This window comes from Pteronotus mesoamericanus, unplaced genomic scaffold (genome assembly GCF_021234165.1).
Source record: "Pteronotus mesoamericanus isolate MK-2021 breed Mesoamerican mustached bat unplaced genomic scaffold, CSHL_Meso_final scaffold_167, whole genome shotgun sequence".
Classification (NCBI taxonomy): Eukaryota; Metazoa; Chordata; class Mammalia; order Chiroptera; family Mormoopidae; genus Pteronotus; species Pteronotus mesoamericanus.
Window position 1 is genome coordinate 24,397,810 of NW_026555308.1, and position 133,411 is coordinate 24,531,220.

The 133,411-nt window shown below is 40.5% G+C and overlaps 5 protein-coding genes and 1 non-coding gene across 16 annotated transcripts in view; 2 read left to right on the forward strand and 4 right to left on the reverse strand.

Moving 5' to 3' along the window:
- Positions 1 to 2,694: 2,694 nt before the first annotated feature.
- ZSCAN25 (zinc finger and SCAN domain containing 25) lies at positions 2,695 to 14,554 on the reverse strand. 2 transcript variants are annotated; one of them, XM_054589839.1, is made up of 6 exons: positions 14,502 to 14,554; positions 12,070 to 12,486; positions 10,715 to 10,913; positions 9,438 to 9,529; positions 8,025 to 8,151; positions 2,695 to 4,341 (listed from the first exon to the last, which is right to left on the reverse strand). In XM_054589839.1, exons 2-6 carry the CDS (start codon positions 12,454 to 12,456, stop codon positions 3,509 to 3,511), a joined length of 1,638 nt encoding a protein of 545 aa, XP_054445814.1. In that variant the 5' UTR covers positions 12,457 to 12,486; positions 14,502 to 14,554; the 3' UTR covers positions 2,695 to 3,508. The 2 variants fall into 2 exon arrangements, with proteins under 2 accessions (XP_054445814.1, XP_054445813.1); XM_054589838.1 differs by lacking the exons at positions 9,438 to 9,529; positions 10,715 to 10,913.
- Positions 14,555 to 22,999: 8,445 nt separating this feature from the next.
- TMEM225B (transmembrane protein 225B) lies at positions 23,000 to 53,955 on the reverse strand. Of its 7 annotated transcripts, none has more exons than XM_054589847.1 (9): positions 53,886 to 53,955; positions 53,368 to 53,497; positions 38,143 to 38,338; positions 36,337 to 36,418; positions 33,853 to 34,063; positions 32,246 to 32,392; positions 31,294 to 31,431; positions 23,294 to 23,503; positions 23,000 to 23,087 (listed from the first exon to the last, which is right to left on the reverse strand). In XM_054589847.1, the coding sequence occupies exons 4-8, from the start codon at positions 36,346 to 36,348 to the stop codon at positions 23,331 to 23,333; spliced, it is 681 nt and encodes a 226-aa protein (XP_054445822.1). In that variant the 5' UTR covers positions 36,349 to 36,418; positions 38,143 to 38,338; positions 53,368 to 53,497; positions 53,886 to 53,955; the 3' UTR covers positions 23,000 to 23,087; positions 23,294 to 23,330. The 7 variants fall into 7 exon arrangements, 4 of the variants coding, with proteins under 4 accessions (XP_054445822.1, XP_054445821.1, XP_054445820.1 ...); XM_054589846.1 differs by having other exon boundaries at positions 53,368 to 53,468; positions 53,886 to 53,948; XM_054589845.1 differs by having other exon boundaries at positions 53,368 to 53,530; positions 53,886 to 53,948.
- An 887-nt stretch (positions 53,956 to 54,842) lies between these two features.
- Positions 54,843 to 70,061, reverse strand: ZNF655 (zinc finger protein 655). Of its 4 annotated transcripts, XM_054589832.1 has the most exons (5): positions 69,956 to 70,061; positions 68,891 to 69,053; positions 67,757 to 67,842; positions 67,245 to 67,371; positions 65,399 to 66,228 (listed from the first exon to the last, which is right to left on the reverse strand). In XM_054589832.1, exons 2-5 carry the CDS (start codon positions 69,024 to 69,026, stop codon positions 66,032 to 66,034), a joined length of 546 nt encoding a protein of 181 aa, XP_054445807.1. In that variant the 5' UTR covers positions 69,027 to 69,053; positions 69,956 to 70,061; the 3' UTR covers positions 65,399 to 66,031. The 4 variants fall into 4 exon arrangements, with proteins under 4 accessions (XP_054445804.1, XP_054445805.1, XP_054445807.1 ...); XM_054589829.1 differs by lacking the exons at positions 65,399 to 66,228; positions 67,245 to 67,371; positions 67,757 to 67,842 and adding exons at positions 54,843 to 60,655; positions 61,154 to 61,258; XM_054589830.1 differs by lacking the exons at positions 65,399 to 66,228; positions 67,245 to 67,371; positions 67,757 to 67,842; positions 69,956 to 70,061 and adding exons at positions 54,843 to 60,655; positions 61,154 to 61,258; positions 69,738 to 69,841.
- Positions 70,062 to 86,876: 16,815 nt separating this feature from the next.
- On the forward strand, positions 86,877 to 86,982 carry LOC129083979 (U6 spliceosomal RNA). Its single transcript, XR_008530544.1, has one exon. It is a non-coding gene; the product is annotated as a U6 spliceosomal RNA (small nuclear RNA).
- Positions 86,983 to 94,825: 7,843 nt separating this feature from the next.
- Positions 94,826 to 111,777, reverse strand: ZKSCAN5 (zinc finger with KRAB and SCAN domains 5). The gene is made up of 7 exons (XM_054589825.1): positions 111,368 to 111,777; positions 110,597 to 111,116; positions 106,816 to 106,951; positions 102,775 to 102,857; positions 102,359 to 102,497; positions 98,624 to 99,232; positions 94,826 to 96,467 (listed from the first exon to the last, which is right to left on the reverse strand). The coding sequence occupies exons 2-7, from the start codon at positions 111,008 to 111,010 to the stop codon at positions 95,365 to 95,367; spliced, it is 2,484 nt and encodes an 827-aa protein (XP_054445800.1). The 5' UTR covers positions 111,011 to 111,116; positions 111,368 to 111,777; the 3' UTR covers positions 94,826 to 95,364.
- Positions 111,778 to 126,305: 14,528 nt separating this feature from the next.
- Positions 126,306 to 133,411, forward strand: part of ZNF394 (zinc finger protein 394) — a 9,698-nt gene continuing 2,592 nt past the window's right edge. Inside the window, exons 1-2 of the mRNA XM_054589344.1 lie at positions 126,306 to 126,981; positions 129,718 to 129,838. Of these exons, the coding sequence (XP_054445319.1) occupies positions 126,529 to 126,981; positions 129,718 to 129,838 (574 nt within the window). The 5' untranslated portion in view covers positions 126,306 to 126,528. The remainder of the gene's footprint in view (positions 126,982 to 129,717; positions 129,839 to 133,411) is intronic.

The following is a 133,411-nucleotide window of genomic DNA, read 5'->3' on the forward strand; positions in this document are numbered from 1 at the left end:
GCACGCCAAGACCTTACTGTTATAAACATAACCCAGGGTCCTGGAAGTCTGTCTCCTGGGAGAAAAGAAATGAGCTTAGTAATGGCTGGAGCTGTTGCCACTATAGCTGCTGAGGCTGTTAAGCTCTGTTCTGCTCTGCTCAGAGTTGGCCTGCTCCCATGTTCTATGTGGCTTAATACATCTGCTTTCTCTCGCTTTCTGCTATAAATCCTGTGTGTTCGGTTCAATTTTTTTGTCTGCGATCACCAAGAACCTGGTTACCTATGCCCACCTCTGACAAAATGACTTCAAGATCAAAAAGAATAACTGCAGGGAATCAATTTAAATCCATAAATTCATTTTGTTTTTTAAGAAGTGATAGATCACTTTCACAGGAAGCAAAGCAGTCAGATCGTTATTGTGAAAACGGGTAAAGGGAAGAAAGATTCAAGTTTTTCCTTTCTTCTATGAACCAAATCTAAGAGTAACCTAAGTTAATGAAGGGAAGTTTCTCACAGAATCATTTATAGAATTAATGAAGTAAGTGGATCTAGGCTCCTGATGTTATATAACAAGGAACAACCAGACATGTCACCATCCATATGTTCCTGACAAAATGTGAAGTAGAAATCTGGTTATACCACTAGACCTTGTAAGTTTTTAGTTGATACAGATGTTAGAGAACTATATTAAATAATGCCATGGGTATGCAAACAACAAAATTAAGAATGTAAGAAGCTCTACAGGATAAACCCAGTTGTTTCAGTGAATGAATTTCAAGAGGAAAAAAAAAGAAGGTATAGATTATTAGAAAGCAACAAATCACAATTATGGATCTTGGATGTTAACTCAAAGCTTCTTAAAAAGTACATGGGTTTTTAAAAAACAATAATCAGGAATGAAGGAATTGTTAACTTTTAGGTATGATAAATAGTATTGTGGTTATTCTTTTAGAGTCCTTCCCTTTAGAGGTAAACACTAAAATATTTATAAACATTTGAGATTTGCTTCAAAGTACTTCAGTGGGGGAGGAAGACTGGGAGGGGGTAGAGATAAAGCAATATTGACTATGAGTTTATAATGGTTAAAGCAGGATGATAACTACATGAGGATTCACTTATATATGTTTAAAATTTTCTATTATGAAAAATCTCTAAATAAAAAAATACAGAAAACAAAATATTTCACACTTGGATATAAAAATAAGGCTACTACAATTTCATGGGAAAAATTCACCTTTGAGGCACTGTCTATAAGCTTTGGCCTCTAAGCACACAGGTGAGCCCAAGTGGGAAGGAGAGCAAGACCTGACTTCTACTGAAGCTTATCTCAAGAGATTCCAAATGGCTGAAAACCCAGAGACCTGTCTGGCTGAGTGTATGATCAGAGAGAATCTACAATTCAGGTGAACAGAAAGACCGCTGATGAGCAACTCCCAGCCCCTGTTGGCCCCATGCTCCCATCCAGCTTTGGAATATGGACGTCCCAGAAAAGGCCAAACTCAGGCCAGGTCAGTCCCCATGTGCTACAACCAGAAGCCTGAGGTTTAGAAAAGCCTTCCATTGGGTTTGGCTGGCAGCATTAGGCTTTACCTGGCTTGAACTGAGAACTAGGAAAAAAACAAGCTGATTCTGCATCTGGACCTCGATGTTGCTGAGAAATTCAGCATCTCAGACAGCAGATGTCTCCGATACATCCTCGTTCGTGCAGCCCCGTGGGGACAGCTGAGGGGCCAGAGGTCATTTGCTAAATCAGAATTAAACACCATGGCTATCTGTCTATAAATGGATAAAATAATATTTCAAAATGGACTAACACAACCCTGTGTTGAAGTCATTACCATTTATCTTTTTTTACAATAGAAAATGGGGGGGGGGGGGGCGGAAATCTCAGTAAGAGTATTAAGAGGCATCATGAGACAAATCACATCAAAAGACTAACTTACTCAGCAGCCAGCATTCAGAGGCACAGAATTACAATACTGCAGTGCAGTCCATGCAAATTATGCAGTCTATGGAATTTCAAACAGGAAGGAAAGCCTTTAGTGATGGCAAAATAATAAGAGAAACCTTAAACAGTTAAAAATACAGCTCCTTCTCATTTTGACAGAAATGCATTTTTTAAAATGCCTATAAACATCTTTATTTTTCCTAAATTGGCACTCTCATGCAAAACAGATTGCTACTATCTCATCATCTCCAGTTGGCACTCAGGACCCCAAGAACCTCAGATGACAAGGATCTAGATGCACTGAGGACAGAGATTACTCAGTAACAAGAGGTAGGTGGCAAATGCATTTCAGGGAAAGGAGCTGACAGGACCAAGACAAAGGCGCAGATCCCAGGTCCAGAAGGTTCATGGGAACATCCACGAGTTCCACTTTGGGTAGTTCTAAAGATCAACTACACTCACTGAAACATAAGCTTCACAAGGTCAGGGATTTTCCCATTTTATCCACTGATAGATCTTGAGCACCTAAAAAGAGTTCCTGGCACACTGCTGGACATCAATAGATATATGTGGAATTAATCAAGTGAGAACACAAAGAAAAGCATTTTATATACTGTAAAGTGCCATCGAATATAGAGTATTAATACTAGTTCATCTTTCAGACTTAATTAGATCTTTATACAGAACTGAACATTTTTTTAAAATACTTACATCTTTATTCAGTGATCAATAGCAAAATATTAATTTCCTAATAGGTAGGTCGACAGTTGCTATAAGGAATGGAATGGGGAAACTTTACAGATGAAGGTAGAATGTTACAAAAGGGACTACAAATAAAGTAAAATAAATGAGGCTGCCTGAGTGATCCCAACTATGGAAGGAAAGATCCAGCACCCAAGCAGACAGGGCAGAATGAGCATAAGAATTACCTTCTCACACACCACTCACCACAAATGAACACGATAATTAATTGTTTTGTGTGGGTGCTTTCAGTGCTAAATCACAAACTCCAGGAGAACAAGGTCTCATCTGTCTCATTAACCACTCTACTCCCAGTGCGTGGCATATAGTATGTGTTCAATAAATATTTATCACATCGAAAAGAGAACAGGAGGGAGGGAGACAGAGTCCTGGCAGGCAAGATACAGACCTCAGAAAAATTAGGTTCAAGCTGCCAACATTGGACAAATTTTGCCTTGACTACGAGACTTGCTCAGGAGGTGGATACGAACATCCAACTGAAGGAGAAAAACCTCAACATGAACTAAAACTCAGGATATCCCCCAAAAGATGGTAAGAAAAACTGTTAGCACTACCTAGGTAAGAGGTGGGAGAGGCTGCAGTATCTGGAAACTCAAAATGAACCAGGCCTTGCCCTTTTTCCTTTTGAACGAGTGGAAAGCAAATGGGTCAAGGTGTCCTTCTGCAATCCATAACTCCTCAACACCCCTTCCTAAGTCCTTCAGTGAGTAAAATGAATTACATCCTCTGCGGAGGTCTCCCTTCACTTGGTCTCGGAAGGTCCCACCTTGTCCAGCACTTTCCATTAGCAAGTGTAATACATTTCTACAGGGCACCCTTACTGCACAGGGATCGCCTGGCGATGCTGAGTCTTCTGGTGCCGATTGAGAATGGACCTCTGGTTGAAGCTCCTCCCACAAGCAGGGCAGTGGTACGGCTTCTCCCCAGTGTGGATCCTCTCGTGTCTGACCAGCCGCTCCCCTTTACTGAAACGTTTCCCACACACCTGGCACCCATACGGCTTCTCCCCTGTGTGGGCTCGCCGGTGAACAGCCAGGTTAGCATTCCTGCTAAAGCTCTTGCCGCACTCACAGGTGTAGGGCTTTTCCCCAGTGTGAGTTCTCCGATGCACCTGAAGATGCTGTCTCCGGCTGAAGCTTTTCCAGCAGTCTCCACACTTATAGGGCTTCTCCCCTGTGTGACTCCGCTGGTGGACCTCCAGGTGGTGTCTCTGACTGAACGTTTTCCAGCACTCACTACACACATAGGGTCTCTTTCCCAGGTGGGTTCTCTGGTGCTTCATGAGGTATTCTCTCAGAGTAAACCCTTTCCCACACTCAACGCAGCCATAGGATTTTTCTTCTTCATGGGTTCGCTGGTGTCTGACAAGATTTGAGCTCCGACTGAAACCTTTACCACACTCGGGGCACTGAAAAGGCTTCCAGAAGGAGCTATGAGTCTTAAGGTCATCGGGCATGGGTAGGATGCCATGCTGGGGAGGAGGCGGCCCTGGCATGTTTCCCACAGAGTTACCGGGCTCCTGCTCACTGGTTCCTCCAAGCTCAGGGCTCTGGAGAGCAGCTTCCCCAAACCTCTCTGACGTGCCCTGAGCAAGTGCCCCTTTGAGGTCCGCCTGCTGGATTTTGGCCTCCTTTTCCTTGCTCCTAATACCTACAGGACAAAAGAGACACAATGATTCTGTAACAACTAGGAAAGTAAATTTACGTTAGAATTAATTCCTTTTTTTTTCCTTTGACCAACAACCTTAATACATATTACTTTCCTTGACCCTAAAGCCAAACTTTACTTCTTTCCATCTCAGTCATGGACTGAATGTCTGTGCCCCACCCCCAAATCAGAGGTTGAAGCCCTAAGCCCCAATGTGATGCTATTATAAGATGGGGAGAAACCAGGAAATGGGGAACAAATACAAAGAGGTCATGTGGCCATGATCCCTCATAATGGGATTAGTAGTCTTATAAATAGAGACAGAGATCTCTCTCTTTCTCCCCTGGCCCCTCTGCCTGCCTATCATATGAGGACAAATCACGAAGCTGCCTGCAAACCAGGAAGAGGGCCCTCATCAGACATTGAATCTGCTGGCTCCTTGATCTTGGACTTTCCAGCCTCCCGGACAGTGAAAAATAAACATCTGTTGTTTAAATCACCCAGTCTTTAGTATTCTGTTGTGGAAGCCCAAGCTAAGACAATTCCATGCCTTTTTACAGAATAGTCTACCAAATTTTAATGTTTTCCCACTTAACTTCCTAATTAAGACCCTTTTCTTTCCTTCAAAATCTAACTCAATGATTTCTTAGAAACACACCCTGGTTATTCTCTTACCATGGGTCTCTTCAGCACAAATGTATTCAATTAGCATTTTACTTATTCTTTACATATTTATATATGACCTTGCTGTAAATCCTACTTTTCATCCATCCAAACATTTTGCCTTCCTCAGTGATAAACCTATTCCAGCAATGGTGAGCTACTTGCACTTCTCCATATCATACATTCTACCTGCTCAAGTCACTGTCCCTACTCACACTGTTCTCTCCACCTAGCCTTGTTTTATTAATCGGGGTCTCCTGGGAGCCCAGCACAGTGCCTGACTCAAGAAAGATGCTTAATGACTGCTGAATGAACAAATGAACCCAGTTTGTCACTGAAATCCTTACACCAGACCATCCTTACTGTAGCATTTTTATTAAGACCAAACTGCCTGTGAATGCTACTGAAATGCCTTGCCCCTTCTAGAAGTCCTTCCTCTGATCCCTCTTATACGCTCTCTAAATTAACACAATTGTTTATAGAAGAACAAGAGGAAAGGGAAGAGAGAAAAGATGATAAAAGGTAATAGGAAGCAAAGAAGCCAAGAAAGAAATGTCAAGTGGTGCTTAAACAAAAAGTCTTTTCAGAAAAGATTATTAAAAGATAAAAAGAGACATTACATGCTTCATGATTTGATAAAAATATGAAGGACATAGCTATCAACTCTGACATACTCTTGTTTCATGACCTGTCCATGAAAGTGTACAAAAATAAATGTAGAGTTCAAAGAATTTTCATAATGAACACAACCCTATAAACAGCAACCAGTTCCAGAAGCATTACCAGCACCCAGAACTTCCTCTCCCATCTCCTCCATTGACTATATCCTACCCTCTGGATAACATGCTATCCAGACTTTTATCAACAGAAAGCACATGTGCTTGTTCTTGAACTTTATATGATTCACATTATTTCTGGCTTCTGCTCAATATTATTATGCTTGTGAGATTCACACATATCACGGTGTGTAGCTATAGTTACACTACATTCTTTTTCATTGGTGTATGGTATTACAGTATAAGAATATATTCCAACCTATTTAGTATTATCACTGATGTTCATTTGGGTAGTTTCCAGTTTTGAGGTGTTATGAATAGTAAAATTAAATTTGAATGCAAAGCGTGAACCGTAACTAGACCCTGAGGAAATGCAAATATGTGCTACATATTACATACTACACAACTAACGTTTATTTTCTCAGGCTGTATTCTACACAGCGGTCAATGTCAGAGCTACAACTACTGGAGAATGAATCTCAAGAAGACCTGAAGGTTGAGGCGGCTAGCAGGTGGCATGCCTAAGAAACAGACCTTCACCTCACCTAGCCTCAACATAAGCGCTTAGGAAAGTGGTTGGGTTATTCTGAAACGAGTGGCTAAGAGGACAAACATACAGCCAGAGTCTCTAGAGTAGTCAAAAAAGGCCAGGATGGTGTAAAAAGCCCTGGGAACAAGAGGGCAGAATCCTTTCCCACATAGTAGCATCACTGGCAGAGGTATATCATTGACGGGGATTAAGACGCTGGAATGATGGGACCTCTATTTGGGGAACGCTGCACAAGACCCTGCCCTGTGCAGTTACCACTTAGGGGTTCCACATCCTCTGCCATCGTGTAATCTTACATCTCTTTCTCATGGGTGAAAACCTTGTACTGGACCCAGGTCTCCTGAGCCCCTTCCTCCAGTCTTCCTTATGCTACTCCATAATGAGCATTATTACAGGCACCTGGGGTCATCTTCTGATGTTAAAATCATGGAGGCAAACACCTTTATTTTTAACCCTTCATAGTGACTACTAGAATGTTAGCCACACAGTAAATGCCAAATAACTATTTTTGGGTGAATAAATGAATGAATGCTCACTGACTCATAAAGGAATCACTTCACAATACTTATACAACTAACAGAAATACCTAACACTACCATGGTTCTCAAAGGTTTAGATTTATTATCTCATTAAATCCTTACAACGCCAAGAGATAGTGTTCTATGAATATCCCCATTTTAAAACTGAGAAAACTGAGGCCTGAAAAGGTCAAGTGAGATGCCCAAGCTCACAGTAAGTGGCGAAGCCAGCATGGGTTCTCTCATGTCCTGAAGAAAGTACAATAATACTCTTACTTATCCTTCAACATATGTCAAGATGAAAAAAGGCCAGGCAAGGTCAAGACATATGAATGGTCAGTACATAACTTACAAAGCAGTTATTAAAGGGGGAAAAAAAAAGAATTAGAGAAAACAAAGGAGAGGGCCAACGTTGTTTCTTTTCCTGTCTTCCCTGTGCTCCCCATTCAGCCCGCAGACACTTTCTACACTATTCTTCGCTCTGGAAATTCTCAAGCCCCTGCAGTGCCCTCTGTTGGCTTTCCCAGCAGGATTTTTCACCCTGATAATGTTCCCTCCTCGTTTCTCCTGCTATGACCTCTTTTCATGTGCATGATGGCTAAGTCCTCCCAGCTCTTGCTTCAGGTAAAACCCAGCCATCATGTGAGATAGGCCAAACCAGGGCTCTGCTTGCTCTATGACACAAGCCCACACCGACCCTTCCTGTCTCTAAAACCCTACTATGCATTCTCATGCTCTCCTCTAGACACTCTATATAGTCCAAAGGTTTCATGTATGTCAGTCCTCCCCATCACAAAGCGAAGGTGGGGCCTACATGGGGAGGACATTCAGTAAATATGTACTGAATGAATGAGATCATAGGATCCATCTTTTGCTGCTTTTCTCTCGCTCTCACGCCCTCAGTATCCTTCAATCATGTACAAGGTTAGGTGCTTCAGAATCCTAATGACCAACCTGTCTCATCACAGCCAGAATAACTGCCTCGTTTTTTCTTGCCTCACCTTCTCCTAAACAGGAATGCGCCTGGCCAGTTTTCATACCTTTGGCCCTTACTCTTTGGTCCGATTTATTCGTCTGCCATGAAATCCCCTTCCATTGTTAATAGCACCAGGTTCTGAAATCTGGGACAAAGTTGTAGCTTCCGAAATGCCTCAGTTTCTTACCTGAAAACAGTCTTACCTGGAGGTGAGATTCCACAGGCTTGTGGTTCCACATATTCCCCAAAGCAGTCTATCTGGGTTGGGGTCACATGCCTCCACTCCTCCTCTGGGAAGGCTAGAGCCATATCTTTAAATGGTCCCAACCCCTGAAACAACAGGAGACCACTATGGGTGAAGAAATAATCCCAAAGTAGGAGCAATCTAAAAGTAAAGTGACCAGAGGAGACAACACTCTAGAGAATAACAATGCGAGAAGATGAAAGGAACTGGGGTATGTAGCTGGCCTAGGGAGCAGAAGTGCCTGCCTCTCGACAGTTTAATGACAAAGAATAACGAACTGGTTTGAGCCACTTGATTTTTCAGTCTCTGCTGCAGATACTTAGCCTGTACCTAATAAACACAGCATCCATTTCCACTTTCCAATCACCTCCATTCAATCCTTAAGCTTGACTGAACCTGAAAGCTGCTATTTACCTCTCATCTCAAGCTGATTTTCTGTCAGAGATAAGTCAACATTTGGGCAAGCCTTGCCTTAACAATGCCTGTTAAAATAAATGCACTGTCATTCACGACACCATGAACTATTATGATAGAGGAGGGTCTGACCAAATTAAAACATGCTGCCGTCCTTCCGCATTTTCTCCAAACCCCCTCCACAGAAAACAGAAATAGGAAATGTTGCCAGCATCAAACCTTGTTCAATACTGCTTTAGCTAGATCAGACTCACTTCTTTTTTTCTGCCATGAACTTTCTACAATGAACTTTTCACTTTAAGACTCATCCCTTTTGGAAAGGTACCACACTGGAAATTCCTCACCTTCCTGATAATCTCAAGGAACAGACTTACAGTGTAGCAAGAGTGCCCACCTTTACTCTAGTTACCCCAGACTGTGGCAGGATAAGAAGTGTAAACAAGGCCAAAACTCCTGGTGTGGCCAGAGTAAGGGCCAGACAGACCACTCTGTTCAGCACTCCAGAGCGCCCCCAACCCTACGTCAGCTACATTCCTGCTAACATGGGGGAAGGGGAGGTCCAGAAGAGGAGCAGCAGCAGAGGTATCCATAAAGGCCAGCCACAAAGGGTTACTGATCTCCTGGCTAACCACCACAGCCTGTATCAGAACAACGTTTCTATCAACAATATCCTCTTCCTCACTATTAAAATAGTAACACTGGGTCAATCAAAAACAAAAAAACAAAAAACAAACAAAAAAACCTCCAAAGAGTAATACAAACAAGTGACTCTAAGGCATAGGCTCAATTCAAATTAACGACTGAGGATAGTGAAATGGGGAGAACAAAGCCCATCAGAACAAGGAGTAGAATAATTCAACTTTGTGGATGGAGCTCTGTTGTGCATAGAAATCTTGGGGAAAATGAACCTCATTCAAAGCAATGTCATGATCACCAAAAGGGCAGAGGCACAGCTCACCTGGGACCCAGTCGTAAGGAACCCAACTGCCATTTCTTGGTCTCTGGTGTTCACGGGGGGGAAGCCAGGACCAGTCTGAAGAATTGGCAGAGCTAAGCAGGGGGGAAAAAGCATGAGCAGAATCAGTGCTTTCTTACAGTTACCTCGTTCAAAGATGCCTAATGCCTAACACAAAAACCCAGGAACCAAAAGAAGACTCCAGACAGACAGGGATTTGGGTGTATCCTACCCTGTTCTCAGCTGGGAAGATGGTCCCAACCCAATAAGCCCTGTCCCTGAAGAGCTATACATGCTCCCTACTCTGGAAATAATTCCCTTTGAGATTCAGAAACACAGTAAAGTCACACATTACTTTTAGGGATATGGTTAGTCAGTCTACTTAAAAATATCTGTACATGTCAGCAGCCTATTTCCTAATGGTTTCAAGAAGGGATGTGAGGGAAAGGGGACAAGTGACAAGAGAGCATGATACCAGATATACCCTGCAGAAATCAAAGAGTCAAGGTATAGAAAATAATTTCACTTCATCGTTTCCTACTGAAGTCAAGGAAACAGCCAGAAAAACTCAGAATTATGAGGCAGAACCCAAAACACCTAGAATTATCTTCTGGAGGGTGGGCCCCTTGTACAGATTTCCCCAGCTGGGTGAGCATTCTAGGAACCCACCTCTATCAGTGTAGCAACTGGCATTGCTGTGAGAAGCTGTGTTCAGCTTCAGTGAATTTTTTTTTTGAAAGCTCTTTCAAGTGCTTGCCCATTTCATGATGGGTGATTCATAAGAGCACCAGACAATACCACGCTGTGTGTTCAGTAGTTTTTTGACCAAAAATGGCATGATCCCCATGTCCCACCCTCCCTTTTCACCCAGCCTCACCCCAAGTGACTGTTTCCCTGGAAGAAAAAAGTTGTTAAAGATAACATTTTGCCAGTGTAGAAGAGGTGAAACAAAAAATGGCAGACACATTAAAAGCCATCAAAATCGAGTTCAAAAATTGCTTTGAACAGTGGGAAAAAAGTCTCAATAGGTGTACTGCATCAAATGGAGAGTACTTTGAAGGTGACTAAAGCTTAAACATGTAAGAATACACAAACAATTTTTAATAAATAAATTCCTGGGGGGAGTGGCCCCAACCCCGTCCCCGTACACCTTGCAGGTACCTTAGTTTATCAATTGCTGGGTTTGTAAAGGAAAGAGGGAGGGAAGAGGGCACAAAGCGTCACCTTTGACCTTTGTCAAAGCGTTCCTGTGACTTTACTTCCTACTCTTTGCATCTTACCCTGCTCCTGGAAGGCCTCTGTCCCAGCACCAGGGTCCTGATTGAGCTGTTCCTCAGTGCCTTGGTCTAGGCCTTGAACTCCTTCCCCTCGGTGCATCCCCCACTCAGGCTTGACCTCCACTGGTCCCAGGTGGATACCAGGTTCCCAAGGGCTTCCGCAAACTGCTGTCTCCTGCTCTCCCTGCACGTGGCATGGAACCTAAGAACAGGCCCAAAAACCTATTTCAAATGAGGCCTGGTTATGAAGGGAGTTGAATTAAAACCAAAAAAGAGAACCAAGAAAAGAACCATTCCAGCTGCAGGAGCCAGGAAGGACAAACTGGCTCAGCTCTTCGCCAGAACATCAGTGAGAAGGTGAAAAAGAAGTTAAACTCCCTTTCTCAGGCTGTGAGCAACTTCTATCTGTCCATACCATTCTACAAGGGTCCCTTCTGTCTGCCTCAAATACAGATCAAATTCCACCATGAATAACATCACAAAGAGCCTAAATATTGTCTCACTACTAGAAAAAAAAATTGCCCAGTTAAAGACGCTGAAAATAAAAAATACAAAGCCTAGCCCTGGCTGGTGTGGCTCAGTGGATTCAACACTAGCCTGCAAACCAAAGGGTCACTGAATCGATTCCCAGTCAGGGCACATGCCTGGGTTGCAGGCCAGGTCCCCAGCAGGGGGCGTGTGAGAGGCAACCGCACATTGATGTTTCTCTCCCTCTCTTTCTCCCTCCCTTCTCCTCTGTCTAAAAATAAATAAAACCTTAAAAAAAAAAAAAAAAAAAAACCCACAAAGCCTAGACTCTACAATAACTTAGCCAATGAGAAAAAGTTGCACTCATCTTTCCCAGCCAATGATCATGTGACTATATATCAGAGAGTGACAGAGACTTGGCCAGAGTCCCAAGGAAGCATCAGCAGTACAGCTACTTGGCATCACTAGAATACCACCACAGAATCACTATGTGAGCCATGTCAGCCGACACCCTAGAAGTGGAAACAGCACCATTACAGACAACTCTTCTTAATGAGGATATTCACCAAATGGACGGACTTCCCTGCATTCTCACATGCAGCTCTGCCCAAAGAGGAATAGGTCTAGGAGGGACCTTGAAATCTATCACAACGGCCTTCTTTGAGCCTGAGGCTCACAAGGGACATATGGTCAGGTTTCTGATGACCAAAAAGAGAACCCTGGGAATGTCTTTTCTTGCTGAACTCAATTGCCGTCCAAAAAGTACCTCTGGAATATAGAAGCAGAGATTAAATATCCCATCCTCTTCGCGTTTCCTCAAACCTTTCAATTCTTTAAATCTCCCCACACCACACCAATAAAACAGGACCTGAGACCCCCTTCTCACCCACCGCCTTGGCCTCCAGTGCTCTCTCTGTGAAATCCTCCACCATGGCCACCAGGGCCTTGCCACTCTCCGGGCCATGCTCCCGAATCCAGGCATAGAACTCCCGGGGCAGGATGGTCAGGAACTGCTCCAGCACCAGCAGCTCCAGTATTTGCTCCTTGGTGTGCAGCTCAGGCCGTAGCCACTGGCGACAGAGCTCTTGGAGTTCCCTGAGGGCTTCCTGGGGACCAGCTGCCTCCTGGTAGCGAAACTGCCGAAACCTCAGCCGAAAAGTTTCAGGACTAGGGTCTTCCCTTCCCCTGCCCCATGGCAACTCTTTCTCCAATTTTACCACAGGAACACCCATTTGCTGCTGAGGATCTTCTGCCATCCCTGGACGCTCTTTAAGCATCTTCACACTCCTTCCCAGAAGACTGGGGGTCTGTTGGGAAGACCAACGACCATCAGTGAGACACAGATCAGTCCATCCCAGTTGTCTCTACATCAATGGATATTCTGCTGGAGAACACGGCAATTACCTTCTATGAGACATTTCCAAGACTAAACATACATTTTGAATCATGTCAGTTCAATTCCGTATTTGCTAACTATTTAGTATGAGCAGAGAATAAATATAAAATATATAAGGTTTAGCTTATAACCACAAATACCTCAGGATCCCATTAGGGAGATAACACTACAATCACAGACTATAAGATGGGTGATAATTAGGTCAGTCACCTGGGCCTACTCTTCTAAAACTAAAGGAAATAACCATTCAATACATATACATGCCAGGCCCACAGAAAGTAGAAATACAATAGAGAACAAAACAGACAAGGTGCTTATCCTTTGAAACTAATATACTAGTGCAGCAGAGAGAAAATAACAAATGTAAGCAAATAAATTAAAATTATAAACGAGGGTAAGTTCTACAAAGGAAAAAGGAGAGCTCTCTGTTAATAGCGGACAACTTCAAGAATACTTTTCTGAAGAGTTAACACTTAGGCTGAGACCTGAAGGATGGGAATGAGCCTGTCATTCAAAGAGCATTCCAGGCAAAAGCCTGGAGGCTAGAAATCACTGTGTGTTGCAGTGTGGCTTCAGCAGAGTGATCTAGGGACAGAGCTATACAAGTACTAGTAGCAGAGGCAGGAAGAAACCAAATTATCCAGGGCCTGGGCCACAGTAAGAATTATGGGCTTTACTCTTCTTTCTTGTTTTAGTGGGGAACTTTACTCTTCTTTCTTGTTTTAGTGGGGAACTGTTTCACAAGTCACCTTACCTGCAGTGTGACAAGAATAAATTAATGGGAAAAAAGAGGGAAGCAGCACTTACTGTGGTCCAAGCAGGAGATGATAGGACTTAGATAGGATAGTGGCAAAAAAGCAAAGTTAAGACATTTTGGAGGTAAACCCAATAGATTTGCTAGTGGCTTTGGTGCGTGCTCAACCTAAAGACAACAGAGCAACATATACACCATTTCTAGCTTGTATAGGCTTTACCATTTAGAAAGCATGTACACACATACTTACAACAATTCTGTATGGTAAGTACTACTTCCCCTACTTTTCAGATGAAAAAAAACTGAAGATGTAACAGGTCAGATGGCTGGCCAAGGTCAACATCCCAAAATATATGGTTTAGATGAGAAATACGGGAAGCCAAAAAAATAAAGATAAATGTAGGTTCAAGTACTCATGAGAAAGAAGAGGCTGGAGAATGCGGGGCAAAAAGGGTGACTTAGACTGGGGAGACAGATCTAGAAGTTCAAAGCGGGTAAAGGGCTCGGCTTTTAGGGGGAGAGATTACTCTATATGCAGCTAAGAATGGACAATGGCAGGGGGCAAACCCAAAGTTTAGTATTCTATTAGGTTTTTATGTATTTACCTAATCTTCTTAAATCTATTTTACATTTTCGGTCTATTCACTTTCTCTCCTGTATCGAGATTGTTCTTTCATGATTTTCTAGCTGTTATTCATCCCAGCACAAATGTCTACCAACGTCTTTCTGATTCCTACCAGATTCCCTGAGGCAAGAAATATCCTCAGTCGTCTTTTATTCCTGATACCTCACAAATAAGCGTCCCGTAACTATTCATTAAATGAGTTGCTACGGATTGCTCTACAACAATCGAGTTCACTTTTCAGAGTTTCGCTTTGGTTCAAGGTCTCGGGTTCGTGGACAAGAACCCAGCCTTAGCCCAACCCAGGCCGGGCGGGATCGGGAACGCTCCGACCTAAGCCAAGCGCGGGCGACCCCCTCCCCCAGCCCCGGGTCCCAGCCCGCCAGGCCTCGGTGCAGCCAGAGGCAGCTCCGAAGAGAAGCGCCTCCTGCAGCGTCAGCCTCAGCCTCAGTGCCAGTGTCGCCACCGCCGCCGAGGCTCGCAACTGCACCACAGCCCAAAACGGGAGCCCCGACCACCGCCATGCTTTGCGGTCCCATCCGCCTCTCACCCAAATACCAGCACCCACGCCCGCGCCCGCGCCAGCCTCCCCAGTGTCTTCCGTAGACCGGAAGTGGGCCACGACCGCTATCAGTCAGGTGCGTAAGGAAAAGGCCCCTTCCGTTTCCTCTCTAGGACTCTCGGAGGTTGGGGCGTCTCGGTGATCGCTCATCCTCCGAGACCGTTCCGGAGCGCGCGTAGGACCGTGAGGGGCTCTATCCCCAACTAACTGCATTCCTCGAAGGTCTCGGTCGCCAGGTCCCTTTGCGCCTCCATGCCTTTGCACCTGCTTTCCCTCTGTGGGAAGGACTTCCAAGACATACACCCGACGACACGGCGCCTCCCTTTAGGGGCTTTACAGTCCAGTGGGTCAACAGGTGTTTATTCCGCGCGTCCCGGTGCCTGTATGCGTAGGGGACGAGAGTGTCGGAGGAAAGAACGTAATATTATAGGTTTCCATAAAAGAGCCTCGATTGCCGTAGTTCGGGAAGGGTAGTCAGGGAAGTCTTACTGGAGGAGTCAGCACCTGAGCTCGCATTTCAAGAGCAGACCAAAAAATGAGGTAAGAGTGTCCCCAGCAAACGGAGTCTGCGAAGCCCACCGAGAGAGGAGGAAATTAACGGCATTCCCACGTCATCAGAGGTACTGGAGCAGAAGGTTAAACTAGATATTTCTGAAGAAACTTGGAAACAATGGGAAGCCACGGAAAGGTTTAAAGGCCGAAAGGAACCAATTTTAGAAAGATGCTGCTGAGAAACCTACGAGAAAGACTGAACAAGAGAAGAAGGAGGTGGAGAGATGAGATTGTCAGGGGTAAAATGAGACTAAACATTGCAATCCAGAAGAAAGGTGAGCGACAGAAATGAAGACTGTCAGTGAGGCTAGAGATTGATTGCAAGGAATATTTAGATATGAAACCTATTTGGGAAGTAAAATTGGCAAGGTTTGAAGATTGATTTAATCTGGAGAGAGAGAGAGACTAAATAACAAAAGTCACATTTCATATCAATAAGATAAGAATGAACTTCTGTCTTGAGGCAGGAGATAGCATGGGAAGAACTGGTAAGACTATGAACCCGTTGTGGGCCACTGTCTAGTCTTTCTCATTGCTAGGAAACACCTTATAGTACTTAAGTAGAATAGATAGTAAACCAAGGTAGGAAGGAGGAGGGAGATGTGTCTCACCAACTAATCAGCAGTCCTGAGCCTGGGTCCATAATATTGCCAGGTGTTCCCACATCACAAGAAACACTATTAGCACTGGGAGGAGAGACCCCCCCCTGAAATTTTACATATCTTTTCCACTATTTGGGAAAGAAAGCCTTTGAAACTATGTATTCATCCCAAGACCTGGAAGCCGGAAGGGCAGGTGGTCCACAAGACCCAGAGAAAGAAGCCTATAAAACAATTTCGGTTAATTGCCAACGGAGGGAGTCCCTAGTGCTTGCAGGAGGAGCCCATAAATAACTTAGGGTAACTACCCCAACTTTAAGTAACTGCCCCCTGTCACATATCTGTTTTACAAGGTGAACAAATAGAGTCTGGGACAAGATAAAGATTCAGGCTAACACCCCCCCACATCTACCTAAGTATGGTAGTCATGTCCTCTGGGGAGGGCCGACACCACATCTACCCATCAATCAATCCTGCCAAGTATGTAAGACCTCAGAACGAAGGACCTGGAGCTTTTGGGCATCCCTTGCTTTTCATCACCCTTACCTTGCTTTGCCCTGAACCTATGTCTTTCTCCCCAGTCAGGGCAATGCCCGTTCTCTTCTATGAAAACTTATCACCAATAAACCCTGCTTGTAAGCTAATGGACTTACTGATCTGTAATTCTTTACTGTATTGCGTTGGCAAGAAGAATGGAGTTTCTCTCGTAACACCCTGACCTCTGTGACTCCGTTGAGTGTTGTGGGGCAAAGCAAAAGGTCGCCCACTAGATTCTGGTTAGGGCACATTCCTAGGTTGCAGTGATCCACATTTGAGGTGGGTGTGATAGTTAACCCATCCATGTTTCTCTCTCATGTCAATGTTTCTCTCCCTTCTTCCCTTCCGTCCCCTCTCTCTAAAAATAAATAAATAAAATCTTTAAAAGAAATAAAATAAGCAGACAACTGATTGCTCATCTGGAAAAAGATAACATTGGATCCCTACCTTATACCATGTGGCAGGGTTAAGTGCAGCTGGTCTCACAGGGCCTCAGATTCTTTCATATTACAAATTACAACAACCACCCATCTTGGAAGTAGTGTTGGATAGCTTCCATTCATTAACATGCACTCATATCCAAAAGGGTTGAGACTTGAACATATCTAAGGCCTAAGAGAAACTGCCTGATTGGCTCAGGCAATCTGAGAAAAATGAACTATAACTAGTGGTATAAAAAATATTCTTCAGCTCACTATGGAGAAGACTCAGCAAAGAGGACATTCCATAAGAGGCAGGAGATTGAATAAGATTGCAGGTTTCCAGGTCAACTGTGGAGAGGGGAAAGGGGCTCCTCTGAATCAGAAAAGAATCCAAGATGGGTGATGATCTAGATCAGGGCTCAGGAAACTTTTTCTATGAAGGGCCAGGTAATAACTATTCCAGTTTTTGTGAGACACAGTCTGTTGACTGTTCTTCATTTTCACAGTCCTTCAAAGATGTAAAAACATTTTTACTCACAGTCGGGGCTAGATCTGACACGATGACTGTAGTTTGCTGATTCTTGAAATAGATTTTTAAATTATTCTAGAGAGGTATGTAAAAAGTTCATTCTTGGCCTCTTTTTCTCAGTGATGTTATCTGCTGAGAGTGCAAAGGACAATGATAGGCTTGAAGCTGAAATAATGGAGCAATATTTGGAATATCTGTTGTGAGGAATGATGTAGGAAAAAAATTGTAGGGTGAATGGAAAGATTGTGAAGTAACACTAAACACCCAAGTGAGATTGTAAACAAAACAAGTGATAGAAATCAATCCACACATTTGCTTGTGCAATCTAAGGGTAGATCTTCAGAAAACAGAGTAATCCAATATTGGGATTTGTATTAATGATTACAAAAATGCCAACTAGTAGGGAAGGAGGCCTCTGCTGGGAGATTGCACTGAGTGACTGTGGAATCCAAGTTAAGCAGAGGAATGTTGGAAACCAGTAAGAAAAACAAAGAGAAGCTGAGGAATCAGAGGTTAGGATGGGATCATGAAGCAGCTTTCATACATTTTTTGAGAAATGTTATAGGCAAACTAACTGTAAAATGCATATCCTTTTTGTTTTCCACAAACAGAATTTTGCTATATTCTGTCTGCACTTTGCTTTTTATTCAGTAAACATATTTTTCCAAATCTATGCACATTGATCTACCTAATTCTTCTTACCAGATGCTCAATATTTGGTTGTATGTAATTCCCCAGGATTTATAAGCTTATCGGTGCACATTTAGGTTCTTCCCAATTTTAGGATTTACCAGAAATCTAGAATGATTATTATACATAATTCCTTGTGCACTTTTTGTAAATAAATCCAAAGGATGAATTCCTGTTTATGGAATTGCTGGGTCTAAAAGTTATGTGCATTTTGAATTTTGTCAGCTATTGTTGCCAAATTATCCTGTAAAGAGTTCTGCAGATTTCCACTCCTCAAAACACTTGGGGATAATGTTCATTTCTCCACAATCTCAGTAATACTGGATATTATCAAACATTCCATTTTTGCCAATTTGATTAAGTGAAATGTGCCCCAATTTTTATATTTGTTTTTCCTTTTTTACTTTTATTTTTTAAAATTTGTATTTCTTATTTATGAGTGAAGTCGATCATTATTCCTAGCTTCATCAGTTATTCATTTCTTTTGCTTGAGCTGGCTATTTTTATCCTTTCCTCTGTTTATGTTGGGTTATTTATCTCTTATTGACATTCAGGGTTATTGAACATTAAGAGAATTAGCCCTTTTTCAAATGTTTTTGAAAATATTTTGCTCTTTGTCTTTTGCCTTTCTTAATGAAATTTCATGCATTACAAGATTGCTTTATGGATTCAAATTCACCTTCCTTTTTTAAAAGTCTTTCATGTTTTGTAGCTTCCATACTCGAAGATGATTTTTAAAATTCCCCACATGGCCTTCAAATATACTTCTGATTTTATCTTATTTCTGTCTGAAATGCATCTAGTCAAAGAAAAAGCAAGAGAAATCCAGCCTCCCCCACACCCCCTTTTTCAAATGCTAGCAAGCTCTCCTCAACACTATTGAAAAATCTATTTTTCCTTATTGACTTAAAAGACCAATTTCATCAAACATTATATTTCTATGTAAAGTTGCCCTTATGGTTGAGATTAACAACTGGAGGAGATGTTTGGACTCTTACTCTATTCTGTAATCTATCTGTATCCTGTGTCAAGACCTGACAAATTGATTTAATTTCTGCAGTTTTATATCATTTATATTTGGAAGAGCTTTTCTATATTACTGGCTCTTCTTTCCCATGGTTTAAAGAGGAGATTTTTAAAGAAAATTTAAAAACAGTTGCCTGAAAACTGCAAAAGAAACTGGACACATTCCAACCTCGTGCTTCTGGCCTGGAGAGATCAGACTATAACCAAAGGAAATGGCATTGTCCGAAAGAGAACATTTCAGGAAAGTTGAGCAAATGAAAGCTTTCCCCCTCCTCCCCTAGCAACGAACAGGGTACTGAATGTATTGAGGGCATTGTGAGGGCCTAAGAAGAAAGAAGGGGGAAAGGGAAGAAGGGAAAGAGAAAGGGCCAGAGAGCCAGAGGAAGAAAGGAAAAAAAATATCAAACAAAAGAAATGAATATATTAGGTGAAACACAGAAGAGGAGAGGGGAGGAGAGAGACTGTCATTACCATGGAGAGGAAACAGAGGAGGCAGCAGGGTTTACTTAAAAATATTTAAAAACCTGTACTGAACATCACCAGGCCTGGGCTGTCAGGCTTGGCATTGGAGTGAATACTTTACCTCTCTGGTTCTTTATTAACAATATGGGTAGAATTATATCTAGCCTGTCTTTAACAGGACAAAGTGAAACAGCACATGTGAAAGTTGTTTTAGCATTAATTACAGATATAAAGGTTATAGGTGTTCAAAATGCTGATATGGACAGTTTAGGATATTTGACTTATATTACCCAACCTAGCCTTTAGGATTTAATATAAATTTTTGAATAGGTATATTTATGATTTGAGTCAAAATCTTATAAAAAGTTACAATTATTGGTCATACCTCTGCCCACTCCATGCGCCCTATTCCATAATCTACCCCCATTTCTAAAGTTTAGTTTTTTTGTATGGCCTTTAAGCATTTATTTATTTGCAAATTCTAACATACATTTTCCCTATCTTCTCTCCTACTCTCACACAAAAAGGATGTACACTAAATATCTTGCTTCTTACCATGTATTATGTCCTAGAAAATATTCACATCAGTCAATAAAGACCTTTCTCATTCTTTTTTTTTAAAGCCGATGTAAACATAACAATTTGTTTAAAATGCCCTCTAATGATGGACATTTGCGTTGCTTCTAATCATTTGCTATTACAAATGCTGCAGCAATTAATACCTTGTACATGTCATATTAAAATGTGTGTGCAGGCACATCTGCTGGATAAATCCTTAAATAATGTTAAAGCACCAATGATAATGCAGTGCTGCTGCAGATATTGCCAGATTCCCCTCAATACGAGTTATACCCTTTTGCACTTCCATCCACAACATGAGTTTCCCCACAGCTTAGCCAACAGAATGTGTTGCATTAAATTTTGCCTTTTGCAAACCTCATAGAAACAACATTTCAGTATAGTTGTCTCCATTTTTTGAAAATTTTGCGTTCCTTTTCTTTTTAACACAGTAATTATTTAATAATATTTTAAAGATTGTGTTTGCTAACCCCAATACTGGGATCATTGCATCTGCTTCTAGTGGTTATTTTTTCTCATCAATCACATTTTTGCATGTCTATTAATTTGCATTGTATGCCAGTGTTTGTGCTTAATGGAAGAGGTTCCAGGCCTTCCATAATGGAGCAGTGCTTTGTTCCAGACTATCTATTCCAATTAAAAAACAAACAAAAACCCCACACCACACAGTAGTGCCCTGTCATGGAAAGGGTTGACCATTTTGTATCAATTTTCCCAAGTAAATGTTGCTCCTTTTAAATAGAAAGGAACTTTATTTCAGTGCTTTTTTTTTTTAATTTTAGTTTAAATGTTGGTTCTGTCCCTTTATTTCAGTTTTCTTCCTCAGGGACTCCAATTTTACATATGTTGGATCTTCTTTACCTGTCTATTATACCTTTCTCTTTCTCTCAAATCCTTTTCTTTATTTCATATTCTTCACCTTTATTATTCTTAATACTTTATGTCTCTTACCGTTCTGGTATCTCTTCTCCTTGGTGCCACTTGTAATTTAGTCTTCATTTCTGTTTCCATCCTTTCTCTCTTTTTAAAAAAATTTTTTCTTAATCCTCACCTGAGGATGTTATTGATTTTAGAGAGAGAGGAAGAGAGTGAGAGAGAGAGAGAGAGAGAGACTTCACTGTGAGAGAGAAGCATTGATAGGTTGTCTCCTATATGTGCCCCAACCAGGGATCAAACCTGCAGCCTAAGTATGTGCCCAGACCAGGGATTGAACCCACAACTTTTTGGTGTATGGGACAACACTCCAACCAACTGAGCCACCCGACCAGGGCTCCAGTTCTTTCTTGAACTGTATCAGTTTCTATTTCATATCCTTGTTATATGGCTCTCACCTTCTATTGTCAGGACATTTCTTCCCTAAGTTCCTATAATTCTGAATGGTAGGCTTCTCTCCCCCGCCCCCGGCTGAAATTGCTTCATTGAGTATTTAATTTGCCTTGAAATGTTGGATTTAATTTTCCTCTCTTTTGTGACAACTCTTTTCTGGTGAGTTTTTTCATATTCAGGCTTCTGTTTCTCTTTCTGTATTTTCCTATAATACTCTTACGTTGATACTAGTGTCTTACTCTTTTATTTGAATGAGTTTGATATTCCTGGACCAGCTATTTGCTGATGGATGCTGTGGAAAGGGAGTCAGGTAAACATAACATCCCCAATGCAAGGGCTTTTTCTTCCATTGTTACATTAAAGGATACTTTCTTTAGTATAATAGTGCCCACGTAGCCAGGATTACCCTGATCCTTATATCTTAACAGCTCAAAAGAGCTTATACTACCACTCCCTTCCTTCTATTCTTCATCTGTCATTGCTATGAAAAGATACTGTCATCTGCCTTCCAAGGTGGTCTCATCTCTTTTGCAATTGGTGCTTCATAAATCTTTCCCTTTATAGACTCCCATGCATTTTCCACGCCTTCTGTCTCCCCAACACAAATGTCCCATGTTTCTCCTCTATCCTATTCATAGCCATTCTGTCTCAAAGTGGGTCCTTCTCAGACATCTGACGGTTAATATTTGCTAATAACTTTGGGGAAATGCCACCGCTACAACCCCTGTATATTTTCTGACCCACCCCACTGTGCCCACCATACCACTCTTCCAGTTGTGGCCTCCCATATTAGTTCTGCTGGTTTGGGCCATAATTATATATTTCAGTTTGTAGATTTTCTCTAATCCTAGTTTCACTGATAATAATAGTTCCTATATGGATTTTTTAAGGAGGAAAAGTGAGACAACTGGACCTAGACTGTTGCCATATTCCTATGAGAAATTCCCAAGATAACTTTTGGAGAGAAATGTGAGAAACTAAAAAAATATACAATTAAAACACCTAATGGCTGTTTTTCAGGTGTATATATCTTGGCTCTTCTGCTTGGTGTAAGTCTCTGTCGAACAGGAACTGATTCTGATACCTCTGTGTATCCCCATGGTGCCGCTGCACAAAGTCAACCTGTTATGAACACTATTTAACACTCACAGCAGAGCCCACTTGACTCTAGCTATGTCCATCATATTTCCTCTCCAGAAAGACATATAGGACTCCCTGGACTTGTTTTTGAATTTACACTGCTTAAGTTCTAAGAGCTTTTTTCACATATGTGTTCTTTAGAGAAGTGGGGAGGCATTGTTACTTGGTATTGTTGACATGAAGGGTCCCAGATCACTGTTCTGGCCTCACCGTTGCCCCAAAGCATTTGTACTTCCCAGTTATACTCATCCTGTCTGGGAGGCTGAGTGCTCCCCAGTCTTTAAGCACCATCAAGAATGTGAATGGGGCACACAGGAGGTGCAGTTGGGAGGCTCTTGACTCTAGTAGAAGGATGGAATGCCAATACATTGATGGATAACTTGCCTTATGCTTTCCCCAGAGGCAAAGACTCATTAGGCTCAGCCTTCGAGACCTGGGAACTCAATCTTGGGGATGTTTTCTTTTAACCACTCCCAACATATACTTAAAAAAAGTCTCCTATACCAAGTCACACTTTTGTGTAAGGACATCACCTTTTCTTTTTAATACAACTAACTCAACACCTATTGTGGTTACATTGTGTTCAGTTTTTGTCTTATGAAGGTTCATTTCACTTGATCAATTTTTAATATTCCTCCCTCCCCTCCTGCTCTCCAGCTGGGTTTTTGAGGTATAGATTAACAGACAGTAGTCCTTCTTTTATTGAAAACACCTGCAAAAATGGGAAGGGAGGGAAGGAGGGAAGAAAGAAAAAGAGAAATCACTCAGGGAGCTCAGAATTCAAAAAACAAATTCCAAATACAAAAAATTCAAATATGAACAAAATAGATCACTGTATAAGGAAGTGGAGCATCAAGTTGACACTCAAGAAGCTTATTAAAAGTGGTGGAGCCTGGCAGAAGAAGGGGTGCCACTCACACAGCTTGATGAAGGGCAGAGGACAGATTCTCCTGGACTAGATAACTGTCTCTTCCTTCAGCAGGGTCTCCTTTTGTATTGAGCTCAGTCCTCCTCCCAAACTGTCCAGATTCTCCAGATGCGGGATCTCTTGGGTCTCCTCAATATTCTGGGAAATGGGTAATAAACGGCACCTAAGGCAGGCTGTTTCTTGAAAGAGGCAGATGGCACCTAGGTAACAGCAAAAGTTTGACTCAGGTTAGAGAGAGTGTCGTGCTTCACGCCCTAGAGGCCAGGAACTCCCTCCATTAATGCAACTCCTTCTGGTCTGTACCTGCCCTCCCTTATACTCAAGTGCTATAGTGACAGAAGGGAAACAAATGCACCAGAAGACAAGGCATACAGACAGATGGAAAAACTCACAAAACCATGGCCAGTGCTGGAATTAGCAATTGTCTAACCAGTAACAAGTGAGAATACAAGGTTTATGAGAGGAAGGTCAAACACAAAGCCCAGGCCTTTTGATGCCCAACTCAAGACCCTTAGTAAAGTAAAAGAAAGGAAAAAGAGAATTGATGTTCATGAGAATAAATGAAGATATCTTAAGTGAATGGTAAATGCTGTATTAATGTTAACACTAAGATAAAGGATGACTTCTATTTTCAGCATTATAGCTGATTAGATACTCTCCCACTAAAAACAACAAAAATTCTAAATAAAATATTTCTTCAAAAATGTATTTTTAAATGCACCATCAGGCTGGCACCAGAGTAAGATATTCTTAGAAGCCAAAACCATAATGAAAACAGGAATTAGAGAGTTAAGCAAGCACACAATTAGCTTTTACCTTGGAGATGCACAGTCACCCCAGGTGACTCTGATTTTTCATTCTTTTGGTCATTTGGGGCACAAAAAATAGCAGAAAAGGCCCATGGCATGCTCAAGCAGAAAATTTAATAAAAGTCTGCCATATTAAATTGGAACTTCAAAGCAACCTGTGCTGACCAAGAATTCACAAACGTAGGCTAGCTGTCATGTGTGTCTGCTGTTAAATTAATAATACCTATGTATTTTGTTTGTGATCCTAGGCTAGTTGTGTACCAATGCACCAGGCAGAAGCAAATGCAAATCCATTTTTGAGGAAACACTTTAAATACGGGTCTCAAAGAATTTCTACCAAAAAAAAAAAAAATTTCAAGGAAAACTATTTCACACAAAAAACATGAAACATATACCAAGAAATAAGGCATCACAACCAAGAGCCTGCATAAACAGCAACCAATAGACTCAGACCTGCAAATAATTTAGTTACTAAACTTATAAGACACAAAATGTAAAATAAGTCCATTTAACATGTATGATGAAAATATATTTAGAGAATAAATTTAAAATATAAGGACAAGAGAGTATAAGAACATAACATTTGGAGGAAAATATAACTTCTAGTTATAAAAATAGATTAATTGAAATAAAAATTTAATGAATAGATTAAATAGCAGCTCAGACAGCTAAAAAGTGAATGAATGAAACTGAAGGTATCTCTATATATGTTATTTAGAATGCAGCCCAGAAAGACAAAGAGAAGGAAAATACGAAAGAGAAATTAAGAGCATGCAGGATAGAGTGACAACAGTCTAACAGAGGTCTTCCTGGAATTCCACAAAGTGAAAAAAAGGAAATGAGAAGAAAATTAAAATGTTCTAGAAATACTGAAAAATACTACTCCTCAGATTTAGTTCACACAACAAATCCTAACACAAATACCCATATCCTGAAAAATACCAAAGAAAGACTGCCTTAAAAAGAATATTTTAACAGAGATCTAACTTCTCAACAACAATGGAAATGGAAAAATAATAGAATAATGTCTTGAATGCTCAGAGAATAACTGTCAACTTAAAATTTATGTTTGGCATAAATAACTTTAATAAACAAATTTTAAACAAAATAGAGTGTATCTCTAACTGACTATTATTAAAAAGCATTATAAAGAATGTATTTCAAGCAGAAGGATAATGATATTAGAAGGTCTAAGGAGGTTTGATGAGCAACTAAATTAGTAAATATGTGGGTTAATTTAAACAAATGAATATTAAATGCATAAAATAATGCCAAATGTATAGATTTAGACAAAACAAGAAATTAAAACATTGGACAAAATGGCATGTAACTTGAGAAAAAACTTGTGGCTGTAAAAATCTGTAGGGGTTGTTGCAGTGGGAGAAACTCCCATCCTCACAGGAGTCTGTTGGAGAGACCCACAGGGTCCTAGAATGTACAGAAACCTACTCACCTTGGAATCAGCACCAGAAGGGCCCAAAATGATTGTGGGTAGCAGGGTAAGTGCCTGAAAGCCGACCAAGAACCAAGCAGGCAGCATTGTTCCCTCTTGGAGCCCTCCCCGACACAGCGTCAAAATTCAGCAACCTGGGTTGCCCTGCCTGGCAAATACCTAAATCTCCACCCCTTCCAATGTAACAGGCTCACTAAGATAAAGAAATATGGCCCAAATGAAAGAACAGATCAAAGCTCCAAAAATAGAACTAAGCAATGAAGAGATGGCCAACCCATCCAATGTACAGTTCAAAACACTGCTAATCAGGATGCTCACAGAATTAGTTGACTATGGTCGCAAAATGGAGGAAAAAGTGAAGGATATGCAAAGTGAAATATGGAAAAATTTACAGGGAGTCAACAGTAAAGGGAAGGAAACGGGGACGCACATCAATAGTTTGGAGCAGAAGGAAGGGATAAACATTCAACCAGAACAGAACGAAGAAAAAATAATTTAAAAAAATGAGGAGAGGCTTAGCAACCTCTGGGACAACTTTAAATGTTCCAACATCCGAATCATAGGGGTACCAAAAGGAGAAGATGAAGAGCAAGAAATTGAAAACTTACTTGAAAAAATAATGAAAGAGAGCTTCCCCAATCTGACAAGGGAAATAGACTTCCAAGAGATCCTAGAAGCTCAGAGAGTCCCAAAGAAGTTGGACCCAAGGAAACACACACCAAGGCACATCATAATTACATTACCCGAGATTAAAGATAAGGAGAGAATCTTAAAAGCAGCAAGAGAAAAGGAGATAGCTACCTACAAAGGAGTTTCCATAAGATTCTCAGCTGATTTCTCAAAAGAAACCTTGAGGCAAGCAGGGGCTGGCATGAAATATTCAAAGTCATGAAAGACAAGGACCTACATCCAAGACTACTCTATCCAGCAAAGCCATCATTTAGAATGGAAGGGCAGATAAAGTGCTTCCCAGATAATGTAAAGTTAAAGGAGTTCATCATCACCAAGCGCTTATTATACAAAATGTTAAAGGGACTCATCTAAGAAAAAGACGAAGATCAGAAACTGTGAACAGTAAAATGATAACAAACTCACAACTATTAACAACTGAACCTTAAAAAAAAACCAACTAAGCAAACAATTATAACAGGAACAGGATCACAGAAATGGAGATCAGAGAGGAGGGGAGGGGGAAGAATGGGGGGAAAGGTACAGGGAATAAGAAACATGAATAGTAAGTACAAAATAGACAGGGGGAGATTAAGAAGAGCATAGAATATGGAGATGCCAAAGAACTTATATGTTCAATCCACAGACATGAACTAAGGCAGAGAAATGCTGGTGGGACAGGGGGTGAAGGGCAGAGGGGAATAAAGGGGAGAAAAAAATGGGACAACTGTAATAAGCCTAATCAATAAAATATATATTTAAAAAAATTGAGGAGAGTATAAGAAGCTTCTGAGACATCTCCAAACGTACCAACATCCAAATCATAGGAGTTCCAGAAGGAGAAGAGGAATAGCAAGAAATGAAAATTTATTTGAAAAGAATAATGAAAGAAAACTTCCCTAATTTGGTGAGGGAAATAGACATACAAACCCAAGAACAACAGAGAGTCCCAAACAAGTTGGACCCAAAGAGGACCACACCAAAGCACATCATAATTAAAATGCCAAAGGTTAAAGATAATGGGAGAATCTTAAAAGCAGCAAGAGAAAAGGAGAGAGTTACCTACAAAGGAGTTCGCATAAGACTACCAGCTGATTTCTCAAAGAAACTTTGCAGGCAGGCAGGGACTGACAAGATGTATTCCAAGTGATGAAAAGCAAGGACCTACAACCTAGATTATTCTATCCAGCAAAACTATCATTTAGAATGGAAGGACAGATAAAGTGCTTTCCAGATAAGGTAAAGCTAAAGGAGTTCATCATCACCAAGCTGTTATTACATTAAATGTTCAAGGGACTTATTTAAGAAAAAGAACATCAAAACTATGAACATTAAAATGGCAACAAATTCACAACTATCAACAAACTAAGCAAATCTAAAAAAAAAAACTACGCAAACCAGAACAGGAACAGAATCATAGATATGGAGGTCATTTTGAGGGTTATCAGCTGGAAAGTGGAAGGGAGAGAATGGGGGCAAAGGTGCAGGGATTAAGAAGCGTAACTGGTAGGTACAAAATAGACAGGGGGGTGTTAAGAATAGCATAGAATATGGAGGAGTCAAAGAACTTTTATGCACGACCCACGGACATGAACTAAGGTAGGGATTCCTGGAGTGAAGTGGGGTACCAGGTGGAGGTGGGCAAAGGTGGAGAAACTGGAACAACTGTAATAGCATAATCAATAAAATATATTTCTTAAAAAGGCCAAAATATCTAAGGTACCTCTGAAAAAGAACAAGTGGAAGAATTTTTCCTACAAGATAACAAAATATATAATATCAAGTACCATAAAGCTACAGAAACTATGCAAATATGATTTGGGCACTATAAGAGACAAGTTAATAGAATATGGAAATATGATTAATAACAGAAATGGCACTACAGATCAGTACAGACTAGTCAATACCTGCCATTATAAAAACTCAATATTCATTTGAAAAACATAAGGAAATGATTCCTACTTTACACCATAAATTTAGTCAAAATGAATTAAAGAGTTAAATATAGAAAACAAAACCACAAAACTTTAGAAGATAATATAAGAATATATCTTTAAGACCTCAACGAGGAGTTTTTTTCCTTGAGGCTAGTTTCTAGTTTCAAGCCATTGTGGTCTGAGAAGATGCTTGATACAATTTCAATTTCCTGAATTTGTTAAGGCTTGTTTTGTGTCCTACCATGTGATCTATCTTTGAAAATGTTCTATGTGCATTTGAACAAAATGTGTATTTTGCTTCTTTGGGGTAAAAGGCTGTGTATACATCAGTTAAGTCCATTTGCTCTAGAATGTGGTTCAATGTCACAATATACTTGTTGATTCCTTGTTTGGAAGATCTATCCATTGTTGACAATGGGGTGTTAAAATCCCCTACAATGAGTGTGTTGCTGTCGATATTTCTCTTGAAGGCCTCGAAGATTTTCCTTATATATTTAGGTGCTCCTATGTTGGGTGTATATATGTTTACAAGGGTTATATCTTCTTGGTGGACTGTTCCCTTAAGTATTATGTAGTGACCTTCTTTGTCTCTTTTTATGGCCTTTGTTCTGAAGTCTATTTTGTCTGATATAAGCATTGTTACCCCAGCTTTTTTTTTTAATGTCCATTTGCTTGTGACATTTTTTCCACCCTTTCACTTTCAGCATGGCACCAATTCAAAAGAGCTTATGCACCCCTATGTTCATAGCAGCATTATTTATAATAGCCAAGTGCTGGAAATAGCCTAAATGCCCATCAGTAAATGAATGGATCAAAAAACTGTGGTACATTTACACAATGGAATACTATGCAGCAGAAACAAAAACGGAACTCCTACCTTTCACAACAGCATGATGGAAATGGAGAATATTAGGCTAGCTAAGTAAAATAACTAGGTGATGAAAGACAAATCCCTTATGATCTCACCTATAAGAGGAACCTAATGAACAAAACAAACAAACAAGCAAAATAGAACCAGAAGCATGGAAACAAGGAATGGACTGCCAGTGACCAGAGGGGAAGGAGGAGGAAGTTAAGGGTGGAAAGAAGAGGAAAGGACTAGTCAAGGAACATGTATGAATGACCCATAAACACAGACAACGCGGTGGGGACTGACTGTGGGAGCGGGGGTTGGGGGGAGGTGTTTCCTGGGTGGAAGAGAGCAAAGGGGGAAAAATGGGGACAACTGTAACTGAATAACAATAAAATATTTTTAAAAAACAAAACAAAGACCTCAATAAGGAAAGATTTCTTAAATAATACACAAAGGAAAAAACAATTTAAAGGAAAATATCAATAAATTTAGCTGTCAAATTCATTCCTGTTCGTCGAAGAATCCAATATGATTAGTAAAAAGCCAGGCCCTAAACTAGAAGATTTTTGCAATACTTATACTAATAAAGAACTAGTATCTAAATTACATAGAGAACTCCTACAAATCAGTTTCAAAGGACAAAAAATAGCCAAAATACTAAATAAGAATTCCTTAGAAGAACACAAATAGCCAATAAATATATGCAAACATGTTCAACCTGTTTAGTAATTAAGAAAATGTATTTTAATAGCATGAGATACGATCTTACACCAATTAAATTGGCAAAGCTTTAAAAGTCTCACAATTTCAAATGCTGACAAGGAGGTAAAGCAACAGGAATTCTTTTGTCCTGCCAGTGAGAGTGCAAATTATTACCATCTCTTGGGAAATCTATTGAACATCATCTAAAAAAACCTGAAAATTGCATAATCTGGATCTAGAAATTCCAGTACTTGGCATGTGCAGCAAGAGACATACACAAGAAAGGTCATAGTAGTGTTGCTGGTAATAAAAATAAACTAGAAACCATCAAATACCCATTGACAGGAAAATGGATAAATTGTGGATCAGTTATTCAAGTAAATACTTACAGTGGTAAAAATAAATGAATCTCAGTTCCTTGCATTAATATGGAGAAATCTCAAGGTTATAATGTTGATCAAAATAGCAAGTTCCAGAATAATAAGCACAATACGATTACATTTATACATAAATCTTTAAAGCATGCAAACTAAATAACATATTGTCTAAGAATATATGTTTGTACTAAATATGATTAGCGTAAGTTTCAAAAAAAATCATTCTGGAGAGGAGAAAAGATGCACTACTGTATTTCATTAATTTCGTCAAGCCAATTTTTTTTCACATTTTAACATCTGTGAAATGAGGATGTGTCTTACAAGCTATAACATCTTATAATTATACTTGGCATCAATTTTTCTTTCTCAGTGGTACATAAAATAAGGGTGTAACATAAACAATGGAGTCAATGAAATATGGCTAGTTCTGAAACTTTATGGTGGAAATATGGGCGTACAGTTTATTTTTAATTACTTATCTTACAGATATATTTAAATATTCTTTTTTTCCCCCCAGAGGTCACATCTTTCCACTGTTTTGAAATTTATAGGTTGATTAGAAACATGTCTTACTTATCTTACAGATATATTTAAATATTCTTTATTATATATTCAGTGCATAATAAATTTGAGTTAAAATAGTCATGGGTCAGGTTAATATAGCAAGGAGAGGATTAGGAATAGAGACAAAATGAGAGAGGATTATGAATTTAGATGGTGATGGTATATAAAGATAAAGAGGGTGAGGAAAGATATTCAATTTCAGGATAAAGATAGAGATAGGAATAGAAAGTCTCAGGAAACAGGATGGTATAAGGAAGAGTATGAAAATTTGGAAGAGTCTGGTCCTTAAGTCAAGTAGGATAAGAATTGGGAAGGGCAAGAATTGGGGTAGGGTTGAAGCTCTAGAACAGTGCTGTCCAGTAGAACTTTCTGCAACGATGAAATCTCTATATCTGTACTGTCTAATATGGTAGCCACTAGACACATAATAATGTGGTTATTGAACATTTGGAATGCGTCTCGTGTGACTGAGGCTTTGAATTTCTAACTTTATTTCATTTCAATTAATTGAACAGCACATGTAGCTAATGACTGCAGTTTTGAACAGCACAGCTCTAGAGGGTCCACGGCTCCTGAATCCAGATCGAGGACAGGGAGAGGAGGGGCACCAGCCCCAGGACACTCACCAGCCAGTATGAACAGAAAGATGCCAAAGCCCAGGACGTAGTAAGGCCACTGCACAGAGAACTCGGGAGGGCTGGGCTTCATCCTCAGACTCTGGATCTCCAGGGCATGCAGCAACAAGGCCAGGAGAGCGCAAGCCCCTGCAGGGTCACAGAGAAGCACCCTTGCTCTTCTCCTGTGGTTCTGCCTTCGCTCCAGCCTTCTTCAGACTTAATCAGACAGAGCCATGCAGGCTGTGTTGCTCCTGCCTGGAGGCTCCTTTCTTCTGCTGGCACACCTCGCCCTCTTGAATCACTAACTTCCACCCCCCGTGCCTGACTTGCCCTCTTTCCAACTCATCTCAAGGCCCATGTGCCTCACCTCCCAGGGGCCCCCTAATCAGAAACCCCTTTCCTGGGTACCCTGTGTGCTCATGACCTCAGCTGACTCCAGCCTGGGCCCTTTGGGTGTGATGCTCTGGATTGAACTCAACCTGATTTTCCCACTGTGAAACTTCCAGCTCCTCCATCTCATAGAAAGGGAGGGCCCTGGTGAATCTTTAAAAGCAAAGGTTCCAAAGAGCAGAGATGGTCTTTCCATTCATTCATCTAAGAAACATTTATATTCCATTTTTATCATATTATTTCAGTTGCATTAGAATTCTATTCCAGACTCCATGGTAGTCACCGGAATAGAGATTATGGTAAAATGACCACCAGAGAAATGACCCCAACCAATGTGGTAATGAGTCTGCTAGCTGGAAATGTGGAGTACGGAAAAGCCCCAAAGAAGAGGGGTCTTAACTGCTGAGGAGGTAGATGTGGGGGTAGGCTACTTCATAGAGAAACCAAGAAAAGAGGCCTTATAATCCTCTCCCCTGACGTCACAGAGACCGTCCCCTTCTCCCCAACCTTCTATCCACCTTTGGACACCACCCCCCAGGCCCTCCCCAAGCTACCTCTGCCTACTCCACACCTGTGAGGAAGCTGAAGAAGGCTGACACAAAATTGTGCTTCCGGGTCCTTGGAAAGAGCTGAGATGCAAAGGACACCATGATGAGGGTGGTGAGGAAAGACAAGACGACTGCAGACAGCAGGAAAACGCGGCCAAGGATGATGTAAACTGCAGGGGAGGGAGAGCAGGCTGGCGCTGGGCACACTGACCCCAAAGGGCAGAGCCCACAGATTCGGGGCGGGGATGACCCCTGGAGCTCCACCACTTCGGGTCCCAACATGTGGCCTGGCACCAAGGTTCTGACCATGTCAATTTGGCCCCAACAATGTTTTGGCCCCTCTTTGTTCCCCATGACTTGGAAGTAAACAAACAGAAAAATTAGATGGACAAACGGTGGTTTTAAAAACAACGTAAAATAAAACCCTCATGAGAAAATTTATTACATGAGGAAATGTAAGGAATTGCATTCATATTGGTCACACTGAAAGAAGTCACCGATGGAAAATCAGAACTTCTTGAGATGAAGATGTTCTGAACACTGCAGGGAACCCCTATAATCATCCTGGTTAATAGAAATAATGAAACAGACCCAAAACAGCAGAGCCAGAGCCTTAAGGACCGGGTGATATATTCTCCTACTCTTGCACGATTCGGACCCATATTAAAATTAGTTTGTATACCTTCTGGAACATGCACAAATGGACAGCTGGAGTTAGAACAAAGAGACAAAGGTATTGTTGAAGATCTAGAATTCTAGAATTTACCTTTGGGTTAAAACAATGCTTCTCAGTCTCAACCAGAGACAATTTTGCCCCCCTACAAGGGATACTTGGCAATGCCAAGAAGTAATTTTGTTTGTCACAACTAAGGGAGGAAGGGTGCTACAGGTATCTAGTGGGTAGAAGAGGGCTGGTGTGCTATTAACCTGTAAGAAACAAGGGAGCTCCCAGCAAAGGTTATCCAACCCAAAATGTCAGCAGTGCCAAGGTTGCGGAACTCTGGATCAAAGAGCTCACACAGTCTGGCCCATCTTCCCCAAAGTGTCCCTCCTCTCCTATTACCAAGAGATAACCCCTGGGTCTCCCGAGGTCACCTCTTTTCCAAGACAGACACTATCATGAACTTTCCAAGTTCTCTGTAAAACAAGATCTTGAGTGTCTCATTGGTAATGTGCCCAGGCCTGAACACAGTATCTGCAGAGCTGCCACCCAGAGTTGGACAGGTGTGGGGCCAACGGAACAAATGGAGGCTGAAATCGAGCCTGCACTCAGCTACGCAGGCTTCTTGGCTGGCTAGGAGCGGCGCCTGAAGGCTGCTGTCTGGACAGGCTTACGGCAGCCCTGAGAGGTGCGGGAGCCTCACAGAGTAAGGCATGATCCCCTGCCCAATCCCAGGCACAGCCACTCTTTCTCCAGAAATAAACTTTGCTGCTGACACTCTGGCTCCTGACTCCAGTGTCAGCCTGGCATTATTGACTGCCTCCCCACTGCCCAATTTCCTCTAACCCTCCGAGTGGAGACTTAGAGAAAATGCCCTTATGGGCTTATTAAATCCTGTCCTCTGCCCTCCCCCTCCAGTTCCTGCACCAGCCCCATCTCTTTCTAGTCCCTGCTTCCATCCCTCCTTACTGGATAAGGGTCGAGGCTTCCAGCACTTGATATGAAAGCAGTTCTCAAACAGGCCACTGAAAAACACTTCACGGGACTCTTCATTCACAAGGCGCACCCAGAAGGGGAAGATGGCGACCAGCAGTATCAGCAGGTAACCCAGTGAGGTCAAGGCTGGGGCTATGGCCCATGTGAAGCCCTTCATGTCCTTGTCCTCTAAAGTCAGCATTACCTGTGTAAGGGAAAAGTGGAGGCAAGAGGTGGAGCACCTAACCCCAATTCTCATTTGGCACAAGGAGATAATGCCTGTGGAAATGCTAGCACATATGTGAGGTTTAATAAATGCTGACTTCTTTGCCTCTATAAACTTGACAGCCTTACAGACCTCTTCAGCGGACCTAAAAAACACAAAACATTTTCTGCCACTAACTCGCTGGGTGACTTTGGGCATGTGGGGGTCCCTTCTCTGAGCCCCAATTTCCACCTCTGCAAAATGAAGAGGTTGGACTAGGCTGCCCCAACCTCTTCCAGCTCTAAAGTTCTAACCATTCAATTCTGTTATCATCCACCCACTGGCCACAGAAGAACCTCTCCACTGCTCTTTCCATCAGCTATTTGGCCCCTTCAGGTTTCAGAATGAGGACCAGGGGGAGATAATAAGACCAGGGTCTGAAGCGCCCTTATTCAGTAACTGGCCTTCTGCCTGTTTAGATGGGGAGGGGTCCAACTGGCCACGAGGAGCCCTCTGCTGAAAAATGAGCAGATCATTTTTCAAAGGAAGTTTTACAAATACTTTCACAGACCTTCCTGAAGCCCTGGGTACCCTCTAGGCCTGGAGGTCAACGCCCTCAGTTAAGGATCCCTCATATCTTCTCCTTCACCATGTCATTACAGATGCCGTCTTTGAATGAGTACCTGAGATGCAGAAGAGCTAGATGGACTTGGCTTTAGAAGCCCTCAACTATCATCCCAGCTTTATCACTTGTTAGCTGTGTAACCATGGCAAAGTTGCTAAAACTCTCAGGAGTTTGGGCCCCCCATTTGGAAAACGGAGGACGTAACACTTGCCCAGTGGATCATTGGGAGGACCAAATAAAAAACTGCATACTGAAGGGACAAGCACAGAGCTAGGACTCAAGAGCTTGCTTAAAGTTGCGGGGTAAGAGGACAGACTTCTCCTAAAATTCAAATATTCCTGTGGAAAAAGGGACTACTGACCATTCGCAATCTAAGGGCAAATGCATTCAACTAGTCTGCTTTCCTCTCTGCCTTTGCCAAGCCTGACAGCCCTAAGGAATGAGTTTTCCCCAAGGTGAACAGGAACAAGCAGAGGAAGGAGAGGAACTGAGTGGGAACCTGGGGTGCTGCACGGAAGGCAGGCCTGGTTGGAACGCACCCAAATGGTGCAGTGATGACCGGGCCACCTGGTGGTGCAGAAGGGAAGCATCAGGAGGTGAGGGACACACAGGACAAGGGAGGTAAGAGGCACCCTCAGACAACAGCCCTTCTTTCCAAGGGCTGTGCTTGGCAGCACTGGGGATTCAAGCTGTGCATGGTGACTGCAGAAGACAAGGTCCTCGGAGCAAAGGCACTGCCCTTAGCTCTCTGCACTCTGTGCAAACACCCTTGGCCATGCCCAGGCATTAAGGCCTCTCCACAGTCCCCGATGCAGACCCCCTCACTGCAGCTGGGGACAAGGAGTGTCTCTGAAGCTTTGAGAACTGTTGATCACTAAAGTGGAACAAGTGTAAAGGCAGAGAGCAGAGGTGTGGGTGCCCTCCTGGCTATACTGTTTATTGCTCCTCTTTGAATTCTGTCGGAGGGTTTTGGAAAAGTTCTAATGTGCTCCTCCTTTCTGTCACTCACCAGTTTTCTCTTCTCTTCACCTGAAAAATTAGATCCTTTCCTCTCTCCAAAGCTCCCCTTTTGATCTCCCCTCACCCTCTAGGCCTATTGATAAGTCACCTGAACTTCAGAGTCTGTTTCCTTTGCTCTAAAATGATAAAGTTGGTGGGACCAGAGGGTGCTGAGTCCCAGCTCTAAAACTCCCCAGGTAGAAGTCATGGCTACATACTGATCCCCAACGCCCTGGATGGAACTGGGGTGGGTACTCTGGACATTTTCATCGGATGGTCTGTACCCCTTCCTGTCTACTCCCCACAAACTAAACTTGTCTAAAGCTGACTATTTCAGTCATTCTCGCCATCACCCACACTCTAGCCAGGAGCTCACGCTGGCTTCTCCCATTTTCCCATGCTTCTGGATTATCCGCCTTCTGATTTTCACAAAATTTTCCAACCACCCACCTTTCCTGCCCCTCACCCACCATGTCTCCCTCCAGTCCTGGGCCACAGTCCACCCCAAGCATCTGTAGCTTCCATCCCTGGGGTCCCTCAGAGTGCCCTCTCTGCAACTTTAGACCTTTTAAATTCCACTTCTGCAAAGCTCAGCTTGGTCCTGTCCATTCCATGTAGATTCCTCCACAAAAATTAACTGTGCACTTACTGGACGCCCCATGCCCAGTTTAGGCCAATGCGAACAATTCAGGGACCAGAAAAGACAGGAATTTGCAGGCTCTTGGTAACTACTGCAGAGAGAGACAAATAACACATTACATGATACAGTGCTTTCCTCTTCCCAGTCTGGGGTTACCATGGGGACACCCAGTGTACCACCTCCTGTCAGCACTCCCTACCCCACCCCCACCCACCCTCCACCCCCAATCCTGCTCTCCAGTGAGGTAGACCTTGTTGGCCACTCAAAATCTAAGGGCAAATGTATTCAACTAGTCTGCTTTCCTCTCTGCCTTTGCCAAGCCTGACAGCCCTGAGGAATGAGTTTTCCCCAAGGTGAACAGGAACAAGCAGAGGAAGGAGAGGAATTGAGTGGGAACCTGGGGTGCCGCAGGGAGGACAGACCTGGTTGGAACGCACCCAAATGGCACAGTGATGACCGGGCCACCTGGTGGCACAGAAGGGAGGCATCAGGAGGTGAAGGACACACATGACAAGGGAGGTGAGAGGCACCCTCAGACAACAGCCCTTCTTTCCAAGGGGACAGGTCAGGGTCCTGTGTGGAACAGCTGGTAATGCTGGGACTGCAAGAAGATGCAATTTGGGAAATGAACTGATGCCAGCCAGACTCAAAGGACCACCAACATTTTAATATTAAAGGGGATTTATAGATCCCTCTGTACGGATGAAGAAACAGAGAGCAGGAGAGAAGACTCCAGGATCCCACAGTCAGTCAGAGGGGACCATGGACCAGAAAGCCACATGGATGCCCCTCCCACCTCACCAGCCAGTATTGGCCAGCAGTTCAGTTCAGTTCAGTTCAGTGATTTCCAAATATGAAGGTTAGTGAAACTTGCAATTTTTTTTAATGGGTATGTTAAGGTGCGTGTGTGAGAAAGGGAGAGGAAATGGAGGAAGGTAGGACTGCCAACTTTTAATTTTGCCTAGGGCATTCAAAACAAAACAAAACAAAAAAACCCTGTCATCTACTATCTACTGTTTTAATTATTATTTAAAAAGGACCTCAGACATCGGAAAGCAGAAGAGCTGCATCTCCTCCCTGGGGCCAGGACCGCAGCATCTGAGAACTACTCTCTTGGGTGGGGAGTCTCAGTTCGGGTCTGCTCTGGGACAGTCTCCCTAAACCAGCCTGCAACAGCCTGAGTGCAGCACCGTCACCTCCGCAGGTCCTGTGCACCCCTGGGGACCCCTGGAAGCTGTACTGGGGAATAAAGAGGTGAGTGACATAAAGTATACCTGGGTTGGAACAGGGAAGAGACCAGGAGGGAACTGCCTGGGCCGCGGGAAGGAAGGCCATTCTTTCCACTGGCAACCTTCCTCTGCCCAGACCTTCCATGGCCCCAGAGTCACAGTGTCATTTTCCAGGTCCAAGGATGGGCCCCAATCTGGCCCTCTGCCCGCAGATACCACCCTGTGGGTCCCAACAGCTCAATGGGTTATGTTTAGCACTGGCGGTGGGAGGGGAGTGAGGGGGTCTTCCCCATGTCCTCCCCCTGTAGACCTGCGAAGCCATCTCCACTCACCCTCCCGCTGGTCTCCCCTCCCTCTTCGGGGGCACTATCAGGGTCTCCCGGTCTCCTCAGCAGGGCTCCCCTCCAGGCGGCCCCACTGCAGTGGGGCGGGGCCCCCAGAACCCCCCTCGTCTGCCCCTTCAACCCGCGGTCCAGGTTTCCGTTGGCCCCAGAGGAAGGCCTCTGAGCAGAGTCCCCAAGCCCTGGGGCCCTACGGAGGAAGACAGGGGCTCGCCCCTGGGGGAGGTTGTCCAGCCACTGCTCACCTGGCCCTCCGCTAGGGGAACCTGGCCTCAATGGTTGTTCACAGTCAGGCCTCGCTTGCCAGTGCGCAGAACAGGGTGGGGGTTAGAGCAAGCAAGCTGAAGTCCACGGGATCTCAATTTGAATTCCAACTCTGCCATCACCAGCAAGGTGACCTTGAGTAAGTTACTTCTCTCTCCTGCATGTCAGTTTTGTCATCTGCGGAAGGGGATTAATAATAGTAACTCCGCTTGTCGATGGCAGAAAGCATCCAATGAAAAGTAGCTGGAAAACACGTCACGATTGACATCCCCACCCCCGCCAACAGTGCTGCACAAATAGCGGGCCTCGACTGGGAACCAGGAAGAAGCCCTGAGTTTCCTGAATCCGCAGGGCCTGGCCAATTCACTCCGCTTACCCAAGACTCTGGCTCCCAGGCGCTCCCCAGCCTTCATACTACGCATGCGCTCTGATCTCCGTCAGGCCTTCCTGGCCCTTACGTTCATTTCCCTTCTCCGCCCTTCTAGAATAAAGTGTTTGAACCTCTGAACATCCGGGCTGATTTTAAACTTTTCAAAAAGAGGGCACTCAGTGGAGGCAGCACTGGCTTCCAGCCCGGGGGGTGGTTCTAGTGGCCAAAGCGGCCACACTCGGAGCTGGATAAGTCACCAGCTCTGCTCGCTCTGAGTCTGTGCTCACCAAGAAAATGCATTTACAACTCATAAGATTTTTAAATTTCAAGACCCAGACCATGTCTAGCACCCCTTCACACCTCTCCACTAGGCACATTGTACATATTCCAAAACAAGAGGAAGGGATGAGGGGCATGGACCACACGAATGTGAGTCATCTATGATGTGACAGGCACATGACAGGCCTTACGCTATTCAGATTCTATCTGTCATAAGGTTTAGAACCCAATTTGTAACTGTTCAGGCAAGAGAGGGCCTTTATTAGCTTAGCTGGGTGGGAGCAGAAGTACAGCTGGTGAGGACTGGAGCCAGGCCAGGAGCACCCCTGGACCTGGACCTCTGTCCTGATCTCAGACAGGTAGCTTTGATCTCCTTCATCTGAGAGGCTTTCTTTCTCTCATAGTCAACTTCCAGACCCACACCCTCATATTTAGCCATCGTAAGGAAAAGGGATGTTTCCTTCACCCTATTCCCACCCCTACTTGGTTCCAAATTTCCCAGGGAAGCATTTAGATTGTCTTGCCTTGGATCACATGCTCATTCCACTCTGGCCTAAGATGAGTCAGCAGTGCGCCACAGTGGCCAGGCAGTAGGGTCATCTAAGAAGCCAGCAATTTGGAACACATATTTGGAGCACAGCAGAGAAAACCTTCTTAAAGGAAAGGGGATGTGTTCTCAGAGAAGGGGAGAACTGGTGGCAGGCCACGACAGCCTTTCTCTATGCTCTTTTATACATTACTTTTCAATGCCATTACACATCAAATACAAAAATGATAGGCATTATTATCCCCATATTGCAGATTAAGAAACTCAGTCTCAGGTTAAAAACCTGTCCAAATCATCATGGAGGCTGCTAAAAGGTCATGGATGATTGCTAAAAACCTTAGTCTGCAGTGGAATAGATTTTTCGTGCTGTGCGGGAAGTTTATCATCTTTGCAAATTACTAATGGCAAAAAGAAAACGTATCTTTACATTGGATAGGTCTTAAACAAGTGAACAGACACTACTTAGGGTGGAATAATCTGACATCATGAGCCTCCAGAGGAGACAGAGAATGAAGAGATAGATATTCTTGCCAAAAATCTTTAATCAATCCTCTCAACCTTGTTCCAGTTGAGAGGAGCTATAGGGTGTTGAGGAGGGAGTTAACCAACACCACCACAGGAAAATAGAAGTCAGTTTTCTGAAAAATTCTAAAAAATAACTGTTCTTGACTCCTCCCTAAGTCAATGTCACTTTTTTAAAAAAGGTGGACGAACTGTTCTAGATTAAAAGAAACTACACAGACAAAACCAAATGCATTAGGTGACCTTTGATTTTATTTTGATTTGAAATAAAAGAGGAATAAAACACACTCTTGGAGCTGCTGGGAAAAATCTGAAGATGGACTACACTTCAGATGGTATCGTAGAACTATATTCATTTTCTTAGCTATGCCAATGGTATTGTGATATGTAGGAAAATAACCATAACCTTAGGAGAACCATGCCATAGTGTCTAGGGGTGAAGGTTATATTCAAGCTTACTTTCCAATGATTCAGAAAAAAATGTACATAGATAAAAAGCAAATATGGGAAAATTAATAGTTGTTCATCTAAGTGGAGGATATATAGGGTGTTCATTACACTACTCTTTCAACTTTTCTCTGTACTGAAATCTTTCAGATAAAACGTTAGAAATAATAAAAAGAATTTGTCTAAGAACACACACACACACACACACACACACACACAAAGACAACACACACAGAGCTGGAACCTAAACTCAGGTTTATCATTCAGCAACTTGATATGAAAACTTTCTCTAATAACAGATACAATGTTAGGTGCATACAGTCCCTGCTTTTATGGAGCTTTCAATCTAGCACAGAAGATAGCAAATGAATAAATCATTTTTTTAAAAGTGTGATCAGTGCACAAAGGAAGTATAGCATACTATAGGAACTGCAGAGCAAAAAAATTCAGTCCAAGAACTACTAAGAAGGTGTGATTTAGACAGAATCTTATTCCCAAAAGGGACTGCATTGTGCAGAGGTTTTAACCTACTCTACAGCAAGAAGTACTGTACATTGCAAGCCTGTGTTGCCTGCACACAGGACACAAGTCTCACTTACCTCTGTTATATGCAATGAACACAGATGTTTTTTATTCTGTCCTAACCCTCCTTTTTCCTTTGACCCTTAGTGCCGGTTGCAACTAATTACAATAAATCCATTTTATAACCCAATATCGGTTTTTAACCTACAGTTGAAAAATACTGTGTTCAAGGACCCAAAGAATTTCAAAATGCCTGGGAGGAGTGGCTACAAAGCTGAAGAATTTGGCGAACAGAAGCAGGATATGAAATGTCTTGCAGGATTTCATCCTAAGGACCATGAGAGGCCTCTGATGGGATTAACGCAGTCACCTTTGGGTGCTAGTGCTAAAATTAATCTCTTGTCTCCTTATTTCCCCTTTGTCCAAAGACTCCTACCTCTTTAGCCAGCGCAAAGGAGACACCTCTCACTCATGTGGATGCAAGGCTGTATACGAGGTAAAGCTGAAGAATGCCAGGCCAGCTTCTCCTAGGACTGGAAATTTTAGAATGTGTACACAAGTTTAGGTTATAGCCTTCTTGAAGTATTTTCATATTTTCCCAGGCAAGGGAAGAGGGAACTGCCTGCTGGAAAAGTGGGTGGAGTACCCATGAGTTGGGGCTGGAGTCTCCAGGGTTCTGACTTCCCCTAGGCTGTGTTTCCCCAGTGCAGAGCTCCAAATTTGCCCTTGGTTCTAGAGCCCACAGTTGCCCAAACTGGATTTTTACTGGGAAATGAGCAGTCCCCTGCCCCTGTGAGTCCTAGCTTACTGTCCTCAGAGATCCACCCAATAGCTGGCTTCATCCCCAGTGTAATGGACCCCTCCCACTGCTCCTGCCTTCTAGCCTGGAACACCCTCTCTCCTTTCACACAGGCCTGATGCTCTCTATACTCCCAGCCCAGGCCTCTTGCAAGCCCTCAATGACTAAGCCACCAGATCCTATGCGGTCTCTGTGTCCTTCTCTCTCAGCACCTGTGAAGCACTGATATCCTCTATTGTACAGATTATCAACCTTGGATGCACATTAAAATTACCTGGGGACTTACAAAATCCCAGTATCCAGGCTATACCCCACAGCAAATACATAGAATCTCTGAGATTGGGACTGAGTGATTCCAGTATGCAACCTAAATTGAGAATTACTGCTCTTACGCTTTGTTGCAACTAAGAGCCATGAGGGGGGCAAGAGATGGTATCACTATCCATTCGGGTGACCAAATGTCCTGGTTTGCACAGGATTGAGCATTTTCAGGATGTGGGACTTTCAATGCTAAAATTGAGAAAGTTCTGGCAAACTGGAATGGGTTGGTTGCCCTCATGTTCACCTGAGCACTAAAATCTTAGTGAACTAATCTGGTCACTAGTGATTCTTGTGCCCAAAGAACAAGAGCCCCTCTGATAGACAAAGTCTTCTCTCCTGTCCCGGTCTCCACAAGCACCTCTGCACACGAGCAGGCACCTGGCACATGACCCTGCGCATTCGCTTTTCTTAGTGCCATTCCCTGCTATGCTTCTCTGCCCATCAGAATCCTGCCCAGCCTTCACACCCAACTCTTTAAGCCCCCTGTCATCCCTGAAGCTTCTCAGACTCCACAGGAGAAAAAGGCTCTTCCTGTCGCATTAGGGGACGGACTTGGGCCAAGTGAAGTATGTGGGCACAGTGCTGAGAACTCAGATCTGGCCTCCTAGGGTGGTAAACTCCTCCGGATATCCAGTCAGACATCCAGATAGCAAGGGATTCCTTAGAGCCAGGTCACCCTTACTTAATGTCAGTAATCACCTGCAAGGATGGCAAAGTACAGAAGGTGGCGGAGTGCAGAGAAGAGAGTTGAGACAAGCAAAAAGACCTTGGTTTCCAGTAAACAGATTCATTCCTCAGCCATCCACTGAACACCTACTAGGTGCACAGCACCAGCCAAAGCAGGAAGCTATAGCAGAGAGGCAACTTTAAATTCCAAGAGTCCACAATGTAATTATAATTTTCTCTGATTTTTTTTTCAGATAAACACTAATCCAGACTAACTGGAGGAAAAATAATCTGGTTATTTTAGATTAAAAATAAGCATTTACAACAAAGCAGTTATTTCTCTCAAATACCTAGAAAAAAATTTAACAATGTACTACCTAAGTAGAGGGACATTTGGAACTTCTTTTGATGATTAAAATATTCATGGTAAATAGGTGCTCAAATACTTATTTTTTTAGTTTTGTCAGTCAATTAGGTATCCCACTATTCAACTGTTTGCAAACTTTTTCCCCAACAATTACTTGATGGTGAAGCTCTGCCTCAGGATATAATGGAATTTTTGTTATAAAGGAGTTTGAACAGTAGCTTTTTCTGATAGGATATCTTGAGAATTATTGAGTGTCATTTTAAAACAGCCAGAAATTTCATTATTTTTTTCCATCCAAATACGAAACAAATGTTTTTCTCATAAGGATAGTAAGCATGTGTGTCACTACGTTTCATTCAGAGAAGCAGAGACAGGAGGAGACACACACACACACACACACCTGGCCCAGCTGCTGAGGTGAGTCAAAAGATCAGCAACAGTGAGTATGAACTACGAAATAACTGCTGCTTTTCTTCTGCCCCCCAAATCTCCCAACAATCTCCTACAGCCCAGGTGAACTGAAACATACAAGAAAAGAAATTCTGGCAAACGCAGTTCAAGCTACCCAAGCTGACACATAGCAAAGCCATGACATGTCATACTGAGAAAGTATTTGGCTTAGAAAATCTGCACATTTATTAAGTGCATTTATGTCACATTAAACGAAGAGATTCAGCAGTCTGCAGGACACTGAGGAGTAAAATACTGTCCCAAGAAGACCCAAGAGCCATTTTTATCTATAGTTACAACAAACAGGACAGATAAGATAGAAAAACAATTGGGTTCAAAGGTAACCTATTGCTTTCCTGATCTATGAGTCTGAGTCCAAAACTCCTGGCTTCTTTCTTCCCTGAAATAGACCTAACTCATTCCATTTTCAGAAGATGGCTATGGCAATAAGAAAAGCAAACCATAGATTCTCCGCCTGATGGAGATCCTCGATACCAAATGAAAACTAGTACTAAGGTTCCACTTTAGTCATCATCTTTTGTAGTGTTGCATTATGCCCCTTCCGTGTCCTTCTCCGATACACAGCTGGGTTTTTCACATCCATCATTCCTCCAAAGTGAACCTGCTCATGCTGAATAAGGTACAAACTCAACCTAAAGGTTTTCATACACCTAACACACCTATGAGATTTATTTACTACGTGGACTTTTAGGTCTTAATATAAACAAGAGCTGAACTAGGCCTAAAGGCCATCCACACTCACTACACCCCAGTGTGAGCTCCCTGATGTTCAACTGCAGCTTAACTCCAACCAAAGGTAATACCACCTTCATTTCATTCACAGTTTCTCCCTCGCACGAATTCCCAGATGACAAATAAGGTATGAATTACACTTGCAGGTTTTCCCACATTCTTTACATTCAGACAGTTTGACTCCACTGCGAGTTTTCTCATGCTAAACAAGGTGGGAGTTCCGACAAAAGGCCTTCCCATATTCACTACATTCATTACGGTCTCTCTCCAGTGTGAATTCTGTGATGTTTAATAAGGAGTGAACTCCTACTAAAAGATTTCCCACACTCATTACAATCATAAGGAGCTTCCCCTGTACGGAGACTCTGATGTTCAATAAGGTGTGATTTACAACTAGAAGTTTTCCCACAGTTATTGCATTCACATGGTCTATCTTTGGTGGAACTCACAGATGCTCTATTATATTTGAGCTCTAGAGGCCTTCCCACATTCAGTACATTTATAGAGTTTCTCCCTAGTGTGTATTCTCTGATGCTGAATAAGACTTGAAGTCCGACCAAAAGCTTTTCCACATTAATTACACACATTAAGGCACCTCTCCTGTGTGAGTTATGTGATGCTGGATAAGGTGTGAGCTGAGCCAGGTTTTCCCACACTCACTACATTCACAGGGTTTCTCTTCAGTTTGTATTCTTTGATGCTGCATAAGGTTTGAACTATGGCCAAAGGCTTTTCCACATTCATGACACTCATAAGATTTCTCTTGCATGTGGATGTTTTCATGCTGAATAAAGTATGAGTTCTGCCTGAAAATTTTTCCACATATATTACAGATTTGAGATTCTTCTTCAGTAAGAATTTGTGGCTGTTGGATAAAGTTTGCAATATTTCCGAAGGTTTGTCCATATTCAAAAGCTCCCTCGTGTTTGTTTTGTTCACATTCATCTCCTTCATGTAGTCATATCCCTACTGCAAGAATTTTCTGCTTTATAATTAATTGATCCTCAGTCCAGGTCTCACCATCTGACAGAAAATATAAAAAAAGGTAATTGTAATAAGAAAAACTTCCGGTGGGAAACAGGGTGATCAAAGTATTCCAGAAGTATCTGATTTAAAAAAAAAGTTTTAAAAAAATGGCCTTGCAATATAGGGAAAAGATTGATACAAGTTGAGCAGATATGGAGAAAGTTAGGATTTATATATGAGGTAGCCAACCAGAGATATACTGGGATTAACAGAAAAGAAATGCAGTATTTGAGGAAAGTGTGGTATGTCAGGTCATAGAACGGGTGATGTTGGGAAGTATGTGTGAGAAGGGGCAGGGACTGCACAGACAGACAAAACAGGGGAGCCTCATCTCAGAGGTTCTGTCCACATGGTATCCTGGCCACATGGATTGTCTCTGCTAGACCAGAGAAGACTCCCTCCACCTAATCATACCCCAAGACCTTCTTCACTCCTGTTGAGTTTCTCTCCACACACAGATGCTCACTCATGAACAGACACACTCAGACTACATATGCACCTTTTCAAAATAGTGAGAATTGGGAGGATTTGACAAAGGCAGATGGGGGGAAGAATAGGAGAAAAAGTTGTTTAAAATATGAAGTATAGTAGAGAGAAACATTTCCAAATCTACTTCAACTCTCAGAGAATATATAAAAATAAATTCTGTACCCTAGCTGTATCTAAGGGAGACATGATAGAAAACAGGTCGACTTTAATACAAATAAATTTTACTTATTGAATAGGGCTTAGTGGAGCTAGTGAAGTTGTTTTGCAGTGATACTAGAAAAAGCAGGTCCTCTGCATAGAGGGATCTTTCTGAAATAAGGTGGTGATGAGGAATTTCCAATGCAGCATTTCCATCAGCAGTGAAAGCCTAAAACATATGCAGCCCTGGCTTTATTAAACAATGGTGACTGCCTTTAAAGAACTTAATAATTATTTGTGATACCATCACAGAACCATATTTACATTTGTTCCACGTCCACATATGCCTTCATCTTCTGTGTGTTCAATTTGGATACTGAGGGTGGGAGGGGGGTTACAATTTTTTCTTGTGATGAGAACTTTTAAGATCTACTCTCTTAGCAACTTTCAAATAATCAGTATGGTATTGTTAACTATAATCACCATGTTGCACATTTTATCACCAGGACTTATTTACCTTATTAACTGAAGTTTGTAGATTTTGGCCACCTTCATCCAATCCCCCCAACTACCACACCTCACCTCTAGCAACCACCAATCTAATCTGTTCCCGTATCTTTTAGATTGTTTTTAGATTCCCCATACAAGTGAGAGCATACAGCATTTGCCTTTCTCTGACTTTTTCAATTAGCATAATGCCCTCAACGTCCATCCATGTTGTCACAAATGAAAGGATTTCCTTCTTATTTGTGGCTGAGTGACATTCCATTGTATACATATACCACATTTCTTTAACTTACTTAGGTTTTTCTATGTCTGACTATTGTAAATAATGCTGCAATGAACATGGTGGTGCAGACAGCTTTTTAAGATAATGATTTTGTTTCCTTCAGGTAAATATCCAAAGTGGAATTGCTGGATCATATGGTAGTTGCATTTTTAATTTTCTGAGGAACCTTCACACCATTTTCTCTAATGACTATACCAATTTATCAATAGTGGACAAGGTTCCCTTTTCTCCATATTCTCCTCTATAATTGTTATCTTTTGTCTTTGGATGATAGTCATTCTAATATGTGTGAGTGGTTTAATGTTTTTACATCTCCCTGCACATGTGTTTACCTTATGTGTCAGACAGATTGCAAACTCCTGGGAACAGAGACTATGTCTGACAAGTCAAGTACCTAAAGACTGACAAAGACATCTATCAGGTCTAATTACTAGCCAGCCAATTCTTTTTAGCAACATACCATAATGAATTCAAGTCACTCACTAATGCCTGCAGGAGCACAATCCAACAGAACTGTCTGTGGTTATAGAAACTACCCACTTCTGTGCTGTCCAATACCGTACCCAATAGTGCCTAATGAGCACTTGAAAGGTTGCTAGTGCAACTGAGGAGCTGAGCTTTTCACAGTATTTAATTGTAATTAATTTAAGTTTAGTTGGCCATTTATGGCTACTGTCTACCCTACTAGACAGCATAACTCTAGAGCTTTCTAAATCTGCCAAATCTGTCCTACAGGGCTTGGGGCACCTAAACTTAGAAGCTCTTCAAAACTGGATTCATTAATTAGGATGAAACATAAGAAAAAAGAACAAATGGAGCCTCCATCAGCACATCAACAAGTGGTAGGGCAATAACCCAGGCATGCCTCCACTTGGACTTGGAATACTTAATAATAAACATCTCACTCCACTCTACCTTTATAATCTCATCCCTATCACATCTGCCTTCTGTACTTGGCTTAAGCGAATATGAAAATGAAAGCTTCTGCTCTGTTGCCCTGACCTGGCCCCTATCTGTCCTTCTAGTCTCATTCTGATCATCTCCCCTATACAAAGCCTTTTCTACTGTCTGTTGAACCACTCTATTCACTCCCTATCACAACATGTGAAGGCTTAGACATTCTAGAGGATGTGCTTTCTGTCAGACATTTGACAGCCTGCTGGACATATTCAAAAATGTAACTCTCACTTCTTTCAGGCCCTGTTCAATATCACCTTCTCCATGAAGCGGAAGGTGATCATTCTCCTGTAACTCCTGAAATACTTCTCATCTTTACAAGTCATATATATGGCCCTTCATTCATTCACATTCATTCAGTATATTTTACTGAGCACCCACAACATGCTGCATACCATTCCAGGCTCTGACATATATCAGTGAACAAAACAGACAGAAATCCTGCCTCTAAGATCTTTCCTTTTAGTAAGGGAGATGAATAATAGTAAAATGTCAATTATATACTATTAGAAAGTGAGAAAAGCGCTATAAGGGAAAAAAGCAAGGGACAAGGATTAGAGTGCCAGGTGGAGGGACAGCGAAAAGAACTGCAATTTTAAACATTGTCTAAGAAAATGACATTTAAGGAAAGACTTGAAGTAGATAAGGGTATCTAGGAAGAAGGATCATACACAGAAGAAATAACAAGTACAAAGGCCCTGGATGTTCAAGAAGGCCAAGTGTGACTGGAGCAGAATGGGCAAGGGGGACAGCAGTGAGAAATAAGGTCAAAGACATAAAAAGGGGTCCACGAGCATAGGTTCCTATAGGCCATAGTAAGAGATCTGCATTCACTGAGTGAGACTCTAGGACACTGGAGAGTTTTGACCAAAGATCAGATCTGACATTTCAACAGGATGACACTGGCTTCTATGTTGAACGCAGGCTACAGGAAGGTAACAGCAGAGGAAGGACAACCAGCCAGAAGGCTATTTCAATAATCCAGTGAGAGAGATGATGGTGATCTAAGCAGATATAGTGGCAGAGGAGCTAGTATCAAGTACTTGGATTGTGGGAAGATGTTGATGGTCTCATCAGTAGAATTACTGACTAATGGATATGGATAGGAAAGAAACAGATCTTTCCCTCTGGGTTGAGGAGCTAGAAGGGTGACATTCCCATCTGCTGAGATGGGGGTATGTGTAAGCCAGCCACAGCATCTCCAATAATCTAAACGGACATTTCCAGGTGGCTCTCGTACCAGTCCCAAACCCACTTCTCCTTCTGGTGTATGATTATTTAATATAATATTCTTGCAACTTTCCTGTAGCTTTAACATTTTTCAAAATTAAAAAGGGGAGGGGAGGCCCTAACTGGGTTGCTCAGTTGGTTAGAGCTTAGTCCCAATATGCCAAGGTTGTAGGTTCAGGGCACCCTGAGAACTGGTCAGGGCACATACAAGAAGCAACCAATGAATGCATAGATAAGTACAACAACAAATCAATGTTTCTCTCTCTCACTCTCTAAAATCAAGAAAAATAATTATATATATATGAAGGAAGGGGCAACAATGACTCCCTTCACTGTTCCACATCCATTAAATAAACAGTACTATTGCTTCTGTTATTACTGTTAATGTCCTCAAGTCAGATCCTAAGCACTCCCCACCTCCCTAAACAAATCAGATTATCTTGATAGACAACACTCAGCTGTTAAAAGCTAACATTCATCAGTATCTCTGCATACAAAATCTTAACAGCTCACTCCACTCTACCTTTGCAATCCCGTCCCTATCACATCTTCTCTATGTTCTAGTTAATCTGAACCAATGTCTCCTAAACATTTATCCCCAGGCATTTCCTTCTCCTCTCTTTCAACTTCACCTATCAAAATCCCATTTATCCTTCAAGACTCAGCTCAAAGGCAGTGTCCTTTGGGAAACTTACCCTGGTTTCTCTCCTTGGAACTTCTAAGGTATACAGTTCCTGTATCCCTCATGGCATTTAATTAACGCCATTGTCTTTGGACGTTAGAAATAGCTTTAGTTTTGTGTGTTCCCCTCAATTTATATTGAAAGGATTAGAGTAAAAGATGTCTTCCATTTCTTTTTCTCCAACCCCAGGACTACGTAAAGAACTCTGCATGTATTAGGTGCTTAAAAGTGCTTCTGATTATTTCCCAGCAATCCATTAAAAGGAAGTTCTACTTCATCCACAGAAGAATCTATAAATCACTGAGGGTCCCAAATAGATCATTTATAAGAACTCTTCAGGACCGAGACACAAGTAGAATTCAGAGAGGCATATCCCCTCATGGAAGGAACCCCCTACCATGGCATGTCCCCCCTCAGCAGACAGGGGCCAGCCTGAGACAGAGGTAGAGAAATCCAAGAGCAGCGGCTTCCTGAAATAACAGGCAAATAAAGGGAGGAGCAAATCTATGGAGTTCTTTAAATAGGTTAATCACAAAACTGTATGATCCCAGCCCTGACCAGTGTGGCTCGCTTGGGCATCATCTCACAAAGCAAAAGGCCGCCAGTTCGATTCCAGTTCAGGGCACATGCCTGAACTGTGGGTTTGGTTCCCAGTTGGGGTGCATGTGAGAGGCAGTTGATCAATGCTTCTCTCTCACACTGATGTTTCGCTCCTTCTCTTTCTCCTTCTCTCTAAAAATAAATAAATAAATAAAATTTCTTTAAAAAGCCTGTGTGATCCCAGACACATTTCCTTCTAACAGAAGAAATGAGCAATAACTCTTTTCGTGCCCCTGAACAAAACTCATGTCTACCTTAAAATATGACTTTATTTGGAAATAGGGTCTTGGCAGAGGCGAATAGTTAAGATGGGGGCACAATGGATATGGGTGGGTCCTAAATCTTACGATAGGTATCTGTACAAGATAAAGGAGAGGCAGATTCAGACACAGAAATACACAGGGAAGAAGGCCTGGAGAGAGATTGGAATGATGCAGCTACAAGTGAAGGAGCACCAAGGATTGCTGGGAGCCACCAGAAGCTAACAGTCATGGAAAGATTCTTCCCTAGAGCCTTCAGAGTGATCTTGGTCCTCATGGATTTCTAGCCTCCATGATTGTGACAGATTACAGTTTGGTCGTTTTAAGTCATACACAATTGTTTGTGGTAATGTTACAGCAGTGCTAGCAAACTAAGGTACTTCCTGTTTGATGTTCACCAATCAACAAACGTATGAACCACCTACTATGTGCAAGATACTGGTATAGATATTAAAATAGATATATATGACCAAAGTGCTTCAAAGCACAAAATTAGGAATGACAACCTCTACCTAGATAAGTTGGGTACGGCATCCTCAAAGAATGACATTGAGCTAGGTCTTGAAGTATGAACAGGATCAACAAGGTAAAACGCATTCCAGGCAAACATAACAGTATATGCTAAGGCCGAGAAACCTAAAAGGTAATACTAAAACTAAGGTGTAGTGAAAAAAATCTCAATGTGACTGAAATGTAAGCAGAAGATATGGCAGAAAAATAGAATAAGGCCAAATAATGAAGAGACATATAAGCTAAACTCGGGATTTTGGACTTTGTCCTATAGGCAGAGAATAATATGATCAGACTTGCTTCCAGGGAAGTTTATTCTGGCAGCTGTATGGGAAGCCAGTGGGGGAAATGACCAATAGCATAGGAATGTTTCAACAACCCAGAAAAAATATATAATGGGCCTAACATAAGGAAGTGGCAGTGACTGGCAACAGAATCAGGTCTTTCTGAAGAAAGATTGATAGGATTTAATAATTAAATTTGAAGAGAAGGAGAAAGTAGAGGATGACTACAAGTTTTCTAGCTTGGGAAAACCAGTTACTAAAATTAACCCAGGTAGTCACAGGTAGGTAGAAAGATAGGATATGGTAGAAAGGGATGAACTCAAAAGTGAACCTATGAACATCTAGTACTCAGGCATCAGCTAGAAGCAAGAGCAGCACACGGTGGTAAGTGAAGTAATGGAAGGAGGTAGGATTACCTACAGGAGTAAAAAGAGGAGTGGGCTGAGAATAGTCTTGGGGAAACTCAGTGTTTAAGGAACAGGTGGAAAAATAGGAGTGGTAAAGTCCCCGAGAAGGCAAGGGGCAGACCAGAAGAAAATGGTGCTTCCAAAACCAAAGAACAAGAGTTATAAGGAAGAGTGAGTGCAACAAAAAATAATAAGGGGTCAAAAAATTAAGAGCTGAAAAAAATGTGTTCAGTTAGTTCGTTAGTGAAGCTACTGACAGCCTGGATATAACCAGTTTTGCTGGAACACAAACAGAGCCCTGTGTTGAGAAATGAATGGCAATTACAAAGATACTGGCAACTGGCAAAGATTTTTTTTAAGAGGTATAACAGTGAAGGGAACAAAGGCAATTGTAGCCAACTTCCATCGGCTCCTCAGTCAGCCACCCAGCCTCACAAGTTCCCATGTAAATTCTTGCATCTGATTGTTCCCTTCTTCACAGCCCCAGCCTGTTTTAGAAGCTTCATGAAAGGGTCTGTCCTGCACTGAGTCTTCACACATGGGACCTTGAGATGTGTGGGATTTGGATAGGCAGAGAATGTAAAAAACAGTAATACGTGTGAGTAAAAGGACACAAATGCACAACAGTGGGTAGCACAGGTGTCTAAGTGCTGTCTGCATTACCTTGTGCAGACACACCACTCTTGCTGAGTTTGCCTTGGGAAATACTGAGGTAAGGCCTTAAAGTTGGGTTGAGACTACTGCAGAGAACTCAAAATATGAATAATGAGTATTTAAGAAGGCAAATATGGGCACTTGGTTTCTTAAAAAGACTAGCAGCAAGGAATCTGTAGTAAGGATCTATTCTATCCTCTCATCAAAAACTGACTCCTTTCATACCCTAAATTCTTCCAAGGCCAAACTCATGACTTTCTTAGGGTTCCAGGGCTACTACCCAGTTCACAATGATTTCTTCCTATGGATTCCTACACTGTTTATTGTCCTACAGCCTCTTATAGTTAACTATTCCAACTCAATTCTAAGCTGGTGGGTGGTTAGGGGTTAGATTTTCTTTCAAGTTAGTCTCAACACTTCATAATAATAAATATTGTTGAATGAATTATTAGCCTGAAAACATCATTAGAAGACTACATATGTGAAAGAAAATCTCCCCAAATATAAGCCATCTCAAAGTCCATGATATGCCTTATCTAAATCTTTGTTTCCCAATTAAATGATCAAGTCTGCCTTTTTTTTTTAATGGCCAGACATAGATAGCAGAAAAATGCTGAGATGAAAGACTGATACTAAAATGTGGATATTTATAGTTTAACCTCATCTTCCATCAGCAGGTGGCTGGCTTGTCTACTGTATTCCAGGGGCAAGCACCCTCTTGCAGTTTATACCTTGAGTGGAAAATGTATCTTCCCTAATGGTGAAAGAGAACTTGGGAGGATTCCACTCTTTTCCTGGTACTTGGGCTATGGGGTAAACTTTGCTGGGCTCATTCACTTATTAATCCACATGACATTCACTGAGCTTCTCCAAAGACCAAGCAAATTAGTAGGTGCTGGAATGACAGCTCCACAAGCCTTAGTGCTATGATGGCGCTCCTGCAGGTATCCTCAACAGTCAGAGAGGAAACATTAGTTATAGGCCTCATTTACACGCAGTAGAGTTTTAGGTAATAAAAAATCAGTTGTCTTGCACCAGGACAATTCTAAGTGTAACATTAATCGTGTCTATCTGATCTAAGGCTGCAGTCAGAAGGACGGTTTAGACCAAGAAAGCCAGTTACGTCAGCTCCTCACCCTTGCTCTTTCGAGGCTCCTGCTCAGGGGATGGAAACAGGGACTCCAGAGACATCTGCTCAGGCAGCTTCTCCATGGGCCGGATCCAATCCTCGGTGCTGCTACAAAGCCAAAATCTTCTCTAAAAATTCTTCAGAACACAACACAAGGGACGGGCAGTCACCTCAGGAAAGGGTAGGAGAACAGGTCAGATACAGGGAAAGCAGTAGGTGAAGCTCTCCCAGGAGAGACTCCCAGTCCAGAAGGTCTGAGAAGCTTCATTCTCTCTCCAGGCCAGCTGGGTCCTGCCGTGAGAAGGTCACCTGGCACGCAGCACCAGGAGGCAGCCTGCAGGCTGAGCCTGGGCTGGGGGGACCCAGTAGGTTCCTGCACCCCCACCCCAATCCCACAGGAATCCCCTGCCCTGCCCCCAGTCCCCCAGCCCAAGCCCATTACCGCAGTCAGAGCTTGACACCGTGATGGCGCAGTCGGCCCCACTCTCCTCCCAGAGCCCGGGGTCGCTGAACCCCCATACTCACTTGCTCAGCCCGACCCATGCGCTCCACAGTGTTGGCGACTTCGCACTCCTGAAGGAGGTCTGGGAAGTCGGGTTCCTCGGTATGCACTTCCGGGTCCCATCTAGGCAGCTTGGAGGTCTAATCTCGATCACTGATTCTCCGTGGGCTGCTTGGCGGGAGGCGGGGGGCGGGGGCGGGATATGGGTCCAGAATGGCGTTGGGGTGGGGACCTACCTCGGTGTTTGTCCTTACCCCAGGAAGGATTGCAGGAGGATGGGACAGATTTCTCTATATGTCCTGTATCGCCTAAGTGGACCAGGGACCTAAGTCGGTTGTGTCCTTCCTTCTCATCCTCTCTTTTCCGGTGTGCACCCCATTTGCTCCCTCCGCTTGACTCCTGCCCTGTTTTACCACTCACCTCACCTCTGTTCTTCAAAATCACAGGTCAGGTTGACCGGCTGGGCCCACATTCAGGTTATCTAGGTCCTCAGACCACCCTGTCCTTTAACTTTGTGGCTTCAACCCAACCCCGCCCATTTTTGCCTGGAGTATATAAACAAGCAGGAGGAACACGTTTGTACCAATAAACAATATGAGGAAGAAAAATCTTAGAGGAGAGGAGATCCAAAGACCCTATCGAGCCCGCAGTACAGATTTGCCGGAGGCACATTTGATATGTTGAAGCAGGAAAAAAGGTTAAGGAAATGAGCTGTTTATGAAAAGGGTAGATTCCTGCTAAACTCAGAAATAACAGCTACCATTTGTGGGGCATTGAGGCTGCCATTATCTCACTAATCCTCACAACAATCCCATAAATTCGGTACTTTTTACTATCTCACGTGCCAGAAGCTGCCGTTAGTAAGCAACTAGAGGCAGCATTTGAATCCTGGTCTGTTCCAATCAGAGCCTGGTGTCTAACTGCACCCAGAAGGGTCAATGAGAAAGGCTGGGGGTAGATCTGTAGGCTGAGCAACCGCAGAAAAGAAAAAAAGACAGACACTTCTAATTTTGCCCAAGTTGTATATTTATAAACATGAATGAAATACAAGAGGTTAACCATTTTCTAAAAGTGAAGAGTGAATAGGATGCATCAGCAAAATAAAAAACTCCAGCATTATTTTGTTAATTTGTACAGGGCACCATCTGATTTCTGACTGAAATCACTCTTACAGTCTTGGATTAAACAATGGTTCCTTCATGCACTCATATTTTTAAAATGTGATGTCATATGATACAAATTTTGGAATAGACAGATGCCAGTTTGCTGACTCCAATAGGGAGTGCCCATCAGGAGGCAGTTTCTACCACGGCCCAGGATGCCTAATGATTTCTCTAATCATATTTACCGGTAAGTTCTACAAACCCAGGACATCCTGCTCTGGATAATGCTAGTTCTACACTGTTAAATGCTTGCTCATTAATTCCCTCTTAAGATTATACTTCTATCTAAACATCTGTCTTCTATTTGTATTGGTTTTATATTAATAATTTTTTGGCACTTATATGACCAGCACCTTTCACATTCTCTCTTTAGTTTTCATGCTGTTATTAACCATATTGTATAGACAAGAAAACTAGAAAAGCTTAAGTAAAATTTCCAAAGTCACACAGCTAAGTCCAAACATAGATATGTATAATTCCAAAGCTATTGATTGCTTGGACAACTAATGTTTGTCTTACTACTCAGTGGATGGCTTCATTCACTTGATTAGGTTAACTATATCCTTTGGCTAGCACTGAATTATCAGAATCTAGCAATTGTGCTACTGAGTGAAGGAACAGGAGAAGTTACATTTCTAGATGTGAGAATCCTATCATGCTTTGCTGAGAGTCTCTTTTGAACTTTGCTCTTAAACTTCATCAGTTTCCCCCATACTATTTTCTAGGGTGAGGCATTTCCCCAGAGGGCTCATTTATTACCCTTGAAAATGCTATACTCTTTCATCTGTAGGCCTGCAGACATGCTCTCTCCTGCCTGAAATACTCTCCTTGCTCTTCTTCCAACATCCCCCGTATCACTCGATACTCTTGCTCAAGCCAGAACCTAGCAATCAAACTTGACATTCCCAATACCTACTTTACTCCACCACTGTAACATAACCAGAGGTGACAGTAAATCTTGGTAAGAGAACACGTCCATCAGCAAGTCCCAGATAGAAGCAAAAATTAAGAGCATGTTTGGACATTGAAAAATGGAAATGTAAATCTAGTGATGGGAGTGGAGTGGCTTGGCTGGAGATTTGGGAGCTTTGACCTGTGGCCTGACATTGTCAAAGTTGTCTAAGACTGTTTCAAGTAGGGTAGGTCTCTGACTAGCTCCCAAAAGATACTGGAATATTTTCTCCTAGTATCCCAGCTCTAGGAGCATTTAGGATCCATTGCAGACTGGTAATAGTGAATCATTGGGGTGTGATGAAATTAAGAGCAATCAAAGAAAACTTCTCTGGTTGGCGTCTAATACCAACTTCATGATGATGGAAAGTTTTGGAGTCAAACAGACCTGACTTTGAACTTGCTGTGTAACCTTAACAAGTTCTTTTTCCTCTCTATACCTCAGTTCCTCTGTAAAATGAAGCTAGTTCCCTTGCAGAGCTGTTGTGAGGATTAAGTTTGCATATGTACATACATACAGTACATGTAGATGGGTGGAGAGATAGAAGATAAAATTAAGTGTCCCTTAACTATTAGATTTCTTCTCTTCCCTCTCCAACATCAAGACTAAAATGACTAAGAACACAAACTCATATCATATTGGACCATTAATTATCATCAAGCTTAAAGTAGCAAGTTACTTGCCCTCAAAGACATTTGGTTTCTAATGTTTTTAAATGTTTATTTTTTTAAAAACACATTCTGCCTAGTTCTACTCAAACCTCAAATGATTTACTCTTATTTTATGTAACGAAAGCATCCAGTCTAATAACCCGTGAAGTCCTAAACATTCAGGCTTTATTCCTCAAGAGTTCTGTGGAAGAGCAAGAATCAGTACACAGGAGAGAGTGATCTACTCTTGTTGTGAAGCAGGTTTCTGGAAGGAACTGAGTTGCAGCCAGGAAGGTCATTCCAAGATTTCCAAATGCTTCTGGCTAAGGCCTTCAGATTTTATTTGAAACAGATTCTCAGAGTATCAAACAAACCTTTATTCAAGTGGAGATACAAAAGCACATTGCTAAACCAAATGCATACATGTGATTTTTATATATTCTGCTATTTAGGGATTAATTAATCCTCTGTTTCATAATCACCAGAGTTGACTATTATTCTCTAAACATAAGATTATACACAGTCATTGACAGGAGAAAAAAACATGCATTTTCATTTGCTTTTACATTTAGATCATTTAAATCTCTACCTTGCCCTGATTAGAATCTATGCTTGCCGATGGCTAGGAGGTAAAATATAGTGGCAGAACTATCCTAGTGGTTAGCCATAAAATGCTTATATAGCAAGCAATAAGTTATTATATATTTAAGAATGCCTCATGAATATTATGAGATTTGAACTATGAAGGCCTCAATTGCTGGGACAACAACTAGAATTTTAAATAACACTTATCTTATTCACAAAATATTAAGAAGTTTAAGATGGAAAAATATAATGAAATGCTTTGACATCATCCTAGAATCATGAATTGTTGCTAGGTGTTATGATGGTGACCCCGAAATCTGGAGCCAACATCTGTGATCACTTTTATCAATCAAGAAAATCATGTTCTTTTATATGGCCTGTAGACTCTAGGAAAATACAAAAATAAAAGTAATAATTATTAAGTAATTATACACAAAGCCCCCACACTTCAAATGCTGTCCTGGACTGATGAGGGGTGAATGGGCATGAAAATCCAAATAGAGAAGAAGCAATCTTAACAGTTAAAATTTTATAATATCAGGAATAGAACTGCCACTCTTTTGAGATGCTACATAAAAACAGCAATATCTTTGTTGGAAGGCTGAGCTCTCTGCCTTATGAAGCTTCCTGACGTTTTAGTATATTTTATTATGTTTTGCCATATCAAAAGCAGACCCAAGCATTTTGCTGGCCTTCAGTGGAAGTATATAAAATAATCCTAAACTCAGACATGCAGAGCGGATGCTGAATGAATGTAGCTACACCACCAGGAGTCTTGCTGGCTCCCTGATATCTTTATCCTCTTTTTTTAGTGGGCTGTGGATGCAGACAAGCCAGCTAAGTGCTTGGGCATCACTTAAAAATGTTTAGCTGCCTGCCATAAATTCAGGGGAACCAGAATCCTTCATACTCATGGGTGAACAGGATGTGGAAATCCAATTCTTTTAAAAGAAAACACTTTATTTTGGGAAAGACACCAGAACAGCAGCATCAAGTAGGGACAGCATACCTGCTGGTGAAAAGCTTAAAACCAGGAAACCATCATTTGAAGGTGCTTAAGAAAATGGAGAAATCAACAGACATCCAAGTATTGTGGCTAGAAACAAACAGGAAGTATGGTCCCCAGAAAATAGCAGGTCTAACAATCTGTTTTGGAGAGAACCTGGGCTGAGAACAGCAGAAAAAGCTAAATGAGCTACTTTCCAGACACTGATATGTTTTAACATTGGTGTAATACAGTATCTTAGGGAAGCTGTGAATAATACATACCAATTTCAGGGAAAATAATGTTTATAGGCCATATTAAAATAAAAATAGCTTAAATGAATTCCATAAATAAAGTATACATAGTTATTTACACCACCTTTTATATTAAAGAATGCCATGAGAAAACAGCACTGCATTCACCATGTCACTCCTCAGACTAGATTCCTCTGCAGTGAAAGACTGGAGCTATATATTAACAATTTTGTATACAAATAATCAACAATTCTCTCTCCAGTACTTTGATGTTTGAGTAAAGCCAGGAATATTGCAGTAAATTTTTCCATTTGAATTATATCAGATTCTGGTCTGTTATAGATATTCTGATGATGAAAAAGACTTGAACTCCTATATCAGTGGCTTCTCTTGGGTATGGATTCTTTGATGTTGAATGAGGATTGAAATATGACTAATGTTCACATACACACACGCACACATTTATTACATTCATAGGCTTTCTGCATGGAATGAATTTGATGCTGAACAAGGTAGTTTCTTTGACTGAAGAAGGCTTTTTCACATTCATTACAGTGATGGAATTTTATTCCTGTGTGAATCCTCCAATAACTAAGGTATAAACACAGCATGAAGCATTTACCTTCAATATATTCATAGGTTTTCTCATTGGTGTGGGTTTGCAGAATTTAAACAGTAATAGCTCTCCTACATTCACCACATTCAGAAGATTTCTCTCTGGTGCAGATCCTCTGATGCTGAATAAAGGTTGAGCTATGACTGAAGGTATTAATTACCACATTCAGTACACACATGATTTCTCTCTGGTGTGAACTCTCAGATGTTGAATGAGGCCTGAACTTGACTAAATGTCTTCCCATGTTCAATACATTCATAAGGTTTCTCTTTGGTATGAATTCTTTGATGTTGAATAATTTGTGCTCTCTGACTGAGGTTCTTTTCCCATGCATCACAATCAAAGGCTTTTTCTCTAGTAAGGACTTCTCGTTGCAGGACAGGATCTGAGCTATGATTAAAACTTTCCTCATAATCATTACACTCAGATTTCTCTTTCCTATGAATTTTGTGATGCTGAATAAGGCATAAGGTTTGACTGAAAGCTTTTCCACATTCATTACATTCATGTGTTTTCTCTCGTGTATGAATTCTTTGATGCTGAATAAGGTGGGAATTCAATCTGAAGTCTTTTCCACATTCATTACATGTATAGGGCTTTTCTCTGAGATGAATTCCTTGAGGTTTAATAAAGGTCATCCCACATTCATTGTATTCATAGGCTTTCTCTTCACAGTGAAGCTTCTGATGTTCAACAAGGTATGAGGTATGGTAGAAGTCAATGCCACATACAGTACACTTACAGGGCATCTCTCTGTGAATTCTCTGATGTTGAGTAAGGTGAACACTACGACTGAAGACTCTTTCACAATTGCTACATTTATAAGATTTTGCTCTGCTGTGAATCCTCTTATGCTGAATTATGCCTGAGCTCTGACTAGAAGATTTATCAGATGATTCACAGGACTTATCAGATGCTTCATATTTATAGGGTTTTTCTCTAGTATGTATTCTTTTATGCCGACTAAGACTTGAGCTCTGACTGAAAGATTTTTCACATTCTTTACATTTGTAGGGTTTCTCTCTAGTATGAATTCTCTGATGTCTAGAAAGAGCTGAGCTCTGATGGAAGATTTTCTCACATGCATCACATTTATAGGATTTCTCAGTGGTGGGAATGCTCTCACATTTAGTAAGGTGGGAGAGCTCCATTAAGCTTTCCTTATAGTCACTATTCTGAAAATCCTGGGTTAGATTTACTTGTTCGTGTTTCTCAGCAGCTGAATTCTGGTTGAGGCTCATGTCATACTTATCAATGTCATCAATGTTCTGTATTCTAAGATCTCTCTGGTCTGTATTAAGGGTAGATTCCAGACTGAAGCTTTTCTCAGGTTCATTACATTCATTGTTCTCACTGGTGAAAGTTTTCTTGCTGATTGTTATTTGCCTAAACTCTCTCTCCAGGAACAGAAATTTCCTTAGGATTTCCTGAAGCCTTTCTAATCTGTCCTCAGGTTTATATACGTCTCTAGTCTCAGGAATTTGGGTGATATCCTTTTTGAGTCTTCCTACTCTTGCTTTGCATGAATGTACTTCTGAAATGTTCTGCTTAGGAATCAACAGCTTGTTCTCTTCTCTGGTTTCTGCATCTGATTCAATATATAAATAGAAAATGCAAATGTAATCTGTACACTGTGCTTAGAAAAAGAAAACTCAGAGAGGAGAAAACTAAATAATCTAGTTACTATCAGGATAAGAGAGGTTTATTTGTTGTAAAACACAGGCACAAAACTTCAACAGCAGATATAAGGGCATGAATAGAAACAGTGAGGTAGGATCCAAATGGTTCGGGGTGTGAGAGAAATAGAAGGTACTTTCAGAGTAAGAAGACAACCAATTAAGGTGTTTCAAAGGAGAAAGCAGGAAAATATTTCAAATGAATTATAAATAAGCAACTTGAACAGGGGCCTAGTTCAACCTGTAGATGATAAGAGACAAAATAAGTGCAGAATTCATCAAAACTGAAGGGAAAAAGAAAGAGTTCTCTTTCCTGGGATACAGAGCTCTTCATTCTGACTGCCTAACAGCTACAACTTGGCTCAACACCTGGACTAATAATTCCATCTGATTGATCCTTCCTTACTCACCTGAGCAGTCATCTCTTAGGACTTCTCTATTCTTTGTTTCCAGATCAAAGACCTGTAGATCTTGTTCCAGTTGAGAGATCCCATCAGGCTTGGAAATTGGAAATCCTGCTCATAGAGAAGGAAATGGGATGTGGCAATTTATCCCCAGATACCATACCAGCCACTTTTTCTCTTAAATAATAGTTAATGGAGAAAGTAAACTCTTAGAAGACATTAGGAAGGTATGGAAGTGAGAGTAGCAAATATGTTCTACAAGGAGCTCCTATTTGTGCTCTATAATGAGGTATGTTTAGGTGCAAGTTTATGACTTTTGAGAGCAATAATATTAATTTAAGCATTACTCAGACAAGGGAATTTGTGCATGAGATAATTTCACAAAAATTACCATTATCATTCCTCACCTGTTGCCTATATATCAACCTAGTATTAGACTGGTCTATAGTATCAGACCGGTCAAAATTGAGGTCATCAACATATAACTTTGCTGGACTGGAAAAAGATGAATATTCAAGTACCTGTTGTATGGTGAGAAAAACTGTAGCAAGAGAATCAGTGAAGACAGTAAGTATTCCTACGATCAATCTCAAGAAACAATTCATTTCAATTCACAAGACAAACCAATGAATAATATGACCCATCTCATCCATTAGGAGCTTACACTCTGTTTATTCCACAAACATTTATGGGGTATGCAAAGTATGTATGAGGATAACGGGCCCAAGCAGATGAGGTCTATTCCCTCCAGGACCTTACACTCTTAACTGCAGAGACAGATATAAACAACTAACGACGACATGATAGTGAGGAAAGTGCCATAAAAGGCATCTTCACATAAAATGGTCTCTTTCTGGCTTGCATAATGGACTGCAAAGATCTAATCTCTTTTAAAGTGAAAGAAAGAGGCAGTCTGCTTCTGAAGGGCAGAACTATAGTATCAAAGGAGCATTTTTTTAATATATGTTCAGCCCAGAAAGCTCCTAGTAACACACACACAAGGTCTAGCTCAAGCCTCTCATCTCCAAAAGCCTTTCTCTTCACTGAGTATCTACAGAAATTATTATCTGTTCCTATTATCCTGACATGTCACATATAATGGAATTAATAGATTTTTTAATTGGTTTCAGACAGCATCATCTCTACCTGATTTATTAACTCTTTGATAGTAGGAGCCATGTATCTTGTATCTTGTACTTCTTTTGATTCATTTACTTAAGAATTACTCAGTGAGTGCCAATTTTGTGCCCAAGTGTCAATATATAACAAATAACTAATGTTTTTAAAAGGGCATTGGGCCTGGAAAATACGATAAACCAACAGCTACCCTTTTGGGATTCCATGTGAGAGCCAATGAGCAGAGACATCAGAACAGATGTAAAAAAGACATTTATTTATTGTGTTTCTGAATTACTGCTAGGCATTAATAGAATCCTTTTGGACAGGTACTTAGTTAAGATCCTCCATATCAAATAAAATAGTTTTGCAAGTTTAAAAAAACAGGATGGCTTGAAGCAGCAACATAATGTGCAACTTTTAATTTTGAGATATTTATCAAAATTTCTAAGTATTCGATAGCTAAACCAAATTGTTTATTTACTCTGTATCTATACTTAAGTCACATGCGTACAATAAAAAAGATCATCTTGATGTGGAATGAAGGGTTTTATTTTAGACTTGTGTTTAAGATGGTGTAGAAAGACCTGAGAGAAAATGCTTAGCAGGTAGTTAGAAATATAAGACTGCAGTTCAGAAGAAAGTAGAGTTCGGATCATAGACTTAAAGCCACCTATATCATCAAAATATTAGGCTTTGGTTTGCTAAGCACTTGATAGATACAAAGTATCATGCCAAGAGCTTTACAAGCTTTCACTCAATACCATACCTTTATGAGGTAGTTACTATACTGCACCCATTTTACAAATGGGAAAACTAAGATTCAAAGGGGTTACCTGTAGTAACTTGCCCACAGTCATAAGTGGCCAGGCTAGGGCACAAACCCAGACAGTCTTATTTCAGAACCTGGCTTTTAAATAATCTACAGATAAAAAAAAATAATAATGATTGTGAGTGAAATCCATCCCTTCCTCCAAAATATGTAAAGAAGGAAAACAGAAGACCAATATATTGTTAATGGAGTAAAAGGTGAACATAATAAAAAGAACAGAAAAATAGTGATTGGAGAGCCAGGATCCAAAAGATTTGGAATCATAAATGTTTTAACTAAAAGGAATCTAAGAGATCATTAGTGTCAAAGAAATGAAAATCTCTTTATAATAAAAATCCAAACTCCTGGGCAAAGCCATGGCAATATTCTATTTGAGGAAATTCTATTATAAAGAAATAATTTGAACACGTTCTTGAAATTTTTGTTCATATTAAAAAAATCTGGTCTGTAACTTGTATCATTTGCTGTCATCCTTTCCAAACAAATATTTGAGTAACTACTATGATCCAGGTACTCACAAATACAATCTAATTTACTTGGCACAAACCAGAAAGGTAGACATTATTTTTCATGTTTTATAAATGAAGAAAATGAGTGTCAGTTTAAATATTTGCTCAATATATCACAGCTGGTAACTGGAATTCAATTTAATCCCAATTTATATTCTTTCTAATCTACCACACTAAGGGACACAGGAAGCATTAAGACAGGGTTTGTTTTGTTGGGTTGTTTTTTTTTTTGCCATTAGTGTAAATGTCTTTTCCTAAGTTTAAGTCAAAACTCTGTGCCTTTAAAATAAGCATATGCTTTAAAGTTTTTCCTCATTCAAGCCTCTCATCTAAAATTTCTTAATTTTTTATTAAAATCTTTTAATTTTAAAATTTAAATCTTGACCACTTTCTAAGTAAATTTATTTTTACTTAACCTGGTCTTCAAGACTTAAAATATACCCCATTGTTTGGTTTGCTGCCTGTACTAGAGCTGGTCTAAGACTTTTCCTGGTCCTTAACAAATACACAAATAAAGCTCTCCTTAGCAATACTGTTCTTGTGTACAAACCTATTATAATGAAATATATTCCTAGACAATTTTACTTCTTCTTGAATGTACATCCTTTCTGCTCCCAAACTGTACAACCTTATGCCTGTCCAGTTTATCGTAGTCATTTTTAATTGTCATCAAAAAGCCATGAAAATATAAAAATCACCATATGTGGTTTGACTAATTGTTCTAAGGCACAAAATAGTGAAAAAGAGCATGGGTTTCAGAGTCAGATTTGAGTCACAAGTCTAGCTTTGACCCTGCATGAATCACTTAACTCTCTCTGAGCCTTAGTTTCCCCAAGTATAAAATAGAATAATACCTACTCAGACTATAGTAAGGATTAAATGAGATATATATATAGTACCTAGTAACATATTGGTTACTCAAGAAATAGTAAATAGCTGTGACAGTAAAAGACAGTCTATAAAAAATCATTTTTGTCCTTAGGACATCAACTTCAAAAAGTTAGCGAGTAGGTACCAGACATTCCGGATTTATCAATTCACTTATTATCAACTAGAATTTTGATAAACATGTTTCTAATGCTGTCATCTAATTAGGCACCTGCCACGCTGCCCCATGTGAAATGCAATATAGACCTCTTTCCCATTCTTAATCTCCAGCGCTTAATCTTAATTTTAAGCGCTAAATCACATATAACTTCCTTTCGGGTATGATCCTCAAGCCAGTAATTCATACACTCTCAACAGTATATACTTTTTTAGATTTGGTGATGAAAATTATAACTTTTTACCTACTTTTTTACTTTTTTCCAGTTGTTCATATTCTGTATATTTACTACAGTATAGACAATGCACTTAACCAAAGGACCAAAGTTCTGATATCTGTGACAAATACAACTCAGAGCCACTGCCATGGGAAAAAGATGTGAGCTGGAAAGTAGGGCTTGCTAAACCAGGGAGTAATTATAAAAGTCCTTATTTTATAACACCAACATTAAGCTAAGTTAATTAAGTATATAACTTTACATTTCACATGGAGTTTGCTGAACCCACAAATATAAAAGCTCTTCCCAAGGACTGTAATGAATAATTACGAAGGAGATGCTGCTGACTTGGTCACGAAAGCAAATTGAGTAGGAGAGCTTGTATGCACTTGTGCCCGGTATGTGTAAGTGTGCATGCATGTTCTCTGTGTATGAAGAGAGAGGAAATGGGATGAAATTCAGTTGAGTAGCCTGCTGTGTGTTATTTGGCTGATTAAGCTAAGAAGTTTCTTTACTCCAAAAAGTAGACAGGTTAACTGTTGGAAATTATATAATTATTAGATAAAATTTACAGTATCTTACAATTACATATCACTTTACAGTACACAAGCTTGTTAAATATACATTCAATTGGATACCCTGAAATAAAGCAAATGAACTCTTCTGCCCTCCCATTTCCCCTCCATCAAGGACAGGGGTCAGGAACTCAGAAAAGGTCATATAAATGCATTAATCTGTTCAGCAATAGATTAATGCAGAAAGGGGACAAAGGCAGGACCTTGGAGGTGACCACAGGGACTTAAAGGAAGACTAGAATGTTAAACATGAAAGCCCAGGGGTCATAGGAGAGTTAGGCATCAGAAGGGGCAGGTTCTGTTCACTACGGAAGGAGGGGAGTACAGCATACGTTCCACATTCTAAAATAACATGAAAAGATCATAACTGAAGAGCTGGAGTTGAACTTTGTGGTTCCTCAGAACACAAGTAGATGACCACCAACCGTGGCTTCTGAATGAACTCAAAATTCAGGATACAAAATGCATCTGGTTGCAACGGAGAACTTCCTTGGCCCTTTAGAAATTTAACAAAGGTCATCTGAGGAGCTGCAATTTTACATAGTGGTGGCATCCTGGGAGCATCTATTCCATCAATCAAATGTAATATCTTATAATCGTGGAAAAGGAGTTTCCGAGCGGGGATGAGCAATATCGATGGGAAGCCGACACTTGGGCCATCTCTTGGAGATTCCTGCTGAAAGGACTGCAAGTGTTTCTCCAGAGAAAGCACTTGCCTGGGTATGACTCAGGGCCGGGCAGGAATTCACACTATGAATCCGGGTGGTGGGAAGACGGAGAAGTATGCCTACAAAGATCAAAGAGCCAGGAATGGAAAACAGGCTAAAATCTTCCCCGTGGGCAGGCTGCCTCCCCACAGACAAGAAGACCTTATTAATCTTGAGTGTAATCAAGGAAGACAAAGCAACACCCTAGATGTCACTAGCATAGGCAAAGCAAAAAAATGTTTAAAAGAGAGAAAGAAACGGAAAACTGATTAAATACATACATGAATAAAAAGAACAAAAGCAGAGACAGGCAAAAAAAAAAAAGAGAGAGCGAGAGAGAGGAAAAGGAGCAACGCTCACATGAAGGGGGCTGCCAACAAAGCCCACTGATGCCTCAGCACCACAGGCTGCCTAATCTCGGCTGCCTGCTGTACCATCCAAATGACAGAGAGACTTGGTTTAAGTCTGAGACTTCTGCTGCTTGGAATGAGGTTACTTAGGATTACCATCTGGGTGACTCACTGAAATGTACTCAGTGAGTCATGCCTTTAAATGAAGTCTCTTAAATTCTGCCAGCTTAGAGATGAATTTAGGGATCTTAAAAGGTGAGCGATTACTCAACAAGAAGGATTTAAGCCTATCTTTTAAAAAGGCATTTTTTTCTTCCAAAGAAAATGGGAAAGTCAGATACACAGTCACTGAATTACCAGCAAGGAAAGTGTCTGGTTGTGTATTGGGAAGCCCTAGAGTCTCTCTCATTTAAAAAAAAAAGAAAAGAAAAGAAAGAAGAAAAAAAAGGAAAAAAAAGATAGAGGAGGTGAAAACTTAGGCAAAGCACAAGCAACTTTCCCTTTTCTAAAAAGGGAACAGATACCCCACAAAAGCAGGAACCATTAACTTAGAATAAGGAGTTGAATATGCCTCATCTTGAAACCCCCAAAGGAAAACCACTCCCAGAGGAGATGACCTTAAAGATAGAGGATTCAGAGGTTCTAAGACCTGGAATCTGAGCCAAACTCTACTTTCTCAGAGGCCTCACACCTACTCAGTATAAAGAAAACCCAATAGATCAACTGAATAAAAAGACAGTCCTTACCCAGTGAGACCACGTTCCCATAATTCTCTAACATCACTTCTCTGTAGAGATCCCTCTGAACAGGGTCCAGGCATCCCCATTCCTCTCGAGTAAGGTGCACAGCCACATCCTCGAATGTCACAAACTCCTGAAATAATACAGCCTGGCTGCTCTCAGGACTGAGGCCACTACAGCATCATGGCCAGAGAATGAATGATACAGTCTCCAATGTGTATTTATATCAGGGAGGAGTGAGAACAGATTAGAACCTAGGGAATAAGTTCTATAACCCTTTAACATCTAATAAGCACCCATCACAACACTAGGGATAAAGAAAAAACAGTGTTTACTGGTGGTGTTTGGAAAGATGGAAAGGTGGTTTGTGTAAAGTCCAGGTCTCTGAAGAGATCAGTTCCAAAACCAGGGTTTGCTACTGAAAAAAAATCCAGGCAAGGTTTACAGATGGGGTGAGGGAAGGGCCACACTCAATCAGCAGCAACAGTCCCTGAGGAAAAGAAGGTTCCTCAGCTCACCTGGTACCTGGCTGTCAGGAGCGCAGCTGCCTGGTCTCCTGGGCTTCCCTCGTGGGGAAGAGCAGGCACCTGGGGGACAGGTGGAGCTAAGGGAGGAGAAAGGAGCCAAGAGTGAGAGTAGCCCTTCCCCAGGGCTCCCTTACAGAAGATAGAGTCAGTAGGACCCTTCTTCACATCAACATTCTAGCAAAACCAATGAATGCTTATCAGGTGTGGAGTGTATCTACTCTGCTCCTTCTCAGCACTTGCATGCCCTGCTTACACATGTTTGAACCCATGATTCAGGACTTAAAGCACTGTATCTGTTTTGCGGATGGGTAAAGCAAAGCATAAGGACTTGCAGTGACTTGTCCAGGGACATAGTTATTTAGTAGACTTCTGACCGTTTCCTAAACACTGTTCTATAAACATCACTAAGCCTTTCTCTTGTGAATGAGCATCGTCTCTGCAACCAGTGTGTAAGGTTCCTAAGAATAAGAAATGAACATGTTTCCTGACGATCTCTTCCACACTCCCACCAGGCCCCACAGCACTCTGTATACTGTGGCATCCAATCAGTGTTGCTGACACACAAGTTATTTCACTGCAGTTGGCCACGAGCATTCTAAGATAAGATTCTTACAAAACAAAGGAAATACAATACAATAAAAATGTTACTGTACAGTCAATATGTGATATGTATACATCATACAGGCATTGTGCTCAACCAAGGAATTAAATGGGTGCTTTCTTATCCAAAATTAAATTAGTCACAAATACTGCAGCTGCAACAGAATGGCAGGTGGCAAAGCACAAAAGGTCATCAGGGAGAGAAGACACTAAGTGAAAGGAAGGGATAGACCCTAAACCTAAGAAGAAACAAAAGCCAGGCAAGGATTGTGAGATGCAGCAAAAACAGTGTATCTTAGAACTTATCGTGGATGTGGTCATTGGGATGAAGCAAAGGTTATATAAACAAAAAACAGCTGGAGCAGCGTAAATGATTAAGGCTGAGCTGGGTCAAATCTATCCTTCCCTTCCAGACATCCCTCTAGGGGCCACCTTCTTATTGAGGTTCCTGGCCTCTCTCATACCAGGCCCAGAAGCCCCTCTCCATTCCCATTCTCCTGGATGTAAGTGCTCTCTCTGCCTTACCCCCAGTGAGTCCCTGTTCCATGTCGGTGTCCTGCAGGAACTGAGGCTCTGGGGACAGACCCTCAGACTGGGTCTCCAGAGACTGAAATTGGACCCTTGGTGATCCTTCTGCTTCCTGGACCAGTATTTCTTCCATTCCTGTTCTGGGGACCAATGACCATCACTGTGGGAAGAGATTAGGAGAAATTATTGTCATAAAATAGCACATAATTTCATATCCTCAGGACTTAGCAAAGTACCTTATACACTGTAGATACTGAATAAAAATACTTGCTAATGATTGACCAACTAAATTAAACAACGGGATTTGTGGAATTTAAAAAAAAAATAAGAAAGTACAACTTAATACAGTAAAGATTTCTGTGAAAAGTTTAAAATATTTAACATTTACAAACTCCTTTCAAGGCTCACGTTCGTTCACAGAGAAATATGCTAGTTATGATCACTCATTATTTTTTTAAGTGCAGACTTCTTAGAAATTACTTAGTAACACTGTCAGCCCACTTTCAATTACTAAATGGTTTTGGCTAATAACAAAATTCCACTTTTGGGTTCAGACCCTTCGGTAACTTAGGTTAGGTTGGCGGGCCTTTTCCCATAATCCTGACAGTAACCCAGGAAAGAGCTGAGATTCAAACAGGTTTGACTGGTGTCCTTCAAACCCAAGGACGAGACAGGGTTCTGTCCCCCATACGCGACAGGGTCTGTCCTCTCTCCGCAGCTCTCAGACAGGACCCTCGCGCCGGGTTCCCTGAAGGCCTCTCCCAGAGCTGCCCTCCCCCCACTTCCCTGTTAGGTGAAAACATGGTCCCAAAAGGACGAGGCGGGACACAGATACTCAGCTCACACCAAAGCACGGTCGCTGGATCCTGAGAGCGGGATCCTCAGTCCGTGGAGCAAACTCGGACTGAGAAGAAACAGGCCCTCGCTCCACTGGCCCAGCAAGCTTCTAAGGACGGAAACCGTCGTAGGCGGGACCGGGCGCCTCCGCCTCCTCTTCCTTCCCGTGTGCCAAAACAGGGGGCTGTCCCCACCGCGGCCCCAAAATGGCTTGCAGAGACTCACCCGAGCGGATCGTCGGCCCAGGCTGCCGTCCCGTCGCAGACACCCTTGCTCGCGGGGGCCACCCCGGCCCTTCGGGGGTCGTTCTGCACCGTTTGGAGGGCGGTGCTTCTCTGCGGCACTTCCGGAGGCGGAATCCGGAGGCGGGGTACAGAGGGCAGGCCCCCGGATGAAGGCCCTGGATGAAGGCCTCCTCTACGAAGTGTGGGAACTATCGGGTGTATCTTGCCTGGCTTTTCCCTTCCTAACCTGCCAACCCCGCTGGGCCGCTTTTTGTAGCCAGCATACCTGAAATGACTGACAGCCCGGACTTGGGAAAGCGCCCCTCGCTGGCCCTTCTTGGCGTCAGCCAATCCTCGAGACTCCCTGCGGGGTGGTGGGCGGCACAGACGCGTATCGGGAGGTGAGGAAGCAGGGCAGACCTAAAGGTCGGACTTCCCTGAGTCAGCCGGTCGGGAACTAGCACAAGTGTACAGAATATACTGATTAAAGAGAGGATAGAGGGCTCTTTGGTTATAGAAGGTACACAGAAAGTCGGGGATCGGAATCTACTAAGGTTCTTGGGGGAAGGGGGGGACATTGGGCAAACTGCCGTGAAAGAGAGAAATTGAAGAGAAGAGAGCCACGTTCCTGGACAAAGACTGGACTATACGGAGACAGGGATAGGTAAACACGGAGAACTTGGACAGGCAGGTCGGAGTGCTGGAACAGAAGCCCCTGGAGCATTATGATGTCATGGATCCTTAAAGAACGTCGTCTTGTGGAACTAGATCTGCTAGGGACTGGCAAGTCTCTTAAAAAAAGGGACTTGGAAGGGATTTAGATATTACTTCTTTATTTAAGCTCACAAATCAAATGTTATCTTTTAATGCTATATGACATCAAATGAAATATAAGAAAAACCGGAAGTGTGGGATTCTATTTGTCTTTTCAAACTACATCAGCCACGAGACTACTATAACTTCGCTTTTTATTTCCTTCTTGATTTTCATTGGCATTGATCCCTAACAAAGAGTGGTAAGAAACAGTAGCTACTAGCTGGCTTCTGAGCAAAATTTTCTTTCAATGGTTCTTCAGATGATGCAGGTGGAAACAACTAACCAACTCATAAAATTTGTGATTTTTAGTGTAAACTATATAGCTTTAAAGAAAATGTATGAGTAACTGAGCACTTCATTAATTTTTCCTTTATGCCCACCATTGCACTAGGCATGGATAGATACAAAAGTAAAATTTCACACCAGAATTACTACATGCTCTAAATATGGGTTTGGCTCCCCAACTGCTTTGCCTGCACTAGCACCATTGTCTGAGAGCTCAGAGGATGCCTCATCCATTAGACATAGCTTAACCAAGGAACCCATTTTATAGTCAAGAAAGTATGACAATGAGCTTGTAACTACAGAATTCATGGTACTTACTCATCATGCAGATGCAGCTAGCCTGACAGAACTGTGGAAAGGCAGGTATTGAAGACTTAACTAAATTGCTGATATAAAATACAGCACCTTGCATAGTTGGGGACACAGTATGTATATACATTGATATACAGTGAACCAATAATACAAATAATGGTATTGTGTCTCCAATATAAAGACTACAGGAACTAAGGGGTCAAAATAGTGGTGGCCCTTTTTACTGTCATCCAATAATCCATTTGTGGAATTTGTGCTTCCTATTTCCAGACCTAGAGTCTTCTGGGCTATAGTCCAGATTCTCTGAAGAACATTTCTTTTAAGGAGATAACCTTGTGTTCTGCTGAACTGGAAACTGTGAATAGCACCAGGCCACTTTGGGTTCTTTGTGCCAATAGATCAGTAGGCAAAGAACAGAGTTGTTATAAATGCCCCTACAAAGTTCTGGCTGGTGTGGCTCAGTGGATTGAGTGCCAGCCTGTGAACCAAACAGTCGCTGAATCAATTCCCAGTCAGGGCACATGCCTGGGTTGCAGGCCAGATTCCCAGAAGGGGGTGCAGGAGAGGCAACCACACATTGGTGTTTCTCTCCCTCTCTTTCTCCCTCCATTCCCCTCTTTCTAAAATTAAATAAAAAATATTTTTTAAAAAAGGTTGTATCCTTTATAATAAACTGATACACATAAAAAATAAATAAATAAATGCCCCAACAGTTTCTGCCACATACACTACATAAGTGGAAAAACATACCCAGCCAGCTGCATTCAGTAACCTACCTTCAACTATTTTAATGTAAAAATAGGGATAGAGGGAAGAGGGCAGGTTTATACAAAGAAGAAAAACACAATACACAATAACCTAATGGCACTTATAGATGACTTGGAACACTGAATGGAAATATGAGGGAAAAGTTCTGGGAATATGATGTCTTCAAGGAGAACCATAGATTAGCGAGCCAGCCAGTGATAAGGATCAAAGACACAAATGGATTATTGCAGAGTCTTGGGGATGTAGAAAGAGAAAACAATGGTAACCACAGCAAGGTCAAACGTTATAAGGAATGGAACATTGTTCAGGGTTTGGAAGGTTATTCACAATATCACCTATTTGGTAGCCTCTGTAGAGGGTGGCTATTCCTTTTGGGGGTTTCCACTGTTGTGCTCAAAGTTGTCTTGGAGAGTAGTGTCACAGTCATTCAAGATCCCAGTTACAGTTCTATTAAAGATGAAGTTTCTTGATTTACTTATGAAGTAATGGTAAAAGTTGTAATTATTGTGATGACATTCTGACAGCAAAAATGCCTCAAATTTGACTTACTATAGTAATTCCATTTTTGTTATTCTGAAAACTTCCTGGAAACATTAGCCACGCTCAGAATCTTATAAATTTTAGTATTAGAAAGAATTTCTGTTGCCCATAAAGCAAGTATTTGAAACTATTGTCCATTCAAGTGGCAATGCACAATTAGGGTCCTCAGAGAAGCAACCACTTTGGTTTTGTGAAACCACTCATTCCTTTTTTTTAATAATTATTTTTATTTAAAACATTTTTGAGATATAATTCAAATACCATACCATTCATGCAAACTATACAAGTTAATAACATTTAGTATGCTTACAAATAGTGTAACCATCATCCCAATCAGTTGTAGAACATTTTCACCACCCTCAAAAATAGCCACACCTCATAGCAGTCCCTTCCTGTCCTTCTCTCAGCCTTGGGCAACCACTAATTTACCATCTGTCTATGGATTTGCCTATTCTGGACATTTCATATCAACGGGATACACAGTATAAGATCTTCGGTGACTGGTTTCTCTCACCTAGCATATTTTCAAGGTTCATTCATGTTGTTACATGGATTTGTACTTTATTCCTTTGTATGGCCCAGTAGTATTTCATCCTGTGGATACATTACATTTTGTTTCTCTATTTCTCACTTGATGGATATCTGAGTTGTTTCTACTTTTTGACTATTATGAATTATACAGCTATAAACATTCATATATAATTTTTCATTTCTCTTGGGCATATATCTAAGAATGCAATTTTTAGGACACACGTTAACTCTATGTTTAACAATTTGAGGAAATGCCATAATGTTTTCCAAGGTGGCTGCACTAAGGAGCATGTTTACCACTACAGTGTGTTGAGGGCTCAATAAGAACAAGCAGAAGAAATGTATACGTATCTGAACTGGACGGTATCAAGAGAAACTTAACCCACGTTTTCCCGGAGGCTAAAAGCTGAGCTGAAGAGACAGATTCCCATCTCAAAGCCGAACCCAGTGATTGGCGATCAAGAACGCAAAGCCCTCTCCAGTTCCTAAGGGGATCCCGAAGCGAAGCTCAGTCCCGGAAAGCGCAGGTTGACGCGCTTCCGGCTGCTGTGCCGGACACACACACGCGCAAAGTCTCCCTGGGTTTGGGTGAGCAGATTGCCCTTTGATAACCAAAAGTCACCTCCCTTTTGTATCCCAGCAGCCCGCAGACTTCCCTGGGGTTCACGGGAGACGTGGGTCCGTCCAGGGGAGGGTGGGCGGGGACAGAGTTGACTTTGAACAGTTGCGTTGCGCAGCCACCGACCCCGATCGGAGCGGAGGAGGGTCCACGTCCCCATCCTGCATCCCAGCCTCGGCCATAGAGAGAGCCGTCTCCCTGCAGCGACAGCCCTGGATCCCGGCAGGAAGGAAACGACGATTTCGTTTTCGGTCTAGGAAGCGGCAATCTCGTCCTTGGTGCTCTCCCCAAGGGGTCGGGGACAAAAGTGATTCTAGTTTAATTTTTGTGCTTCCCACGAAAGCATTCAATATGCTGTTTTCCTGGTGAGATTTTTTTTTTTTCCTAGGTTTCTTGGGACCCCAAGGTGTAAAACGAGGAAGATCCTTGAGGCTACCAAGCTGCACCAAGGACTTTTTTCTCTTTTAATAGCGGCCAAATTGAAGCCTCAAGTGTTTGCTCACCCCAAACCCATTACCATTAATGATGATGCTTAAAGAGTGTTTGAAGCCTAGTGAAAAACGTGATCTGGATGCAGTAGGAAAAGATTATATACATTTCACCCTTTAAGTTTCCGAACTTTCTGAATGCTTTTTTATGTGTATGATTTCAGACATTAGATTTTTCAGTTGTGGTGGCTGAGCTTCACTTGGTACGATGAGTAGTGAAGGGAGTTTGTGGCAGTGTAATGCCAAGTGTGTTGGGCCATCAGGAGACTAAGTACCTGTGCTCTCTCTGCCACTGATTACCAGGATGGCCTTGGACAAAACACCGCCAAGTCTCCACTCGGTACTAAGTAAAATAAAATGGGTTATCTCAAGGGCCCCTTCCAACTTGGAAATTGATTGAGAATGATTTCACTGTGAAAAATCCATCTAGGCCAAACCTAATGCCCCATCTCCGTTTCCTACAGGTGTCACCAGGATAAAGGAACACTGATTGTAGAGAGAGAAGGTTAAAGGGGCAGGTCAGTAATAAAGAGAATATGCAATCGGTAAATGAATTGTGGACAATACACTGAAAGCAGATCATTGGGACCTTACTATTTGCTGGAGAAATAGGTTGGTTATACAGCATAATAGGAAATATATAAGTAACTTGCCCATTGACACATTATTTATGTATTTTAAACCTGTTGCTATAATATTTCTTCCATTCTTATTCAGATGTTTCATAAATAACCAGATAGTTGCAATATAGCAAAATCTGCTAATATAAATGACGTACCCTTCAGGCCTATAATGAATTTGTTGAAATTTCTACAAATGGGCAGAAAATGTTGACATTATATTCATTCAAACAAATGTCTTTTAAATGTCAATGGATTGCAAGGAACAATGCTAAGGGACTTAAGGGCAACAATGAAAGCAAAAGACAGTCTTTATCCTTGTGGAGTAATGTAATTGAGAAAAGGCATGAAAGCATTAAAAATTAAGTTTCAGGGTAAAAGCTATCAAAATATTACATACCAAACTAGTAATGGAGACAGTGAGGCTAAAGCAAGAGATGACTGGGTGTTAGGATCATTCAATAAATGGAAAATAAAACCCAGCCTTTCTATTGCTCCGTGTCCAGAATATAAGCAGAAAAACACCTCGAGGGCCTTTCCAGGTCAGAGAAGAATGACTGCTCCTGTCCTCAGCCCTGAGTCTTTGAGTTTCATGTCCTTGGGAGTCCCTTCATTTTGATTCTACTGGCACTGTGGGGGAAGGCCTCCAGGAAAGTGTTATCTCCCCTTCCCACCTTAAAAACTTTGACCCAGATGTCAAAAACCAAGACTTCTTTCCCTCCCTCTCCTTAAAATACCTCAGACAGATGGAATTTTCAGACGATATATCACTAAAAATGAAAGGAAATAAGCAAAGAAAATAAAATTGTTAGAAAGTGTGCATAAGATGGGTACAGAGAAGATGTACATAAGATGATGACAGAGAATATTAATGCTGTAAGATGAGGACAAAAAAAGTTAGGGCTTAACAGGAAAGGTTAAATGGGTTTCAATATTTTTTAAACTGTAAATACAAGTTCCAATTTTTCCCATGCCCCAGTGGATCTTGTTGTACCCCCTGCCTTGGTGATCACTTTAGAGTGACCAGATCACTTTTTTTAGAGTGAGTAGATGGCAGTGTAACAGCATTGTTAAGGCCTTGGGCTTCAGACTTGGGTGTGAGCACTGCACTACCTATATGTTATTTAATCTTTCTCAGCACCTCTTTTTCATCTATAAAATAGGAATAATAATCATGTGTACTTTATTAGGTTTCCTTGGGTATTAAATGAGCTGAGTATGTAATGTACCTGGCACACAGCTACATAAATGGCAGTTGTTCAGCATGTACCATGTCACACCATTGGATTTAGTGAATTATCATCATTGAGTACATGTATGAATTGTTAACTGCATAGCAATTCAATGTTACTTTTTAACACTTACTAAATTTTTCTACCTTGCAGGATTATAAAAACCAATCTCATAAAACATCTAGGATAGAAAGGACAATCCTGCAAACAGACCCTATTTGGATCAAATGAGCCAGCTCCTTGGGCCTCAATAGTGACTGCTGAATTAAGGAAGACTGCAGATTTGTCTCCCCAGGCTACCCAGGAGATAGAAGGCATAGTGATTGTAAAAGTGGAGGAGGAAGATGAAGATGATGGGAAAGATAATTTTCAAAAAGAAAAAAAATAAGACAGAGTTATCCTCACAATTTCTTAGCCGTTCCACAACTATGAATGAGAGAGCCTTATTATCATCATAGTTAGTTGCATACCCAGTGGCAAAAGAGAAAATGGCCCACACAGCTGCTGAAAAAATTATTCTTCTGGCTTGTATGGATATGGTATGTATAATTTTTGATGATAAATCAGCTGCTAAATTAAGAACTATGCCTCTTAGTGATAATACAATATCTCGTCGAATCTTGTAGTACTGCAAAACATTTAGAAGCAATGCTTATTATACAGCTACAGTGTGGTGTAGATTTTGCCATCCAACTTGACAAAAGCACTGATATGGCAAGTTGTCCAATGCTGTTGGTTTATGTGAGATATGTGTAGCAAGATGATTTTATAGGGGTTCTGTTGTGTTGTTTAAATTTAAATTCACATATAGCTGGATTAGATTTGTTTACTGAGTTAGAGAAGTGTATTGTTGGTCAGTATAAATTAAACTTGAAAAATTGTAAGGGAATTTCCAGTGATGGAGCAGCAAATATGACTGGGAAAGAAAGCAGAGTTATTGAAAAGTTATTAGAAGCAACTCATAACAATGCCCTTTGGAATCACTGTTTAATTCATCTAGAAGCTTTGGTATCAAAAAGAAATTTCTCCAAGTCTAATGGTTATATTGAAAAATGCAGTGAAAACTGTTCATTTTATTAAAGGAAGCTCATTGAACAGCTTACTTCTTGAAATGTTTTGTTCAGAGGTTGGAATTAACCATATCTACTTACTGTTTCATACAGAAGTTCGTTGGTTGTCTCAAGAAAAAGTAATGAGCAGAGTATATGAACTGAAAAATGAGATTTACATTTTTCACATTGAAAAACAACCTTATTTGGCAACTATTTTGAAGATGACATTTGGGTAACAAAATTGGCATATTTAAGTGATATTTTGGGCATTCTTAATTAATTAAATTTGAAACTACAGTGGAAAAACAATGATATATTTCAATATCTTAAACATGTCTTAGGATTCCAAAAGACATTATTGTTGTGGCAAGCAAGACTTAAAAGTAATCACTGTAGCTACTATGTGTTCCCAACATTGTTACAAGACATTGAAAAGAACATTTTTAATGAAGACTTCTTAAAAGAAATAAAATTAGAGATATTGTTGCATCTCACTTCTTTGTCTCAAATCTTTAATCATTACTTTCCAAAGAGAAATTTAAATTGTTAAAAGAAAATATTTGGATGAAAGATCCATTTGCTTTTCGAACCCCAGAATCAATAATTGAGTTAAACTTAGTGCCTGAAGGAGAGGATGAATTGTGGCAGCTCAGTTCATCATTCACACTGAGGAATTATTATAAGACATTAAGTTTATCAGCATTTCGCATTAAACTTAAAGATGAATTTCCATTGCTAAGTAGAAAGAATATATTGCTATTATTATCATTTACAACTACCCATTTGTGTGAACTAGGATTTTCAATCTTGACACAGTTAAAAACAAAGAAAAGAAATGCGCTCCACAGTGCACCTGACATGCGTGTAGCCTCATCCTCATGTGACCCCGACTGGAATGAACTAATGAACAGGCAAGCACACCCATCACATTAAATAGAGTCTTTACAAAATTTTGGTTTGGTACATTTTTCTGGCATTTTTGTATATTGTATTTAAATATTAATAAAAAATATACTTGGAATTTACTAGGTTTCTTTTATGAATAGTAACAATAAGTATTGCTTCATGAAACTTTATCCTGTCAGTATACAGTGTAATATTGTAAAGTACAGGGTCTGGCAGAAGTAATGCCTGCTTGAGTGTGGTTGGTAGGGTAATAATATGGGTGTAATAATTTATAGTTTTAATTTGAACATGTCACTTAAAATGTCATATGGTGTGCTTGAGTGCGATATTGTTATGTTACAGAATCACGTGCGTATGATTTTGTAATAAAAGATTTTGTAATTAAAAGGGGCGTTATTTGTGCCAAACCTTGCATATATTTTTGTCAATTTTAAAAATTAGTGACAATTTTCTACTCAGATCTGGTTCCCCTGCCCATTGTCACTGCCTTGATCCTTCCTTTGAGTCAGAGTCCCATTCAGGTTCAGTTATTCACCATACAGATGCTTATGTGCTCTCCCCTTTTTGTGCTAATTGCAGATAATGACCTTGATGCTAATCATGATTTAACACCAAGGTTTCTGTAAGCAGGGGCATGTGTTGTCACTCTAGCTAATGAGGTGTGTAGAGCCCTCTAGCAGCATATTTCTGTGCAGGTTTTCCCTTGCTTTCGGAAAGGGACACAGGAGAAAAGATAGTGATGATTATAGCGTAGCTGATGAATCTGCCCCAGATCTCTTCTTAAAAACACAGCAACTAGGATAGCAAAACTGAAACCTGTGGACAGTATCAACAAAAAAAAACAGGTGACAAGTTACCGCCTATAGTTTCAAAACTAATGTAAGTTTCGAGTCATTGTGTAAAAAGAAGTAGAGAAGCAACAAGCACACAAAAGATTTGAGAAGTACAAAATAATCAACAGGAACTCGTACAAAATTTCAGTGAGCCATACTGAGAAAAGCAACTAAAACCAAGAGGAGTTTGCACACTTCAATAGAGGGGAAGTTTTAGGGGTTTGTGGTAAAGTCTGAGAACAGTTTGGGCCCTGGGAATCCAAGCTGAACAAGACAGAGACAAAAGAGAGCTAATCTTAACTTTGTGTCCTTGAGGACAAGCAGAGTCCAGGAGGTGAACAGTTCTAGAGAAGACAGCCCGTCTCCCCATCCTGACCCCAGGAACCTCACTGGAGCAGTCTACAGAATTTATGTTACAACTCCCCAGCTCTGAGATAAGTCTGAACTAAGCAAATGGGGGTGGCAAATCCAGTGTGTCCCCTCTCTCCCTCACCCCCCAGGGACCAAGAGCCAGAGATTGCCACCCGATGGCTTTCAGAAGAGAAGGAGCCTGCCGTACAGCCAAAGCTGTTAGCCTATATACCTCATCTCCGCCAGAATTAAGTCAGCAGCACTGGACTCAAGTGGCAGTGAGGCACATGGGCTCTGGCCTGGAAATGCTGAAATTAAGGATTTTTGACATGAGAGATGGAAGGTAAATGATGGCAGAATGTCCCACAGACAAGAGTCAAAACCAAGTCCAATGGTGGACCTGTCACCTAAGTAAACTGGCCCACATATGTTACAAGGCTATCCTTTTTTATGTAAGGATGTTTTGCAAATAGTCCCATACGTTACCAGGTATAATGATTATTTTTAATACCAGACACTCCATCCTGGGGGTGGGTCCACTACACATGCAAATATTTACAGTTCTTACCATTATGGTTGGTACTAAAGGGGTGATGCAAAGATGGGTACAGCCCAAACACCAGATCCCAGAATGAAGAGGCTGGTTTTTAGCCCCATGTGTCCTTCCTTGGCTGTCCCCTCTCCGTTCACTGTGAGGGAACTAGAAAACTTTATGGAATATTAAAATGATCGTGTTGAATTTCTTCATTTTACAGGTGAGAAAACTGAATCACCAGTCAGGGTTAGAAATCCTTATCTTAAATACTTCCCATGTTTTTTTTCCTCTACGTTACAATAGTGTCATTTTAATATTAGACTCAATACAATATGGTTAAGAAAAAAACCTATGGTTAAAAATATATTCCAAAAAGTAGAGGAAAATGGATTTTGGTTTATCCATCTTTTTAGGATAATTGAGCCAATAGCTTTTTTTAGCTGCATCTATCAATTGACTCAATCTACATTTTATTCTCAAGGCATACATCCAAGCATAGCCCTTACAGTGCCTGGCTTTTTACTAATAGAAGACAGGGAGTAGAGACAACAGCTCTTTGTAAGTCAACTATAGGCATTAATTAACTTGAGAGGGCATAATTTCCACATCTTAGGAGGCCAAATCACCTCCAGCCTTCCACAGGTGGCATCTCTCACCTGCCACCTATTTTCATTCTTCATTTACCTTCCTGGCTCTTCTTTATTTTACCTAAACATGGAGTGAGTGGACAGGTAGAGATGGGGTGGGACAGTTGGTGAAGAGAAGAGAACCTCCAAATCTCAAATACTCCCAGCATCAATTTGAGATGTCCAGAAGCTGGTAATGGCAAGCTGTGTTAGATGCTGCAGGGGCAATCAAAGAGGACCAAACCATGGTCTTTGCCCCCTACCTGAGGGAAACTCTTTGAGGAAAACATACTTGGAGATGAAAACCAATTAAAATGTAAAAAGAAGCCCTGGCTGGTGTGGCTCAGTGGATTGAGTGCTGGCCTGCAAACCCAAGGGTCATCAATTTGATTCCCAGTCAAGGCACATGCCTGGGTTGCAGGCCCAGTCCCCAGCAGGGGCATGTGAGAGGCAACCACACGTTAATGTTTTTCTCCCTCTCTTTCTCCCTCCCTTCCCCTCTCTCTAAAAATAAATAAATAAAATCTTTAAAAAAATGTACATGGAAATTTAGAATAAAGTGGTAATGTACAGGTGAGAAAAATGTTCCTATAGGCCCTCATAAAAGAGTACTTGAATGATGAAAAAGACTTCATAGAAGAAAGTCATATCTAAAAACTGGGGCAAGAAGGGGAGTAGGTAGTAGGGCATTTCCGGCCAAAGAGAACAAAATGGTCAAAGACAGAAGGCTTGTTGTGTGCTGTGCTGTGGGAATAACAGTTCTCAAAGGGAGTAGATTGGGAACTGATGGTAAAAGGCTTTGACTGCTAGGCATCAAGGGTGTGTGCTCTTCAGGTTACTGGTAACTAGCAAGTGCACTTTAAACAGGTGTCTAGGATGGGAAGGTTATTTGCCTGGAAACAAGAAGAGAAATGAGATGTGACTTTAAGGGAGAAAAGTCTACAGGAAAATTTTGTTTTGTTTTTTTAAGTATAGGGAAAATCTATGTTTATAAAGAGAAGGACTCAATGGAAAGGAGCATCCATGTCCATTGCTGCCTCTTTCACTCTCTGTTCTTCAAAGACAGCAGGAGGACAACAGGGGAGACTGTCCTTAATTTCTATCTCCTCCACTTCAACAGTGTGACTTCTTGTCAAATCCTTCACTTCTGTATCTAAGGAATTAGTGTTCCTATTATCATCAAAGATTCTCTACATTCTCTACAGCCTACATTCTCTATACCATTCCCTTCTGTCTCTGGGATCTGATTCCACCAAATTATCTTCTAGTTTAAATATTCTCCTTTCCACTGATTCTTTCTCTTTATAAATGTGCTCAGATATGTGGAGAAGAAGATTGGGAAGCTTGTTACCACTGGGTGAGGGTGGAAGCGCAGGTTATCCATGTGGTCTCCACTGATACCAGCCTAGTGAACCCACTCAGCCTCTGCTAATGGGAATAAAAGTGGGGCCATAGTGTTTTTCTTTGGTATTGAGCTGGAGCAGAGTGGCTGCTGTCTAAAAGTTTTCTTCTTGCCCTGGCTGGCAAGCTCAGTTGGTTAGAGCATCATCCCAATATGCCAAGGTTGCGAGTTCAATCCCTAGTTAGGGCACATACAAGAAGCTACCAATGAATGCATAAATTAGTGAAATAACAAGTCAATCTCTGTCTCTCTCTCTAATCAATAAATACAAATTTAAAAAATAAAAACATTTTCTGTCTTGCTAGGTTGCCCTTTTCTGAAGGATTTTATTGTCACTTTGGTTTTTCTAGATTGCCAGGTTCTCCAGCACCTAGTATGGTCCATATGAGGTGGAAAAAGAACCCAGAGAACTCACTGTCACCCCTTCAATTCCAAGGCTTAAAGACAGTTTTCTTTCCACCTTTCAGTCTTCTTATGTTTGTTTAACATATGGTGTCCAGGGGGGTTAGGTATACCTAGTGGGAGGAATAAGGAAAAGCACTCCAATTCCCAGAAGTGGAAATACCCATAATCTCACTTGAGTTTTATGGCCATGAGTTAAGAAAAAGTTGAGTGGGCAAGAACACATATTTTTCATCAGTCGCTTCCAATGACTAGGGTGCAAGTACTGAGAAGGTAGAGGTTGAATTTAATCATAACTGTGATTTTGTCAAGTGAATATGCCAAAACAGAAAGGGACAGAAAGTTGAATGATTATAATGATTGCCCATGAACTTTATGTTGAGTAAGGAGGATGGAGAGGATATCAATGAGTAAATGACAGCAACAATATGACAACTTCAATGAATTGGAGGTACTGACAATATTGAAATGTCATTGGAGTCTATATACTCGAGAAAGCAAGCTGGAAAAAAAGATAGTGGTCACAGGATGGAATGCATGAAGTTGAGTTTCAGGTAATTACAAGGTCTGAAGTATGACTACAAGAGCATGTCACTGTGGTAGGATGGAGGACAAGATCACTGGAGGAAAGGATTAAGAGAACTGAGACACCAGAGTGTTAGAAAAACCATTTATGTCTATATAGAAATTACCAAGAATTAATACAGAGGTAGTTTTAAAGAGTGATGGTGATCCAGGAACTAAAATTAAGGAGAAATAAAAGAAAATGATGTAGGAGCCAGTAGACTATAACAATGAGTGAAAGGAAGTGAGGGTAATAAAATCTGATGACAATGTTGACAGTATTTTCCCTATCCCACTCTAGTTCCCGATTCCTGTTAGCTTTCTCATTACTTTTGGAAAATGAGAGTGTTATAACTCAATAGGCCATTTGCCTATTCATCTTCAGTTTTTCTAGTTTTTCATGGCAAAACCTTCAGTTTTTTCCCTTACAGGAATTTCCCAGGATCACAATTCCCAATGAGCACCAAAACAATTATTCTCACTAGGTAAGATTTCTGGCTTGCCTAGGTTATAGCCTGGGGGTTTCTGGACTCCCTGGCTTGTCATGACCCTCTGGGTCTGAGAGGGAAAGTTGGGTCACCAAGGTAGGTTAAGGAGAGAATCAACTAGAGGACATTTCTGTAACATGTTTCCTTCTGGAACACACAGGCTCTGCTCCTAGACTAACAATCTCAGTATTGATTCCCCACTGCTCAGGATTCACTCCTTAATCAGCTGGGGATGATGGCAGATACAAAGGAATAACTGGTACCACTCTGTTTCCATATGGGAACGAAACCAGAAGCTGAAAAAGGCAATGTTGGGAACGAGGTAGGATGGAATGAAGAAAAATTACATTTATTGAGCACCTGCTATGTGTCTATGTGTCTGACACTACATTGAGTGTTTTTTTGTTTGTTTGCACAGTTATACTGTAGGATGGTGTTATTTTTCTACCTTTACAGATGGAAAAATGCTCAGAAAACCAAGTTACTGATTGATTGTCACATTTACCAAACGGCAAAGATAGGGTTCAGACCACAGTCTACCTGATGTAAAAGTCTGTGTTGCATACTAAGAAAGCACCTGGAAATTACAACATAACAATGGAAGGAATACATAGTGATACATGTGAAGTCATGTTATAACAATCTTCTATACAGAGTTTCTCCAGTTTTCTGCACATGCTGCAGTTTTATTGAAGAAAATATTGCTTAGTATGTAAGTGAAAAAGCAAGTGGCCTTATTGCTATGCTTAGTTTTATCATTAACATAAAAATAAATAGCTGAAGATCTGACATATACAACTGTACTTATAAGTCCAGTCTTTTCCTAGCCACTCTTTTCTGTATGGAAAGAAAAACACCCCTTCATAAATAACTAAATACAGTTACACTTATATTTTATGACCATACCCCCCAGGTATGCAAGTATCTCTCACGCACATATGTGCATTATAAGGATATACAGAGAACTTGGCATAAATAAGTAAACACATAAAAATTAGTAGGGAAGTAAAAGATAAGTTATGGGTCTTTAAGGAATGAGAAAAGTGGTGGAAGAGTAGGTGGAGAGCAGTTAGAAAAGGGAGAGAGGATTTGGAGATCTCAGATATGCAGCAGAACAAAAGACACTGTAGCCAGTACACAATGCCAGGTCTTCCAATAGATAGCATTTTGATAATTCTCAGTATAACAAAGAGAGGGTCTATGAGCATCTCTTTCCTCAGGGAGGGGAAAGGAGGAAGCAGGAGTCACAGGCTGGGCTGCCAAAGCCAAATATTCTCCATTACTTCTGAATTTTCAATTTCAGCCAACAGGAGAAATATGTATATTCTTCAATCAATTTGGTGGGTTCTGCACCCTTCCTGTTAAGCACATAAATACTTCCTTTTTTTTTCTGGGGTTTCTGCTAATATATATTTGGACTCTGTGGTGCACCCAAAAGAATCAGAGGCAAGGCACTTGGCCTTCAAATGTTGCTCTCTAAGTTTGAGGGATTAAGTACACTCATACAGGAAGCTTGAAGAGCATAGACGTGGAGGCCATTCTGCCTGGGGTGGAATCCTGGCTGTAGCACAGTTAACCTGTTCTTGGGCAAGATATCTTCTGTGTGGCTTAGTTTTCTTCTCTCTAAAATGGGGATATATATATAATGGACCTGGAAGAGTGCATGCTATACAGTAAGTACAATATACATGTCTGAGAAAAGAAAGATGGAAGGAAGGAAGGAAGGAAGAAAGGAAAGAAGGAAGGGAGGGAGGGAGGAAGCAAGGGAGGAAGGAAGGGGTTACAAATGAGTAATTTCAATTAAATGAGGGACTATAGAGCAGAGTGAGGTGGAATTAACCAAATAAGTCTCCACAGAAGACATGAATACAAAACAGACTGTAAAATGAATATTCAGAACCATCAATATGAATGTGGCCTATGTAAAGACTTTGCTCAGGAGTTGTCTGGACAGAGTCACCCAAGCTTCCCTCCTGCTGTCTTTGATTTTGAACTCTGTAAATTCCCTTATTCTGGGGAACTTATACTTTAACATAGTCTAATGTAACTGTTCCTACTATTCCCCCCACCTACCACTCCAAATCCTATTTCAAGACTAACACCTTCTCTTTTTATGCTCTCCTTTTTATTGTAAAGTGAATAAAAAAAATAAGAAGGCTTCCAGTGAGAAAATGGTGAGAAAAGTGAAACTTCCAGGACATTATTAAGAAAACTAAACAATAGGCTGACCACGATGGTGGGCAAGGCTGTGAAAACTTAGGCAAGAGAGTAAGCAAGGCGGAGGTGCTCACAGAGACACCTGGGAAAATAACCCCAAAATCAAGTTTTTGGTGAAAGCACCATCTTTACTGTCTTCATAAACAAAACAGGGAAGAATGGGTAAAGTTTTGGCAGAGCTCTAACATGTTGTGCCATCAGAAGACATACCAGGGTGAAGCTGACCATGTAAAAAATGTGGGCCAAGTTCCAGCCAGAGTAGAGCTGGAAGTCCATGCTCAGGAGAGGCCCTGAAGGTGCAGTGAATGCACAGATAGCTTTAGCTCTGGCTCATGCCTCACCATGTCCCACATCAGGCCATATCATTGCCTTGACTATGAGAAAATTTTACATGCACCATTTAGATGGTGCATCAGAGAATCCAGACTGAAACAAAACTGCAAAATGTAGTTTGTGGCAAAAGCTTCAGAAGGAGCTCAGCATCCCCATCACTGAGTGGCCAAACTGAGGGAAAAAATCCTGTCTTCGTGGTGAGTGTGGGGAAAAGCTTCAGGTAAAGCTCAAGTCTCATTGTACCCCAGAGAATCCAGGTGGGGAGAGACCTTAGAGTGCAATGCATGTGACAAGATTTCCTGCCTCAGCATAACCTTTGTGATGCACAGGAGAGAAGCCTTACAAATCTTGTATGTGGGAAAGTTCGGGTCATGGCACCAGCTTAATTTTATATTATAGATACTATGCGGGTGAGGAAACTTGGTAGTGTCATGTGCAGAAGAGATTTGGTGGCAGATCTCTTAAGATAAAAGACAACCCACAGCTCAGGAACAGTTTGACAGAGAAAAGTTCTGTAATACTGTATTTCCTTGGTCATAAGCAACTACATGAGGCAAAGGCAAGAATCCACTACTCCAAAAGTGACTTGTCTCATGAATAAAATATCACAGGAGCAAAACTATCTATTTTTTCCTTTACCCCCAGGATTAACTGCGGGGTATTGAAGGGACAGCCCAGGTATTCTCATATGAGAGTGTGTCTTCTGACTTTCCATTTCCCATCTTCATTCAGCCAATGAAAAGAATAATGAACGGGTCAGAGATGTTGAGGCCAAGACAAGAGTTCTTTGATATGAAGGGACACAACCCTTGGAATTTGTAATAGGGTTAGCTCAGCCATGAACTCTGATTTTTAGGGTGAATTGTGAGTTTTTTTCTTCTTTGCCTCTCCATTTTTGGCTTCATTTGCTGCCTTTGGTTAAAGCATGTTGGATCCTTCAGGTAAATATTATTCAGGTTAACAACCACCCTGAGGCTTTTAAAAAACACAAACACTTTGTAGTTGCTTTGGCAGCACATCTACTAAAATTGAAATGATACAGAGAAGATTATTAGCATGGCCCCTCCTCAAGGGTGACAGACAAATTTGTGAAGCATTCCGTAGTTCTAAAAGAAACAACTCACAGACACAGACAACAGTACATTGATTATCAGAGTGAAAGTGGGGTGGGAGTAGGTAGAAGAGGGTAAATGGGGAGGAGGGCGGTAAATAGTGATGGAAGGAGACGACAGGGTGGTTAACAAACAATACAATATACACATGACATATTATAGAATTAGACATTTGAAACCTATATACTTTTATTGACCAATGTCACCCCAATAAATTCAATAAAAAAGTAAAATCAAGAAATATAAATATTTTGTGCAGTATTGAAAGATTAGTGTGTATAGACTACATATCAACAAAGCAAAAACAGATAAACACTAATTTTCTCCTGTTCTTATTTATTTATTTATTTAACTGATTTATTTTTTAATTAATTAATTTATTTTTTCAAATACATTTGTCTCCGCCTTACCCCCCACCACTTTCCCCTGCCCTCCTCCCCCCCTCCCTCCCTCAGTCCTTCCCTACTTTGGCTTTGTCCATGAGTCCTTGCTATATGTTCCTTGACTTTCCCTTTCCCTTCCTTTTCCCCCTGCCACTCTCCTTCCCTCTTGTCTCTGTTGGTTTCTTTTCCTTTCAGTGTTGCTGGTCTTATTTTCCTTGCATCTTTGTTTTCTTGGTTAGGTTCCGCTTATAGGTGAGATCATATGGTATTTGTCTTTTGCCCACTGGCTTATTTCGCTTAGCATAATGCTCTCTAGTTCCATCCATGCTGTCGCGAAGTGTAGTAGTTCTTTTTTTCTTTCTGCTGTATAGTATGTCATTGTGTAAATGTACCATAATTTTTTGATCCAGTCATCTATTGATGGGCATTTAGGTTGCTTCCAACACTTGACTATTATCAGTTGTGCTGCTATGAACATTGGCGTGCATAGATTCTTTTGATTGGTGTTTTCGGATTCTTAGGGTATAGTCCCAGCAGGGGAATCACTACATCAAAAGGCACTTCCATTTTCAGCTTTTTGAGAAAATTCCACACTGCTTTCCACAATGGCTGCACCAGTCTGCATTCCCACCAACAGTGTACTAGTGTTCCCTTTTCTCCACAGCCTCGCCAGCACTTGTTTGTTTGTCTGTATATGATGGCCATTTTGACCAGTGTGAGGTGGTACCTCATGGTGGTTTTGATCTGCATTTCTCTGATGGCTAGTGATGCTGAGTATCCTTTCAAATGTCTCTGGGCTCTCTGTATCTCTGCCTTGGAAAAGCGTCTGCTTAGGTCTTTTGCCCATTTTTTGATTGGATGATTTGTCTTCTTGGAGTGGAGTCGTGTGAGTTCTTTATATATTTTGGAGATCAAAACCTCTATCTGATGTATCATTAGCAAATATATTTTCCCATACAGTTGGCTCCCTTTTCATTTTGCTGATGTTTTCTTTAGCCATGCAGAAGCTTCTTATTTTGATGCCAATCCCTTGTTTATTCTTTCCTTTATGTCCCTTGCTTTAGGAGACATATCGGTGAAAAAATTGCTACATGGGATATCTGAGAGTTTCCTGCCAATATTCTCCTCTAGGACTTTTATGATGTTGCAACTTATATTTGAGTCTTTTTTCCATCTTGAGTTTATTTTTGTGTATGGTGTCAGCTGATGATCCAAATTCAATTTTTTTGCATGTAGCTGTCCAGCTCTCCCAACAGCATTTGTTGAAGAGGCCATTATTACTCCAATTTATGCTTTTGCCCCCTTTGTCAAATATTAGTTGCCCATATAGACCTGGGCTTATTTCTGGGATTTCTATTCTGTTCCACTGGTCTATGGGTCTGTTCTTGTGCCAGTACCAGGTTGTTTTGAGTATAGTGGCTTTGTAATATAGTTTGATGTCAGGTATTGTGATCCCTCCTACTTTGTTTTTCTCTCTCAAAATTACTGTGGCTACTCAGGGTCACTTACGGTTCCATATAAATTTTTGAAATGTCTGTTCTATTTCTGTGAAATACGTAATTGGTATTTTAATAGGGATTGCATTGAATCTATAAATTCTCTGGGTAGTATGGACATTTTGATGATATTAATTCTTCCAGTCCATGAACACAGTATTTGCTTCCATTTATTTGTGTCTTCCTTAATTGCTTTCTTCAATGTTGTATAGTTTTCTGTGTACAGGTCTATTACCTCCTTGGTTAAATTTATGCCTAGGTACTTTATTTTTCTTTTTGCTATATTGAATGATTTTTTTTCTAATTTCTTATTCTTCTATTTCATTGTTGGTGTACAAAAATGCCTTTGATTTCTGAATACTGACTTTGTATCCCGCTGTTTTGCCAAATTCACTTATTAGGTTGAGTAGTTTTTTAGTGGAGTCTACAGGGTTCTCTATGTACACTATCATGTCATCTGCAAACAATGATAGTTTTACTTCCTCCTTTCCAAATTGGATGCCTTTATTTCTTTTTCTTGTCTGACTGCTGTGGCTAGGACTTCCAATACTATCTTGAAGAGAAGTGGTGAAAGTGGGCATTCTTGTTGTGTTCCCGATCTTAGTGGAAAAGCTTTTAGTTTTTTCCCATTGAGTATGATGCTGGCTGTAGGTTTTTCATATATGGCCTTTATTACATTGAGGAATGACCCATTTATTCCCATTTTGCTGAGTATTTTTATCATAAACGGGTGCAGTACTTTATCAAATGATTTTTCAGCATCTATTGATATCATCATGTGATTTTTGTCTTTCCTTTTGTTTAGTGTAGCCTCCACTCACTCCTCCACTATCTTGGATCTTCCCCAGACCATCTTTTCTCTCACTGTAGTGTAAAGCACCATTAGATTAGGATTTAGGAGACCTGAGACTCCAGGCTCCATTTTGGAGTTACAGTCAAGTCATAATATCATTGTGCCTCCATTTCTTCCTCTGTAAAATGGGACTACAATTTTTCCTTTCCTGCAGAGAATTGGAAGATCATATGACAATGTTTTGGAAATTTAAAGCACTATCTAAACACAGAATATAAATACTCAATAGAAATACATGACCAAAAAAATACTGCACATGCTGCAGAGAAAGAATTCAGGCATCAGAGCTGGGCACATCAGGGTTTCAATCCTGACTTTAACTCTCATTACCAGTCTGACTATGGACAATTTACTATCTTTCTGAGGCTCAGATTGCTCAACTACAAAACTGGGATGCAATCCTAAGTAGTTATTATAAAATCTTGTAAGCCATGTGTTACGGACTAAAAATTGTGCCCTGTACCCCAATTCATATATTGAAGTCATAACACCCTTTTTGACTATATTTGGAAATAGCCTTTAAGGAGGTAATTAAAGAAAAATGAGGTCATAATGGTAGGGCCCTCATTGATAGGACTGGTGTCCTTATCAGAAGAAGAGATACACCAGGAGTGTACATGCACAGAAAAAAGGGAGGATACAGGGAGAAGGCAGCTATCTGCAAGCCAAGGAGAGAGGCTCAGTAGAAACCAATCCTGCGGACCTTGATTTCTGATTTCCAACCTCCGGAATGTTGAGAAAATAAATTTTATTGTTTAAGCCACCCAGCCTGTGGCATTTTGTTATAGAAACCAGAACAGACTATCATGCCATGTAAGGTACTTAGCACAAAAACAACCACATTATCAGGTATACAACATATATAGCTTTTTTTTCTCTTAGAAACAAGATTTTACTATTGTCCCAATGGTTTGTTAAGGTTATTTATCTAGATCTGGTGATGGGTTGGTTGTCCTTAGGATTAGTGATATTTGTAATATCTGCAGCCAAGATTAAAACAAAGCAGTTGCCATACTGCATTGAACTTGTGATTTATCATGCTCATCATTTTGCCTCTGTGAGAGGGGCCAAGCAACAGATGTGTTATGAAAAGGTAAAATTGGCATTAACATCAATTCCAAAACACGCTAGTTCCTCTATTTTGGTATTCACCCTTGAATTTCCCTAATTTTTTAATCTGCTATACTTTCTGTATCTCTGTAGGTTCACCGTTAGTTTACTACCCATAGAGCAAGCGTTCTTGTTAATTTTTCTTCTTATCTAATTGTGATTTCAAGGAGTGTCTCTTAGTTTCACTACCTGTGACTTAGCAAGTTCAACTCTATGATTACTCTAAATTTTGTAGTTTCATTTTTCTGGAATTTCTCTAAGTTCTGTTTTTTCTCCTTAGATACAAACCACCAGAGCTGCAATTTATAGTGAAGTTGTTCTATGATACTGTACAAGGGCAGAAAAATGCTAGCATCATGTTTGGTCTCCAAAGCATTTCTTAATGGAGGCCATCATTTAGGTAAAGTCACAGCACAGCCCTGACCCATGTGGCTCAGTTGGTTAGGCAAAAGGTTGCTGGAGGTTGCTGGTTAAATTCCCAGTCAGAACAGATGCCTGGGTTGCAGGTTCCATCCTTGGACATGTAGAGAGGCAACCAACGGATGTTTCTCTCTCACATTGATGTTTTCCTCCCTCTCTTTCCCCCTCCCTTCCCCTCTCTCTAAAAATAAACAAACAAACATAAAATATTTTTTTAAAGACACAAAGCTGGGCTGGGAAGAGGGAGGAATCTTGGGAGAGGAGTTCCCTTCACATCCTGCTGGGGCCAGATGCTAGGGGCATTGACTAAGCAGTCTCCATCTCCTCCGCTACTCATAGCTGGGAACTCAGAGCTGCAGAGTCAGTCCTGAAGAGGGGTTTCAGGTAGAACACAGGACTTTCAGGACAGATAGAACAAATCCCACAAAGCCTGATGGAAGGGCATCACATTCCCACCCCCTCCCCTGAGCTCCACCCCATCTGTGTTCGCTAGGAATCCAGCACACCTCAAAGTCTCTTTGGTTCCCTGAGCCTACCTCTATAAACATATGGGAAACAAATCACCTCCTCAGGCCGCAGATTAGAACAAGGTTAAGAGACAGCTCCTCACCAATGAGAAAGAAATAAGGAGCTGATGGGGAATCTAGCTGCCTGAGTGTAAGGAAGGTGCAGGTCACAAATTTTGGGAACTAGCACCTGGTATCTAATTGTTCCTTCTGCTGAGAAAGGACCCCAAGCTAATGACCAGGTCCTGGTTGCACTCAGATGGCTCTGGTCCTTTCCTAAAAACAACACATTTTTGATAGACTCAGTCATAGGCTTCATCCTTGCCAGTACCTTACCAAATATTTCTATAGAATTCCACCAACATGCTCGGTGCGCCCATATACTGATATGATGGCAGTGCAGATTGCACTATTCAGCTCCTTTTTTTGCCTTAGAACCCTACGAACACTTTCATGTTAAAAATGGGTATGAAAAGTAACATCTTGAACAAACAACTCTTGCTCTATCTTGCCCAAACTTGAGAAAACAAAATATGTGACCCTCATGTTTTGTTTCCCTTTCCTTTTGGAGGCTTGGAAAGGAAGGCTGTGATGGATGTGGTGACAACATAGAAGCAAAATATTTTGCAGTCAAATATGCAAAATGTCGTACCTTTTTTTTTTCTACAACTAGGAGCAAGTAAAAAAAAATGTAAGACTACAGATCAACAGTTTTGACATTAGAAATAAGTTTCTGGAAGTCAGAGCTGCTTTCAAATGAAAAAGGTTGTCTTGGGAGGCAGTGAACTCCCCATAATTGAAAGGGTTTCATGAAGAAACTGGATCGTCAGTTGCTAGGAAATGCTTTCTCCAGTTCAACAACTATTAAGCACTTCTTGTATGCACACACCTACAAACTGAATGGGGATTCTTCCACTTGGGTGAGAGGTTGGGTTTGATAATCCCATGAGACCCGTTACAATTCTGTAATAATTTTATATCTTGGATCAAAACTGTTTTCACACAGGTGACAAGGACAGTTTCACCACTCTGTAATGTTTGATGTTTATAACATAGTTTAGGGCAGCAATTTTATTATGTTTCCCATTACCATTTATCCCTCTTATAACCTCTACCACCTCCACCCACCCCCCCAGTGCAGCAATTTTCAACCAGTGTGCTACAGCACACTATTGTTGCAAGAATTTTTAAAACATGCAATACCTGACTAAACAGAGGCACTGACCTCTTTTCCCTTAGACTGTTAAATAAAAAAAAAATGGCAACAGCCAACACAATAGCCATCCAATGTGAATGAATCAAAATTACTTTTTTTTTGTCAGATCAAAAAAAAATTTTGGTGTGCCAAAGATTTTTAGAATTTTAGTTTGTGTGTCATGAGATGAAAAAGGTTGAATGAAAATTGCTAGTTTAGTACTTAAGAGCTTAGTTTTTTGAAGCAATCTGCATTCTAATGCTAGTTCTGCCAGAGGGCTGTGTGATTTGGGGAAAGTGAACTATTCTGAACCTGTTTTATCAAACTGTAATAAGTGAAACCACCTCATAATGTTGTGAAGATTAAGTGAGATGATCCACATAAAGTACTTAGGGTGTATAAAACATAAATGCTCAATAAATGTTAATACTAGGCTTTATTGAACTTGCCATTCATAAGCCTTATACCTGACATTTAGCTCTGTGATTCTATTTGCAAGAGACAAGCATCTCCTTAATGCTCCATTTTCTCTCTTCAAGCCATCAGCGACTTTCAGCACGAATTCCATAATCCTTGTATTATTTTCATGTTCTTCTAACAAACCTTACCCAAGTCAGTATATCCTTTCCTATCTGTATACTATCCTAGTTCACCAAAGTGCTTCACAAATGAACAGCCACCATACACTGGGGACTTACAAATACTTCCACACCCATCAGTGAGGGGGTCCCCATTGCCTTGTGGTCAGTGACCAACTCCAGAATATATTCTTAGCTTCCTAGGACAGCTCACAGCACCAAGTGTTTTACATAAGGTTCCCTAAAGCAGAACCTGAGACAGGGATTCAGAGCCACATGATTGGCTAAGGGTATGCTCTTCAGGAAAACTCTTTACGAGAGGGAATGAAACAGACCAAGAAAACAAGGGCCATCCATGAACATAGTCTCAAGGTCTAGCCTTAGCCTGATCCAGAAAGGATGGGTTGGGGAGCATAAACTACCTTAGTTTACCTCTATTGTAAGAAACTGAATCAACTTTTTGTACTCCAAAGTCAGTCACTGGCTAAAGAGCAGATAACTCCTGGGTGCAGCATCTGGGTCCACCATCTGAGGACAATTATCCGGAGTCTCTGGAGAAGGGAAGAGCTATGAGCACTTAGCAGCCAAAACTCTAAGCAGCTTAAGGAATGGGTGTGACAGCTTGGTCAAGGGGATCTGGACAGGACACCAGTGTACAACACCATCAATCAACAAGTTTTTATAGGGTATTTATTATATGTGAGGCAGTCAGCAGAAGCAGGACTTCAGCAGTGCCCAAAAGCTTTCTCTAGCAAACAGGCTCAGGTTAACCCTTTTTTCCATGCCATCTTCTTTTCCCAACTCCTACCTAGACCTTCCTAAATTAGGCAGGCTTAACCAGTCCATGACCTCCCTGCTCCTAATTAGTTTTCTTTCAAATCCAACTGTAATGCAAATTGGCACTCATTATACATGCCAATAACCTATGGGGGAGATCTACCTCCAGAGCAACTGGAAATTAATACACGTACTGCTTGGACCATGATTCTTAATTCAAGTTGGTCCAGCTCCTTCTATGGATGTAGCCATCCTTATTCTTGTGGGTAACAGGAAAAAAAAAAAAAAAGTCCACCATTTGGCCCATCTTCTCTATTCCCCTAAAGTCTGCTCCCCTCTCCTCAAGATATGACTAGCCAACCATTTCTTCTAGATTGACAAACTTCTCTTTCTAATAGCTAACCTGATGCTAGTATAATTTTTTTAAAAAGTAGAGTTTCATGGAGTTATTGAATAGGATAATAAGGAACACATACCATTTGGCCTCTGAACCCCAATTTTGCCAAAATATAAACATCTTAAGTCAATTTTATTCAATACTTTAATGCATATGATGAGAACAATGACTGGAGCCTTCTACTGGGTAGAATTATCATTTCTATGAAAGGTTCATTGCTGAGGTATCAAAAGGGGTATCATGCTGAAAAGTTCTTTACCTGTGCTCTTCCCTGGATAAGCTGTTAAAAAAGGCAAAAACTATAAATAAAGCTTATTCCTACTATATTCTTGAGGCTTTTTCCAGTGTCAATGTTCTGAGATTCAAAAGAAGATTAAGTGCCACCTGAAGGCTTTCCTTCACCCACTATCTCCATAGGTTCTTTCATCTACATTCTCAAGCATGAAGATGCTAATGAGTATTTCTCCTTGGGAAAAGCAGATTACCTATTTATTGTTCTCCAATTGTCCTAAATTCTAATTGAAGGATTTCAATATATCTATAGGTTTGATGGTTAAGCTAGAGAAATTGCTTGAAGTTGTTACTACATTCAATATTGGAGTAGGATTTCTCTTCAGAAAGTCTTCTCTAAATTGAGTAAGAGATTTGCTACAACAGAAATATCTATACATTTAAGGTATTTAAGGAATCTGTCCTCTCATGACTTCTCATATGTTTGAAGAGGCTACAACTCCAACTGAAACTCATTCCACATTCTTTACATTGAAAGGGTTTCTCTCCAGTATGAATCCTCTGATGTTGGTTAAGATGTGACTTCAGAGTGAAGCCTCTGCCACATTCATTACATTGATGGGATTTCATGTTGGAATAGGTTTTTTGACGTTTTATGTGGGAACATTGGCCATTTTCTCTACATATATCACATTTGCAGGTTTTCTCTGCAGTATGAATTCTGTAATGCTGAATAAGGTCAGAACTATAATTAAAGGTTTTGCTACATATATCACACTTATAAGGCTGCTCTTGTAACTCAATCTTCTTATCTTCAATCACTGTTAAATTCCAACTATATGCTTCCTCACAAATGCCATTTTTTTCATTTTTCTGACCCACATGGAGCACCTGATGTTCAATGAGGCTAACATACTGAAAAAAGATTTCTCCACATTCATGACACTGATGGGATTTCTCTCTAGAGTGAAGTCTAAGATGCCCAGCAAGGTGTGAACGCCTCCCAAAGCCTTTCCCACACTCATTGCATTTAAAGGGTCTCTCTCCACTGTGCACACTCTGATGCTGAACAAGATGGGACCTCACTCTAAATGCTTTCCCACATAAATGACAGGTATAGGGTTTTTCACCAGTGTGGACTCGCTGATGTTGAGTTAGATGCACACGTTGATTATAGCTTTTCCCACACTCATCACACCTAAATGGTTTCTCCCCAGTGTGTATTCGCTGATGTTGAATAAGATGGGCACTCTGAATAAAACTTTTTCCACATTCATTACATTTATGTGGTCTTTCTCCTGTAGAGGATTTTTTGTGGACATATGTGACTTCACTGAAATTTATCCTCTTTGAAGATCGTTGTCCTAGTATCTCTTTCATGGGAATTCCCTGCTTTCTATCCAACTTGTCTTCTCCAAAATCTTGAACTTGAGAAACATTTTTTTGGATTCTTCCAGAAAGTTCCATGTCTGCTTCTGAAAATTCTGAAATTTTCTTAACATTCAATTTTGTATTCTTACTTCTTTTTTCACTGCCTGAAAAAAACAAAGAGGAAATGCAAATGTTATCAGTTTTTTTACAGAAGAAAAATAAACTGTCAGAAAAAAAAGAGAATAATCAAATAAAAATTCAATGTAACAGGAGTAAGAAAGAGGAATGCATGTATGTACTTGATACCATCAGGAATGAAAAGGCCCTTTAGTATTTGTTGAGTGAAAAGAATAAAATAAAGAAGAAGTTTTTTTAAAAGGGTGCCAAGAATGACTGAGGTTAGGCAATCAGAGGGATCAGCAAAATACTTTTATTAAATAGAAAAAAGAGATAGCAATTCTGAAATGGGAGAGGTAGAAAATGAGGAAAGGGGTAATGACCCCAACATGAGGTAGGCAGACAGAATGAGATAGAACAAAATTATACAATTAGTTGTTGAGAATTGACAAAAACTGGAAGAATGGAAAGCAAAGGATTATGCAGGGGACATGGAGTTGGGAGAATATCTAAGAACCAAGAAAAAAGAGAAATGAGCCAGTATAAAATATTGCCAATAAGGTAGGTGATTTATCAGTCTCTGCTCTCTTCACCCTTTGCCAACAGTCTAGCTTCAGTTTCCCTCCCACAGCACCTCATGTATCTCCTTTGGAAGTGTTCACGACGTTTCATGTCTGCTACTCCCACCAGACTATCAGCTCCATGAGGACATGAATCACATCTGTTCCTTTGATGGGGGGGGGGAGGGGCGAGAAAGGGAGGGGGGGAGGAGAAGAAAGGAAAAGAGGAAAGAAAAGAGGGGAGGGGAGGGGCAGGGGAGGGAAGGAGGTGGGAAGGTGAGCATTAACTAGAAAACTAATCATAAGAACAATTGCAGAGAAGATGTAAAAAAAAGAGACACTATTTTAAAGCAATTGCTTTCCAAGACCAGAGTCTTTGGATGGATTTCCCCAATGAGAGTCACCAAGTAGAATAGGATAGAATTGGCTGAGGAAATAGCTCAGCTCAACCCAGCACTTTCAAGACACTATGAACTATGTAAACTTCTATTCCAAGAAGAGGTGGCCAAGGGTATTAATGTGAATAACAAGTAGCTGGGCTTGAGGGCACAAAAGACGTAGTTTAAAAATAAATATTTTTACCAGTCTTAAAGTTTTCTGAAGAATATTAAGAGCCTTTAAGTTCACAGCAGTTTACAGTAATCTCATCCTTATAGAATTCACTTAACAGATAAGAAAATAAGTAAACAAATATGAAAATAACTCAACCATATACATAGGCAAATTAATTTAAAAAACAGCAAAAAATTATCTTGTTTACTCAATTTGTTTGAAAATTTTTTGATAACTCTGCAAGATATTTAGTACAAGTGATACTCTTATATGTGGTGTAATTGTTTTAAAAAGCAATTTAGTAATATGTACCAAGAGCCGTAAAGATGTTTTTGGCCCTTCATCCACTAATCCCACTTCTGGGCATCTATTATAAGAAAATCATCCTAGCCCTGACTGGTGTGACTCAGTTGGTTAGGTGTCATTTGACAGAGTGAAAGGTCACCAGTTCAATTCCCACTCAGACCACGTGCCTGGGTTGTGGACCTGGTCCCCAGTTGGGGTCTGTGTGAGAGGCAACTAATCAATGTTTCTCTCCCTCTCTTTCTCCCTACCCTCCCCTCTCTCTAAAATAAATAAATCTTTTTTTTAAAAAAAGGATAAAAAGAAATACAGTACCCAGTAATAGTTCTATTCATTAGGATGGTGGGATTATGGGTGATTTTTTTTCTCCCTATTCCTTTCCTCCAAACTTTCTATCTATCATTTTAAAATAAAATAACTGAAACAACTAAATTGGGAAAAGGGGAAAAAGCAAGTAAGAGGGCCCAACTCCTCATTCACTACAATAGAAGTCAATATATAATGTCTAAAATTGATGAGTAAAGCAATAGCAGAATTATTTAAAATATGAAATTACCAGAAGAAAACAGAGCTGAAAGCATGTACCTCTGGGGAAAGCAAAGTTGTGGGAATAGGGGAAAAGGCATAGGGCTTGGCCTACTAATTTGACAATTCAACTGTGTATAATAATAAAATAGACTATAATCTTTGATCCTTCCTACTGCTCTCATTTTCACAGCCCATCTATTCTAAGTTAATAAAAAACCTTTGCCTCTATTTATTTTCCAGTACAAACTCTTCACACATACATCTTTGGGATTTCTCTCTGAAATGACGCTTCAGGTGTTCAATCAGATGAGAGTGCCGACCAAAGTTTTTCCCACATTCAGTACATCCATAGGGTTTCTCTCCACTGTGCACACTGTGATGCTGGACAAGGTGGGAGCTCACACGGAAGGCTTTTCCGCACACCTGACATTTATAGGGTTTCTCACCAGTGTGGACTCGCTGATGCTGAGTAAGGTGCACACGCTGATTATAGCTTTTCCCGCATTCACCACACTTAAACGGTTTTTCTCCAGTGTGGATTCGCCGATGTTGAATGAAGTTTGAAGCTTGAAGGAAAAATTTACCACAATCATTACATTTGTGACCTCTCTCGGCATTTGTGTTTTGTTTATGGTTAATGTCTGTGATGGCACCAACATCTCCTTTCTGGGAAGGGTTCTGCCTTGACTTTCCCACACTGGGGTTTACCTGCCACCTTTCTACCATGCTGTGAAGGTCACTAACTTCTCCAAACTCTTGACTGTGGGGAGCATTTCTTTCAGTGCATCCTGATGTCATCCAGTGCGATTTGGCTTCATCAGAAATCTGCTTTACTATGAGTTCCATATTGTTATTCCTGGACTCATAATCTGAAATAATATAAGGAAAATGGAAAATTTAGCTATTTCCTGCATTAGGATAAAGAAAAAGACTAAAGGATATAGAATAAGTATATGAAATCAAAATGAGCACATGACTTTGTAAAAACCATTTTAACAAATCCATACTCTTATGTGGGGATAAAGAATATTTAAGCATGAAACAGACAGGTTAAGGAAGAAAGAGCTGGCAAGAATGGTTCAAACAGATGAGACTTGTCATTCTATTTAATGAAATTGATATCCTCTTGGTTTGTTACTCATGTACAGTAGCTGATTATGGATACCTAAACCATATTAACTATTCTTAAATCTGATATTGGGTTATACAGCTAACCCAGTCTTAACCTTCCTTTTCCTGTTTAGTCATAGCTTAGAAGAGGATCTTTATAGCTTTCAATCCCCAAAGATCTCAGTTTAGTCTAAAGGAAAAAGGGCATTCTTTCTATTCTTAGAGAAGATCTATTACTGTCAAGAGCTAGATTAACAACACTCAGTAGTCATTAATGAATACAGAAGTTTAAGAGACTGCAATCAGTTCCCTATTAACTGGATCAGCAACATATATTTTGTTCAAAACACTGACATTTAACATGGTATGCAAAGACAAATCTTGAGTACTTAACAAAAATAGGAAATATTATTTTTTAAATGCTAGAGAGATAGATCACAGCCTATTGAGAACTCTCTAATTTTTTGTAAAAAGTTGTTTTCAAATTTATATAATAATATAATAAGAGCTAACATTTGCTGAGTGTGTACTACAGACTAGGCACTATGCCTTTAAATACATTCCAATTTTATGGAATTAAATCCTTACAATAACCCTTTGAGGTAAATATTATTACTATCTTTTTTTGAGTGAGAAGTTATAATTCTTGTAGCATGAAGACCACTTTAATTCTAATGTATCTTATACCTATTTTTACTTAGTTCTCTTCCTAAAAAGACATTTTAACAAGAAACTGGTAATAGTCACCACCTCTTAAGGGATTAGGAGATGAAGGATCAGTGGCAGGTGACTGAGTTTTCACTTTGTACCCATTTACTAATTTAATGCTTTTTACTATGTGCATGCATAACCTTTTTAAACCCAAAATTCTCCAGTGCACTCACACCTCTACTCCACCACCTACTCAATTACCTGCTCACTCTCAACAGGTGACTTTCTCTCTGATTTGAGAAAGGTCAAAGCTATACAGGCAAGAACTCCTTGAACACCCTACAATTCACAACTGCAAACTTGCTGGCAGTCTTATTATTTCAGCCTCCCCTCATCTCACAATAGAAGAGCTCTCTTCCTTCCTCTGGTAACCTGGCTCTCACCATTCTATCCTATTTTCCAGGGACCTCCCTACATCAATTATATGCTCTTCCTTGCCCCAACATTTCAAACTCTCTACTAGTTCTTTTCCAGTAGCATTTAAGTATGATTAAAACTTCTCCCATTAAAATAAATTTTTAAAAGAACATACTAAAATAATCCATCCATCTAACCCAGTGACCGGCACTTTCTCTCTTCCCCTTTACAAAGCTATTGAAAGTTTACCTAAAAGGACTTTCTCAAATTTCCCCTCCTTTGCAATCTTCAATCAAAGTGCTTCTTTTTCCCAAATGTCCCAGCCATTCCATGGAAACAGCTGTTTCCAAGATTCTTTTATTTATTTTTTTAAAATCTCATTTTTATATCTGATGAAATTTTTAAAAATCTTGACCTTTTTGATGCTGTTAGGAACCTACAGCCATGAAAATAATCTATTATGGCTATCCCACAGCAGGAGGCAGAAACCACTGAACATGTTCTTAATGGAAAAGAGTATACTGAAGTTGTAACAATGATGTAATAAAGAGATGGATAATGAAAAGAGAAAATCAGAAAGAACTTTACACTGCTTGGAGGATGGTATGGAAAAAAACTGTGCCAATAACCTCAAATGCTGAAACCCATCAAATACCTATAAAGTAATTGAAAAAGATAAAACAGTGTTAATAGATTCCAACTGGACAAGTGAGATAATTGAATTTAATCAAAAAAGAAAAATTTCTAGATTTCATTAAGTATAATATACTACATAAATAATTCCTTGAGCAGAAAGGCTACTAGATCTCCACAAACAAAAAGGGGGCATGTTCAAATACATAAATGAAAGGAAATACAAATATATATATCAATAGTAATAAAAGAAATGGAAACTTTAAAAGAGTTGGAGTCAGTTTTACACTTGTAAATAAAAGCCTATGAATGAACAAAATTCCTTAGACTGGTATAATACTTTTCAAAAGAAATCTGGCATTATCCATATATTTCATCTAGTCTACCACTGTGCCTGATATATAGTGGTTCTTCTAAAAGAACTCATTCAAAGGAAGCTAAAAGCTTTAAAATGTTTGCCACAGTGCTGAAAGTTTTATAATTGCTCCAGGCAGCACAATCAAATATTCGTTTCCAGGATCATAACTTAGAAAGAATTTCAAAATCTTATTTGGGGTATAAAATTCAAGAAAAGATATGACAAAGAAACAACAAAAAGAAAAAATAAACAGAAATAAAGATTAAAAAACAGGAATAGATATGACATGTAAAATGTAGATGCCAACAGGGCAAACATCGTAAAATAGGTACCAGTGATTCTGAGAATGGTAACAGAGTGAACAACCACCTACCCATGCATTAGAAAGAAAAGAATGAATGCCACTGAGATACTGTAATAATGACTATAATAAAGTTATTCAGCAAAGTCTGAGATGCTTTCACAAATGAGAATTAATCAGTTAAGAATTACTCAATCAGCCAAGGACTAGAATACAAAAACTACTATAAATGTGTTAAAATCCAAACCTGTTAATTTTAAGCTCTTTCATTTTTAAGCAGTAAAAGACAGTATTTGCAAATACTATCCCCCAAGCATTATGTCTTCAGTCATACCCTTATTATTATGGAAATAATCAGAATAAGCTGAATAAGGTAGGGGTTAAGTGTTGATTTACTCTGTCACAGAAAAAAGTAAACTGAGTTACAGCAATTAAAACATACATGCTTTTATAAGATGTACTAGAAATATTCTTTGTAAGATAAAATTAAGATGTCCTATTCCATGCAGACAAAATAAGTCTTACCCATGGAGGCAGTAATAGTCTCATAATTCTCCTTCCTGTCATCCCTATAGAGAGACTTCTGGGACTGGTCCAAATGTCCCCATTCCTCCAGGATGAAGGAAACAGCCACATCAGCCACATCTTCAATTTTCACCAACTTCTGAAACATGAGATTTCCACTAAATTCCCATTCCCCGTGTTCAAATTTGGAGTGAGGGGAAGAACGTATTAAGGGAAGAAATAGAAGGGGGGACTATGCTTCAAAGAGGATGGGGAAGTACTAGGTAGAACAGATAAAGATATTAAAGTACAAACCCAAGGTGGGCCTGCTCTCTAGCTAAAGAGACAGAATTCCTGATAAAGATTCAGGATTAAGGCTGCTACTTCTCCAAGAATAAACATGGGTCCTCATTGCAGGCACAGGGATGCCAGCTCACCTGGGACCCAGCTGAGACAAGTGAGGTTGTCAGCTCCTGGCTGTCCTTCAGGGGAAGGGAAGAAACTTGGAGAGCAGAAAGGGCTGAGGGGGTAGAAAAAGAGAAATGTCAGTGGCGGTATCTCTGCCCAGTTCTGATTGCCACCATATTCCACTTTTGATCAAGAACCTGTAATTGTGCCATGCCACATCAAGGCCAAATTCTTCTGCTTGTCTCTCAAGACCCTCAACATTCTGGCCTCTCCCAAACCTACCCTATAATCACCTTCCTACCCAAAAAACTAGACTCCCTGCTTTGGTCAGGCTAATCTCTGCTGCTGACCTCAGATTGTGCCATTCCCCTGTAACAATGCACTCTGCTCTGCCAAGGTCAAATCTAATCACCTCAAAGAATAACCAAAGTCCCATAGTTTCCATGGGTCTGAAGCACTGCCTAGAGGCCAGGGCTTCTCAAGCTTTAATGTGCAAACAAATCACCTGGGGATCTTGATATAGGGCAGATTCTGGCTTAGTAGGTCTGGGGTAGTCCCCACATTTTGCCTTTCTAACAAGCTCCCAAATAATGCTGGTGCTGCCACTCCTTGGACCACACTTTGATTAGCAAGGCCTTAGTTCACATGTTCTCCCTTAAAGGAATTACTATGGTTGGCTTATAGTCAGCCAGTTAGTATATAATGTCTAGGTATTAAGAATAGGCAGATAAAATAATTCTTGCCTTGCAAAACTTCACTCGCTTACAGGAGGAGACATATAAGCCTTGCTTACTTTCAGAATCAGGTAAACTACAAATACTACACTTGAAGTTCACCCTGTAGGAACACAGAGGCAGGGGCACCTACGGAGTGGAGAGTGGAAGGTGGGAGCATCAGGAAAGCCTTTCCACAGGAAGTAGGGGTGGGGTGGGGCAAGGATAAGGGTGCCTTGCAGGTGGAGTGAATAACATGTGCAAGGCCTAGAGGGTCTGATCTCTAGATGCTGGTGACTTATTGACCCTCTGCTGTCACCTCTGCTTGTTTTTAAGACTCATGGTGCATCCAGACCTTACCATCTTTGTGGACCCCAACTTGAACAAATAACCTAACAGTTTAGACTTTGCTATGGTTTCCTCAGTCCTGGAGATTATGTGTATATGTAGCTTTACTCTGTCCAAGGACTAGGAAGTAATGAGCAATGACACAAAATGGAGATAATGGTTACAGATGAAAGAACAGATGAATGGTTACAGTATGAAACCAGGAATGTGGCTAAAGTGTCAAGAGACAACTTGAAGAAAGGAATGAATGCAGAATACTCGAACACTGACTTTGAGTATAGATTATATTCCAATTATAATTGGAATTATTATAATAATTCCACTTATTTTTGAAGTTCCTGTTAAATCCATTGTTTCTTTAGCTTTTGCTCCTCTCAAGCTCAAATTAGTCCCAGAGGCAGAAACCAGCCTTCAGTGCTATCAAATGCATGAGGAATGCACCCTCACCAGCACTAAAAAAAAAAAAAAAAGAAAAAAAAAAGGAAAAAAACCACACACATACAATAATTTTGTTGGAATAAAGAAGCTAACTGGGGTCTGGCTAACAGTACAGAGAAGAGAAACAGCAATTAGGAAGAAAAGAGAAAAGTAACCTGATCTGCTGAGACTCTGCAAGTATAGGGAAGATGACATGACCTAAGGACAGTATTCTGCACTTAGGAGGGCCTGGTGGTAAAGCAATGCCAGGATAGCTCAGAAGCCGGTAAAAGTGTAGATTTAGAGGGTTGAAATCCCAGCTTTGTCACTTAATAGGTTTGTGACCTTGAACAAATTACTTAACCTTTTTAAGCTTCTTAATTTCTAACAAGAGGATAACAGCAATACCTATTCATTCCACTGGGTTAGCGTGAGCATTAACCCTTGGTATACCAACTACGCCTATTAGACACTATTTTGGGTTTCCATTTTGAACAGTTTTAAGTATTTTTAAAGACTGGAATTACAGGACTTTTGTTCCTTTAGAGGTTTCCTAAAGAACAAAAATAAAATTCATTCTAATATTATTAAAAAAATGGAATAAAACTCATTTTATCATGCAATTTCTATCTGGATCCACTGGTCCCTTTTATAAATTTAAGATACATTTTGGGATCTGAGTGATCTTATTTTTTTCTGTATCATGAAATATTTGTCTATTTCATCATCTTGGAAATTATTTCACTTTTATTAATCATTATTCATTAATTATTCCCAATGAGAGCATAAAAGACAAAAAATAAGAAATGAGAGAATGAAGAAAATATTTAGGATCACATAATAGTGAAATACATCATCATTCTTCACTATTCCCAAAGCATTAAATGCATTACGTAGAATTTGCGTCATCTTCAAGGTATAAGACTACTGACACCTGCTTTTAGCTTTCACTGAGCATAGGTGAGAATTCAGAATTTTTCATTTTTCACCCATATTAGCAAAGAGAAAAAAAATTGCAGAAGACATTTCACTATTATTAGATGAAAGAGATGATGAAGAGTGACAGACGACAGCGTGCTCTCTAATGATAATAAAACTGAAAGTATAAGGGAAATCTTAGAATGAGTCTATGAATGATAATCTCTTAGATGAATCTTCTCAAATGATAAACACTATATTTTTAATTTCATAAAAGGAATATGACCATCTCATCCGGGGAGTAATTCAACAGGAAAGACTTAATGCGATATTATACAACAAGATGCTGGACCATCCCATTTTGCTAAAAGGAGAGTATTCATTTTACTAAAGACACAGTATTTTGTGACTTTTTTTCATTTTTTGTGGGTTTTTCTTATCAAAATGTACTTGATACAAGGAAGTTCAATTCTTCTTAAAATTTCTTTGAAAGCTGTTTTGATTAACCTTTCATTCTTCTGTATATTATGCATAAAGTAACTTAACTATAAAAAATAAAAATGACCCATTCACCCCAGATGGTAACAGTGAAGATTAAATGAATTCCTACAAGTAAAGCTTAGAACAGGTCCTGACACATAGTAAGCACCATAGAATTAATAGTTGTTGCTGCTGCATTTATTATTATTACCACAGTGAAAGGAAAGCTGGAAAAAATTAGAGTCATGGGACATGACAAGTAAAAGACCTGACCACTACTGGGAACCTAGAAGAAAGTCTGGGGCCAAACAGGAAATACAGATTCACAATTTCTAATGCACAATTCTGAAATCCCAAAGCTCTGAATACCAAAGTTTTTTTTTTTTTCATGAAGTTGAGCATTAAACTAATTTGACAACAAAAATTCACCAGAACATATGTGTAGCTATTCAAGTTTTTATTTAATCCATTATTATAAAAATACATACATTCTACTGCCAAAATATTAATGTATGATTAAGGGGTACCACCTCTAATCCTGTTGATAGTGTAATATATGGTATATAAGTAATATTACCTTATTAAATCTGAAAAATTCTGAATTCTAAAATATATGATAGCAAAAGTTTCTGGTTAGAGACTTGTGGACACACACCATCATAAATAAGATACTCAGCTGTTCATTTTTCTTCCCTGATATATCTAATACAGGTAAATAAAATAGACTAAGGGTGGGAAGGACAGAGAGAGAGAATAAATCCTCTAAAAGTCATGTGAAACACTGCTTGAAATAAGACTTCAAGGTGAATGAGCAGCCAGAACTGAATGCAATTAAGAAAGAGAAAGCTTTTTAGACATAAGCATTAAGACCACAAAATCTATTAGGGAGAGTTGGAAAACTCTTGCAAAAAATTATGATCCTTTTATAGATGTTTTAACAGTACCTATAAAATTGTCATCATCTACATTGTAACTTTTGAATAGAACTGTGGTACAGTTCCTACCCGTCCTATAAGCTGACCTCTCTTAACACCAGGGACTCAATTTCAAGTCCAAGACCTTCCCAACCTCCAGATCCTGCTGACTGCAGAGGCTGCCCAGCCCCAAGTTTTTCTCTTACAGACATTTCTTACCCATATGGCCAGGGCACCCACTCTCTAGCCTCATATGCTCCACTGAATCATAGATCCTCACCATTTTCCTCCAGATGGGGCTTCTGTGGCTCTTGTTCAGGCTGCGGGTCCAGAGACAGTAGCTGGTGACTGAAGGATTCCTGCATAGCTCCTGGTTGCACCATCTTCTGAGAAAGGACTTCAGGACATGCCACAATCTAACAACCACAACCACACCAATCAGTACATTATTGAGAAGGCTAGTAAAGAATCCAGTAAATTCAAGTTACTTTCATTGATTCCTTTATCAAATATTTAATGCACATTTATAATGAGCCAGGCACTGATTATATAGTGGCTTAATAAAAATCATTTATGTCTAGTTGAAGAAGACCCATTAAACATTTTAACACAAAATACGTAATTACAAACTATGTTATATACTAGAAAGGAGAATAAAGTGACATGAGACTTACTTTATACTGGGTGGCCATCAAAGACTTTTCTGAGGAAATGTCACTTAAGTTATACACCTACAGGATGATAGAAGCCAGTCAAGAAAAAAGTAGTAAGTGCTGCAGGCAGAGAGAACAATATAAGCAAAGACTCTCAGGCAGAAAGTGGATGTTTGGTACAGCCAAGGAATCTTACAAAGGCCAGTGTGGGTCAAGTTTAGTGAAGGGGACAGAAGTGAGAAAGGAGTTTGGAAAAATCAATTATAGGACTCAGGAAGTCACACTTGGTTCTCCAGTAGGCCAATGCCAAGACGAGCTAGCTAGTTCATGTTGCCACAGTACTCAAATCTTTCGCCACAGTCCTCAATATTTCTGTTCTTGGCTCTTGCTCAACCCTAGGGTACACACAATTACTCTGCCAAGACCAGTCTCTAGAATCTGTCTGTTCTGGAAGGTACCAGCTCAGCAGCAACCTAGCAGGTAATAAGAGCCTGCGTTGAGAGAGAATTGCCATCCTCCTTTCCCCTCCCTTATGGTTTCAAAACACTTTAGATTTTAACCATCTTAGTACTGGCAAAACGTGGTACAGGAGTTATATTAAGAGGCAGTTGCAGAACAGTTGTGGAAAATATTCTGTATGGAAGTCTGCACCCTTGTGGACCCTCTCAGAATAAGAGTTAAGATGATGCCAAGTATGTCAATGGACACCATGGGCACCAAGAACCAAAGCAGTCCTTGATGTCCCCTGAGACTAGGACAGAGAAACCAAGGAGGAAGGGTAAGGATAAAGCCTGGAAAAAGGTTTGCAGAGACAAGAACTGCCTGGAGATAAAGCTGAAGATAAAAGTCAAGGATACAGGAAGCAGGCAGAGAGAAAGGCAAATAAAGTGTGCTGTGGAGGCCCATGAGAAATCCCCATTCTGGGCCTTAAATCCTCACTACCACTAAGAAATGATTTTTCTCCGTGTGCCTTCCAAAGACGGGCTGCATATCACACTGAGAAAGGAGAATGCGTAGTATCCTCTATTGAAAAACACTTTTTGTTGCCCAGTTGGGTGGCTCAGCTGGCTGGAGTATTGTCCCATACACCAAAAGGTTGTGGATTCAATCCCTGGTCAGGGCACATACCTGGATTACAGGTTCAATCCCTGGTCGGGGTTGTGGGGGTGTTTGTGGGAGGCAATCAATGGATGTTTCTCTCTTACATCAATGCCCCCCCCTCCTTCCTCTCTCTCTAAAAATCAATAAATGTATCCTCAGGGGAGTATTTAAACAAAATAATGTTTTTTGTTTTAAACTACGCTTTTGAATATTTATTACTAAAAAAATAAGAAAAAGTGTGTCCATTAATGTCCCAAATTAGGTTTTAAAAATCAGTAACTAGATGTCAACATGAACCTTTACTTCCTGTCCTGAAAGCAACAGAAAGGTTTGAATGTTCCCATCTGCAGGACAGTTACTCTTAAGAAATGCAGGGTCTGGCTGTAGGTCAGCAGCAACTCTCTCTGCTGCCCACTTGCCTCATGGAGTGAGCTACACCAGCTGAGGAGCCTGAAGATGTATGGAAGGTTGAAGTTCCCCTTACCTACAGGTGAAAAATAATGAAACTGGTGCCTTACAGTCAAATGCAATGGCTCTGAATAATGAGGAAAATTCTCTAACTAGCTTCAAACTCTTGTAGACCTACAATGCCATGAGTTTTCCTTGCTATAAAAAGAAAATTGAAGTTTAAGAGAGTGTGAGTCTAGCAATAAGAGGAAGATAGAAGGTCAGGTTATAAATGAGTAAGAAAGCACAAGAAGATGTTAACAACATAAAGATGTTGATCCTCCCTAGATTAATGATTTAATAATGCAATTCCAACAAAAATAGCAACAGGATTTTGGGGGTAGTGAAAATAATTCTAAAAGTTGTAAGGAAAAAATATTGAAAAATAATTTGGAAGAAGGAAGGGTAGCTTTATCATATACCAAAGCACTTCATAGAGCTCAAATAATTAAAATACACCTATATGAACAGATAGTGAGATCAATAAAAAAAGGTAAAGAGACCACCAAAGGACCCAAATATATGCAGAAATTTGGTACGTAATAAAGATGGCATTTTAACCAGAGTGAGAAAAGGTGGATTACAAGTTGCTAAGGCAATTGGATAGACGTCTGGAAAAAAATAAAGTTGCAACCATACCAAACACCTTAAACCGAAATGAAATCCAGATGGATCAATCATTTAATAGTGTAAAAAAAGAAAAAAAGAAGAAAAAACTATGAGAAAAGTCTCTTACAATATTGTAGTGGAGAAGGCCTTTCCAACTATGACACAAAACCCAAAAAATATAAATTAAAAGTCCTAAACTGACTGCATAAAAGTATGCTGCAAAGCAAAAATCTCCATAAACACACACAAACAGCAATGTGAAAAAATAACACTTGTAATCCACTGACAGACACGGTCCTTATTTTTTCTAATAGGTAAATAATATAAAGAGATAATTTTTTTAAAAAAAAGGGTATAGGCATAGCCCTTTAAAATACATACTATAGTCCAACTCATCCATAATAAGGGAAGTGCATGAAAATTGCCAGAATTTGAATACTGAATCTTTCATTTCTCTTGTACATTGTTGTCAGGAATATAAATTGATATAGCCCTATGGAGGGCTAACTATCAACAGCTATCAAAATTACAAGTGCGTACGGCCTCTGAGCCAACAATTGGCCTTCTTAGCATTCATTCTACAATTAATGATGTATGTAAAGGATATTCATTGCAGCAAAGTTGGTTATAGTAAAAATTCAGAAACAATCTAAAGGAACAACTTAAATGACGCTCAACAGGAGTTCAATCATGGTATATCCATACAATGGAATACAATGCAATTTCAAGAGTAAGGTTGTTCTCTTTGCAGTGACATGAAACAAACTAAACTATAAGAAAAAAAGCAAGAGGCAGAAGTACAAAATGATTTTAAAACATTTTTTTAAGAATGTCATATACATATATGCTTATATATACAGAATATAATATACCTCTGTAAGGATATACATGTATCATGTAAATGGTTGCCTCTGGTGAGAACTAGGCAGCTGAAGAATTAAGGGTGAGAAGGAAACTTACTTTTCATTACAACCTTATGTACCTTTTGAATTTTGTATCATGTCACTCAAAAAAATAAATACAGTAATTTTAAAAATAAATAAAATCGTAGACTGTCTTCTCCAGGTTAACACATTGGATACTGCTTCTCTTTGCTGGAGTGGCAGGAAATCTCCACAGTGTACCTAATCCCAGGAGAACAAAAGAATATGAATGAAGCACCACAGTGCTAAGGATCTCACCCCTGCTCAGCAGCTCCTTAACTCTCTTCCTCTCCTTCCTCATTGCTCTAATGTCTCCTCTTGCACTCACCTGTTGTCTGCGTTCCTCTAGTTCTCTCTGTATATTTTCTACCACTGCCACAGCCTCTTCTCCATTTTCCGGGTGATGTTCTCTCACCCAGGTCTGGAGCTCTTCAGGAAGAATGGTCAGAAATTGCTCCAGCACCAAAAGCTCCAGGATCTGCTCCTTGGTGTGCAGCTCAGGCCTCAGCCACTCACAGCACAGCACCCTGAGCTGGCTAAGTGCCTCACGGGGACCTGATGCCTCATGGTACTGGAAGTGCTTGAAGCGCTGGTAAAATGTCTCAAACATTGGCGGATTGTATTCCTGCATCCAGGTGCAGTCTTCTTCTTCCACTTTCACTATAAGAAGGTCTTCTTGCTCTTGTGAAGTTTCAGCTGGAGGGTCCAAGTCTATAACTTCCCCCGATTCTGTCATTATCATTCCAAACTCAGAGGGATGTCTCTCCAGGTTAGCTGTTTTTACACTGATCGAATTTGTTTTCTGCTCTTTAAGATCTTCTGAAGGCCTTTCATTAGCGTGCAACCTACTGATATATTGGAAATCATTATTAGCAAATAAATGACAAAGAGGTCATTTATACTAAAGATGACCACTCAACAGAGTAATTTAAAGTAAGAACTACAAAGCAGCTGTCACTCCACCCATAAAATATTAAGAGAATATTTCCAACACTTAAAAATGTGAGAACCATAAAAATCTGACATCAGGCCCAACCAACACAATTTTACTGGTGCAGAACACTAAATTTCGTATAAATAATAGGACAAAACTTACTACCTAGTCCAGATGCAGGCGTTTCTTCTCTTTACCGTAAGTCAAACTTAAGTCAGAACAGGGGTCATAAATAACAGAATGATCAAAATTGGTCCTGTCCTTCAAGCCACATGAGCCAGATAGACTAACGGGAGACTTCATTGGTCCCGAAGAGAAGAAGGGTAGTAAGTACAGATTTGGACTTGGATTTCTCCGAATCGACCCTGACCCCGTATACACGGAGACCAGCCCGGTCAAGGTTAGGGACAAGAACCCCTTCTGGATACAAAGCCCATTCCCTTTCCTCAAAGTTTCAGCGTCCAGGAGCTCTCCTGGAAGACCAAGCTTCCGCAATAAAGACTGAGAAGACAGGATTCTTCTCACCAGCGGAGAAATAACCCAAGCCGACACTTCTCAACACTTCCTCGCCGGAAGTAAGCAAGTCCAACCTTTCCCTGTCCAACGGGGTTGAGCCATAAATCCCACCCCCGAGAGCACTTCCGAGTCCTCTCTAGGAATCCCGGAGGTCCTCGCCTCGCAGCGGGCGGGAAGTGCCCGCCCCAGACCCCACCCCCGAGGGGCTGTGGGACAATTGGTGGGGAAATGGGGCGCCAGTCCCCAAGCCCAGTCCTAGGTCCCTAAACTAGCCCCAGGGACTGAGTCTCTAGAGCCTTGCAGAAAACCGAGCCACCCTCCTTCCCTACCCAATTCCAAAGCCATTTAAACAGCCCGGGCTCCTCCCCTTTACTTGGACTGTGGAGAGGGGGCGGGGCCTTAGGTGTCCCAAAGAGGTTGCTAAGGCAACAGTTGCTAGTATCCGATTTGCCGTTGAACTTGCTCTCCCCCATCCTCAACGCTCTGCGCCCCAATTCGAAGCAGGGTCCGCACCTTTCTGCGAGCCCACAACCCTCACTTCTCTTTAATTTTGAACCCTTCGGTTTTCTCACGTGAATCTCACCACTTCCCGTAACCCTGTGTTCAGACACACCCACCTATTTACCACCTCACTCAGCTCAGGCGGCCGGAGTCTCCGACGTCAAACTCGCTAGTCAAGGGAGCCAGTGGCTACCGAGACTACAACTCCCAGGAAGCGCGTCGCGGGCCATGCCCGCTAACCAATAGGACTACGTTTGTCTTTTCAGCCTTGGTCTCGCGGACCTATCAGAAAGCGGAGGGAGGTGTTTCCTCAGCCTCCTCAGGTTGGAAAGAGGCCGAGATCGATGCCTAAGCTCCGCATCCCTGCAAAGTAGGAAACCGTCTCTGCTGGGCTTCTTCAGCCAAGGGGCTTCAGTCCTTAATAATTTCTCTTTATTATATCCGTTTACAGAGCTGTTCGACAGACGAGAGAAAGAGTCGCTATCGCCACTCTTTTACATATCCCCAAAATGAGGCTCACCTACTTCATTCTGAAGTAGAAGGCACACATCCTTGGATTCTCCTGAAGAGGTTTTTTTGTTTGTTTGTTTCTTTAGGTTTTTTGTTTGTTTGTTTGTTTTAAGTGTATGGGATGAGTTTTCGCCAGTCAGGGGTGGGGTTTTGAGTAGGACTTGGTAGTATTGTGGTCCACCTTACCAGAACAAAAAAATTCAGAGAAATCCCGTACTATCTCCAGAGAAAACTTTAAACTGGAGAGGTTTAAACTGACGCTGGAGTATGTTTGGTGCATTGTTGTATTTGTGTAGTTTCACTCTTTACATTTAGTATTCGCATAGTTTCACCACCTAGTGAAAAAGTCTATCTTAACACACCCACTCATTGATTTGTGATGCTGCTTTTTATCATACACTAAATTCCCATATGATTTGTGCTCTAAATTTTTTGATTCTGTTGTATTGCTCTATTTGTTTACAGATGTGATAATAAATACCATGCTGTTTTAATTTATTGGGGATTAATAATTGATTTTTAATTGATTTTTAAAATTTTATCATTAATTTTATTTTCATCATATGTAAATGAACTAAACGTCCCAAATAGTTCTTAGTCATCACGCTCAGTACATTTCATCCAACTTTCAAACTTTATTTTTACTATGTCTATCTTGTGTGACAAAAATATTCAGCTTTGTTCTTTTTTTCAAATGTTTCAATTTTATTTAACATTTTAAAATTACTATACAGCTCAATTTGATATAATGCACAGTACTAAAAAAGTGCAAAATATTTACCATAAACATATGGTCATGAAACTGAATACCCACAATGGTTGCATCATCAACCCAACGTAGCACTTTTACTCACTTAAAGAAATGGCAGCATTTTTTAAATCTTCTTGGATGTGTACAGCATTTGTACCTCTTCCATCTACTCTCTCCTGAACTGGTTCAAATGGCTCAGCACATACCCACAGGGTGCTAAGAAAGTCATTAACGCACTGGCTGGCCCCAACGACCTGTTGTTCTTTAGTTGTTGCTTGAGTGTAAGTCTGTTAAAGCAGACAAATCTGTGAATCACTGTATCATTAAGGTGAGTGAATTCTTTTGGCTTATCCAGATTTTTTTATGAATATAGGATTTTTTTCCCTATGAGGAAAGTAGGAATTAAACCCTGCCTTCAAAAATTCTGACTGAAGCCTCCTTGCTAAGACAACATAAAAGTGCATTACAGATTTACTATAGAAGTAATATTCAATTTACAATATCCATGTATTAAAAATAATTTCAGTTCTCTCTTTGAATATGCTGAACTAATTGGGTGTCAGAAATAATTAGCCCTGGTGGGGTAGCTTAGTTTGTTAGAACATCATCTCTATAGCCAAGGTTGCGTTTCAATCCCTGGTCAGGGCACATACAAGAAGCAACCAATGAATGCATGAATAAATGGAATCACAAATCAACCTTGCTTTTTCCCCTTCACCCCCTCTTAAAACAGAAATCAAGAAATAAAAAATTTTTTAAAGAAATAGTTAATTTTAATATCTCTTAGGGTGAATGCACCCAACTGTGTTTCTTTTTCAAAATATTCTTGCTTCTTTATTTTTCAAAATTAACATTAGAGCCCTGGCAGATGTGGCTCAGTAGATTGAGTGCTGGCCTGTGGCCCAGAAGTTCAGCAGTTTGGTTCTTACTCAAGTGGATAAGGAGAGATCTGATCAGATCACTGGGAAAGAGTTTGGAGGGGCTGTAGAAGAGGCAATGGTTAAAAAAAAAAAAATCTAGGGAAGGACTGGCTGAAAAGCTGAATGCCTTCAGAGGTCATGAAATTATGGGCGAGATTTGAAACAAAAGCAGCAGTCTTGACCACAGGAAAGGAGAGGCACTGGATCTCTCTGGCTCTCTCTGGCTCTCTCTGGCTTTCTTTGGCTCTCTTCGGCTCTCTTCCTCTCTTCCTCTCTCCTTGAGGGTACCTGGATGATCATCCTCCCTGCGTTTCCCAATAGACCATATTTTGGATGGGAAGGTACTCCGGGGGCAGCCTAGGATCAGGCTGGCCTGGCAGAGGGTGGCAGGGTTAACTTCTCTGGATGCTCTAGAGGGGACAAGCTCAGAGGCAAAAGTCTGCTCTTCTAATGTTATGTACCTTACATATCTTCTATTGTTTTAGTTTGTAAACTAGCTCTATGGAAATAAGATAATTAAAAACTAACAGGGGAAAATACTAGGAGGACTCAAGTGTGGAAGATTTAGCCTTAATAGCTAGGTTTAAGTGATTAAAACTAACTAAAGAGTGAAAGATTTTAGCCTTAATTGATAGGCTTAAGTGACTAGTGCACGTGGAAAGCTGTTATTCCAAAATTGTGAGGACTTGCAGTCAAGATGGGGTGTGGGCAGGCATGGCTCACCTCTTTGCACAACTACATCAAAATTACAACTAAGATATGGAAAGCCATTACTCAGAACTATCAGAAATTGAGTTGAATGGAAATCTGACAACTATGGAATTAAGGAAGCCAAATCCATCCAGACTGTTAGAAGGGGCACAGATGCAGAACGGGCTGGTCCATCAACCACCTGTAGTGGATAAAAATTCAGGAGGGATACCTGAGGAGCAAGGAGTTCCAGCCCTACACCAGGACCCCCAGCCAAGGGTTCCAGTGCCAAGAAGATAAGTTCCCACAAATCCTGGCTGCAAAAACCAGGAAGGATTAAGTCAGTGGAAGAAACTTTTGGAGCCCCAAGGAATTCCTCTTAAAGAACAAACTCGCCTACTCAGACTCACTCCTTCTGAGCTCCAGTACTGAGGTTGCAGCTTGAAAGGCACCAGTGGCATAAAGGGAGGAACTAAGTGTCTGGCATCAAGGCAAGAGGCCATTGTTCCTTTTTTTAAACTCTCCCCCCACAGAGCGAGCAAGGTGGTGCCATATCCAAGATTCCATCAACATGGCTAACATTGTTTGACCCACCTTGGCAATCACCTGAGGCTCTGCCTCACCAAACTTATGGGCCCACCCAAGCTGTTCTTCCATATGAGTCTTGGTTAATGCTTCACAACTTCCTAAATCCTATCAAACAAGCTACAGCTGGCCTCAGTGAGCCCCAAGACCAGTACTAGCAGCAGCTAGATTCACAACTTGGCTTCTCCTGGGAATCTCCAAGCCCAGCACAAGTAGCAGCCATCTCAGATTGCTTTATAGCTCAGGCAGGGTGGTCCTGGGGAAAAACATAGTTGGGGGCTGATCTTCGCCACCACCACCCAGGATACCCCAGGGCCAGCAACACCCAGTGGACAGCTACAGATCACATTGGAGCACCACCACCCTGCCTCTGCACAGCTGATCCTTCACAAAGAAGGAAGGTTGGTGGAAAGTGGTCACAGACAATCCTTGCAACTGACTGACCTGCGTAAATCCCTCCCACTGATCTGCCAACAGCAACCAAGGCTCAACTACAAGAGGAGGGTGTATTCAGCCCATAGGAAGGATGTAACTTGAGTACCCAGCTTGAGTGATGGGGAGGCAGTGCCAGTGGACCTGACAGGACACCAACAACATTAGGCCACACTTCTAATACACAGAGTCAAAGTTGTTCTACTTAATACATAGAAACAAACACAGGGAGGCAGACAAAACAAGGGGACAAAGAAACATGGCCCAAATGAAAGAACAGACCAAAACTCCAGAAAAAGAGCTCAATGAAATGGAGATAAGCAGTCTATTAGATGCAGAGTTCAAAACACTGATTATAAGGACACTCAAGGAACTTAGTGAAGACCTCAACAGCATTAAAAAGATCCAGTCAGAAATGAAAGATACACTAATTAAAATAAAGAATAATTTACAGGAAACAACAGTAGAGTGGATGAAGCCAAGAAACGAATCAATGACTTGGAACATAAGGAAGCAAAAAAAAAAAAAAAAAAAACAAGAACAACAAACAGAGAAAAAAAAAAGGGATAGTATAAGCAGACTTTGGGAAAACTCCAAGAGTTCCAACAGTCACATCATAAGGGTGCCAGAAGAAGAAGAGAAAGAGGAAGAAATTGGAAATCTATTTGAAAAAATAGTGAAAGAAAACTTCCCTAATTTGGTGAAGGAAATAGACATTCAAGTCCAGGAAGCACGGTGCAGTCCTAAACCAGATGGATGCAAAGAGGCCCACTCCAAGACACATAATTAAAATGCCAAAGGTTAAAGATAAAGAGAGAATCTTAAAAGCTGCAAGGGAAAAGAAGTTAGTTAACTACAGGGGAGTTCCCATAAAACTATCAGCTGATTTCTCAAAAGAAAATTTGCAGGCTAGAAGGGAATGGCAAGAAATATTCAAAGTCATGAACAGCAGGGACTTAGAGCCAAGATGCTCTACGCAACAAAGCTATCATATAGAATTGAAGGGCAGATAAAGAGCTTACCTGAGAAGGAAAAACTAAAGGAGTTCATCATCACCAAACCATTATTATATAAAATGTTAAAGGGACTTATTTAAGAAAAAGAATATCAAAACTATGAACTATAAAATGGCAAAAAAAAGTACATATTTATCAACAATTGAACCTAAAAAACAAACTAAGCAAATAAGAACAGAGACAAGATCATGGATATGAAGAGCGTTTTGATGGTTGCCAAATGGGATGGGGTGGGGGAAGAATGGTTCAACAGGTTTTCTCCTGTTGAAGAGGTGAGGGGATTAAGAAATACAAATAGGTAGTTACAGAATAGCCATGGGTATGTAAATTACACTGTAGGAAATAGAGTAGCCAGAGAACTTATGTGCATGGTTCATGGACATGAACAATGATGAGGGGATTGCTTGAGGGAGTGGGGGGTACTGTGTGGTGGGGACCAAAGAGGAAAAATTAGGACAACTGTAATTGCAGAGTCAATATGATATAATTAAAAAAATTTTTTTAAGATTCTATTTATTTTTAGAGAGAGAGGAAGAGAGGGAGAAAGAGAGAAACATCTACGTGCAATAGATATATCAATTGGTTGACTCTCTAATGCCCCCATTTGGGGACTTGGCCTGCAACCCAGGCATATGCCCTGACTGGGAATCAAACCAGCAACTTTTCCATTCTAAGGCCTGTACTCAATCCCCTGAGCCACACCAGCCAGAGGGGGGGCGGAGGGGGGGAAACTCAAAATTGTGATGCTTTTGAATAAAGACTCCTCTCCTTTATCACCAAACCTTTGCCTCTGGAATTTTGCCTAAAGGGTGGTGGTGGGCAGCGAGGCACCAATTGCTGTTCAAAACAATATCACATGCCTGAGTTGGCCAAGTACCCAGTTGGGGGCATCTGAGAGGTAACCAGTTTATGTGTGACATCGATGTTTCTCTCCTTCTCCCTCCCTTCCCTTCTAATAATAAATAAATAAAACCTTTTGAAAAATTAACATTAAAATCAGTTTTTCTAGTTCTAGAATGAACTCTCGAGATCATTTTTAATTTATATTAGGGAGACTTGACATCCTTACAAAACTGATTTTTCTATCAAGAACATGGTATATCTTTCCATTTTGGGGGAAAAAAGCCCTCAAATATTGGATCCTTCAGGAATGTTTTAAATATTTCTTCATATAAGTGTTAGGTAGAAGTTTAGAAGAAGGAGGAGGGTTGGGAGGGGTCTGTAGTACTTGTAGAAAAAGCTCATAAATATCTTTGATTAACTTCTTCCAGTCACAGATCTATTTTTAACAGGATAGCATGAGGTGGTCTGGAGCAAGATAAAAATGTGAGTTAACAGACCTCCATCCACCCTTATGCTGAGGAAATCAAACCCTCCCTTGGAGGAGTATGTACCATCTTCTCCTGCCAAATCAACATGTAATTCCCTCACCCCACCCCACAAATTATATAAATGCTGAGGACAAAAGTTCCTATGCTTTTCTCATCCACATTGGCTAGTCCCATTCTCTTCCATGACAACATATCTCTATTAAACTTTGCTTATGTACTAATAGGCTTGCTGATCTGTAATTCTTTACTGTGTCAGCAAGAGGAACAAAGCCTCCCACATGTCTTGTACATGTCTTGCTATGCTCTAAGCATTTTATCTTTTTTGTTAATATTGTGAATTGGTTTGGTCTCCTTTTTAAAAGTGTATCTGTTAGCTTTTGTTGCATAACCATCCCCAAACTTAGTGACCTAAAAAAACAACCATTTATTTAGCTTATGATTCTGTGGTTTGGCAATTTGGTCTGGGCTTTTCTGGGTGGCTCTTACGTGAGTTTTTTTTTTTTAACAGTACATTTATTAAAGCTAGGGACCTTGAAAGAAGGAAGAGTTTAAGAAAGAAGAAGCAAAGAGAGAAACTAGGTGATTTTTCTCTCTAAAAACGTTATGGGAAGGAAGTGAGCCAAGGTGGAGATGCTGGCAGCTCACTGGAGAGTCAGAGAAAACGCGGCCTTGGAGACAAGTTCAGGGAGTTAGCCTGAGGTGAGCTGTCACTGTCCATTTTTCTCCTGGTTCTAGTCTCATGGGTCCCTTGGAGATTATGAGATTCATGCCTGTGGGGGGAAAAGACAGGGGAGGGAAAGGCATGGGTGTGCCCCAAGGAGGGCAAGCCGGGCTGGGTTCCTCCTTTTGTCTGTAGTAAACTGTTGGTAAACCAAGTAGCTCTCCTTCTGTGGACTGATTACAAGTCACATGCAGTGACCGGAGGCAACTGAGTCACATGCCTCCCATCAACCAGCAGGCTAGGTCAGACTTGCTCACGTGGTGATAGTAGGTTCCAAGAGCAAGAAGAGGAAGTTGCAGTGGTTTTTCATATGTAGGCTCAAAACTCACACACTGTCAATTCTGCCAGATTATGTTAGTTTAAGCACATTATCAGGCCAGGTCAAGTTCAAAATGTGGAGAAATACTCCACTTCTTGACAGGAGGAACTGTGCAGTGTATTCCTAGGATTTTATCTTTTTTCTTTTACCTTTGTGGCTGTTTTTGCAATATACCCCAATAAGTGAGTGATTTTCAACCAGTGTGCTGCAAGCATTTTTAAAACATGCAATAACTGACTATTTAGTCAATGGTACTGACCTATTTTCCCTTAAGTTGTCAAATTAAAAAATGACAACAGCCAACACAACAATAGCCATCTGGTGTGAATGAATCAAAATTATATCTATTTTTTGTCAGATTGGCAAAAAATATATATTTGGTATACTGCAGAAATTTAGTAATTGGTTAATATGTGCCATGAGGTGAAAAAGTTTGGAAATTATTACAATAAGATAAACTCTCTTGAGAGGAGAGAAAAGGGAGATGATCCAATTCATTCTGGGAATAGACTTTTCGTATAACCACAAGCCTGTATGCACAGCTAAAGGTCTGGAAAGTGCTGCTCTAGGCACTTTGAATTTTGTCCTTGTATTAAACCAGAAATTAAGTGTGTTGAATATTTAAACTACAGTTTTTCTTCCTTCACACAATGTTTTTTTGAATCATGCTTTGCTACCTCCCATCAGCTAATATTAATGGGGCATTAAGATCCATTAATCTTATTTACTTGGGAGATCTTGTTAAGATATTGTCCATTATGTCACATCTTGTCCTTTTCCTGAGCATTCAAGGGATGTTTTTCTTTCTCTTGGTACCAAGAATAGCTATATTTCTCCTAAACCATTATTAATAGTTTGCAGAGTTACACTGCAAATCATGTAACTGATCTTTTCTTCTTGCATTGGCCGCTGATGCTTTTCAGAGCCAATTATAGGCTATCATTTGCCAATACATAGGAGCTTACAGTAGGCAATTTGAAATCCCATCTTATCCCTAGATCTATTTTATTTAACCTCCTTATTTATTTATTCTCACTTAATTATTCCCTCACATAATAATTATTTTTAAAGGTGAGGCAACTAACATTTTTCAATTAACGTCTGTGTAGAAAGCACCAAAAGTGTCATTAGGAACACAGAAGTATACCACTCAATGATATCAGTGAGAGCAAATGAAAGCACTTGACATTCTACTGTAACTGGGTAGGTCAGAGCATAGGTCCATGGAAAATAGGGGAATTGCCCCAATCCTGCCAAAAAGGCAGGGGTGCAGGGCAGGGGACCCCTCGAGTAGAAAGCACAGTGTTTAAAGTACATTGCATAACAAAGGCAGATAAAACAGCCCATGCCTTCCCGAAGGGAGTGATACAGAGAAATCTAATCAGATCACTGGGGAGGGTTAGAGAGGGGTGGTGGGAGGAGGTTGGCTGAGGCAATGGTAAACAGTCTAGGATGTGATTGGCTGAGAAGCTGAAGGCCTCCAGAGTGCATGGAATTATGGGCCAGAAAATTTAAAGTAAAAAGAGGGCAGAAACAAGCTCTCTGGCTCTCTTCCTCGAGGATGCCTGAATGATCATGCTGCAGCTGCCTGCATTTCCCAATTGACCATATTTTGGATGGGAAGGAATTCCAGGTGCAGCCTAGGATGGGGCTGGCCAGGCAGAGGGTGGCAGGGTTAGTCTTCTCTGGATGTTCTAGAGGGGATGAGCTCTGAAGCAAAAGCCTACCATTCTTCCAAAATTGTGTAGCTTTTATATCTTACATTGTTTTAGTTTGTAAACTAACCCTATGGAAACAGGGTAATTAAAAACTAACAGAGGTAAATGATAGGAGAACTCAAGTGTGAAAGAGTTTAGCCTTATCGATAGGCTTAAGTGGTTAAAACTGTAACTAAAGAGTGAAAGATTTTAGCCTTGGTTGATAGGCTTAAGTGACTAATGCACTTGGAAAGCTTTTATTCCAAAAATTGTGTAGCTTTTGAAAAAAGATTCCTTTCTTTATCACCACAACTTTGCCTCCAGAATTTTGCCTAGGGGGTGGCAGTGGGCAGCAGGACCCCAGCTTGCTGTTTGGTAACAGGAAGAGCTGGGGAAGAAGGATGCTGCTCATGGCCAACTGTAAACAAACTGTAAACGTAACTGTGAGAACATGTGCCAGCAGAGTCACTCATGACTTAGCTGGGGGCAATGAGGACCAGCTCATACAGCAACTGTGCGAGCTACAGACCAGATGCCAAGCCCAGGATAAACAGATACATTTGTGCTTGTGTGTGACTGGGAAACTTTTGCCATTACTAAAAATGGCAGAAGAGAGAGGGTCAAAGACTCTGAGAAGCTGACAAAAATGGTGGACACTGGTGCACCATAGGAAAAGCTGGTCACTCCCACTGGTTTCCAGCACAGGTGGGATTTCAGGAGGGCCTTTTTCCTTTCTCTTTTCTTTTAAAGAAAAGGCATGGAAAGGCTGGCTTGCTCTCTTGTTCACACACTCAATATGTAAGTCACTCTCTTGTTTTGGAACATGGTGCAAGCTATCTCTGGGCTCTTGGCATTTGGATGTTCTGGGCCTCTGGCCCTGCTCCCCCGCAGGTGGGAGCACTTGTGGAACCAGGAGATGCAGGGCCACCAGGAGCTTAGACCCTGCAGAAGATGGGAGCCCACTCCTGGAGGCAGGGTCGCATGCTGGGCTTCAGCATCTGAGACACCTTGATTCAATGTAGCACAGCATACAGTTCCTAGACTGCTACATGGAGACTGAGAACAGTGTACCCCATATCCTGCAAGAGAGAGCTTCTGTGAGAAGATGGTGACTCTGAAGCCCAGAAGTGCACATGCCAGAGAGGATGGAAACCTGTTGGTGTGACCAGTTCATGGACAGACAAGGAAATAGGGAGTTTATGGGTATGGTTTGGCTTCTAGTCTTTTGCAGAGCTTCTAGTCTTCTGGGTGTCGTGGGAGAAAAGGGCTCAGAGCAGGAGTGCTCTCAGCACCCCTAAGGTTGGTACCCTGTTAATAAAAACCTGTTTCCTTCAACACAAATTGTTGAGTCATATATAAGGGTGCTAAGCAGCCAAAACCCAGTTTGCATGGTTATACTACAGATGAAGGGATAAGTTACATTATAGGAGAAAGGGAAATAAGAACTGAGAAAAACAGTAAATCATGATCAGAGTACATAACACAACCCAGCAACAGACTGATAAGCCGCTGGCAAGCAGACAGAACCTACAGCTTCTCTTACTGGAAGGAGATGAAAAATGCTTGCACTACTTTTAGTATTTGGTATTCGCTTCTACATTCTGTAATTAGTTATACAGGCAGATATTTTCTGGAGATAGTTTTGCCTGTACTGTAAAAGTTTCCCTTATTAATGTTCATTCTGCCTTTAATTTCCATGCCCGTCCTTGACCACCTAGCTGAAGCTTTGTGCAATACAGAGAAAATAACTTGTCCTGCTAAATTATCATAGCATTCCCACACAGATGAATAAGTAGACTTGTGCAAAGTTCCTGCCCTCTAGGGACTTTCAAGCCACTTTGAGAGATCAGATACAAACACATGACAAGTTATGTCATTAAATTATTATGTATTGCTGCACATTTTTAGAATGACAAATCTGAGCCTTGAGAGTTGTACATTAGTTTCTCCAGAAATCGATTTGCCAAAAAAAATTCATCCTGAAAAAATATGCCTTGGCCTATTTCAAGTTCTGTTCATGTCTAATCAAAACAGATCACAACAAACTAGCACAACCACTTAGCCTTTAAAACCTAAAGTTGTGGTTGACTACCTGTGGTTTTGCACAGCTTTTGGATAAATCATTAGTTTATAAGTTAAAGTTTAGCCCATAAAGATGTCATATGGAATTCTTACCCTGCCTGGAACTTTGCATTTATAAATCAGGACACTAATTTTACTCATTTAAATAAATGAATTTTTAAAATGAATTTACCTACAACATATAACTTTGATTACTCTTGTTAAATAATGCAGATGATTTAATGTAAATGTTAAGTTAATGGATAGTATTCATTTCAACCACATGATTTGTTTTCTGAACATTGTTGTATATAAATGGATCTAAAACATGTAAATGATTATTGCAGTTTTATTATATATTCTTGATCTTGAAGCAAGGGGAAAAACACTAAAACAAATCTTTCAATATTAGCTAGATTATTATTTGCTGACTTTCTGAGTATCTGGGATCCAAAGCTTCAGTTATTTCCATGATATTTAAAATAAGTATTTGGTATTTTATATACTTTCAAACATCTTAAGAGTTTTAGTCAAATATATTAGTGTCAAAATCAAACCATCATAATTCTTTTTTTATTTATTGATATTTAGAGAGAAAAACAGATTTGTTGTTTGACTTTTTTTTTTTTTGCATTCATTGGTTTCTTCTTGTATGTGCCTTTATTTTATCCTCACCTGAGGACATTTTTAAATTGCTATTAAAGAGAGGAAGAGAGGGAGAGAAACATTGATGTGAGAAACATTTATCAGTTGCCTCTGTACATGCCCTGACTAAGAATCAAACCCACAACCTTTTGGTGTATGGGACAATGCTCCAACCAACTGATCCACACTGGCCAGTGTAGAATGCAGTTTTTGAAATCTTTTATTTTTCAATTACAATTTACAGTCAATATTATTTTGTGTTTTAGTTTCAGAGGTATAGCATAATACTTTACAAAGAGTTCCCCCCAATATTCCCAGTACACACCTAGTACCATACAGAATTATTACAATATCATTGCTTATATTCCTTAGGCTATACTTTATATTCCTGTGACTGTTTTTTGTAACTACCATTTTACTTCTTAATTCCTTAACCTTTTTACCCAGTCTCCCAACTCTTCTCCCCTTGGGCATCCATAAAGATGCAGTTTTTAAAAAGAGCAACCTATTATTTGAAACAGAATGTTAAAGCAAAACAGTCTGGATGTTTTTCCTATCTATTTTTTACCTCCAAATTCTTCAGATAGTAATTTATTTGTATATTCAACTGTTAGGCTAGAAAACATATGTTGCATTGGGTTGGCCAAAAAGTTCATTTGTTCTTGCCCCCCCCCCCACTCCTGTGAGATGGCTCTGGTACCACTTAGTTGTCTTTAACTTCATTTGAAACAATTTTGTTAGATTGTATTGTGACAGCTGTCATATGAGCAAAAAAAAAAAAACAAAAACAACAAAAAACAGAAAACTTACCAAAATTGAGGAATTTTTGTGTAGCCATTTTAATATTGAAGATGGAATAAAATAAGCAACATTTTTGGCATATTATGCTTTGTGATTTCAAGAAAGGTAAAAATGCAACTGAAACACAAAAAAAGATTTGTGCAGTGTATGGAGAAAGTTCTGTGACTGACCAAATGTATCAAAAGTGGTTTACGAAGTTTCCTGTTGGAGGGTTCTCACTGGACAATGCTCCATGGTTGGTTGAAGATAATAGACCAGTTGAAGTTGATAGCAATCAAATCAAGACATTAATTGAGGGCTATCAATGTTATACTACACGGGAGATAGCAAACATACTGAAAATAACCAAATCAATAAAGTTATTGGTGAAAATGAAAAATGTTTCTTTTATTTTGTGGAGAAAACTAAACAGACTTTTTAAAGCTGCCAGAATCTGCAAGCTACATACATAATCTTTCTAAAGCAGATGATATCTGCTGGCATGTTGTGGGAAACCCCTAAACAAAGCATGTAAGAAATTTAGGGCCAAATCTCCTAAGATTCAGTGTCTTGTTACTGCACACATCCTACAAAACCAAATTTGGTGCATTGCTCTGAAGAAAGACCATATTGAGAAAAATAAGTAACAGGCTGCAGAATATGCTAAATTTTTGGCCAAGAGGATAAAGGAGGCCAAAGAAAAAAATACCAGGAACAGATTGCCAAGAGACGTAGGCTCTTCTCTTTGAGAGCTGTTATCTCTGAGTCTGAGTTTGAGTCTAGTCAAAAATGAGATTTTCTAAGTAACAAATAATACCAAATGTCTTTTTTTTTTTTAAATGAGGGAGAGGGAGTAAATGATAAAACAAAGAGTTGAGCTTAGACTAGGGCAAAATCCTTGGCAGCTATGATACTGAGTGTGAAGGACTGCAAAGGAGTTGGGAGAGCCTAATGTCAGGGTCCGGGATGACACAATCTGCTACAGATTTATTGCCTATAAATTTATCTAAACCATGTTTTAATTGAAATACGTCTTCAGTGACTTAGACTCTTTAAGTTTTACTCTCCCCTGTGAAGTCTTTCACTGTACCCTCCCCTACCAGGGATGGTGGATTGTGTCTACCTCTGGTTGTACAAATGTACACTGTATACACTCTCCTGTAAGAATTAAAGTGTCTGTCTCAGAAAACTGAGCAACTTGAGGACAAGGACTATGCCTTTACCAGTTTTGTAAGAATATCTATGGTGTCAAGCATGATGCCTTAGCTTGTATCGATAAAAGATACTCTACAAACTTTCCTTGTATAAACGAAGACCACATGGGTGAAGAATGATTGTTTATTACTCATTGTACAGCTGGATTTTCAACTTTTCCTAAAATAAAACTTACAGACTTTATTCACAGTGTGTTAAAAAATTACATTCAAGTTTTAAAAGAAGAGTATCAGTTCTGGAACCGGAATGACTATAATCTCCACAAAGCAAGGTATACATCCCTGCTAGGGGTGAGACGGCAAACCACCAAGATTCACTTCAGTCCTCCAGGGCGCCTAGAGAGCCCCGGAAATGCAAGGGAGGGTGGGTGCCTCGGGAAGTCTGTGACATAGTTCCGGCCTGGATTACTAGGTTTGTGGGTTTTGTTTTATTTTTTAAATTTTTTAAAATCTTTTTTGTCACGAGACGAGGCGGGTCCTAGGTGGCCTATCTGCAGGTAGGAGGGCTCCTGCAGGGGGTCAGGTGGGGTGCGCGACTGTTTAAGGACGGACGATGAGTTCCTTGGCTTTTTGCAGGGTTTGATCTTTTTTCGCCTGAAGGCAAAACTCCGGGAAAGTCGGCACGTGCCGGAGTAAGATGAGTTCGAGCTTAATCGCAAGTCAAGGCAGTGATGCAGAGGCGGGGGCCTGGGCGGTGGCTGCGGCCGCCAGGGGCGCCCCGCCGCCCCTGCGAGATGGACTTTTGATAGTGAAAGTAGAGGAAGACTCACCCGGCGGTCAGGAATCCGACCCTCCCGTGGACTGTCTGGATCCCGAAACTTGTGGACAGCATTTTTGGCGGTTCCGTTATCAGGAAGTGGCTGGACCTGAAGAAGCGCTGAGCCGGCTCAGGGAACTTTGTCGTCGTTGGCTGAGGCCTGAGATGCACTCCAAGGAGCAGATCCTGGAGCTGCTGGTACTGGAGCAGTTCCTGACCATCCTGCCCCCGGAGCTCCAGGACCGGGTGCGGAAGCACCACCCCGAGAGCGGGGACGAGGCTGCGGCCCTAGTGCGGGCTCTTCAGAGAGCGCTTGGTGGGACGTCGCTCCAGGTGAGGAGCGAGGGTGCTGGTGGGTGGGCAGTTGGGGAATAGAGGTGTACGGAATGCTCTGAATTTCAGAAATGTTTTTCTTCCTTATTACATTTTGTATAAACTTGGGGGTGTGTATACAACTTTTTAAAAAAGATTTTATTTATTTTTAGACAGCGGCGGGGAGCGGGGAGGGAGAGAGGGAAACCCCTGTGTGGTTGCCTCTAGCGCGTCCCCTACTGGCCTGCAACCCAGGCATGTGCCTTGACTAGCAATCCAACCCTCAACCCTTTGATTCTCAGGTGGCGCTCAAGCCACTGAGACACACCAACCAGAGGAAAAGTTGTTTGTTTGTTTTTTAATGGAACCCGCAACCTAGGTATGTGCCCTAACAGGGAATGGAACAACAACCTTTTGATATAAAGGTACCACCTCCAACAACTGAGCCACCTGGCCAGGGCTGCATAAAACTTTTTCCTTTCCATAGGAAAAAGTGACAAATCCATCCAGGATATGATTTTTGAGTTATAGACCTCCCAGCGCAAAACCTGCATGGGAGTATTGTTTATTGTGAGATACCCTTTTGTCTAACTAGATTATTGGGAAAAGAACGATGTTGGGATACTACAAGAGCAATTCCCCCACCACTTTGAATGTGAAGATCCCTTTTTGCTTTAAACGATTTGGCGACTCCCTCCTCTAAACAGTTAATAATAGTACTCGAGAAAAGACAGAGAGGCTGGAAGTGGAGTTAATTATTGATCGTACGTGATTAAACCTCCATAAAAGTCCTAATTATATGGGTTTGAAGGATCTTCCAGGTTGGTAGCACATCCATTTATTGGGAGAGCAACGTGCCTCAGCTCCATGGAGACAGAAGCTTCTGAGCTCGGGACCCTCCCAGACCTTGCCCTATAGGTCTCTTCCATCTCTGTTTCTGAGTTATAGCCTTTTATAATAAACTGGTAATCAATAAATTGTTTTCCTGAGTTCTGTTCTGGAGCAGCTCTAGGAAATTAATTTTGAACCCAAAGACAGGGTCAAAGGAATCTGATCTAAATAAAGCTGGTCAGAAGCGGGTTGTGTATTTGCAGTTAGGTGCTGAAGTTGAGGAGGGGGCAGTCTTGTAGGAATGACCCATTAACCTGTGAGACCTGAACCGATCTCCAGGTAGGTAGTCTCAGAAGTGAGTTAAACTGTAGGATACAGCTGCTGCTGGAGAATTGCCTGACATGTGGAAACACACATCTGATATTAGAAGTGAAGCAGTGTTACAGTGAAGTATTCAGAGTATTAAAAGTAGAGGAGACCAACGAGTGTGGTTTTCTTTTACACAAAGACAGAGGAGTGGTCCCCCAGAGGGGGAAAAATGTACTATGCTCAGGTGGTGGAGACAGGAGGCACAGAACATCATAGGAAAGACCCCAGAGTGGTCAGGAGGCAGATGACAGGAGGTAGGGAAAAGTTTAGACCCGACCGCAAATTGGGGTTTCAGAGGAAAAGGAAGGGCATGGCATGGTAAACAACAGGACTGGTTAGTTTAAATAATTTCAGTCATCTGTAAATTAGAGCAGTGGTTCCTAGTTGCCTGATATCTTACCTTGGGATGATTAAGGCAGAGGAATCTTACTTCCTGGAGTATGCAGGCCAGATAGGGAAGTTATCTTCCCTATCTGGATTAACCAGCCCCAGCTGAGCCCTTGCCCTCTAATAACTGGCTGGTGCCATGAGGCGCAGTCTCACCAGCCAAAAAGTTTTTGTTTTGTTTTAAATGTTTTATTTATTTATTTATTTATTTATTTATTTATTTATTTTTAGAGAGAGGGGGATGGGAGGGAGAAAAAGAGGGAAGGAAATATAAATGTGTGATTGTCTCTCACGCACCCTGTACTGGGGACCTGGCCCGCAACCCAGGCATGTGCCCTGACTGGGAATTGAACTGGTGACCGTTGTTTGCAGGCCCGCACTCAATCCACGGGGGCCATACCAGCCAGGGCTTGCTTTTTTTTTTTTTTTTTTTTTTTAAGGTGTCAGAATATCGTAAAATAAAACATAACAGGGAAAAAAATTTTTTTAAATACATTTCCCTTCCCTGTCATTGAGTGAGGGATACTTAGAGCCAGTTTGTGAGTCATCCCTGGAACCTAGACAACCATCTCCCTGCACCAGTTTTAGATTCTTCCCTTTCTAAGAAATGTAGCTTTACCTCCTGTGAATAGTCAACGTACATTTAGATAAGCCATCTCAAAAGATCATCTTGTTGGGTAATCATCTTATTGTGCAGTGGTCAAGGAAGGGAAAGGACATTTTACTGAGTACCTGGTATTGGTGAGGTACTTTCATCTTAAGACTGATATTTGTATCCATTTCACACATGAGGAAACCCTCACAGCCAGCATTAGAACTTAGGACTCTGGTTATCTGTACATTTTTAGTGTATATCAGAGTTCCATTGAAAAATCATAGTGATGAAACTCAAAGGAATATTTTGCTGTTACCCCAAATTAGTGTAGACATTCCACAGAATGGCTTTTTGGGATTACAAGAGAATGGCAGCCTCTGTCTTTGGTCACTTTGAAACTCCCCTATCAATATAAGATTCACTGGTAAAAACTCATCAGCTATGTTTATTACTTCATTCTCAGTGCTTCCTTCTCAGTACTGGCTGACTCCTCTGGAGTCTGGCCTCATCCTGAGACTAGTGGTAAGGCTCTCCTGGGACACCAGGTGCTCATGGGAGGTCTTCTTTTGTTTTAGGACTTAGTGAAGGTCAAGGATGTGTCTCTAACCTGGAGAGAGTGGGAGCATCTTGACCCAGTTCAGAGGGACTTCTACAGGGAGAACATCCTGAAGGACTATGGGAACATTGTTCCACCAAGTAAGTGCTGTGTCTTTGCTTGTTTCTAGCTGTGTGTCATTTGTGAAAGGCTTGCTTCAGTCTGATCCCTAAGCCAGTCTGCCATTCACAGACATAGGTTGAGAGCCTTAGGGTCACTGTCGTGACCTAAGACCTTTCTTTTCTATCGTTAGGTGATAGATTCCGCTTCTTGTTTTGATTAATTTTTAATAAAATACATACAGGAAAGTATAAAAAATTAATGGGTACCTGTTTGTCCACTACCTAGGTTTATTGGATTTTAACATCAGACATACTGGCTTCACTTTTTTTTAAAAATAAATATGTTACAGCTATAGGTGAAGCCCTTTGTACCCTCCATGAAGGCTGTTTCCCTTGCTCCTTTTCCAGAGGTAACCAATATGTTGTTGTGGTATTTATCATATCCATATGTGTTTTATATTATTTCTATTTATTCATGTAGTTGCTATACATATGATTATATATCTGTATAAATGTGTATATAAACATGTGAACATGTAAATGTGAACATATATATTATTTTTACATATTTTTATGGTATATAAATTATATCACTGTGTGATTCTTCTGCACCTTGCCTTTTCCGCATTACATTTTTGAGATTTATCCATGTTGATACATGTAGCTCTAGTTAGTTTATTTTAACATCCATATGTTCATTGTAGAACATTCCAAAATTCATTTATCCATTCTCCTGTCAGTGGACATTAAGGCTTCTAATTTCTCACCATTACAAACAGTATTTTACTGAACATTCTTGTGTCTTTCTTCCTGTGGTCATATGTAGGAGTCTCTGAAGAGAGTATACTTAGGGATATTTGCCCATCTTGCTGTCCAAAAGTATACCAGCAGTATATAAAAATCCTTTTGTCACATACTTGTCAACATTTGGTGTCCAGCTGATGGCCTGATGTCTTAACACAGTAGGGCAAGTATTCCTTTTAGAAGAAGAAAAAAAAAATTTTAAGTTTGAACAATAAAATGGCAAAAAATACATATCAAGTGAATCTGAAAAACAAAATAGTGAATGAGCAGAACAGAAGCAGACTCAGAGATACAGAGAACCTGTTGACAGTTTCCATAGGACAGGAGGGCTTGGAGGGATCAGTGCAAACGGTGAAGGTTGTTGAAGGGATTAGGGAGTACGAATTGGTTGTGACAGAGTAGTCATGGGGATGTAAAGTACAGCATAGGGAATATAGTCAGTAATATCCTAATAACTCTGTATGGCGTCAGGTGGGTGTGAGATTTATCAGGATGATCACTTAGTAAGTTGTGTATGTCTAATCACTGGGATGTACACCTGAAACTAATATAATATTGTATGTTGACTGTAATTGAAAAATAAAAAGTGATTTATATTTTTAAAAAATATTAGGTTATGTCATGCCTCTGCTCCTCATTTCACACACAGTAAAAGCCTGTGATGCCTAATGAGACATGATGTGACATGGCTCTGTGACCTTGCCAGCCCATCTCCTACTCTCCCCTTCACTCTGCTCCAGCTCCCCTGACCTTGTGGCTCCTTGACTATGGCTGGCACCTGTTTCATGATCTTTGTTCTAATTTATCCCTCTGTGAGGAATATTCTTCCTCCAGATCTCCACTCAGCAAATTCCTTGACCTCTTTCAGCTTTTTGCTCAAATTGCACTTGTCACAATGAGGCCTGACCTGACCACCATGTTTAATACTGCAGTTTGCCTTCTCCTACACTGCTGACTGACCTCTTGCCTTGCTTGACTCTATTCATAGCATTTATTACCCTGTAACTTCCTATATAATTTACTTTATATATTGTCTGACCACCACACCCAGAATGTACACTCAACAAAAGGAAAGATTTTTGACTGTTTTGTTCATCAATATACTCCAAGTGCCTAGAATAGTGCCTGGCATAGAGTAGGTGCTCAATAAATACAATTTAGATTAATTAATGAATGGTATCCAGTGGCTTTAACTTGCCTTACCCTGATTTCTACTGGGTAAAAATACCTTTCAACTATGTTTTGGGCTTTCTGGTTTCTTCTCCTGTGAATTGCTTATTTATATCCTTATTTCCCCTTCTTACCTCCATTATATTTTTTAAATATTGCTTTGTGGTTCTGTATATGTTTTGATATGAATCCGTTATTTTATTGGTTATATAGGCGGCTTGTCTTTTCATCCTTGCGTCTTTTGTTACACAAATGTGAAATTTTTAATATGGTCAGTTTTTTCAATCTTTTACTTTATGATTTGTGTTTTTCAAATCTTAGGAAAATATCAGGCCCTTCTCAATCCTGGTTCCAATTTTGCAGACACAACTTTAAAAAATTTTTTAACTCTTTTCAGTGTTGTTTATTTCTAAATAAGATGCTTATTCTGCTATTTTCCCTGAATTTCAGTTATTATCTCTTAACTGCCTACCAAGGAAGACAAGAGTTCTGTCTCCTCAAAATGCACACATTTAGCAGTTCAAAATTCTCTCATTAGAAATGAGATAAATCAATCTTTTGCTCATTAATATAGTTTCAATATTATGCCTGTATATATGCTATCTCTAGTCACCCACATGTTGAATAGCTTTCTTTTACAGCTTTTGTGCTTTTTTAAAAATAGTTTTTCCTGGAGTTAAAAATGTCTTATTTGACATGTGCCTACTTTTCTAACTACTGAACACTAGTTCACCCATGTTAGAAATGTAAAACTCCTCAGTGTGTTCATATATATCAGATATGCCATCATTTTCCCTTGGAGAGATTCCCCTGAAGCTTTCTCTGCTCAGTGTGAATAGGCTTCTTCTCCAGATCTATTACACAGTTGTTGGCCTACAACTTTCCTTCACTATCACCTTGGAAATTTCTTTTTTCTTTCCTGGATCCCATACTATTCTCATGTGATTTTACCCCCATGATTTGATGGAAAACATCTAGTGTGTTCCAGAGAATATATATTTAGGAGTTAAATTTTTTTGAAACTTTGTGCATGTCAGAAAATATATCTTTATTTCTCTCTCGTATTTGTATTATAGTGTGGCTGGATATAGCATTCCATGTTAGAAATAAATTTGCCTTTTAATTTTGAAGACAATATTCTAGCTAGCTTGCCATGTTGCTATTAAGAAACCTGATGTCACTGTGATATTTTATCCTTATTGTACAATCTGTTCTGTGTAGAAGCCTTTAGAAGCTTGTCTTTATTCCTGCTAATGTGAAATTTCACAATGGAAGTAGCTTAGCATGAGGTGCTTTTTCTTTTCCCCCATTCATTGTCCTGAGTAGTTGGTAGGCCTTTATAATACAGACAACCATGTCTTTCAGTTTTGAGGAATTTTTTATAGTATTCTATTTATCTACTTATTTTTATCTCAGTTTTACTGTGTTGTCTTTGGTATTTCTTTCAGTTGGATGCTGGCACTCATGGACTGATTCTGTAAAGTCCCCCAGCCCCCCTCCCATTTCTTTATCTTTTGATTCACTTTGTAGATCTTAGCTTTATTTTCCAACTCTTAAACTGAAACATTTTTGCTTTCATTAATATTTTCAAGAGGTTTTTTTTTTAAAGATTTATTTATTTATTTTTAGAGAGAGTGG

What these genes read in the sequence shown, in the direction of transcription:
- ZNF655 (XM_054589829.1), bottom strand. Translation starts at nt 69,026, where the DNA reads ATGGAAGAAATACTGGTCCAGGAAGCAGAAGGATCACCAAGGGTCCAA. An exon ending in GGAACAGGGACTCACTGGGG is followed by an intron (nt 61,259 to 68,890) that starts GTAAGGCAGAGA and finishes CTCTATGAGCAG; the next exon opens with GATTTCCAATTTCCAAGCCT. An exon ending in CCTAAGAGATGACTGCTCAG is followed by an intron (nt 60,656 to 61,153) that starts GTGAGTAAGGAA and finishes ATATTGAATCAG; the next exon opens with ATGCAGAAACCAGAGAAGAG.
- ZSCAN25 (XM_054589839.1), bottom strand. Translation starts at nt 12,456, where the DNA reads ATGCTTAAAGAGCGTCCAGGGATGGCAGAAGATCCTCAGCAGCAAATG. An exon ending in GAGCACTGGAGGCCAAGGCG is followed by an intron (nt 10,914 to 12,069) that starts GTGGGTGAGAAG and finishes GCCTGTTCTTAG; the next exon opens with GTTCCATGCCACGTGCAGGG. An exon ending in AGAGGCCTTCCAGGAGCAGG is followed by an intron (nt 9,530 to 10,714) that starts GTAAGATGCAAA and finishes CCCCCTGCTTAG; the next exon opens with CTCTGCCAATTCTTCAGACT.
- TMEM225B (XM_054589847.1), bottom strand. An exon ending in GAAGCCTCGACCCTTATCCA is followed by an intron (nt 32,393 to 33,852) that starts GTAAGGAGGGAT and finishes CCTCCCCTGCAG; the next exon opens with TTTACATCATCCTTGGCCGC. An exon ending in CTTCTTCAGCTTCCTCACAG is followed by an intron (nt 31,432 to 32,245) that starts GTGTGGAGTAGG and finishes GTGACCCTGCAG; the next exon opens with GGGCTTGCGCTCTCCTGGCC.
- ZKSCAN5 (XM_054589825.1), bottom strand. Translation starts at nt 111,010, where the DNA reads ATGATAATGACAGAATCGGGGGAAGTTATAGACTTGGACCCTCCAGCT. An exon ending in TAGAGGAACGCAGACAACAG is followed by an intron (nt 106,952 to 110,596) that starts GTGAGTGCAAGA and finishes TGTGGTTGTTAG; the next exon opens with ATTGTGGCATGTCCTGAAGT. An exon ending in TTGTCTCAGCTGGGTCCCAG is followed by an intron (nt 102,498 to 102,774) that starts GTGAGCTGGCAT and finishes CTCATGTTTCAG; the next exon opens with AAGTTGGTGAAAATTGAAGA.